Source organism: Prinia subflava, chromosome 3 (genome assembly GCF_021018805.1).
Source record: "Prinia subflava isolate CZ2003 ecotype Zambia chromosome 3, Cam_Psub_1.2, whole genome shotgun sequence".
NCBI lineage: Eukaryota > Metazoa > Chordata > Aves > Passeriformes > Cisticolidae > Prinia > Prinia subflava.
Window position 1 is genome coordinate 99251091 of NC_086249.1, and position 107361 is coordinate 99358451.

A 107361-nucleotide genomic window follows, 5' to 3' on the forward strand; every position below is an offset into this window, starting at 1 on the left:
AAAGGATGAATCATCTGACCATTCAAATTTACACCTGAAGAATGTAATAGTCTAAGAATCAAGGCTACTAATTAAAATTATTAATTATTTGTGCATATATATTTAATAAATAATATTTTAATAAATATATAATTAAATTATTTGTGTATATATATTATATGTATATGTTATATACAATATTATATATACCTATAATCTCTTCATTATTCTCTTTCATCATGCTTTAGGAGGTTTATTTTCTTATTTCATTCTAAATTCCTTTTTGATAGAAAGGTAATGCTGACAGAATACCTTCAATGCCTCTAAAGTTGAGACATGGAGAAGATTTCTAGGCCAAGGTCACACAGAAAGTCAAAAGTAGTAGAGAGCATACAACTGAAATATTTCAAACTGGTTTCATTTAGGCTTGAGGTTCCAGTTTCTTCAAGGAAAAAACCGTGGTTGTTACTATGAAACAGCCTTAAACATTTTGTACCTCTAGCATAATAAATCAGTACAGCAGAATAGCAGTCTAGAAAATATAACCTTGCAGGTTTAACATACTACACAGGTTTTTGTAGAGGTGTCTTTGCTGATTTTTTTCATGCATTTATTCTGTTTTTTCTTTAAATCTAGACCTTCATAACTAGACATTCTTAACATAAATTTGTTGTTTCCAAGCTTATGGGGAAAAATGACCTTACTTGCACTGGTTTTGGCAAAAGTATTGCTTTAGTGGGTATAACTCAGTGGGTACAACTGTCTTTGGCTAAAATGGCTGCAGCTGGCTTTTCTGTGGGCAAATTAATACCAAATAAAGACATTTCTTTTCAGAATGCTCTATAAAAATGTGGTCCTATGTCCACAGAAAAGGACCTGGAAAGAGGGGAAAAAATTTCACTCTATTCTGTACTGTTGTCTCACCTGGTGCCATGCTCTGGCTAAAAGTCTCACTGAAAACTGAGACACATCTCATGGCAGACCTTGCTCAAACAACAGCTGCAAACTAGGTTTCTCTGTGTTTCTGTAATTGTTTCAGTGTGGACCCCTCCTGCTTAGTTTATGGAAACAGCTCTGGCAGATGGGCTGCTCATAATTAGCATTTCAGAGTGGAAGGCTTATGGTATCTTTCCACATCTCCTCAAGAAGTCAAAATAATGTTTGCCACCACCTTTTTATATTTTTAGGGAAGAAAATATCAAAGCCACTGATGGGACAAATTTAGCTGCAGATCTTTTAAAAGTGAAAACTCAGTGATGAAGAGAGCTGAAATTACTATGTGTACCACTTGAAGTGGAGAGTTCTAGGAAGCTCTGGTTTACAGAGTTGTTTCTGTTTCCAGTTGCTGTGGAAACTGTTAAAAATCCACAGAGAAGCTTATTAAAGAGAGTTGAGAATGAGGTAGGTAGCTACATGTCTGTTCCTGTGTGGTGTTCTGCCAAGCAGCCCTAACCCAGCACTTGCTTAGCAGAGTTTTTAATCATTTAAAGAACAGATTTCTCCATCACCTGCCCAGCTCATTAGCTTGACATGCCCAAAAGCGTTCTCATGGCCCCTTTACATGTCTACAGGATAATTGGATGGTATAAATACCAGCAGGGATTTCCCTATGGAGTAAAAGACTCTGAGTAGATGGGGTTAGGGCCAAGGAGGTCGGGCAATGGGCATAACGCTTTATATGGGCCTGAACAGTGCTCCCTTTCTGGGGCACTAGTAAAGACAAATACAAAACACATTCTACAGACTATCTTCTTACTTTGATGCAGGACTGAAGAGGAACAGGCAGAGGAATCATATCCTATGCTAGCTGTCATTCTGCTCTCCATAAACGTAGTGCACATCCATGTCACACCTGAACTGTCCATGCTGGGGAAATGCACCGGGTTAGCATTTTACTAAAACAGCACTGAAAGTAACACCACCAACCCTCACCTTACAGACAGATGAGTGGAAAAAAACCCAAAAAAACCCCAAAAAACCAAACCAAACAACTCAGTTTACCATTTGTGGGTTGGAGGTACATGGATGGGTAGACATGTAACATTTTCTTGATCCTGATCAGGGTGTCAATGCATCTGATGTGAAGTGACTGGAAATATTGCCTAACAAAACTGTTGGCAAAGCTGAGATTCATACCGTGTAGTTTCTTACTAAGCAGTTCCAGAGACAGCTTAACACCCCAAAGTCCACACAGTGTTATCCACTTATCATCAGGTATTTGAACTGGCTTTCATTTTGCAGCTATTAATATAGAGAACTTATTAGCTCAGCTTCTCTAAGCCTTAGAGAAATACCCTTCACTTTAATGATTATTAAAGAAAGCTGTCCAGTTTAAAGACTGACAAAATTCAAAGATGTGAGTACTCAAATGAGAGATTTAGCAGCTTATCCTTCCACTTACTAGCAATAAGGCAGCCAAACTAAGCTTTCCTTACATATTGTCATGGAGACAAACAGAAAAGCTCAGCTGCATACACTTACAAGAATTTCCAGTAAAAAGCTGAGCCTACCATATAACTTGTCTAAAAGTTAACACCTAGGCTTCTACTAGATTATATTGGTTTCCTAATTACACAATTTTATGTAAAGAGCATTTAACATGGATTACCTGATACTTACTACACTCCCTTAAGGCTGCTGTTTTGTGAGTATCCTGGAAAACTAAGGCAATGCTTGACTTGTAATTTCAGGCAGATTGTGCAGTGAAACCACTGGGAACCAGGTTTATGTCAGATGGGAGTTTCAGTTGTTAAATGTCAAAAACTGAACTTTAAAGATAGTTGTAAATATGATGGAAGAAAACATATTGAAGTAGCAACTGCCACGTAGTGAGACACTAATTACCCTCGACATGTGGTGACTAATTACCACAACAGTGCCCTCCAACAGGATGGCATCACCCTGGGATAAAATAGTGAATACACAGCTGAAAATGGTATTGGTAGAGACTGACTGAACAGACTCATCTTCCATTAAGTTTTTTTGGCCCATACTTTGCTACATAACATATTTTTATTTACTAAAATCTGAACACAACAACCTACAAGTCTCCACAGACCCATGCACTTCTGTCACAGGCTGGCAGTACACATACTTTGTATTAAGAGGATTAATCAGATTACATTTATTAACCAAAGCTTTAGGTGTCATCCTGAGACTGCACACTGGCATTTATCACATAGAGTGATTTTTGAGAGCATTCTCTTAAAGATAATTTCAGTTGGCTTTGGTGTAATTATTCTGTGGTTTGCCAGCTTGCTGCTGTAGGTGTACTTGGAAAAAGATATATCTCTGCATTCTTCTGCAAATAAAAACAACTACTTACCAATGTATAAAATTGTAATTTAAAACTACATTCTGAAGAAGTATTTGTACTTTCAGTTTTTCACTACAAATTTAAATAGAGTTATTTAAAGGGTTATATCTCAAAAAAAGGGTTTATCCTCCCAGCAGCTCAGAACATATTTTTTGTTTATTCCCCAAGATAAGTCAAGATCTGAAATAGCTCTGATATATTACAACTTTCATATACAAAACAGTTACCTTCTCATAAAAGTTTTCTTTCTTTGAAGAACAAATAGAAAATATAATTTTCCAAGCAAAAAGGGGAAAAAATCCCCTTCTGTAGAACTAGAAATAATTTAAAGTGTTTTGTGAAAACTATAAAACAAGTTAGAGACTGTTTACACCAAGTATCATCTCTTATGAAGTATTTTACACAAAAACATAAATACCCTCTAATATTCAGTCACTCAGAAATAGCATACCAAAATAACTCCTGAGTACTTAAGCAAAGCAGGAGAAATATAATGAGCAGCTCCAGAATATCTTGGTGTTATCTAAAAAACTTACTGTGTCTCTGGAAGATATTATGCTGTATAAAACGAATTCTTAATGCTAGCAGACACAGAGAAAAAAAATTACTTGGGAATACTGGCCCACACTTGGATGCAGATTGTGCATATTTTCCAAATCCTTATAGAAAAAAAATTAGTGTCTGGAGTTTGTCATGCAGCTCCCACATATTTGCAAGTGAATGAGGACAGTCACTACTTTCTGCTTTTATTGTGCACATAGCTTAGAGTACTGCCTGCCTCTCCCAAATCCTGTACTTTTCATTAAAATCCTGCCTTTTCCATGCTTTTATTCAGTGCTTTGATGAAAATACTGGTAAGGCAAATTTTTGCCAAAGCACCAAAGCAGGCAGGAAGGTTTTTTGAGATTCTCTGACTCTGTATTTTCCTTAAAGAGCTGGTCCATGGGTCATTTCTAAAACTTCCAAAGACTGCAAGACTGGGTGTCAGGGGAGAGCTCCCATTTTAAAATACTCAGATGTAAAAGTGGTAATTTTTCCACAACCATCACTAATCCTTAAGCCCATGTCATGGATTTTTCAAGGTACACCCAACTCAGTAATGCAAGTGCCACCAGCTTTCCATGGAATTGTTCTCCACGTCATGCCAGCACTTGTGGAAGTTCTCCTTCAGCCACTACAAGGCTGGCTTTAAAGCACAGCTTGACTTCTCTCTATGCCCTTAAAACAGGACACGTTCAGGATTGCTTTGTTCTTTTTCTCCTCACAGAAGATAATGAAGTGCCTTGTAAAAGAGGCTGATTTTTGCAGCAGTTCTACTGCTGTGTTTCTAATTATGAAAGTAGGTTTGTGCCTTGGATAGATGCTGGATAGAATGAAGGTGAAGTATTTTATATTTCCTGTAAGAAAGCCAGGCTCTGCCAGGGTGGCTCACAAGCTCCTTTTAGGTTGGTATTTATTGTTTACTTTCCAGTTGAACAGCACAGGCTCTTGTACTAACACTAGTACACAGGAGGTTTGAAATATTACTCCTCAATACTGCTGGGATCTATATCCTTGCACAAAAGGTGCAGATAAAGGCTTTGTTTAATACAAAATTCTTTTTGGAGCCACCTTTGTTTCTCTCTCCCACACTCCCCATATGACAGCACAAATACTTTACATTTCACACAAACCACAAATGAGACTGTGTGAAAGGTATGGCAGTCATGACAAATTATAAGGCTCTAAATCCATACCACTGAACCACACTCCAGCAGACAGCCCTGCAACCCATCACAGACCAAAAGAGTAATTTCTGATTTTTCAGTACTGGAGAAATAAGAAAACCAGAATGGTAAGTATTTTTACACTAGACATTTCAGGGCACTGATCAGAATTATTTTCATAACTAAGCATGGGGGTTTGAGATAGCAGTATTAATATTTGTTTAAATCATTATAGCATGAGGTTGACAAGCAAAAAAGCAATGAGAACTATCATAAATCCTTATAAAAAGAGAGTGATTAACTGTACTTGCTTCTTCTTTTGGCAATAGAAAAATAAAACCTCTGTCACAGTCTGCAATGTAATTTTCTGATGCAAAAAGTTAACCTCTCCTGTCTCCATTAAAACATAAATATGTGTATAAGAATTTTACAGCTCAGTGAGTGACTTTGGATCCCAAACATGCTCAGAACTTTACTGAGCACAATACTAAGGGTTTGCCATTTGTGCAAGCAAAGAATTTGCTCAGTTGCTCATAGAATGCCACAGTACTAAACACTGTCACTTCCACAATTAGAAATTAGATGAAAAATTACCCTTTCATATTTACATTGCCCTTACATTTTGGTCTTTTTACAGATCCTTAATTTTATATGAGAGACAGGATCTAGAAGGTAGTGTCATCTTGGGAGAAAATAAGCTAAAATTTATAATAAAAGATGCCTATAGGTAAGAAAAACAAGGAGGGAAAAAAATCTAAAAGCAATGAAAAAAACTAGATGTCCTTTCTGCATAATTCTGAAAGGTCTTGTTCTAAAGAATATTCATGTACTCATCCTGATAAGAAACTGGAACAAAAATAATGAGTGAAACCTAGGCATTTATGTAGTTTGGAGAGGGAAGTTTTTGTTATTCAGCATCAATTGTGCAAAGAGATCTGCTATCTGAATAAAAGGTTTGATATGTTCAGCCATAATGGAAAAACTTACCAGGTGAAATTTTGCAGGCACAAGAGCTGTGCTACAGAATATTCTAAAGTCACCCAGAGCACCCTCACCTCTGTGAGAGCTGTGAGGCAGCAGCAGAGCTGAGCTCTGTTCTGAACTCTGAAAGTGCCAGAGGTGTTTGTATTGGATACCTGCTGTAAAAGGCAGCAGCTGCATCTGTAATTCTGTGAATGTCTGTGAGACTGTGCAGGGGATTCAAACTTCTGAGATGAGCTGCTGGGAGTGCCTAGAAATTCACAGGTGCCTATCAACACCTAAGGATGTCCAGTCTTGCTGTCGACTGCTGTGTTGCTGCTCTTGAATTAAACATATAAGTGGTTGCTTGCTGGTTAATTGTAATAAATCAGTAAACCACTTATTCTACACTTAAATCACAGAACTGAACAGTTTTTCCACATGATAATCATTAGGGAATAAATCATGAAGAGGGAATAAATGCTCTTTTTTCTAGTACAAGAATACAAAGACATTAAATGATGCAAGTAAAAAGAGGAGTTACTTCTTCAAACAATGTGTAAAGAAATCCACATATTATTTTCCAAAACATGCTAAACAGTTTAAAAATTGATTGAAATAAATTCATGTGAAGAAAATGGATGTTAAACATAATACATATATCTACTGAACAACAAATTATTGAAAATGCTGAATACATTCCTTATACTGAATGATTACAGGGGTGAAGTAACACTACATGATTGTGCTACTCTAAAATTCTATTTTTTTTTCCCCAGGCACTCACCAATAACCATTAGTAGAAAAAAGACAGGCAGATCTTCAGTCTGGGCAATTGTCTTTTGTTTTCTCTCTCTAATGTAGGAATTTTTTTCTCTAATAAAAACTAACTCAGGACTATTTCTGCCACATTTCTTCAGTACTGTGTATAACTCTCTTTGTATGCCATAATAAATACCAAGGATATACTGAATTTCCACAAAACCACAAGTAGCAAACTTTATAGACCAGAATGAGTCAAACTAAATAAAATTCCATTCGTTATGCTAATGGAGTTCCAAAGTCCCCTCAAAGCCCAGAAACGCTGGCACAGAGCACAATTTATGTAATGAGTCTGTGGAAAACCCTTAGAAGTGCTGGAATAAAGCTCTGCTTTTCCCCTGCCACAGGAATGATCCACAAAACTACATAAAATCATTTCTCAAATCAACGAATTTTCATCCAGACAAAACAAAGAGGAGGAGATGCCCATAAGTTGGCTTCCTTCACTCTCTTGGAAAGCTTTCTCCTATCAGCATAGCAGAGAGAAACAAATAGTCCTCATTTGCCTAAGAATTTATATTAAATGCTGCAAACAAACAGTAAATGAAGGACCATTCCTATGTAGAACTGGAAATCACTTGCTTTAAAATGCTCTCTTTTCTCTCTCTCTCCCTCTCTCTAGGAAATATTTTTCACTAGAAATAACAGGGTTGTTTTGTTTTTCAGAGCCCAGTTTTCTTCCAACCTTGAATTCTAGAACCACAAAGAAGTAGATGTCATATCCAATAAACCCAGTTTTAGGCCTATAAAAATAGTTTTCAGTACTACTCTAAGTTTAATCACAGTAGCATCCTAATCTTTCCCAAGAAAGACAAGATAACACATCACAGCTCCACTTAGTTTCAAAGGGAAGTGTTTTCAGGAGTTCAGTGATAACACAGCACACTGACAAAATATCTGATGACTCCATTATTAGAGTTGATTTCTTAGGAAGGGCATTTAACTGATAAAACATTCTCTAACACAACATGAGGATACTTACCCTGCTCCAAAGACACATGCTGATGTCAAGACAATGTGTTCCAGAGAATTCCAAAGTTTGAAACAAATTTCACAGGGACAAAATAGAGTCACTGGGATAACTTTTTGTTGTAGTTAGGCACAGCACGTGACTGAGGTGATCTTACCTTCAAATGCAGTATGTGGAAGGGGTGAGTGAGGCAGGAAGGTTGGACCTGGACTAGGATTTACTGGCAAACTATTGATCTACTACAGGTTTTTAGAAAACAAATTCTGGAGACATCGTGTCAAAAACCGTTTAATGCCACTATCTTACAAAAAATATTAAAATGTTTTATAATCTCAACATATGTATTGATTCCATTCACATTTTTATTGAATGACATTTACTCATTTTGCTTCCTTTCTTCTTCTCTCCTCTTTTTCAAATAGGGCTTAAATAACTATTTTTCTAGAGAATGTCAATACTGAGATCAGTTTACAGAAATTTCTCAGACCACCCATTGGCATAATATTCAAATAACAATGCTGCATGATGAGTCCCTATCCCTTCATTTGCCAGTTCAGTCCCTAGTGGTTGAAAGAGTGATGCATTATCTTACAAAAATAATTTGCAAGATTTGTTTGTGTATTTTAAGGAAATTCTAAAAGTATTAACTTTGTCTTTTCCAAAAAGAATTTGGACTTTCTTGCCACTTTCTTTACTATTCCATCTGGCTTGTTGGTTTACCTCTTTTTTGGAGATTACAAATAGGATTTTTTTAGAAGGGAAACTGATAAATCTCCTTCAACGAGGAGAAGCTTTGGCTCTGATCTTGAAAACATATATGTGTTTTCACAGAGCAACAACATATATTTCCCCTCCTGGAGTACCTCAGAGTTAGAGGACTAATGTGATGTAGTCTTTTATAGGCAGATACAGAATCTTCTATGTATTGCACAGTATAGACAAATAAAAAATGTTTTAGATGTGTATATTTCAAATTCTTATTTCTATCTTATCACCAAGTGTGATATCAAAAATTATCCCTGAATTCTAAGACTATATGTTTAAGCATGGAGATCTGTGTGTGTCTTTCTGTACAGAATTTTGTGCTGACACCAAAATAAGAAGTCAGCCTCAAGGCCCTTGAAAAGTCCCAGGCCATCACTTAGCCAGGCCTGCATTTCCATTTACCTCCCATCTGCTAACCCATGTAAATTTGGCAACTTGTCCTTTCTTTAAGTACTTGAATATTTTACCAATGCATGAACAGAATAAAAATAGGGGGAATAAATTATGGGGCGATACCAAAATTTAAAAATAGGTACATTTGCTAATTTACTGAAACTCCTGTCATGTAAGGCACATTATCAAGTAAACTGTCCTGCAACTAAAATTGGTGTATTGCTGATTCAAAGGCAAAGATCACACTGTTACAATGTATAATTCATTTGTCAGCATGACATTACACTTTAAGAGGCAAACACAGTTTACCTCCTCAGCAATTAATTTTTTTACTATATCATACATGATAAACATGATTGTGAAAATGATTGTATCAGTAAAGTATGATTTCTCTCATAAGAGTATCCTAAATCTAAACATTTTCTTCAGTCTTTTTCAAGAAATTGGCACTTACATTGTATGCATAAGAGTATGAAAATTTTCTTTTAAGTAATAAAAATCAAACTGTTTCCTGAATAGGCTTAAAATGCATCTCCAGTAGTCTATGCTACTTTAGTGTTAAATAATGAGGTAGCACATTGTTCCAAAATTGTTCTGAATTATGTAAACCATTTGCAACATGATGTTTGGATTTCATTTTTTGTTTAGAGCTGTTTGGTAGAGCAGTACTTTCTGTCTTGTCTGGCTTCCTGGGTTTGCTTTTCTTTTCTGGAAGTTTACTGCTATATTTTCTTCTTTTATCTTTTGCTTTTTCCTCTTCCTCTCCTTCTTCCTCCTCAACCTCATCTTCTTCTCCCTCATCCTCTTCTTCCTCCTCTCCTACCTCCTCGTCTCCTTCTTTCCCTTCTTCCTCTTCACCTTCTCCCCCCTCTTCCTCTTCACCTTCTTCCTCCTCCCCCTCCTCCCCTTTTTCTTCTTCTCCCTCTTCCTCTTCTTCTTCCTCCTCACCCTCTTCCCCTTTTTCCTCTTCCCCTCCTTTTTCTTCTTCTTCCTCCTCACCTTCTTCCTCCTCTTCTTCTTCCCCCTCACCTTCTTCCCCTTTTCCTTCTTCCCCCTCTTCCTCTTCTTCTTCTTCCTCTTCACTCTCTTCCTCTTCTTCTCTTTCTTCCTGCCCTCCCTCTTCTCCCTCCTCTACCTCTTCTTCCTCTACTGTTTCCTCATCCCCCTCTTCTTCCACTCCCTCTTCTTCCACTCCTTCTTCTTCTTCCTCATCTTCCTCTTCTTCTTCCACTCCCTGTTCTCCCTCACTTTCTCCAACAGTCTCTTCTTCCTCCCCTACTCCCTCATCTTGTTCCACTCCTTCCCCTTGATCTTCCCCTTCCTCTTCATTTTCCCCCTCTTCTTCCTTTTCATCTTCTTCCCCTTCCTCCCCTTCTGCTTCTGCCTCTGTTCCTTCCTCTTTCTCATCTTCTCTTTTCTCTTCCACTTCATCCTCCCCATCTTTACCTTCTTCCACTCCATTCTCATCCCCTTCCTTAGTTTGTGTATTTGCATCTTCCTCATCCTGTTCTTCAGATATCTCTTCTTCCCTCCCTGCCAATGAGTTTCCAAAATCCTCCTCTTCAGCCTCTTTGCCTTTTACACTCTCCCTTTCTTTGTCTTCTTCATCTTCCTTTTCATCTTCTCCTTCCTCTTCTGCCTCTACTTCTTTTTCTTCCTCTCTCTCTCTATCTTCTCCTTCTTCCTCACTTTCATCTCTTACCTCACTTTTAACCTGTTCCTCCTTTTCTTTTTCAGTGCCTTCCTCTTTCTCATACTTCTCCTCCATATCCTCCTTTTCCTCCTCACTCACCATTTCTTCTTCCTCCATCAACCTGCCTTGCTCATCTCCTTGATCTTTGCCATCTTGCTGATTGACCTCCTCACTCTCCTCTGCACCCTCATTCCCACTGTCTCTTTCAGCCTGTGATTCCTCACTTTCATTTTCTTCCTCTTCATCTTTTTCTACTGAAATTTCATCTCTATCTTTTTTAACTTCACTCTCTTCTTCCTCCCCGAGTTTACCTTCACTGTCAATTGTTTCATCCAGTTTTTCTTTTTCACTTTCACCCTTTTCACTGCCTTCACTCTCCTGCTCCTGATCAGATTCCTCCTCATTCTTAATTGCTAATGGCCTGTCTTCATCAGATTTACCATCAGAGCTTGTTTCTTCCTCATTCAGGCTTTTTACATCAGTCTGTTCTACACATTCTTTCTCATTGTTTGTAGCTTGCATCTCCTCAATCTCACTGTCTTTTTCTATGTCCAGATGTGTCACTGTTCTCCTTGCCCTCTGGACAACTCTGTGTTCATAGACCTCTTCCTTAAGTATATATTTTGGGAGATCATTAGTACTTTCCTCAGTAGAAGATGATGACGAACTTACAGATACTTGTTTCAAAAATTGATGCCTTTTTTTAAGCTCCTTCTGTTCTGCAGTACTTTCTTCTCCTGTGACATTCATTCCTTCACACTTGTCAGATTTTTCAACACCACCCTTTATTTTGTTTTGACTTTCTGTTGTTTTTTGACTCCCTTGCTTTTTATCAGGACTGTATTCTTGTACAATTAATGAATCAGTCTGGGGCTGATCCCTGGGAGCAGAAGGAAGTACCTCTATTTTAAGAGATTGCTTAGATTTAACAGCTTTTGGCTTTTTATTGGAAGAATTTATTTTTTCAGTCAGAATTTGATTTTCAGTGGGAAGATTATATGTTGCACCCTGTCTGAAAAATTCAGGATTCTCCACACACTCTTTTTCCCTTTTCACTAATGTGCTTTTGTCCTCAGTAATTTCTTGAGCACCACTTTTCAAAGTAGTATGACTTTGTGCATGCTCAGATTTACCTTTCTTTATACTTTTTCTGGCCACAGGCTTCCCTACAAAGGCACTACTCTTTTCTAAATCTTGTCCAGGTGACTTTGAAAGTGAAGACTGCTTTTGTGAAGAGCCAGACTGTAATGTTGAGCCCTCCTTTGTGAAATCAGAATCCTTGTTTTTCAGCCCACCCTTACCATCTCTTTTCAGTTTCACATTTTTATTGTTCTTCTATTCCACATGAGAAGCAGAAAATTAAAAAGAAAGAAAAAAAGCATTAAAGACAAATGACAGCGAAAGAAAAATGTTACAAAAGCATCTGAACAAGAAAAGAAACAATTTATGAGGGGATTAAAAGACAGCATAAAAGGTAGAATATTTCACATGAAATGAATTTGCACATATTAGAAGAATGTAACATCCTGTTAATGGTCAGTGCAGTGCTATGTCTTTCTCACTATCCAAGGAAATGCAATAAAAGATTTGCCAGTAACACATCCCATAAAGCAGAGCAGGGGCAATGCATGAGGCTGTGCAAGCAGAAGCAAATTAATACAGTTCTCACACTTTCCTCCTTTGGAAATCTTCTGATGCACTCACTGGTATGCCCTTTCTAAGAAGTTTGAAAATCTGTTGTCTTTCTGCTCTAAATTTTACACTTATTTAACAAATTATGAATAATAACTTTAAAAATCTAAAATAAAACTTTAATGAAATATAATAAAGTGCTGAAAAGATGGGATCATTTTAGCAGTGAAATAGGAAGGTATTACAGAGTACTTTAATTTCATAATTAATACCAGTATAATTGTTCCTTTAAATATACTTCATGGTGAATATGTGAAAATAAAATCTTTATTTACACTGTGTCCCAAAATATTTTTTTAGCAACAAACCAGTAGAAATGTATGTTATCACCTGAAGTTACAAGGTGTATGTGATAGTTTCTCACTTCTTAAACTGGTGAAATATTATACAGTCATCTCAAATTGCACTGGATATGTAGAGTTCTATGCCCAAATTCTCTCTGCCTTCATGCAGCTTCTTAGAATTTTAGGTCATGGATATTCAGAAAATTAGCAAGAGGCGGTCTATAAAATTTGCCTTTTTAAAAACTCAAAGCAAAAGAATGAAGTACTAGGACAATACAAGAATTGCAGATTTTTAAAACATCAGTATCTATTTGCACATACTTAATTAGTTACAGTACCTTCTGTTTTTGGAGTGGTGATAATCTTAAGGACCAGTCACCAGGATTCAACTTCATTGCATGTGTCTGCAAAAAATAAGATCTCAATTAAAAAAATAAATATATTTAGTACGGAAAGCAGCATCAAAGCCCAGTTTGACTAAACAGAGCTGTTTTATGAACATTTTAATATTATTGCACAGTCAGGGTGAGACAAACCTGTATGATCATTCAGCTTATCTATTGCAGTTCCACTGCCTCATTTACTGCTTATACAGAGAGTGGTGAACAAATGTCCACACCTAACACTACCCTGACTTTCTTAGAGCCCACAGGCACATTTGAGATCCACCCTGCACTCACTGTCAGGTTACAAATACAACTTTACTCCCTTATCATCACAACCTTCAACTCCACATCCAGTTTGGTATCACAGCCTTGAAAGAACACCTTCAAAGAAATGTTACACAGCAGAAATTTTCCTTGGAATCTAATGCCTTTATCTCTTCCACATAAAGCAAGAAACCAAGAGGCAACACAGAATACTACTAGGTGGGAGTAGATAATGAAATTTTGCTCATCCCTTGCAATATATTCCAAATGACAATACAATAATATTGTCTGCTGCTGATTGTTAACTCCTCATGGTTTAACCACTATATTATTTTTCAACACAGTGAGCATGGACAGTTGTGGTTTCAGACTCCAAATAATTTGTATCATCAATATGACATTAAAGGTTTTTCCTCCTCTTGTCACATGTGTCAATAAGAAGTATGTTACCACATTCTAGAAAAATTGAGAAAAACTACACTGCAACAGATTGTTTTCATTCAGATCCAAGAAGAGCAACCATTTATTTTGTATTTTTTGACAAGTTTGCCTGATGGGCTTTTTTTTTTCAAATTTATGTTTAAAATTTTTTAAATGTTTTAAAATTGATTCATCACAGAAATAAAACGGAAAAGGAGAAGGAAGTCTATCACATAAAGTGTGCAACATGTAAATGGTGGTTCAGTAAATTACTGAAGGCCATGCTATGCATTGGAACTGATCACATTTTTTTCTTCTAAATTAAAATAAAGTTTTATAACATTAAATAAATGGCATGCACAAACAGCCTTTTAAATTCCTAAGTACTTTAATGCAAACAAATAATAATTCCTGTAAGATGCTCAATCCCTCCAGCATAACTGTGTCTGTGTTAAGGCCAGGACATGCTCCTTTCTGCTGAGAGAATAGAATGTTTTGGAAACTTGTACAAGTGATAAGATGAACATGTTTTTTAAATAAAAGAAATATGTAGGAACAAGCTGGCGCATCACCAAATAATCAAAATGTCTGGATTTTGGTCTTCTCTTTAATATGATCCACCTGTATTAAAAAACCTCTTCTCAAAAGAGGAAAAGATGCTCTTCTGCTTCATTTCCTGCAATTCTGTGTTGGAAATCATCAAGAAAAGCAAGGTCAGAGATAGAGATCACCATGTGGCCTCCAGCATCCTTTTCTTTTTTTTTTTTGGTTTTCAGAGCTAAAGCATGGGGAGGCACAGCACCACTTGGACTTCCTCAATCTCATATCACAATATTATTTGGAAAATTAGAACATATTTTAGTATTGGGTAACAATTATATAAAATGCATGCTCATTTAACAGTGTGTCAGTACTTCTTGGTGTCACATATGATGTTCTGGGCTAGTCAGGAATTCTGTATTAGAACCTGAAACACAATTGAGCTTGTCTCCCCCTGCAAAAAATTACGAATTACAGATCCATAATTGGAATATATTACCATGTTTAGGATGTCAGTTGTATCCCCAAGATTTCTGTCAATATTTTCATTATCTGAATCTTGTTCTGAAGAAACTTCACCAGGTTTATCTTCTTGATTATGATTTTCTATAAGGGGAAAATGAACAAATGTCATAGGAATAAGCACTGTGTAGAGAACAGAACATCCTACTCTTAAAAAACAGAGATTATTCCTATTTCACTAACATAGAACTGAAGTTCTCAAAATCTTCATTCCCCCAGCCCAAGACACAGCAGAAACACTTTCATCTCATTTCATCATTAACAACAGAGGTAGCTCAGCAATCTGGTCTCAGTGCACTGTAGATCTCTGACTATTTCTGCAGTCTTTCAAAGCCTAAATGTTACCTGGGAAGAGATTCTTTTGGATAATCTCTTGAATAATAGTGTAACAATTAGACCAAATTAGCTGCAGTCATGTTATCTCCACTGCACATTTTCTATGTAATGGATGGAGAGACAGAGGGTTTAATGCAGCATTATAAAAATGTCCCTACATCATTAAGCCAATCAGGTCCATGACCATTTTGAACAGCACAAAATGTGATGTTTTAGGCCTAAGAAGACTCTAAAGGAAATTCAAATTTCACTGCATTGCTTTCCTGGAACCAGAAATGCTAATGGACATGTTGGCCCATTTAAAAATAATCTTCTTCATTCTATGAATTATTTTCAAATTAGATTTGTCTGTCCAGTAAATCTGAGCTAACTATTACACAGAAGCTCTGCATTCTGCACTCTTCAGCATTGTTCTTCCCAGGAAATCACACATGCCCACAAACCCAGGTAAGTCCAGAACTGCTCTAGAGAATCTGTGCCAAAGTCCAGTGCTGTATTATGATTATCCAGACTTTTCCATTAGCTAGAATATTATAAATCCCTCTAGGATAATATATAAATAAATATATATTATCTTAGATAACAAAGAATGAAAAGTACTTTTGCACTTCCAAGTGAAGAAGAAAGGTCTTGTAAGAATTAGTAGACCTCTTATCTTTTCTTATCCAAGTTCCTTATAGGCTTAGCTATATATTCAAGACTGTTCTTACCTTTTTTGTCTGTAATTCCTTTATTTTTCATGAAAACAAAGTATGTAGTTAATGTTCTTTCAGTATTTTTGTGAAATCTTATTTCTAAAGCCTTAAGAACCACAGGTACAATTTACAAGTTGTTTTTCTTTCACTCAAGCCTCCCTTAAATCATTATTTTGCAAACATGAGCAGTGTGAGGCTACTTTCTGTCTGTATTTCTCAGCTTTCATGTCTGTATGCTGCCAGACCCTCCTGAGGTAAGACTGAACCTATTTCAGGTTCAATGGAACATTTGTCTATGAATGATGAGAGTCAAACCATTCTTATCAGAAAACAGCAGCCAGATATGAGGACACTTCACCTTTTCCATGGTCTCCATCCCTCACAGAGTCAGATTTAGGATGACTTGTTGCAGAAAACCAGAATGGGCTGGTGTTGCTTTTCACAGGCAATGAAGATCTCAAGAAGCTTTCTCCCATTGGAGGCAGAGTTTGTGCCATTCGAGCAAACTGCTCTGGTGACCTTTCCTTTAGAAGAGTGAAAAACAACAGATTGAGAAAAAGGCAGAAGAACAAAATGTAAGCAATCTCTCACATTTATCAGTGCTATTTGCTTTTAGCTGGGGATACAGTGTTGCAACTTAATAAGCAGAAACAAATATCTTTAAAATTTAAATTATTTATAGTCCTAGAAAGCGGGCAGGTACATTGTGGGAATTTTAAGATCATCTCTATGCAATGATTCCAAGCAATCCTAACATATAAACAAAGGGGGAAAAGAACATTTTTTATTATTAAAAATGAAAAACTAATCTCTCAAATGAAATCAAGGTATTTAATCCACAACATCAATACATTTTTACAGAATAAATTCAGGTTTTGGTAGTTGGTTCTCAGACAGGTAAGTGAAATGATCCAATTCATTGTGCTGTTTAAGGAAATCACATGGAATGTGTAGTAGAGATAAAAGAGCAGAAGTAGTATTTTAAGTAGCTATATCTAATATTCTCCTTTGATATTTTATAAGCTATGAAATTGTTTAATATATTCAAGAACACAAAGGGAACAGCAAACGAGTCATGTTCTTACCAGTATTTCTAAGATAGTTTAGGAAATGCAAAGGAGCATGTCCTACATTTTAGAACAAAAAAATTACAAACTCAATTTGCATCTCTTTCACAGAAATAAATAAGCAAAATCTGACCAATATCTATTTTTTTTTGTTGAGCATCAATTTTTGGGACCAGGGTAAATATATATTTTTCATATTATACATTAAAATTAAAAAAATTAAGAAGATATATTTAACTGCTTGGTGTAGGCTGTGATGTTTGCTTTAAAAGTGATTTTGTTTCCTTAAAGAAGTGTGGCAACTCTAAATATCTCTGCACTTACCCTCTCTCGACGTCGTATTCGTGCTGCTGATAATTGCAAAGTGTTTGCTAGCACGAAGTCCCCACTCATTTTAGGGATAGTAGCAGTCAAACGAGGCTCATATAAATCTTCCAAGATTACCTCAGATCCTTTAGGTCTTGGAGCAGCAAAAACCAGCATGTGACAACCCCCACAAGCAACCTACAGCTCAAAAAAAGGTCTGATTACCTCATTTGCAAGTAGCAAATTTGCAATTGTAACTTTTGTTACAATTATCTTAGATGATAAGAAAAAATATAGCAAAAGACATCTCAAATGGCTTCAAATTTAGTTCCTAATTGCACCAGCAAGATAAAAGTACTTAATTACATTTATTAATGACTAGTGATCTATGTTCACTTCTGGTTAGTGAAATACAATATATTTGTATTGAACAGAAAAAAAGACAGTTCTATCAAATTTTTGATATAGAAAATAGCAAAGATATTTCCACTGTTTTCAAGAGATTTTAGCTGATTATTTTGATATAAGTCAAATGAGAGCAATACTGATAGTTTCAGTGACTCAAACCTAAATGTTTTATCACAAAATCAGCAATATGTAAGACAAATTTGACACCCTCCAGTAGACACAGTATTATTACATAAAGATTGAAGGTTTCACTTTTTAAAAGGTTTAAAACACTCAGTGTTTCCAATAAAACTTCCTTCACCTGTAATTCCAGTAAACAAACAGAAATGATCAATAGACTTTTGTCCCAAATTATTTTCAATCCTGAGTCATGTTAGCATTTTTGATGCTGACAATTCTGTGACATTTATTTCTTCTGCACCTCAAGAAGCAGATGAAAAAACTTCCCTCACACAATTCTCAAAAGAAAAGACTATTCCTAGTTTTTAGTCCAGTTTGGATTAAAAAAACCTAACACCTCAAATTTTCTTAAGATTTAAAGGTATCCTACAGTACAAAAATTTCCAAAATTGAGAAGATGACTCTCTCTCTTTTCTCTTCATAGAAAAGACATAAATTTCCCAATACTTCCAAGCACCCAAGAGCAATAAATAATTCTGTTTATAAGCTACCACAGCTCTGAAGACCAAAACACCATGGCACAAGAGTACTGAATAAAACTCTAAAGAGCAACCTCTATGTGTAGCCCAAGTCAAAGACATTCTAAACTAAATGAACACTGTGCTAAGGATATATAATTTCCTTTCCTTCAGTTTGTGTTGTCCACTATTTAAATGTCATAGAAAGAAACAATTTCAGGCCTCATAAATAATGTGTTTCATAAAAAAGGTAAATATCTTGGTGTCTGAAAAGAATGAAGAATGTTTTACCAAAAGGACTGTGAACTTCAAGAAGTTGTAACACAGAGTGGGATCAAACAGATTTGTAAAACTCTCTTCTCCAAATCCTAACTTGCCATGTCGTCCATCTCCAAAAGTAAACATGAGGCCATTCTCTGCATGTGGGAATAAAAAGGATGTTAAAACAAAGATTCAATCCAAAACTAGGACAGAACCATTACAAACAAAGTGACAGGCCATGAAAGTAAAGAATATTTCCCTTCCAAAAGCAAAACCCAAACAATTATTTTTAGATCTTCAACAGATAAATATTATTAAAAAATATGCTTTTTTTTTTCAGACAAAGTACTGTCTGAGATGTTGGTCTAGACAATTTGTAAAAAAAACACCTCAACAAAATAATAAGTTGTAAACTGTACAGAAAAGCAGTGGCTTCTAAACAAGAGTATTTGTTAGCATGGCATGATTAGGAGGTTATAATTCCCTCATTGCTGTGAGTCAGAAATTTCTATCGAGTTCACCTTTCTCACTGGCTCATTTAGAACCAGTAATGGACATGTCTGCTACTTCTCATTGTACAAGGAAAACCTTTACAATATAACACAGAGTTGCTAGAAGTGGTTCCAGAATTTTGCACGCCCATACCTGCTATCACAGCAGAGTGATTCTCCCCACATGCAATGTTACATATTTTATGCCTCTTCAAGTGTTTCACAGGCTTTGGTACTGAGCTTTCAAACACAAAAGTTCCATGTCCCAGCTGCCCATATTGTCCAAGTCCAAAAGTATAAACATCTGTCTCTGAAATTATACAGGCAAAGTTAAACACAAATATGCTGATATTTATTTATTTATTTATTTATTTATTTATGAATTTATTTATATAATTACCTAAGTTCTATTTGCCACACGGAAGGCCACTGACATAAACATCATAAAAAGTTTAATCAGTTAAAAAAATGTTCCAAGTAATCAGTTACATTTTTCAATCACTTATATGCAACAAACTAAAAAAAAAACATGAATTGAAGCAGTAAAGTATGCACAGAAAATAATTTTAAATGGTTCAATGTATGATACATTTTCTAACATAAATACAAAATAATCCACTAATCATATGTACACAAAGGAAAGTTAAACAAACGTATAAGAATTTACATACTGCAATCAGTTCAAGATCACAGTGTTTATACATATAGATGCATTTTCACAATAGCCTCATCCTAATTTCTCTGTAGCTCTATAAACATTGTATGACCTTAAATTTAATAGACATGACCTCATAATTTGTATGTAGAGAATAGTCTGGAACAGTAACAGAATAGGTTTCAGTATTCTGTTCAGCTACCAAATCAGCCCTGCAATAAATACAGAGAACACTATAATTGTGTTATCTTGTGACAGAATAATCATCTTTCCACATTTATATTTTGTCTGTTTAATGGACTGTCTGTGCCAGGAAAAAGAATAAGAGCTTCTCCAAGGCAATAAAGATTCTTGGTGTGTCCATCCCTGGCACTCAATCACAACAGGGGAAGATTGTGAAGCTTGGAAATCTTGATGAGGTCATGCTTGAACAGAGAAGCTTTTTGGGGAAAAAGGAGTTTTCCTAGAATTTTGTTTCCTGCCCCTTTTTCTTTTGCATGTAGGCAGCAAAGGAAAAGCGAGAGAAACTGTACTTAAAGCACTTGAAATATTATTATGAAAAAATGAGAAAGATTATGAATTAACAAAAAATATTCCATATTAAGTTAAAAGAACTTTCCAATTTCAAAGTAACTGCGATGAAATAGTAATACTACATATGGAAATGTTCTTTCTAGGAAAGTGTTTTCCTTCTGCTCCTTATAAACTGTTCCATACTAAGATGTCATGAGTTCATACCATAAAAAAACCCCAAATGATCTCACATTATTTTTAAACTGTAGATCAAAAATACTGAGTAAACCTATTTTTTTTTTACTAAATGTAAAAGTAAAGCTCCCTCTGCTGGAAATTTTAGTGCAAGAAAGTAAAACCTTTAATGAGCTTTATAAAGTAAAAGAAGTAGTAAGAATTTTCCTGTAATATTTAGACATCATGAATAAGAATCAAGAAACTACACCTGAAAGACAGGAGCTGTCTCTAAGCAAACAAAAGTCTCAACTTTATTTTAGTAAACTGCTTTCTCAGGATGGCTGATTCCAAAAATTCTGTTTAGAAGTATTGCATTTGTTTTAACATTTCTTTGGAAACTGGCAGATCATTTAACCACATGGCTTTATCTGATTAACATAATTACTTTGAGTGAACTCCAGGTTTTATCCTTTGATCCTTGCATGAAACATGCAACATCTTCTGCATTTGTGTTGACACAGAGATGTTTTCAAATGTTAACTTAAAAGTGCAAGGAATTTTTTCTTTCCTGTGTTTCTACTGAAAATGAGGGAAAAGGCCAATCCCAGACCAGGTTACAGTGCCTTTATATGATGAGTAATTTCTTCTGCTGCTCTTATAAACCAAGGGCATGTAAATGTTCCTCCTCCTAAATTTGCTTCTTAGTGAATTAGCAGAGTAGAGGAAGAAAAATCCTTGCACCTTTCTTAAATGATTCACCACTCTGGTGCAGAAGTGAGGTCAAACCTCACTGATAACCCCCCTTTAGTAGAAATGAGGTATTTCCTCCAATGTGTCTTTAGAAATGTGTGAAAGAGAAGTGTATGGAAAAGCAAGCTCACACACTTATTGATAAAATGACAGGGGTGAATTTCATCATTGTTAACACAGCAGCCCATGAGAGGGCCCTAGAAGGATGAAGAGAAATGGTTTCAGAGCTTGCACAGAAGACAATGGCTTTGCTGTTCCCAGTGACCTCCAGCACCTGAGTGCTGGAAGAGCTGCTTCTTCACTTCCTATTTCCCTTTTTGGAAGAACAGGGATATTTCCCTGTAATTGTGTTATCTTCCATCTTTGCAGGTATCTTATGCAATTTCCATGACCACTTGCACTATCAATAAAATAGTCCTAGGCAAAAAGCTATATAGCTTTCATATTGTTTTTTAAAAATGCCATTTGCTGACAGAACTGTGTGAGCTCAAAGAATGATTTTCAGAATCAAGTATCCCCTGCTATGTATCTGAGGCTACAGATGAGGTTAAAAAGTCCACGGAACTAAAAAGGAAAGAGACAGGAAGGCTTACACCATAGAAACATGGAATGGTTTGGGTTGGAAGAGGCCTTAAAGATCATCTGGTTCCAACCTCTTGCTATGGGCAGGGATATTTTTCATTATCCCAGGTTGTCCAGAGCCCCATCCAGCCTGGCCTTGAACACTGCCAGGGTTGGGGCATCCACAACTTCTCTGGGCAGCCTGTGCCAGGGCCTCACCACCCTCACAGTAAAGAATTCTTTCCTAATATCCAACCTAAACCTTCTCCTGTCAGTTTGAAGCCATTCGCCCTTGTCCTGTCACTGCAGGCTCTTGTAAATAGTCTCTCTCCATTATTTCTTATAGGCTCCCTTCAGGTACTGGAAGACTGCTATCAGATCAGCCCAGAACCTCCTCTTTTGCAGGCAGAACAATCCCAATTCTGTCAGACTTTACTCATTCCTCTAATCATCTTGGTGGCCTGTCCACATAAATTCATTTCCCTTGAACATTATTATTACTACTCCTACTACTCTAAATATTATGCCAATGAACTATTGACTCTCACAATAGCTTTATTTTTAAACAGCTTACACTGAAAAATGTTACTGTAAAAAATCAACTGTCAACACCATGTTCAGTATTCAGAGTTAGTAACTGGATTTGGGGATTTCAGCATCAATAGTATACAGATTTAAGAATGGTTTGAAAAATCTAATAATCCTATATGGTCTGAATCGTGAATTCTGCCAGGAAAAGGTAGAGCTTTTACATCCTTTTTGTCCTCTTTCAAAAGGGAGCCTTGGCTTTCTTTTCTTTTTAAAAGACCTTGAGACAGAAGATGAAAAATCCAACATTATACATACTTATGCACTAATGTTCTTATGTCAAACATTCTATTCTCAAAGGTCTGCTTCACTTTTTCCTTTGAAGAGTTATCTTTGCTTTCCTTCCTTTCAGAGAATGAAAGGAAGTAATATATCCTTTTATAGAAAAAATTATTCCCAGAGGATCTCATCTGAACAAAACTGCAAGTTATTAAGGCCATTCCAAATAATCTGTCTCTTCTTCTGCAATTTCTAGATTCACATTTATTGTTTTTCTACCTTTTAAAACACCTTATTGAAAAAAGCACACAAATTGGGATTGTTGCTCTCTTATATTTCACTTGAAAGTGATAATAGCAACATCATCAACAGCTTTCATCTGCAGCAGGAAGGATCTGCAAGCATTGGGGGTAGTTGGTGCATTTTTTTTCAGTCTCTGAGAGAAAGAATCTGGGATGAGGACAGGATCTGCTTGGACTATCTGACTGACTGCCACGAAATGAATAGCTTTGTGCTATCAAGATTTTGCACAACAGAATTTTTAAATGCAATTCTGTTCATTATCTAGAACAATTGCAAATATTAAAGGCAGAGGTAACAATAAAGCTTGCAGAGAAGATGGTTTCCAATACCATACTCAACATTCCTAAAACCAATCTTTTAAAAATTGGGGTTTTTTCTAAATTATTTCTCTCAACAATTTTGATTCTGGTTCTTTGGGAAATAATAGAGTTTCTCATTTTGGAATTTCAGAGCACAAAATCCCAAAGAATTATTTTAATATATACTTTCTACCTTTTACTCTGATACTTTTTGGAGAGATTCCAAACAGTACCTTGATGTAATAACCCATATAACAGTTGTTCTTACCCTAAAAAAATGCCAATAGAATAGATAACAGTCATAGAAAAGAAATCAAATGAAGTCCTTTGGAATAGACTAATTACACATGAGAGTCAGGAAAAAACTTCCCTTGTACTCTGTAAGATAACTGAATTATGCATTCTTCTAATTTGATAAACTCTAAGTAGAAATGATGTCAAGAAATGAGCCAAGATGTGCAACAGTTTTTCCATATGATATTTTCTCTTGTGTTTTCACTATGTTAAATGAGATAGATGAAGCAGGGGAATATTCAGTAGTCCCACACTCAGTTCTCGTTTCCTGAGACTAAAATCCTTAAAATGTGGAAAGACCCTAAAAGGATGGAAACCACACCAGTATATACTGAGTCAGTAAGGGCAAGCAGCACCCATTTTCATGGAGGATGACACATGAAATTCAGAATTTCTTCTAAATTGTATTACTCTTTTAATTTACAAAAATGAGCTAGAAAGAGGAAATTTAAATGTTTCTGCTCCTCTTTAAAGACATCAGAATTCTCAGTTTCTAGTCACACCACCTCAAGATGCAATTTAGGACCAATTTCAAGAAGTTGCTGGTGCAAAGCCAATAATGTATGACATTAAATCATAGTCACTTATCATTTTAGTATCCATATCTACCTCTTCTCTCAACTTTTTTCTCAAATTTTGCTTTGAGTCAGAAAATTTTCTCTATGTTAACACTTCTGAATAAGTATCTTTCATTTGAGACAGTATTGCCACTGTCCTCTACTGTTTCACTCAAAGTATCTTAGAAGTTCACATCAGTCACCTACTTAATAACAGCTGAATCACATTAAAAAAAATCTATCTGATTTTTCACTCTTATCACAACTGCTAATCTTTAGGAACTATATTTTTGGGAGGATATAGTTTTTCTCTTTTCGTGACTCAAATAGGTCATTGGGCACTCAACACCTTGATCACCAGCTGCCAGCTCAGCCAGCACTAAATTTCTTATTTACCTTCTACTAAGAATTTATTTCCAAAAGCAAGTAAATCTTACATACATACTTTTTACAGTATTTTCTTCACTGCATTTGTTCTATGGCACTTGTATTTCCCTATTTGTTCTAGCTCTTGTACAGATTTCACTATAGTCATGATGGCATCCAGGTCTGTATCTTTCTTCTAAATCTCTGTAACAGTCATTGGTTATAATGATTTTTTTATCACAGGAAATGCCATCAAGTCAAAATATCTATTGGTTGAATTCAGATTTATGGTTAAAAAAACCCAATAATGATAATAAAATTCTTTCTACAAAAGTCACCTTATAACTCATAAAATAATGCTATGATTCATGCATTTTTTGGTCCCAAATTTATGGTAGTTTTTTCACTAGTAATGATTATCTGATTTCACATAAAGAAATTTATTTTGTGACATAGAATGCTGCCAGAGTAAGACTGTATGTTGGTGGAAGAAGGGAGACAAAGGCATTGAAATGTAGCCAAGTGTTTACATTATTTCCTGGACTGGCTACTGCTCTTTGCTCTTCATAGTTTTCCCAAAGGAATTTTAGCCCTCCCAGAATTTTGCAGCTTGACTCACTACACATAATCCTTCCCAGCATTTCACTTCCACATTTACTCTTTCCAATGTCTTGCAGTACAACACCACACTATATTACTCACAATCTCCCTCAGTTAGATATTCAGTTTAGATTTTAGAAAGTTGCCTACATAACCTTGAAGGTACATCACAAGATTGTCAAGAGGCAACTACAGAGAACCTTCAGAATACAGATTTAAGGACTGATATCTACACATCCAACTTGGTTTTACAGCTTCTTCATTTCGGCAGAAAAAAATTTACAGGCCATGCAGTTTTACACATATTATATTCATTAGAATATAATGCTGGTATTTTTTTTGAACTATCTTCAGGCAAAGTCAAACTTGCCTTTCCTGCTTCTACACCGCTCCAGGTCAGGACAGAATTTGTGGAAAGAAATGGCTGGCACTGCTGTGCAGGTATGCCCTGGGAAAACTAAGTCACCACTGGCAGACAAGCATTTAACAGTTCAGTAACACACAGCATTTTCTAAGTACTATATATGTGGCCCTGTGAACTAATATACCAGTTGTATTTGCTGATTTTCATAACCTGTACGATATGTCAAATGTATGTCTGTACGTGTTTTATATTTATGCTTAACATTCTGCTCAAAGGCACAAGCAAATTCTGTATCACAATAGGAGATCCATTCAGATATGCAGTAGATAGTGAAGCCACTTGAAAAGTGACTTCCTACATACTTTCCTAAATATTCGAGAGCATTTAAATTTACTACAGAATGGAAGCTTTCACTTCCTCTCACTGCAATAATAATTTCAAGCTCCTTAGAAGAAAGAAACATCAATTACCTGCATTGTATCAGGTGGTGCTGGCTTATTGCAATTCCAGTAAGAAGGGCACTCAGCCTATGTAAAGTTCTCTGAAAATGCTATTTATTGGAGCTAGGACTATAAAGAAAAAGAAGACAGGATCCATAACCTTCTGTCCCTTCAGAGGCTGGGAATCCCAAGTTGTGTGGAATTGAAAAGGACCCCAGCATGCTGTGCAGATCCTATCCATGGAAGGTTACCTCAGTTTGAGCTCTTACAGGATTTTCTTACATCCAAATCAACTCTATACATAATTTATACTGATAAATTCAGCATTTTACACTGAATGAAAAGGACATTCACATGGGAACTTGCTGCTGAAGTTTCAGATAAAAGCAAGGACAGGCAAGTGGTGTCAACCAGGAGCTGCCTGGAAGCCCCTTTGCTAAAATCACCTGGCAAAGGTCATCCTGTAGCCAAGGGACATGGGCAGTGCAGAACAGGCCTGCCTTAGCTGAGTGATACATGGATTTCTACCTTCTTGGTGTACAGTGGTCCTCCAATTAGGATCAGCATCCAGCATTTCAGTGGGATTTAAATTCTTTAGACTTAATGGAGTTTAAATTACAGGGCTGTAAGAAAAGCCAGTTAAATTGCATACCTGTCAGCACCACGGTGTGTTCTCCACCACAGGCAACCTTATTAACCTTTCCAATAATTCCCAGTACAGGCTGTGGGACTCTATTGTTCTTCAGCTGTTCAGGGAATAATCCCAGTTTCCCATTCACAGGTTCTCCAAAGGTATAGAGCTCACCATCTCCTGTGAAAATACAGAACACAGCACGGTTTCCAGCACACACTCAGGGGCAAGGATGGGTTGTCAAGACTGCTGCAGACACAAGTTATAAAGACGGAAAAGTGTATGAACATTACAGGATAGCTGAATATATTTGTAAAAAGCACTACTTTGGTGGGACCAAAGGGGGACTATATTTTAGTCCCCTCCAAATTCAGAATCACAATATTTAGCCTGCAAGGAATGTAGCCACTGGAAAAACAAAACCATATACATCCTGCTTCTGAGAGGTGGTAATTCCCTCTGTAATAATTTTTAAGTTAAATGAATTTTCTTGTAAGAATCTGAACTGAAACAGAAAATAATTTTGCATAGAATTTTGATGGAAAATCAACCTGCTCAAGCAGGGTCATCCCAGAGCACACGGCACAGGATTGTGCCCAGACATTGCTGGAACATCTCCAGTGAGGGAGGCCCCACAGCCTCTCTGAACAATCAATTCCAGCGCTCGGTCTCTGCACAGAAAAGAAATTCTCCCTCACGTTCAGGTGGAACTTCCTGGGCATCAGCTCCTGCCCGTTCCTCCTGTCCCATTGCTGGGACCAGGGGGCAGAGCCTGGTCCATGCCCTGAGCCCTCCCTGCAGACACTGACACACAGGGATGAGATCCCCCCTCAGCCTCATCTTCTCAAGGCTTTCTTACATTCTTCCACATCTCTTTTCTACGAGTTTTTTTTGCAATCATTTCAATCTGTGTGTGCTTCTTAAGAACCAGCTAATTACCTCAGCTGCAAAAAAAGTGTATTTCATTTAATTTCAAACCTATGGACCGTGTTTAGGCTTCTCTGTTCAGTTTGATTTCCTGTTTTAATTCTGATTTCGTTCTTATATATAAGTGCAGAAATACTCTGAACAGGCTGATACTTTGCTGTTATTTGCATAAGCATCAATTTTCTGTTTTAAAACAGTAGCCCAATTAAAAAGATAAAAATCAACTGCAAGCAATGTGAGTTTTTCTGTAACCAAAACATTCTGCTGACAAAAAGAGATTTTATTAAGCATTCTAAGTGGAAAGAAAGAAAGGAAAAAAAAAAAAACAACAAAAAGAATCTTGTATTTTTTGGTAGGTGAGTATTTTTTCAATACTCTTAGATCAGCCATATATTTCTAAAAACAACTTTAAAAAGCCCAAAAGCACTTGGGAGATAACTACTTAGGCAGTTCTCTTTGAAGAGACCAGCAGTTCTTTTTAAACACTACTGCACTGAAAAAATTAATCCAATCACTATCTAATTAAGAGGATTAGAGATTCAAATGGCCAAGCCTCCCAAACTAATCAAGTTTATTACATTTTTTCTACTTAATAATCCAGCTAACAAAGATAAAACCATTTACCAAAGCAATTTTTGAATACATTACACATCCCTTTTAGGCAAATAGTGGTCTAAAACCGATGAAAAATAGCAATCAAGCTATAAATAGAACCCAGTCAAACCCAGATAAATTTTGAGTGCAGTATGTGTGCAGTACATCTGCATGCTGAGGACATGATGTGCTGTGTGCAGTACACCTGAATTTTAAGGACACTCTGTTCACAACAAAACCTGGTTATTTAATTTTCTTCTCTCATATGAGTCACACTGTCACATGTTGAACTTTCCCTAATGTGGCACATTTTCTGTATCACTGAACTTAACAAGAAAATAGACAAGTGAATGGAAAATGTCAAAGGAAAATGTGTATTTGAGAGTAGGTAAGAGACCTGGCTGGTGGCAAATGATGGAAAAAAAATGAGTGGACAAAAGAATTGGATAACTCTGAGCTTTCTTGAATAAATGAAGAAGAAAAGGAACATTTATTAAGACTGAATTGTTTAAAACTGTCTCAAACACTGAAATTCAGAGCATGGAAGGGTTTGTGGGATGAATGATTCTTAAGCCAGTCCTTAAAAATAATGACAAAATACATTAAAAAAGAATTCAAGGAACTTGTAAAGCTTTCTCTATAAAAAGACATCTCATCAAGAATGCATCTTGACCTTGATTATAGTTACAACTCAGGCAGGGGAAACAATAGAAGGAGTCTAATATATTCAATTCCTTTCTGTCTCCACAAATCTAATTCTGCTGTAGGACCCAGAGCAGTGGTGAGACACATCAGCTTTTCCTGCTCTCCATCTCCTGCAGTGCACAAATGAGCTGTACATGCTCCCCCCCAGCTCAATGCTTCCTGAAAAATTGTCTCCTCCTGAGTGGGTGCTCAAAGGAAAGTCAAGTAAAGATCTGTATAAGTGCTCAAAATTGTTGCTACACTCTCCCAGCAGTTTATTTCTCTATTGATTTGCTTCAGACATAACCCTAATAGTGGGATGCAACATCCAAAGCCTGCAAAAAGGGAGGAAAGGAAACAGGCTGCGAAAAAAATCCTAAAGAGAGCTGGAAGCTACAGACTAAGAACTTCTCTTTAGTGGACCTATTTGATGAATGCAAAGGAGAGGGAAAGGGAGCAAACAATCATCTTCCAAATATGCACTGAGTAATCAGACTAGTTCCTAATTCATATATGGAATTGAGTTAGCCATTGCTTGTGCATGTGCCTAGTCTAAATTTCAGAAGTAGGGTTTTTATTTAAAATACTCAAGATTTATTATGTTCTTTTATTCTACAACCACTTTGGCATCAGTGGACTCCAAGTGTACATGGTAGAAAACAGGTAACACATGTTCAGCAGTTAAATTATTGTCTGCAAAGAAGGCCTTCTAGAAAGAAGAAGGAAGAAGGGCGACATCATCTTTTTGGAATTATAAGAGGCATTGCTCTTGACTTTATAGCAGTTAAACACCTTAAAGATAAAAAATCTTCTAAAACCCAGCAATGTCAAAGAAATAAGAACTTCAGTTTAAAAAGAAAAAAAAATGCTGGAATTCATACTTCACCATTTTTTTATTCAATACTCTCTTATTAATGAACATCCTGCCCTGGAGAGGGCACTCTCTGTCCATACTATGCTTTCTAGCTGTCTCATGAGCCACCTTTTGGTTTTAACCCAGTTATGCCTGTGCTCCCAACAGGTTTTCAGCCAGTGCACACCTTATGTCAAACATAAACATATTAACAAAGGGAGCCATGCTCCTCAGTTCAGTCTGACAGCAAACTTCACCAAGTCTTAAATCCTGTAAGTATGTTACACTAATAAAGATACTATATTGTTTGATGTTTAAGAAAATGAAAATGTGGTAATTCCATAATATTCTAATAACTGTCAAGTGACTATCCTGTGACTATGGTATATAACATACGCATAATATTCTATGCATAATTATATATATATATAATATAGGAAAAAATAAATATTATATATATATTATATATAAAATAAGAAATAAGAAATATAATAATACAATAAATGCATTAAGTTAATTTTTAAACCCTGTGCAGTGCAACAGAAAGGCAGTGCAACAGAAAATCAATTCAGCAAAAGTACTTGGATGTCCAATACTAAATTTTTATGGTAGCTGTTGTATCAGTCAAATAAAACAGTTGGCATGGGGCCAAAGGAAAGTAATAAAAAAAAATATGTTTTCATCACAAAGAAGGCCATGTGTGTCAGTTGCTTCAGTGACATAGACTGAACCCAATTCATGCAGGACCTGCAGATATTAAGGTTGAAAATTAAGATTTTCCATCTTATACTCAGGCCTGTTTAAGTACTAACAGGCTCAACAACTCTTCATTTTCACAGGTGATAACCAGTTCATTCTTCCTATTAATATTTTAAGAAGCTCCATTTTTCTTAACCAGGTACAAGCCCAAGCCTCTTTTTCTTATCTCCTTCCATTAAAAGTTTCCACTTCCTTAGGGCACTTGGCACACACTGTTCTCTCTTTACTCTTAGATGTTTGTCCTCAACCCTTTTACTAATGAGAACTTTTGTGACATCCTGCTGCACTCCTGGACCTTCAGCTCTTGGCTTGAAGGCAGAGGTACACACATTACTACTACATCCTTGAAGCAAGTGTCTTTTTTCCCCCCATTGATTCTGAGTTCAGGAACCTGTATTTTTCCTAACAGGTGCTGAGGTCCTCATCAGTCCCAGATACTTAATTCATTTACTGTAATAAAGCATTTGTAATAAAAGTTGCACAGTACCAGCATAACACCTAAGTAATATTTGTCCACCGTAGCAAGCTCTCATTTTGTTAACAGCATGTTCTCAGAGCACAATATAGATATTGTATGTGGAAAAGTAACATTTATCAAGTAATCTGAGAAACGTACCTGATGGGATAGCTCCTGGGTACCCATTAAAAGCTTTACAATCAAAACTATCGATCCTTTGAAATCTTTAATTACTCTAAGGGGACCCAACAGTGAAGTTTAATAATGTAAATCTATATATGGCTGAGAGGAATTCATAGCTGCTCATACATAATGCCATCAATACTGGCTGATAATTCATCCATACTGGCATTACTAAAAGATGAGTGGAATCTTCCCTTTAGAAACCAATGGAGAATTGGGAAGAGAGAGGTGGAAAGCAATAGGGAGGTGGTTTGGTTTGGAGACCAGACAGCAGCTCACTGCAGCATTGCTTCTCCTCATATCATATTGCCACTTTAACTGACTTCAAAACTTAAATTTTAAGACTGAACAACAAACTTGGACAACAATCCTTTACTTCTAACAAGATTAATTTTTTTTCTCGTAACATAGCAACTCGGTTCAATATTGATGTTTCCAGAGAAGATGAACTTTATTATTTGGTCATCAAAAAAAAAATAACCTCAAAAAAAGTTGGATTTTTGAAAACCATCATTTTAATCCACAACATATGCAGTAACTTTTTATGAAAACAAACTGTAATGAGATACTTCATCCTTTCTAATACTGCAAGTTTAGTGCAAGTTTTTCGTCTTTGTTTGATACAAAACTACATGGGAGGCTTTCTTTCACATGTTTTTAACGATTATAGGGTATCAACTTTCAAACAACTGTTTGAAAACTACTGTCTTGTCTCCACTAACCTCTATTCCCACTCTCTTACCTGTAATCAGAGCAGAATGATAATATCCACAGGATATGAAGGAAACAGGTTTTCCAATATCCACCTTACAGGGGACACTGACAGAGGCTTCATTGGCCAGGCCAATCTGACCTTCTGAGTTATCACCCCACACAAAGAGCTGCCCATCCTCTAAAATGAAGACACAGGTACTTAATAGATTTAAAACAAAAACTAATAAAAAGTTAATCTATTTACTGAGGAGTATTTCAGAAGCTCTCTAGGTGATACTACTGAATGTCATGATCTCAAGGCTATAAAATGATAATTTAGCACAACGTAAAAAAGGAGTTGGAAATAAGAGGGTTTTCCTTAAGCTTTTCAAAAGTGACCCAGAACACTTACACATCAACTGATATTAGGCCATAAATACCAATAGAAAAAGTACTATGTAAAAAACATTCTTTCAGAAAGAGGAAGACTGAGAGAGACAATTCACTTGCCAGAGGTCAGTATGAAAATGTTACAGTGAATTTAAGGCTTCTTCACATTTTGAGGTGCAAGTCACTCCTTTCTCATTCTTCCAAACTTATTCTCTGTTCTGACTTTGGTAGGCATCCCGCTTATTCATGCCTTATCTTTCAGTTCTCCTCCAGCTGGTTATATTGACCAGCTTCATTTTGCTTTCCTTAAACTACAACAGTAGATGTTCCAGGTTTATTAAGCCCACCTTCTACTGAAACAAGGACCAGTGGCAACAGTAAAAAAAAAACACAAAAAAAACAACCCAAAAAAGGCAGTGAACAACACAGAAAGTCTCTAGATTCTTCTAGAAGAGATAAGGTCTTCTCTATGTGTATTTCTTATTGGTGGGAAATAAGTGGTGAATAAAAAGATACCACCTACAGTGTTACTGAGGTGGTGTTAGGAGCCAAAATATTTCAAAATTGCCCTAAAAATCTAAAAATCTCAGGAGAATGTCAGCAATTGGCATAAAAAAAAACGCAAATCAAAGAAGCAGGCTAGCATCTCTCTCAAGTTCCAAAATTATAGCCTCAATAACTTACCCTAAACAGGTATGGAAAAAAACTGCTTTACAGCAAGACTTGAAAAATTGAATTATAGGATAATAAAGGATCACCCATCCAGTGACTGGGAGTATTGTAACTGTGGATTTCAGCACGTTGTGACATATAATTGGTATAATTCTGCCACTGAGAAACAGGGGAGAGGCTCAGCCCCTCCCACAATGAGTAAGGAATGACACAGCTGAGCAGCCTGTGCCAATGGACCACAACAGTTGCAGTAACAAGTGGAATTAGAGATGCTCAGTTTTCATAGGATTCATATTTTGTAGCTGCTTTCCCTGGAAAGAAACTGAAGATTTTTTTCCATTTTGAGGGTATTCATACAGTTCCTCCTCTGTAAGTATTTTATTAAACTTTCACAAAAACTCTAAGAAGTCAGTGAGACACACCCCTTACCAGATTGTTAAAATAGGCAATTGGCTGCCAAAATTATTGTGGCTACCAAGGAAAGAAGACAGGGAGGACAGAAAATGCACCCACATATGCAGACAGAATGCTGGATTCAATGTCTTCCTGGAACCAGGCTGGACACACATAAATAGATTTTATTTGCAGGTGTTCTCACCAGTTACTGCTGCTGAAGTGTATGATCCAGCTGACAGTTGCTTGATCTTGTGTTGGTTGGTAAAAAAACTAATTAAATGAAATGTGGTTCTTTCCTCTGTGTCACCTAATCCCAACTGGCCTTCACTGTTGCCTCCAGCAGCATAGACATTTCCTTTTTCTGCATACAGAAAAGCACAGGTAATACACAGAAAGAAGAAACCAGAGCAAGTAATTTGATTTTCAATGGAAAAAAAATCACAAAAACATTAGGGTCTGTTTCCCTGAAACACCCTCCAGCTGAAATTAGCAGTTTCTGTTGCAGCTAGCAAGGTTTCCCTGCACATACTTGGAGCAGAACTTCCTTTAGACTGCATTTCCCACTCTTCTGGAGACAGATGTAAAAATAAATGTGACTGGAAGTTCTGCAAGAGCTCTTAGAAAATGACTGCCAGTAGCCCTGGCAGCCAGAAGCAGCTCCTTCCACAAATAATGTATATTTCAAGATAAAGCCAGAGGAAAAGGGTGCATGATGTCACACACAAGAAAAACTGAAGGTGTATTAGTACATAAATTAAAGAAATTAATAACTTGATAGTTTTGAGTACTGTGAATGAAATATATTTCTACTTAGTTTTTTATTAGAAATATTTTACTTATTTTAATATTTAAATAACTTTCTATTTAATTAACCAGGGATTTTTTTAGAATCTTGAACTTAACACTGATGACAGATATTCTCAACTTTAGAGAACTTAAGATTTATATTTTTAATTTTAGTGTGCTTCACATCTAAAGTGCTCATCTATGAAGAAACAGATACAGCCTACTATTAACACAAACCCAGACAGAAAAGTGATAAATAAATTGACATATAATTTATAAATGGCCACAAATTATCAAATTATCTAGCCAGTGTGTACACCAAAGATGACTAATATTTCACCCTGTGCAGTCTTGCATATTTGATTGTTATTAGTATGTTCTATTTTATTCTAACAATCTTATTTACAGTGTTCAGGGTTTCCACATATAAAAATCTCCTAATAATTAAACAATCCTCTTTACAACATTACTGATAGCTGAAGGATTGCAGCCACAAACATGGCTATTCCATTACATAAACTATAGAAGCATGACAAGAATCTTCATAAATTCTTTGTATACTGTGTCTCTACTAATTTATTTTTAAGCTGAAATTTACAATTTGTTTATTTAAAGCTTAATAAAGCAACTTGTCATTGAAATAGCAGATTATGTTGTATAACCAAAAATGCAACGAAATTTGAAGATTTAAAAACATTCAGTTATACAGAATATATTTTATTCAAAAATAAAATAATTACACACTAATAAAGATCATTTATCAAAGGTAAATTTGAGTACAGATGCATATAAAAATAGCAATATATATTTAAAAGGCTTAAAGGAAATGTTCAAAATTGTTAACTGTACCTCAAATGCCAGGAAGAATTTTTTCCATCTATTACTAGGAAACTACTATCTAATATTAGTTTATAAATGCATTGGCCCAGAATAAATCAAATAATTCTAAAAAAATTCCAAATTCTAAGAATTAGAACATTCTCAGGATGTCAAACTCCTAAGTTTTAGCAGCCCTATTATCATTTATTTTTCCTTCCTCAACACTTCTGGGATTCCTAATGTAATTTTGCATGAAAGCAAAGGAAAAAATGTATCTTGAATATGTATGAAATAGAGGTTACATACCTGTGTAAACTAAAGTGTGGTTTCTTCCACAAACAGCAAGTTTTGGTTTTTCTGGTTTTAAAGCTATGGATTAAAACCAAAGAGAAGGGAAAGTTACAAACAAGCTGATAGCTGGTTCAAGACCAAAATGTTCTATGCTCTAGAGGGAGCTCTGATTTCTTCTTTTCACTTTTTTACCAACAGAATTATTACAAAATTCGTTGCCCATCTGAATTGTTGCACACGACTTATCAAATTAGTATTCTCCCAAGAAAGGAAAATAGGTCAGACCTTAAATACTTAAAACATTCACGTTAACTTGATGATGGTTACTTCATCCCAATGCCACAGTCCCTGGAATTTACCATTTACAGGATATGCCCCAGAGAATATATTAAGTTGCAGGGTAAAATTAATAATTTAAGCCGTCTTCAGTTTTCAATAGCAGTACTATTCCCTCTTAAGACTTTTCCCACTATTGTAAATTTTTGAAACCCATACTATTCCTTTGTCTTACCATCCCTACCACCCTTCATACTGTGCTCCCATCCCTTTGCTGCTGTGTTCTGATCATTTCCTGCTCACTGACCTCGATTGCCAAGGGCAGCCCTACCTGCACTAGTGCCTGCATTTTTTGTGTGTGTCACCCTGTCTCAATTTGAGCTGAGTTACCAGCAATGACAGTGCCATGGCATGCACTTCTCTGCAGTCTGGTCACTTCGAAAGACTGGGAATGTATGTGAGGAGAGTCAGGAGTTATTTTGGTGGGAAAGAGAGAATCCATTTCAGAAAAAGAGAGGAAAAATATCTCCCTGATTTTTCCATCTTTGCTCCAGCTACTGTTTATTGTCAACAAATTATTTTCTCTCAGTCTATGTACACTATACAATGCTCTAAACCAGGATTATTTTTACATAATAAATCTTTAATTGCTTTTCCACTGCACTAGTCCATAACAAAGCCAACAACAATCATCCTTTTCACAAGCCCTTTACAGCCCTTCCAGATCAACTTTCATCAGTTCTTTAACATCCAGATTAACATCCACCCTTCTACCAAGTCACCAAACAAATCTATCAACCTAAGCATGAACTGCCCCGGTCTGTCACACAGACACAAACTTAATTTATCCAAATTCAGGTTCCTGCCTCTTCTATCCAACACCCACCAGTACCATCAGGCTGGAACCATAACATTTCCAATGGTGGCTTCTTCCTACAATCTTTATATCCCAACACTCTTCAACTTCAGAGATGATATTAATCAGCTCTTCAGAAGCCTGTCCTCCCTGAACTTCCTCCCACTTCAGCATAGCTTGTATGTTGTGAGACATGCTATATTTACAATGTTGCTGGTGACTTTTCATAACCAATTTCATTAATCTCTCGGCAAGTCCCAGAAAATTTTTTCTCAGAAAACATGCAGACACAAGCATTTGGCTCCAAGCACAAACTGAAAAGTGTCCTTGCAACCCCATTCCCAAAGCCAAGTGATGACCAAAGGCTAGTGAGAAAAGTTCTAGGAATTCCTGCTGCTCCTACTGCCAAGAGAAAAAAGACACCCCCCTTGTGACTTTTTTCAGTGGATGCCAGGTCTGGTTTGAATTGTTGTCATCTTCTCTTCATCTTTTATTCTCCATTGCAATTCAACAGCAAACCCAAAACTTGAAGCCAAATCTATTTAAGCCAAGGTAAGAATCAATCTCTCACATGGCTGACAGAAGTGTAGCTGGGAGTAGCTGCATTCTCAGTCTGAAGAGAGATGGAGGCAAATAAAGGACAGTAGAATAAACTAAATCAGGAAGAACAGAGTTTGAACAAGCAGGATAATTTGTTTTTAACAATAAGATAACAGATCGATCTGCTGGCAGAAGGAATGAAGATAAACATTTAATAGTGAAAAGAAATGTGTTAATGGGATAGATGTGACTTGACATAAGTAAAGGGATAGGGAAAAGTATTGACTTAGCTTTATTTGACAAGATAAAAGCAGCTAGGAAAGATCAAGAAGATCACAGTGCAATGAAAACATATTTTCCAACATGTAAGAATTTATTTTACTGCCTCATAAAAATGTATTAACATTCATGCCCCCTTGGGCATTTCTTATACTTGTTAAAAATGTAGCCGTACTTGTGAAAAGTTTCTGATAGATTTTTTTCATTTACAAAGTTGCTAAGAAAGTAGTGACACAGAGGTTACATAATGCTATTTGAAATCTGGTTTCTAACACATAGACAATGCAGAGATCAAGCATCTGATTATTGTCTGCAGCAAAAAATGAAGATGTGGTTCGTCAGAATAGGCAAATACTATATAAAGTCAGAGCCCCTCAAAACTGACAGGATTCTACGTATCTGAAGGAATCCTTAGATGCAACAGGACCCAGAATCTGAAGTAATGGAAAATCAGTAAAGAATCCCTCTGAGCTGCCTTCATGATATTGTGCAGTAATGTGCACACATAATGAATAAAGAACCAGTTATTTTGGAATTGGATCCTATGAAGTACCTTTTCCTAAGGCCCTCCTTTCAAAAAGACAAAATAAAAAAGAAAAATCAAGAAAAATCAAGAAAAATCACACAAACCTTTAACACACGTTGGTTTGCTGACAGTGTTCTTCGATCCTAGTCCTAACTGGCCCCAGTCATTGCTGCCAAACATGTACAGTTTACCTTTCCCTGAAAAGCAATCACAGACAGAATCCATACAAGTGTTTGAGTATCTCATTCAAGACAAGATGGTTATTCACTCACCATGAACTTATTACTTCCTTTTGAATGTAAGGTTTAAGTTTAGGCAATTCAATACATAAGTGTAAACAACAATTAACATCCTTGTGATTTTACAGTTTAAAAATAGTAATTGTAGTGTTTAAGTGAAAAATCCCAAGCTACAACAAGAAACTTCCTCATCTTTAATTACAGCACAGGTGAAGTGCTCTTCAGAAAACAAGATGTTGTACTCTTGGGCAGCCCTGCAGCTCAGAAACCACAGTATCTGTAAGCCCCCTTATAAAACAACACCACATCTAACTGAGCACCCACATCTTTTACCCCAAAGACACAAATGAATAATGCAGCTATTTGATAAATACAAGTACAATTCTGTAATATTTGCCTTATTTGATTGTTTAGGGTGGAATATTTCTTTTACTGCTAAATGTCTTCTCTTAAAATGATTCACCAATATGCTTTTCTATCAAACATATCTGATCAATTTTCACAAACTATATTAATTTGTTATTCTGCATATAAAGACAGAATGCATAAATCCACCAGTCAGAGAGTTTTGAAAATCTAAATGCAAACATTAGGTTGCAAATGTTCAACAGGGACAATGCTAGAATCACCTTTCAGAAATTGCTATGATGTGTCTGTCATTGGACTTGCATGTTTGACTATTGCAAACAATGAACTGTAATAATTCTGAACAATCAGTGCTTTTTCTGAGGATGGTATATGAAAAGATGAGAATTTTGTCATCTGGGATAAAAATTAGCCAAAACTGACTGCTGACAATACCTTAAAATGAACTCATTTAATTCCGTTTTTTTAAACTATTACATATTATAAAGCTGTAAAGTTCCCACTGGAAAATAAAACCCTTGTTCCAACAACAAAAGAAATCTTTGCAAAATAATAGAATCTGATTTATCAAAAAAACCCACAACAAAACAACATTCTCTCTCCAAACCCCCACCCTTTTACAACAATTAAAAGGACTTTGTTTACTTCTGAAGGTCTGCAGAGCTTTGTGCATTAGAGTCCATCATAATGCTGTCACCCTAAACAGAAATTTGGTCATAGAGCTTGTCACCCTCATCATCTACAATTACCACAGCCACAGTCCATAATAGCAATTCCATATAATGATGTCAAAATAATATAGCTGTTCCCAGTGAAGGTTCTGATTGTGAAATACTTGCAATGTTTCAAATATGACAAAAAAATCCTATTCTAATAAAAATATCCATTCATTTTCTTAATTATAACCACATACTTAAAAATAAGAAACCCCACACCAGTGCTTAACTATAACTGGTATCTAAAATCCTGATCAAATTGTTAGATTTTACAATTCTTGGCACGTGGGACTATGTGTCAATATTATGTCTTTCCAAGAAAGCTGGAAGGGAAGAAAGAAGTCAGGTTCATGCTCACTCTGTTCTACTAACAGCATTTATATCTCCATCCTAATTTTGATAATGCAATCATGTCAAACACATGCAGAGCTGGCCCTGACAGCAAACACACCTGAACAGAAAAGATTTTTATCAGCAAATGACATCTATCCTATATTGGTATGGATTCCTTGTATCCTTGCTTTACACTTTCCAACTGCTTTCCTAAGACAGCAGTACTTCTGTGGGAGTATGATGCCAAGCTGCCCTAATTCAATTTAAGCACATTCTCTTTTATCCATGCAAAATTCAAACAAGGTCATGCTTTTCATCCTATAATCTGCTGGGTTTTATATCAGTCTTTAAATTCTCAGGCATTGCTTTGTAAGTCAAGGAGCTTAATAGATGAGAGGAATTTTTTCACATTCTTTTACAACTGAGTGACAGCCTTTTAGAGTTTCAGGTTTCCTAGGAGTATAACAGAAAATAAAAAAATCTGAGAAGCAGTTAATTTAGAGAGAGAATGAGAATTAATAGGCACTACAGAGGAACCTAAACAAATGCCTGTAATGAAGCAATGTTTCTTGGTCAATACAGCAAATCAAGTTTCAGAAGAGACAAGATTCAGTCCAGCTGGCCAAGAAATCCAATATAATTTTGCATGCAAAAAGCACAATTTTCATAACTGCATACGGAGACATCGCACACATGCACTGAATCCAACAGCTGACAAATAGGCAAGGATCAAATTTCAATATTTCATAAACTCAGATTGGGCTCTTGGGTTTTTGCTTCCACTTTGGTGCTGTCATCTGCCAGGGGGAATGGGTGGCACAAGACAGGTCCAGAAGAGTAAGACTATGACTGTGGGGAGGAGGGAAACAACAAGATATAATGGCAATGTCTACTCAGACTTTTGGTGATGAAAACACTTCCAACAGCAGTCTCCACCTTTATGCTGATGCAAAACTGGAGTATTTCTCCCAAATATGTGTTCATTGGCAGGTAAACCAGCAGATGTTTCACCAACAGAAAGTCAGGGCTGCCAGGGAAGCCACGAGACACTTCCATGTGTAGCGACAGAAGTTTTGTGGAACACTTCAGTAAGAGATTGTCTCCCACCTCATTTTTCACAAATAGTTGCTATCACAACTATGATTCCTGGCAACCCCATCAGTCATGTGCACTTCTGGTTCATGAAGTGCTTTTAAAGGCATTCCTTGGGAAATACCAGCTGAAATCTCATCTGCTTTGTCACAGCAGGCAGCCAAGTACTCTAATCACCTATGTTTAAAAGTATGTTTTACATATTCCCCCCTTTGTAAATTATATGAGTGTGGGAGAGATATAAGATGGGGAGGAGCTGAACAGACCTTGAATATTTACTACAAGATCATTCTAAGAAACTGCATCTGAATAAAACATAAAAGGTAGTATTTTGTAGAGTAGCAAATGCCAAGGCACTACAATCACTATTTATTTTTTTTTTTATTTGAGCTATCTAGTGAATAAATTATGTTAACAGTTGATTTAAAACTCATATAGAAGTCAAACAGATCCCAGAGAAACAGGAGTGGCATGAGTTTTGTTAGACAAGTTGTGATATTCTCAGAAACTTTATTGAGCAACAAGAACAGTCATTTGGACATCACCAAGGATGATGGACTTAGGACATTTGGCATCACCCAAGCAAAACCAGCACAGTATGTTGCTTGTTCATATACATCAACACAAATGTGTACTAATGTTCCTCATCCTCCCCTTGCAGTTCATGCAAAAGATACTGTGCCATATTCTGATGACCTGCTGGTAAGCAGAAGGAATAGTGGTGACAAATGTTGGTGACAAAACACCTAGAGTGATCCAAGGTCTCTTTGTTGAATGCTTAATGCCTTAAAAAACTGAAATTATGAGTATTCTATCTTCTTATGGTTCCTCTTTCCATGCTGACTTCTACTACAATTGATATTTCTTTCTTTCCTTCTGCCTTCTTGTTTTGGGGGCTTCAATTCTCTCCAGAGCACTGAGCTCAGAAAAGGTGTCTTCATCCATCAGCATTTCCCCCTTGTGAACAGGATCAGTCTCTTTGATTAAATGTGGCTAAGCTGCCTAGGATACTCTAATCAAGGCAAATAAACAACAAGACAGCTGTTAACTTTAAGAGTTTTGTAGGAAAGAAAATGTAATACACAGGCATTGGAAGGAGATTCTTAAAAGGCATATTCATACTTCTTCACACCAGCTCCCATGAGGATGAATTAATTGCTCTCCAAAGCCTGCAGTTACAGCAGATGCAGGAAGTGGGCTATCACTATTCTTGGGCCATAAAAATACAGAAATGAGACAAGAACCATTATGAAACATCTTACAAGTAATGCTGGAATATATATTGCTCATAACTGCATTAAAAGACCTAAAGAAGACCACTGCTTAAAAAAATTCCTGCTTGGACATTTTAATCAAGGTTATGCCAATGGTAGACAGCAAAAGAATAAAGAAACACAAATTTCAATCTCAATCTTCCTTCCTGGAGAAGAAAACATTTCTTCAGCTAGCTCAGCAAGCCAACTCGAAGTTAGCAAGTAACTACCACTGGTCCCTTCAATTCCAACATGCAGCCACAGCAAGTAAATAAAATTTTGGACTCTTAATTCCTGACCTAGAAAGGGAAAGGATGGAGTGTTTTATATTTACTTTGCACTTGTCTTTATAAAAATCATATGGGAATATGGATGCTGGATTAGATGAAAGAAGTATTTGAAAGGTTCTGAATATTCTGTTTGAATGCTAAATTTCAGTTCTTGTACATTTTCTTCCTTAGTATTCCGTCAGGATTTAGTGCTAGATGTAGTTGTCTCTCCTGCCCAAATCCAGCATTAGGGATTTGAATCAGTTTGGGTGATCGTTTTATTTATGTTTGTTGAGCCATGGTAAGTGTAAAATTGATATATTTCTAAATTTTAATCTACCTCATATTCCCACTGTCCCTCTTTCTAGGTGTGGAAAAAAAAAGGAGGTGGGAAATTTTGTGACCCATAAATAAAGACTGAAAATGAAATGAAGCATGCATTAACACACACCTGCTTGAGATACTTCTCCTTCCACGGTGATGTTTGTCTTTTATCTCTTCCAGGTCAGGTTGAGCTGAAGAAACTCCTGGTTTCCCACAAGGTCAGTACCCTTCTTAGTAAACTCATTAGCAGCATGCACTTCTGGAGCATTTATTCCAGGTGTTATTGCAGCTCAGGGTCATTCCCAAGGACTTAATTCCACTGTATCCTCCAATTCCATCTAACTGCAGAAATGTGAGGTGCACATGGGCATGCACTAGTGTGAAGAATGAATGAGGGAGAAGAGCTTTTTCTTTCCCTTCTTCACTTTTTTTGTACAGTCTTGCAGTTTCTCTACCTTTGCTTGTTGTTGATCCACACTTTACCCTCACTTTTGCCTGTACTTTACAATGATCCAGAAAACTTTTTGCTATCAAAGAAATCTTTTTCTCATGCTTCTACAATTCCTTGACTGCAAAAGCTTTGAGGAAATAAAGATCTGATCATCTAGAAGTCTCCCTGGAGATGTACCTGCCCACTATGACAGCTAAAGCAAGCTACAGAAACACTTGTGAAACAAGCTAAAATAATGGAGAGAAGGGGAAATTGCACAGAAATGGTGCTGCATGAAGATCTCTGCAGGATGACTTCTTCAAAAGCTTTATCTAAGTGGTCACTATTAGAGTGATGTGGGAATTAGGGGATTGTTGATGATTGGGGTTAACAGTGCTGGCCCAGGCACTTGCTGGGAGGAAATTTAAATCGACTGGTTTAAACACAGAACTATACCTGTGTTATTTCAAGTATTTACATATACTTATTTCAAAAGTATATGTAAAAAGAAAATGCAAAAGGAAAATGCCACAGTACCCCCAGGTTACATCCAAATTCATTTAATGCAACAGGTAATTTAATATTATTGGTTCAATCCAAGAAAAAGTGTCAAGCTTTGTTCAAAATAAACTATTAACGTATAATTCATCTTCTGTGAAGTTAGGCTTGAAAAATTAATTGTGTAATTTCACCTCAGGGTGTTCTGCAGCCCATGAAATCTATAGTCTTTTTTATATTGCCTGGAATAGTTCTTTCTAAAAACTCAGCATCTTCAGTGTTGCTTGTGAACATTGTGAGAAATCCTCAGGAAATTATTTAATAAGCAATGACCAATTGGATATTGATGAGCAATGACTACATTCCAATTTTAAAAGTCCTGAAAATACACTTTTTTTTTTTTCAACAACCAAGTCTTATTATCTGTCTGCAATTGATTGTCAATACAATCGTCACACATGCTTATCCACAGAAGTGGCCCCTTCCATGTAAAATAAAATCAACAGATTCTTTAATGAGTATTGTTTCCATCATTTCAACGAAAAGAAAAAAACATTAATAATGCTCCCTCTATTACACTGGAGTTTCTTTGAATGCTTTTCCCAGTTATTTCTGATTTTCATAGGGTTTTCTGAAATCCTTTACTGAGTTGCTCTTTCAAGGGTTATTTTCATCTGACAGAAATCCCAAGCTTCATTTGAGAGACACAATTGAATTTATTGTTTCAAGGAGATTTCTAGTGAACTTATAGTGTTCAGCAGTTACTGTTACTTCCATGATACAATATATGTAACACACTAAACATTGTCAGATTCACAAGAAACATTCAGCCTGAACTAAGTTATGCTTAGTTTAAATCCTGCCATACACTCAGTTATTACAAACTTCCTCAGTTCTTGGGCATGTCCTGTGAAAACCTTGAGTGACCTTACACTAAACCCAACAGTTCCCACAAAGCAATCCTCTCTCCTCTCCCCAACCTCAATTAATGTATTAGCTCAGGATGCAAGTAAGGTAATGTATTTCCTAACTTTCACAGGTGTCCAAATACATCACCTTTTATCACATAGGTCAGCTTCAGCACAAGAAAGACATTGAGGGGCTGGAATGTGTCCGCAGAAGGGTCTGGAGCACAAGTCCTATCAGGGAGAAAAGGGGGCTCAGAGAAGACCTTATCACCCCACAACTTCCTGAAATGAAGCTGTAGTGGGGGTTGGCCTCTTCTCCCAGATAACAAGCAAGAGGAGGAGAGGAAATGGCCTCAAGCTGTGCCAGGGAAGGTTTGGACCAGAGATTGGGAAAAATTTCTTCATGGAACAGGATGCCCAGGGAAGTGGCTGAGCCACCATCCCTGGAGGGGATATTTAAAAGATGTACAGATGTGGCACTTGGTTTGGTGGTGGACTTGGCAGTGCTGGGTTAATGGCTGGACTTGATAATCTTAAAGGTCTCTTCAACCTAAACAATTCTGGTTCTATATCCTCCATTTCCAATACTGACCTGTAATAATAGCTGTATGTTCATCTCCACATGATATGAGCACAGGCTTGTCATTTTTGAACCAGAACTTGCTAGGAATATCTTCTGCAAATTTGCTTTTTCCGAATGTGAAAACAGCACCTGATTCTGAAACACAGAAAGATAATGTCAGTTTTAGTGAAAGCAAATTTTGCCTCACATATTTTGAAATAGACATGTTCTATCCATTCAGTGGCACATTTTATTGTCTTATCTTTCTCTTCTTGCTTCTCTCAGCCTTCAAAATATGGGTTGGCACAACTCTCATTCCACCTGAACAGGAGGAAGAACTTTCCAGAGCACTGGAACAGGCTGCCCAGAGCAGATGTGGAGTCTCCATCTCTGGAGAGATTCAAAACCTGCCTGGACACAATCCTGTGAAACCTTCTCTGGGTGAACCTGCTTTAGCAAGGGGGCCTCCAGAGGTTTCTTAAAAGCCCAACCATTCTGTGATTCAGTGAGAAGACCATGATCTAAAGAACCCAAACAAAACCACCCCAAAATAAAGTCCAAGCAGCTCTTCAGGCTTTGTAGTCTGCCTGGTTTTCTAAATTCTTCACGCTTTCAAAAGTGTTAGCAACATTGTTTTAAAACACAGAATGTTAACTATTGTTCAGCTTTTGGTTGGGCATGTGGTTTGACAGGAAATACTAATTCTACAGAAAAATAAATGAACTTACAAGTTAAATAATTTGTCAAAATCCTTGCAGACAATGTCAGCTCAGATCTAAAGCTCAATTAGACTCCCTATTTTAAAATGTCAAAGTCTGTGCTATAAACAAAGATTTTTTAAAAAACAAAACCAAGAATAAACCAAACCTTTTACTTGTAAATTCTGTTAGCAAGTAACAAATGTCAGGAAATACACACAATAACAGTAGACTATTTCTGAAAATTACATTGAGACATCTTAATGCATCTCCTTTCAATGAAAACAATCTCATCAACAATATGCACCCTAGCTCCAAAACCTAGTTCTTAAACTGTATATTTGATTTTCATTTAAAATAATTATTTAATGCAAACACTTCCCCTATTTCCAAAGGCGTTATTTTATGTATCAGATGGAGCAGACGTACAAATTGTACTTATTACCTCACTAGATGTGTTTTTCACTTTCACTTGCTCAACAAGCTTTGTGCAGACAAACTCAAGGTTTTTTAAAGAAAGAGTTGACTTTTTCCTTATTTTACCTAGACACACCTACAACTACAGACAAGCTAAACAGCCTCTGAAAACTCTGTTTTAAGTTTTCATCTCCAGCCAGACAGCCATGCACTTCTGAACTTTCTGAGTGATGTCTTTGGCATGTAGAGAGCTCTCTGGTCCATTTATTTTCCCTTCAGAAGGGTTATCATGAAAACATTTTATGTTCTTCATCCAATGTATACAAAAAGCCGATGAATTTCCTAAAGTCTTTTGTATCTCATTCATTTCACCAAGCCACAACATTTCCCAACTGGACACAGCTGCTGTGCCCGGTTCTGGGCTCCTCAGTACGGGTGAGACACGGAGCTCACAATGCGGGTCTGAGAGAGGCAACAAGGATCACTGGGGGCCTTGAGCATCTCTCTTTTGAGGAAAGCCTGAGGGATTTGGCCTCTGCAGCCTCGAGAAGAGATGGCTTACAGGGAACCTTACTAATGTGTATAAATATCTAAACCCAGGGGGTGCCATGAAGATGTAGCCACGCTCCGCTCCGTGGTGCTGAGCAATAGGGGAAGAGGCAAAGGGCAGAAACTGATGCTCGGGAAGTTCCACCTGAACAAGAGGAAGAAATTTTTCCTGTACAGTGACCACGCGTGGTGTGGAGTCTCCCTCACTGAACACATCCCAGAATCGTCTGGACACATCCCTGTGCCATGTGCTGTGGGATGAGCAGGGAGCTGGGACCAGATAACCCTTCCAGCCTGACCCATTCCGTGCTTCAGCGCTGCCATTGGAAACCGAACACCATCAACTCGGCAGATTAAATCCCACAGGACATACACGAGGCGTTTGTTGTCCCAGCAACGAGCAAACGTTTGAACATTACCCTGGGCCAAACCGCGACACAAACTAACCATTAATGCCGGGAATTAACCGCGCCCCCGAGCGCCCGGCGCTGCCCGTGCCCCCGCCGCTGAGGGGGCTGCCCCGTCCCAGCTCTGACGAGAGCGGACGCGGTTCTCCCCGGACGCCGCAAGGCACCGGGCCGGCAGCCGCAGGGAGCCGGTGCAGACCTGCGGGGCTGAGGCGGGCAGGGGCCGGCACAGGCAGCCGCATTCCCCCCGCGGGTGCCCAGAGGAGCGGCCGCACTCACCGGGCACGGGCAGCTCGGTCCCCGCGGCGGGCGCGGCCATGGCGGCCGGGAGGAGGCCGCGCCGGGCGGGCCGGGCCGCGGGCAGCGCCGCCTGGCGGCCGGCGGGGGCGGCAACGGCCGGCGGGGCCTGAGGGCGGGCGGGGGAACGGCCTGGGGAGAGGGACGAGAGACCGACATCACAGGAGGGGCTGTGCAGGGCAGGGAAAACTACCTGGTATGAGGGACCGACATCACTGGAGGGACTGTGCTGGGCAGGGAAAACTGCCTGGGGCAAGGGACCGAGATCACAGGAGGGGCTGTGCTGGGCAGGAGAACAGCCTGGTACAAGGAGTGAGGGCACGGCATCACAGGATGGACTGTGCTGGGAAAACTGCCTGGTATGAGGGGCGAGGGACCGACATCACAGGAGGGGCTGTGCTGTGTAGGGAAAACTGCCTGGTACAAAGGGTGAGGGACCAGCATCACAGGATGAGCTGTGCTGGGCAGGAGAACAGCCTGGGGTGAGGGGTGAGGGACCGGCATCACTGGATGGGCTGTGCTGGGCAGGGAATACTGCCTGGTACGAGGGGTGAGGGACCAGCATCACTGGATGGGCTGTGCTGTGTAGGGAAAACTGCCTGGTACAAAGGGTGAGGGACCGACATCACAGGAGGGGCTGTGCTGGGCAGGAGAACAGCCTGGTACAAGGAGTGAGGGCACGGCATCACAGGATGAGCTGCACTGGAAACAACCTCTGGGATCACCGGGTACAACCTACGGCCAGCGCCACCGTGGCACTCAATGCCACATGCAGTCTTTCCTTAAACACCACCAGGGACTGTGGCTCCATCACCTCCCTTGGCAGGCAGCAGTGGGACAGCACCAGGCCCAGCACAGTGCCCTGAGCTCCCGAAGAAAGCTCCTGTATGAAATCGACCCCCACAGTGCCCAGGTGGTGCCATGAGGACCCCGGACCTCTTGCTGGTCAGATCAATATTGGACCCAGGACCGATGATCTCCTTTTCTTTCTCTTCTCACCTTTATTATTATTATTATTATTATTATTATTATTATTATTATTATTATTATTTTATTTCTCTTGCTACTAGGAGATAAGGAGCTAACTTACACCAATTTACATGCCACATGTATAATTTACTAATAAAACTTCGTAAGTATTTTTTGTTTGGACCCTCTGGCATTTGCTGTTCCTTTTCAACTGCAGGCATCTTGGCTGCTCCCTTCCTCTTAGGTGACACTTGCCCACAGGAGCTTGCTATGAAATTGGTCTGTGTAGGAATTGGGATCAGGCAGCCTCTGTACAGGAGTGTGGTGGATTTGCTTTCACTGGACACCAGGTGCCCACCAAGCCACTTCATCTCCACCCCTTCTCAGGTGGACAGAGGAGAGAAAATAAGACAGGAAGCATAGGTTGAGAGAAGGCAGTAAACTAAAGCAGAAATGAAAGGTTGCATGCACAAAAGCAAAGCAAAAACCAAAGATTTTTTCTCTTCTTCCCATCAGCAAGTGATGTCCAGCCAATTACCAAGAAGCAGGGCTTAACCACCTCATCTTTGCTGCAGAAGGCACATATTGTAAAATAATGAATGTTCCCCCTTCCTTCTCCTTTCCTTAGCTTTTATACCTGAGCTGGCATCATATGATATAAAATATCTCTTTGGTTAATTTGGGTCAGCTCTCCGAGCTGTGCCCCCTCCCAAGATCTTGTCCACCCCCAACCTCCTGACAGGGGGTGGGAGGTCAGAGAGACAGCACTGATGCTGTGCCAGTACTGCTCAGCAGTATCCAAAATCTTGGTGTGCTATCACCACCTTTCTGGCTTCCAATGCAGAGCCCAGCACCGTGAGGGCTTCTATGGGAAAGTGAACTCCAGCTCAGACCTGGTACAAGGGGTGACCTGACAAAGAGGCATTGGCACTGTCCCCTCCCTGGGAGGCTGCACGGTGAGACTGGAGGCCCTGGCACCTCAACCACATCTGCTTTGTCTGCTGTCTTTTCTCCTGGGTGTCGCTGATGACATGGGCTGGGCTTGAAGGTCATGGGAGGCATTTGCCAAAGAACAACCAAGAGGAAAACCATGGCCTGGCTTTCTTCTCTTTCTTCTCTTTCTTTTCTTTCTTCTCTTTCTTCTCTTTCTCCTCTTTCTTCCTTTTCTTATCTTTCTTCTCTTTCTCCTCTTTCTTCCTTTTCTTATCTTTCTTTTTCTCTTCTTTCTTCTTTCTTCTCTTCCACTCCCTTACTATTAATTTCTCTTGGATTTTAGTTCTGTTTGACATTTCCCCTGGAAACTGATTTATTTCCCAAGCATCTCAGACTTGGTTCAGCATGAGGGGTCCTGAACAAATCCCACCAGGAGCTTTCACCCTGCATGACTTTTTCACAGCTGTGTATCTTTCCCAGGGAGTCAAACTTCTTCTCTGTATGTTTTAATTATAAGTTCCTTGCATTGTAATTTCAACATATCACCCTCTCTGACAGATATGCCATCAGCTTGATTTACACTAGTGCATCTGTCCTTACAGGGAGGAGGAAATGAGAAAGTAATGGTCATATTTCAAAACCACCTACAGTGCAGGTGGCATAAAATCTTATCTGACAATTATATCTGAAGGTAGAAACTTAAATGAAACCACTTTAGTATTTAGCAATTGACCTATTTCAGATTATACAGCAAGCAGTTTAGCCTAAGGAGGTAGGCAGGCTGCAGTATTTCACTTTCTGGACCCCACACTGTTCAACACTACCACAGCATAATTGAAAACTTTGTCTGAAAAAGAAAGAAAAAAAAAAAGAAAAAAAAAAAAAAAAAAAAAAGAAAAGCAAACACTACCACAAAAAATCCTCACCAAACCCCCCCAGGAAAATGTCTATTTCTTTAATGCAGACTACTGCATTGTTGTAAGGGCCCCAAAAGCATGAATAAGTCTTTATTCCCTGCCCATTTCCATATCCATGGGCCCAGAACCCTCTTTTTGGCTCAGCTCAGGGCCCACAGTCCCTGCCTGGGCTGTGCTAAAGCCCCCATGGCCACAGTCCCATCCCTAGGGGGGCCATGCTGCTCATGTCATCCTGCAAGTCTTCTTTTGCCTTTTTCTATCAGCACATGCTCCTGTACAAATATTTAACATGAAATAGCTACGAAATAGTATTGACACAGGTATGATATGACATGATGAAGCAACACAGAAGAACACAAACTGCGAGTGGTGCAATGGGCCCTGGGAGAAATCTTTGTATCTGTAGGGTTTGACCAAAGAAAAAATTCAGGGTCAGCCTCAGGCTGGCCCAGCCCTGGCTGGAAAAACCAAAACCAGGACCGTGGTTCTTGGTTTTCCCTCATTTGCACAGCTCACTCTCTGCTTCCTAAACCTTCCTCACTCATAACTTTATTTGTGGGTTAAGAGAAGTCTTCATGAAAACAGAAGATGCTGCTTAATGGGAGGAATTTCATCAGCATTGCAAAACTTGCAGGGACCAGCAAGCAGCTGCTGCGACAGTTTTGGTGAGCTTATCCTTAAACTTCATCTGGTGTGTGGTGTTTGGTCAGAAACCTGGAGGCAAAAGCAGCAGAATCCTGTGAAGGAGTGAGTGTTTCAGAGAAAGGCTCTGGGAGGGGGGGTTTCTCTGCAATTTTTGTGTCCTTTTACCTCACCAGGCAGCAAGCTCTGTGACTTCAGGAGACTGGAGGATTATCTGTTCTTAGTGTTTGTGGGATCCCATTCATTTTTTCTGTGGGATTTAGCTGCAAAGGAAGGAATGTTTATTCTTGAGGTCAGTGTGTGCTGCAGGTACTGTAACCAGTAAATAACTATCTGAATAAAGTACAGGTAATCTTTCTGCATTTAGACTTATATTGTGGCCAGTTTGGGTGGGGAATTCTCTCCTTGAAGCTGCAAGGTGAATCTCTGCCTCATTATTTTGTGTCTCTATGTACCCTGGAGGCATGCAGGAAAAGCATGATGTGAGGGGGGATTCAAAGTCAAGCAGGCAGACCTGCCTCTGTGACCTGGCTTGGGGTTCTTTCTGCACCCTCTCAACTGTGCCTGTCCCCCTTGATTTTAGGGAAGTATGACAGCATTTCCCTAAGCCGCTTCTCAGGTTTGTCACATCTCCAAAAGCAGGTTAAAATTTTGGAGCTGAAACTTAATTCCATGTTTTCTCATGGTTTTATGTCAGCTTCAATAAGAATAGAATTAACAGTTGTTACATAACTGGTGATTCGTTCTAGAAAACAATATGCAGAAATTTCACATTCACAGGGATCCTAATATGTAATAAATAATTGTTGTTTATAATTTCCACATTACATCATATGAAAATCAAATGTTTTCCAAGTTCTGTGATTTATTTGCTACAAATTTAGAGCGGTCCTAAAGGCTTTGTTGTAATTTTTTTATAAATTTTGGATTTTTATTGCAGCCAATTGGGAAATTTCTGCAGTTAACAGAGGTGATGGAAAAGCAAGTTTGGAAAACAGCTGTAGTAAAGCTGGTTTTCTGAGGAAGTAATCTGATTTGTTAAGTTCCACAAACAGCATTGTTATTTTTGGTGGGTTTTTAAACATTATAGCATAACGTTGGCATAAGCTATCACCACTGTCTGTGAGTATTACCAGCTAAGCACAGTGTTTGATACTGCAGGATAACCTAATGTCTGTGAGTCTGTGCTAATAGTCCAAAGTTATGTTGTCCCTGCTCAGAAAGGAAGAAGCCAAAACTGCTTGACCTTGCAACTCTGCCCGTTACATTTTAACTTTGGTATGTTGTCTCATGCTCCTTCTCTGGAATTAATTTTTCCATTTTTGCCCCTCTTTCAGATATGGATAACAGGGCAGGGAGCAAATTTCTTGGAGGTCATAGCAATAAAACAGAATATTCAAGAGGTCAGGAGCAGATCTCTAGTCCAACTTTCTGCTTGCAGCCTGTCAAACACTATATGAGAGCAGCTATGTCTTTGCTTAGCCACACCTTGAAAATACTTCAGGATGGTAATTCCAAATCCTCTCTGAGTAACCAATTTAAGTACTTCACTATCTGTCAGTGGAGGAATTAAGTGATGAATATTTCTCAGTCCACTTCTCAATTATGCCAGATGGTGAAACAAGACCAATGAACAGAAGCTGTTGTTTGGCAAATTTAGATTAGATAATCTCTAAATCCCTGGAAGGAATTGCAGGCTGAAATGAGAAAAACAAGGAGCAGCCCCAAAGCTGTTCTGGAAACAAGGAGGCAGAGGAGAGGAGGGAGCAGCAAGCAATTGCATAGATCTGAAAGCAGGACAAGTTTGGTTTTTCCCCCACAAACGTTAAAAAAGCAAATCCCTGTTCTGAAAACTTAAAGTAATTAAAGAAGTCTCAGTTATAAAACTTCAGAATATATACACTGAAAATTAAAGCTAATCCCATGATTACAAACTAAGTGTCTTGGTATTCAAGAGTGGATTTCAGTAGCTTATCTTGGTGGGCTGCTTTTCATAGTGTGGTAGAAATTACCTGGCCCATGAAAGCTCTTACAATTGCTTCCATTTTCTTCTTCCCTCTGCTTCATGCTTGGAATGTGCTTGAAAATGTCCAGCAAACATTTGCTGTCTGCTCTGGGAGCCCACACAGCTCCAGGACCTTGTCACCCTGACCTGCACAGCTCCCTTGTGAGGCATGGCAGAAACAGCACCATAGGAGCCTCAGTAATTCCCCTCTGTGATCCATGGCACACACTGCAATGAAATTCCAGTCTACAGCATGGAAAAGATGTTCCTGCCCTTAAAGACAGAGCTCTGAAAGGGCTGAAACCCAAGTGGAGCAAGATCTTAAAATGACATTTCACGACCAGCCTTCATAACTTCATCAAGGGCTGTCTTAGTACACAGTGTGGTGAGGCTCTTTGGCTGAGCTGCCACAGGTACAGATGGACAGTAGGAAAGAAACAGAGCAAGCAAAGAAAGGCAGAAGGGAAAGGAAGACACAAAGAGCACTAAGCTGGGAAACTGGCACTCTGAAAACCAAAACAGAACCTACTGAAAAGGAATGGGGCAGAAATAAAGAATTTGGAAATCTCAGAAACAGCTTAAATCTAAGTTAGATTAACTTAGATTCTTGTTCCTTAAATCTAAGGAACAAGAGTCCTGAGGGACATCCCTCATCCCTGGCCTGCAGCTGCACATGGAGCTCTGCCCACAGATCCCTGGCTGCATCCACCTGGCCCATGGCTCATGCCCTGCATAGCCACCCTCCAAAGCCACAGCTCTGCAGTGTGGGGCCTGAGATGTCATGTGAGGCAGTGTCCAAAGTCTCACAGGGGTATATCTGGGAATATTTTCCTAGCTGTGGACTTCAGGGCTTGGCAATTAGCAGGCGCTGCATCTGAGCTAGTCTCAATAGTGAGCTAAAGGGAAATATAAAACACAAATACAATTGGAAATAGAAAATATTAGCCACACTCAGTCCACACCTTTGCACTGTTTTGGTCTCCATTTCATTAGATCAGTCTAAAAACATTGACTTTAAATAAAAAGACATGTTTAACTCATACCCATCAAAACCTTAGCAAGAGTACAGTGTGGGTTGTGTAGTGCTAAGGAGGGCTGTAAGTACAGAGCCAGAGAAAGGGCAGAACTGCCACATTTCCCTGTTAATCTTTAGCCTGTGAAACATGAGCTTGGACAAGACTGTCATTAAGATGCCTAAGCTAGAGGAAATTTGATCATGTAACTTCTGTGGGTGATTATCAACACCCAATTTCATGTGATTCTGGAGTCCTCAATCTGGATGGAGGCCAGAATACACTGAATAAACACCACATGTCCAGAACGTCTCTTGTGTGATACAGTAAGGCTGTTCTGTTGGGTTTTTTACCCTTTTCCCCAGTTTAATGAAGAGATTTCATATACATTTATAGAAATGCCACCTTTTTGTGAGAGTGGGGTTGGAATGTGGCAAGTGTCTACTCACCCATAAAGCATAAAGGAAGAAGAAACAGCACCAAGATCCATTTCTGTTATTCTCTCCCCTGAAAGGGCAGCTTTGGGATCTACACATGAATCATTTTACCAGGTTCTGAATGGCTTTTTTTGACAGGCAGCATGCAGTTGCCATATGCATCTCAGAAGACAGAAGAAAATACATCTAATATACATTCTATGACACAATTTGAAATATTATTACAGTGGCCATCGATACAGAGCCTAGTGGCGTGCTGTGCCTGTCTGACAGGAGTTATTTGAACTAATTAACACAGTCTATCAGGATGATCCAGCTGGGTCATGTGAGGGGAGTGGGAGAGATTTCAGGTGCTTGCTCACTGGCTTTAGCACATGTACAGTTTAGCATTGAATGGCAAAAAATACACAGTTTTTTGCTCTTTTGACACAGGTATGGGACATCAGCTCAAATGAATGTTCATCTGAAAGGTCGGGACCTCCTTACTCTACAGAACTACACAGCTGATGAACTGAAGTATTTGCTGTGGATGGCATCAGATTTGAAACAAAGGATAAAGCACAAAGGAGAGGTAAAATGTTTTAACTGTCATTTAGGTCCTTCAGATGTGGAAATAAACACTGTTCTGATGGGTATTGTGAAAAAGCATTTCAGATGTCTTGCACTACACAAAATCTCCTGAGCTCTTAAATACTGTAAATCGTGCTACAAATCAAAGAGCCTTCCTGGAAAGTGCCCAGAGATATTCTTTTAACACTTCAGAGGACTTTGTGAGTGGAAAGGTTAAGCAGGTTTGCACAGCTAACTCCCTGTTGTCAGCTAAACCCATCCATCCATGGGTGGTGCACATGCAGCGCTAAATGTAGGAAATGGAAGACATTTCCTTGCGTGGGATTAAATTAGTATCTGAGTTCTCCTTAATGCTGGCTCAAATTGAGTGCCAAAATGCAGTTGGTTTTGGGCCTAGAATTAATTCTTTGCCTTTAACCTTTCCACTGCTAATGAATTTATTGAAGGGCAGGAGAACAAAACCACAGGTAAAAACCTTTTGCAACTTTTCTAATGGTGAATTTAAAAGTGCAAGAAGTATTTCATATTTTAATGTATATAATGATTATAAAATCGAAATACCTTCATTTTTCAGTATTTGCCTTTGATGCAAGGCAAATCTTTGGCCATGATTTTTGAGAAGAGAAGCACAAGAACAAGATTATCTGCAGAAACAGGTAGGTCTAAGCAACAGCACAGTAAGGCTTTATATGAAACTGCATACATTGAGTATGTATTGAAAAACACTGCATAATTTTGCATTTAGCAATTTCTACTCAGGAGAAACCTAAACTCTGAAAGCAAAAATAAGAAAAGAATGGTGGCTGTTTGTGTTTCACCTTGCATATTAATTTCACAAGCACATGGCTTTGGTCACTAAAATTTTGTCAAAATCTTCTAAAAAATGGTAGATCAGAAATAAAGTAACAGGCAGAAGTAAGCATTTCTGGTGTAAGCTGCTAGCTGTACTGGCAAGATGTACAATTCCTAACATCTACTTCAGGAAGCACCACAAATTTAATTTTGTGCAAGCTCTAATACATATTTTTCTAATGTAATATGCATTACCATTGTTACATTTCAAAGTGTGTTTTTAGGCTGGGAATCACAGTAATGCCTTGATATAAATTCGGAGGGGAAATTAACATGATTACCTACAGGGGAAGATAACTTGATGCAGAGTCAGGGGTATTGGCCTAATAATATCAGGCACTGGAACATTTTTTCTTTTAGGTTACAGTCCTGCAAACACTGAAACATGTACATATGGTGTCTTTATTTACATGGTAGTTGTTCTGAATTCAATGGCACTGCTGAAATAAATCACTCATCAATTAATCAATCATTCACAGCAAGAAATAACTGAACTGGTGATGCATCAAGGAAGAACTTGCTCTTCTCTCATTTAAACTGACCCAGCATCCCTCACTTCTCCCTAGTGAAGAAATAAGAAACCTGTTGAGTTATTTCTTTACAAGCTGTAAGAGAGAAGGTAAAAATAATGGAAGAAAGAAGCAGATACATTAACACCAAGCATTTCTGAATTTGCCTTTGTATTGTCTGGCACAGCCATTTGCCTGCTGATCCTGCTCTTTAAACAGACTTGTTGTTGCTTTCTGTTTTCTGTAGATAGTGAGGACTTACTAATGTGCATTCCCTCTCTGGGTGAAGACCACCCACCTTTTAATTCCTGAGTTTTTAGTCCAGTTTCTTGTTGCCTGCCATCCTGGTATATGGCCAGCCAATGAATTCTCTGGATCTGTTTATCCTTCATTCTTCTGTATGCTGAGGGAAACACTGCTTGGTCCTTGTCTTTTGAAGGCTTATGGAAGGGGGAAGCTCAGGAAAGTTCAAATGAATTAACTTAAGGATGGGAGTTAATGCACATAAATTCATCCAAGGTAGAATTAAGCTCCAGTGAAATAAAACAAATTTATTTCTAAGTGAGAGCTTCCACAAGGGAGTTTAATGCAGTTTAGCTTCTGTGCATTAACTTCACACCTTCAGTTAATTGGTCTTAAGTCCGTTAAGCCTAAGACTTTGCTTCAAAGGCAGACTCAAGTTTTTTCTGTCCACAAAATCTCTATGCATTTCAGCTGCTTTTTAACATAAGTTATTCCCTCCTTGGAATTTCTAACTCAAAATAAATGTGGGGCCATATGTGTTCCTTTTAGCTAAACAAGATAATTTAATTCCAGGTTTCTAATGTCTGGTGAAAGTGGACAATTGCAGTGGATTGAAGTGTTTATTTCTAAAGTTCCTGAGTCATCTCAAATAGCACTTCCCAAGAGCTGTCCCTTCAATAACTTGAGGGAGGTCACTCGTAGGGCAAGGTCCTGGGGATGAGATTAATCTAAACAAACTTTGCAACTCTCAGGAACAGCTAAATCAGTGTGTTTCATTACAGAGGAGAGACTTGGAAAGCACTGATTACAAAATCTTCTCTGTGCAATGTCTAGGAGTTTGTTGGGACACATTAACACCATGCAAGTCTTTTCAGAATTCCTACTATCCCTGTGCCTATACAGAACAACTTTATTGAAAAATAAATGAACAGAATGGTTGAAGTTGGAAGTAATCTCTGAAGGTCATCTGGTCCAATCCCCTGCTCAAGCAGGGTCTTCTAGAGCCAGTTGTCCAGGACCATGTCCAGAAGTCTTTTAATTATCTCCACGGATGAACATTCCACAATCTTTTGTGGCAACCTATGCCATTGCTCAGTCAGCTTCTCCGTAAATAGGATTTACTATTCAGAGGGATCTTCCCAGTTTGTGCCCATTGCATTACTGGAAACCTCCTAGTCCTGTCCTCTTTCAGGTGTTTATATACATTAATTCCCTCCTCCCTTCAGGTGTTTATATCCAGACTCTCAAGGTTTGGTCTCACCAGTGCTGTATAAAGAGGAAGGATCAACTCCCTCCACCTCCTGGCAGTATTTGTCTGGGGCAGTCCAGGACACCATTCTCCACCCTTGCTGGGAAGGTGCACTCAGTGCTGGATCATGTTCAATTTGCTGTCCACCAGGACCCTCAAGTCCTTTTCTGCCAAGCTGCTTCCCAGCTGGGAGGCTCCCATCACATCCTGCTGCATGTGCATGTTCTTCCTGAGGCGCAGGACTTTGCATCTCTCCTTGCTGAACTTCATGGGGCTCCTGTCAGACCTCTTTTCCAGCTTGTCAAGATCCCTCTGGACAGCAGCATGACCCTGTGATGTACCAGCCACTCCTCCCAGTTTTGTGTCATCAGCAGACTTGCTGAAACCACACTCAGTTACTGAGGCCCTTAACACAGGTGTTAAACAGGACTGGACACAAACAGACCCCTAGGGTACCACTGCTCACTGGCGTCCAGCTGGACTTTGTGCTGGTGGTCACCAGCCTCAGGCCTGGCCACTGGGACAGTTCTGAACCCATCACCACCCTCAGGCCTGGCCATTGGGACAGTTCTGATCCCATCACCACCCTCAGGCCTGGCCGTTGGGACAGTTCTGAACCCATCACCACCCTCAGGCCTGGCCATTGGGACAGTTCTGAACCCATCACCACCCTCAGGCCTGGCCATTGGGACAGTTCTGAACCCATCACCACCCTCAGGCCTGGCCTTTTGGACAGTTCTGAACCCATCCCAGGCTCTGCTCATCCAGCATCCACAGCTTGGCCAGCGGGATCTGATGGGAGACACTGTCAATGGTCACAAACCAGATAAAACCCACTGCCCTCCCCTCATTTACCAGGCCAGTCAGAGAATCATAGAGGTTGATCAAGCTGCTCAAGCATGACTTCCTCTTGGCAAAGCCATGCTGACTACTCCTAATGATTTTCTTGTCCTTAATCTACAAGAAATGGCTTCTAAGATTAGCTACTTCATTACTTTCCCATGGATTGAGGTGAGGCAGCACAGCCTGTATTCTCTGTGTCCTCCTTCTTGCCCTTTTTAATTTAGGAGTGACATTTTTTGCATTTCTCCCAGTTGTCCAGATCAATTGAAGATTATCAAAACATTGATTTTAGATGCTTTGTAATAGATAAGCTGATATTTAAGGTTTTCCAACATCCTGTTTCATTCTAATGGCATTGCAACAGTACTGAATAATATACTGCTCCTTGGGGTATAATTCATTACCTCTTTCATCTTGTCCTAATGTGTATTTCTGAAACCCATATAATTTTACCATTTCTAAGATAAGTTGTGATGTTGTAAGTTTAATGCAGAACTAGAAATAACTTCCATAGAGTAGCAGCAAAGTAAATCCACTTCTGTGAACCTAGTAGATTTATTTCTATCACTGGCTATTTTATTGGAAAATGTGACATATCTGCTATTACACTGGAAAATGTCACTTCTTCACAGTCAGAATCCCATACCCATTCTGCATAAAATCTTGTATACTTTTTGAAAACAGAACTATTCACATGGTCATATATTACTTGTAAAATAAACATCCTCAGGCATGGCACAAAGGTGAATGCCCTGTTTTTGTTACAGCTTTGGTGTAAAATATTCTGATTGTCACTGTTGCCCTTAAAATATACAGCTGCAGTTATGTTTTAGTGAATAAATCATAAATAAATCCAAGCATTTCACAGATACTGAATGCAGACAATATTTCACAGGGTAGTAGTGGAGGGGAAGCAGTGCAGGTAGGAAAGCTCAGGCTACCTTTTGCTGTGCACTGGAATGTACAAGATCTTAACAGCATTATTTGGGTTCAGTACCACTGGCTTCAGTGGAATTACTCCCAACTCACTCCTCCTACACAATGGGGTGAGAGGAACATGATAGCCATGCCCGAAGACTGCCACACAAAGTCACAGAAATAATTGCATCATAGCATATGAGCTAGTGTAGTGGGGATGGTATTACATGGCAGTGGTACAGGGTCTGTTTTCTGTTGGAGTGGCTAAGTATTATTTAGCTTGGCCTCATTACAGAGAGCCCAAATGCACTCTTAGTTTGCTCTCCACTTAAAAGGGTAGCTTAAAAATAACTTTTAAAAACTGCTTATCAGTTTTTAGCTTCTGCTTTAGGAATATTCTGTAATTGCTGCCTAGGAGAGTTCTTTGTTATCAGTCTAAATGGAGAAATACTTTCTATTTTGGAAGTCCTGGCAGGCAATGAGGGAAATTAATAAATGCAAATCCATATGTCTTGAAATTCTGAAAAAGATCCTTCCTTTGAGTCTGAGAAGATGACTGTGTGTGTCTCCTGGTGACAGCCCCAGAACTGTGTAGCCAACCTGTGAAATACAGGATTCATTTTGGGCCCCTTGCCCTGTACATCAGGGACAGCCTGGGATGAAGATTTCACTCATGTCCTGTCTGAAAGAGTCTGCATAGGGGGGTCAGTAATGTGCCACAGCACAAGGAGTATGTGTATTTTGAAAATTTACAGTAGTGAGAAGTGTGGACATGAGGTAATAATCTATTCTGGATTTGCAGTATGAACATTTAGAAGTTTATTGAAGATACCACGATTCATATAAATATTTAGCATGTGGCCTTGGATATGACCATGTTGTGACAACAAAGAGGATTAGATCTCCCAGTTTAACTCAGCCACCCAATGTTTATTTGCTGAATTGGTGCCTGCATACCTTCAAAAGTCATCATTTTTTTTTCACTTTCTACTGGTAGTGTGGATGAAAGAATCTGAAAAAGAATCTGTCTCTGCAACTATATACAAAGCTGGAGCACAGAACTCCTGTATTTCCAGATGGAAAGTTTTGGATGGAAATATGTTCCCAGGCCCTGCACAGATGGCCAGTTCATGAGCAGAAAGCCCAACACAGGGCTCTGCTATGTACACAGACTCCAGGTGGCAGCTCTGACTGGGCTGTCTGACATCTGGCAATTCTGAATAAATGTTCAGATTCCCATTTTTTACCTGGGCATCATTTATAGAAAACAGAACATGTCCATTGGAGCCTGCCTGGACTGTGAATCATCTACCAAAACACATGCATTTAGAATCCTAAAATGAAGAGCTGCTGTATTGTGAGGAACTTGCAGGAACAATCACTGACATAATTGTATATGACTCCAAAAAATTCCACAAAAATTTGGGAAAGAAAAGTTACTGCCAACAACAGTTCATCCTTGAGGTCTTGGCTTAAAAATTTGCACTGAATATACAGGCTGTAATGTGTAGTTTGCATACACTATCCTCTAAATACAATATTTGTGTCTAAGCTGCAGAGGGGAGGTGAAAAAAGTAACAGTAGAATAAAGGGTGCTTCATTCTTAAAAGTCTTGTGTCTGACTTGTAATATTGTTGAAATTTGGAGCAACCCTTAATGAAAACAACAAGCAATTAAAAAGGGCCCATTCAATAAAATGAGCGTACACTGGCTAGGGGAGCAGAAATTTGCCCTTCAGGTGGGACCTGGAGCATCATTACTTTTAATCTGACACTTGAGGAAATTGAGGAAGTCCAAAAACAATGATTTGCCAGTATTTTTTTTTCTATTGTATTTTGAACTCCAGAGGCTGACTGAACTGATGCAAAGCAGAAAACCTCACCTCAACCCTGCTGCCCACAGAAGATGGTAGTTCCTTAGGGCTGCTCTGTGTAAGGAGCCCAGCTGTGGGGCTCAGACCTGCTGCCTGTACCTGTTGGTTTTGTCTGTGAAAGGTTTCAGTGTTCAGTCCTGGTTTAATCCTCTTTTAAAAAGTAGCTGTGGGAGAAGTTTTTAATCTATGGCAGACCTGTGCAACCACCGTGCTGAAGCTGCAGTGCTGAATCTGGCAGCAGTGCCATCTAATGGATACAGCCAGCCTGAGCAGCTTTTGACATTTTCCTCTAGTTTTTTCCTCCTTTTCCACTTCTATTCTTTTCTCTCTTTTTAAACCTTTTTTTTTCCTAACAGCACAAAATTCATCAGCATCTCCAAGAGATCACAGTTTGGTAAACAAAGTGGGAGTCTCCACTCTTCTGTGCTATATGCAGCCTTTCTCTTCCTGGCAATATAAAGACAGGCTTCTTTCTCAATTTTTGTCACAATAGAAGACTCACGCCCCCACAGTGTTGTCTCAACAAGGCTGGTTTGTCCATACTGAGATTCTCTGGAAATTTCCTCCATCAGAAATGCTAGTGACAGGGCAGGATGTGCCTGCAGGAAATTTCTGCGCTGGAAGGGAGTTGTTCTTATCACACAGAAAATGCCTCACAGGGCTATGTACAAATCCTATACTTTGTACCTCCCCAGCTGTGGGGCTCTGTGTCCCGTGCTAGGATTATGCTAAACCATCTGTGACAGTTCATAAAACAGCCCCATCCTCCCAATGTGTGGCCATGAGGAACTTTACACTCAGATTCAGTAGAAAGAGGCTTCAGACTTTAACCAGGCAAAGGCAGAGAGGCTCAGATGTTGGTGAAAAGATGTTTTCTTCCCTGTCTGTGTCGGATGGTGGTTACTTTCTACTGGTGGTGCAATTAAAATAAAGCAGCAGAGGACCTGAGATTCTCCCTTAACATATAATTTGTCTTCATCCAAAACACTGTTCAGACACCTTTGAAGTTCCCCAAAGTGTTTTATATTCTTAAGTGATGCTCAAGCCTGTCCATGGTTTCCTGCTCAGGAATGGATTTTACTCCTCATACCTAATCCATCCAATTCTTTGGACCTGCTTGCAAATTCCTAACTATTGCAGGGTAGAGGGATGCTGGCAGGGCCTGAGACCTTTCCTTTTCTCTCTCTCACATTACCATTTCTAAAGCACATTACAATTTTTAAAGCACTTGGTCGTTTGAGGTGAAATTCAAATTTGTTACCGTGTATAAGGAGGCTTAGAGATTTCTCTCTGAGTGACTTCACATGAAAGACAGTGTGATCCTTGCAAGGATGTGGAATTATACCAGGTGACTTGGATGGAGTAGGATGCAAAGTCCCATGGAGTAGAAATGCAGCATGATGAATGCATTACCTGGCTTTTAACAAGGAGCAACAGTGATGCTTGTGGCAATGCGCAGCCTTGGAGCTTGAATGACTGTTCCTGTGATCACAGATCAGAATTCATGGCTAACAATTTCAGTAAGGCATGCATTTGAGTGGGTTTATTCCAAAGCACATTTATTTGCTTATTTATTTGAAAATTTTGTGTGTCAAATGCTAATTATTTTAACTCTTGGGTGTCCTGTCTAGTTCTACTTTTAGTTTTGTAAATTTATTTTATATCAAGAAGATTTTGAATCTTGGCTGTAAATATGAAGTGCTGGTGTTTAATTTCTCTCTTTTTTTTTTTTTTTTTTTTTAAATTTTTCCTCACTGTAGGATTTGCACTCCTTGGAGGACATCCTTCCTTCCTTACAACTCAAGATATACATCTGGGCACTAATGAGAGTCTCACAGATACAACAAGGTTGGTAAAATGTCATTTGATTGATCTCTGCATTTGGTAATTGATTGGGCTGGCACCTGTCTGGCAGAATTTTGGAAGCTGATATTTTCATTCTGCAAAATGTCAGAAGGTAGTCCAAATTTCTTAAACATTTACAGATCAGCTCACAGAATCTCTGTCTCAGTAAGCCTTTATTCCATCCTCTCAAGCTATCCTACACTTCCCACACTGAGACTTATTTTGGCACATAGAGTGTTAATTAGGGTTACATTTACAAATGGAACAATTTTATGAACCTCAGTAGTCATGTAATTCCACTGATGACAGCACATATATTCTAACAAGACTCAAACCTTCTGGTTCTGCTGCCCTTGGAGCCAAATCAAAAAGCAAAGACATAATTTCTGTTAGTTAGGCCAGCTGCTGGTGGGTCTTAGCCTGCTGTAGAAATGTCCCTGCAGTGACAGGGTGGCACTGAGGGCCTTTCTGATCCCCCTGTTTCAGCAGCACTAAACTGGACCAACACCTTGTAGCCAATTTCAGACTTTCTGCACCCTCCTTCCCAGCTGTACCCACTGTCAGGGCTGCTGTGGAGGCTGGGCTGTGGCTCCCTTCTCCTGCTGGCATCCCTGGGAGATCTCAGTCATGCCTGTCCCACATGCATGCAGGGATGGGTAGCAGCCTATCTCCATTGCTGTGGCAGGGAGCACCTGAGCTCAGAGATTTTCTGCAGTGCCTCTGATGTTGCAGGAAGCTGGCAGAACAGGAGGTCGTGTTTTGCAGGTGCTCCTGCTGTTTTCCACAGCACTCCAGCTATTAAAGCTTCATCCAGCCTTAGCATCATCCTGCTTTCTAGGCAGCCCTTTTGCAGCCTGAGGTCGATTCAGTCAGGCCCAGCTGTTGGAAGGTTAGCAGTGTCTGAGTGGTCCTTTTTGTTCTGGTGAAAGATATGCAGTGTCAAGCTCATCAAGCTCAATTCAAAATGTGCAATCAGGCAGATGAGCTCCATTGCCTCTGCTGAATACCACAGTTCTCAGTCAGTGGGAGAGACTGTTTGAGAACTGTGTTGCTGTTCTCTGTGATGAAATCCATGGAAAATTTAAGAAAAAAGATCAAACATCTGAACATTTTAAATTTTCCTTCCTTGTTTTTCACTACTAAAATGGAAGACATATGGGTGTTGATAGTAGAAAGTAAAAATCTCAGTCCCCCTGAGGTTTGAAAATACTTAACTCTCACTCTCTGCTAGATACAGAACTCTGCCATAATCAAAGTGAGCTGCAGCAATAGAATCATAGGATGTTTTGGGTTGGAAGATATTTTAAATGCCATCTTTTTCCAAGCCCCCTGTCATGAACAGGGATACTTTTCACTAGTCTGGGTTGTTCAGAGCCCCATCCAGCCTGGCCTTGAACACTGCCAGGGATGGGGCATCCACAGCTTCTCTGGGCAGCCTGTGCCAGGGCCTCACCATCCTCACAGTAAAGAATTTTTTCCTAATATCCAACCTAAACCTTCTCCTGTCAGTTTGAAGCCATTCCCCCTTGTCCTGTCACTGCAGGCTCTTGTAAATAGTCCCTCTCCATTATTTCTTGTAGGTTTTGTTCAGGTATTGGAAGGCTGCAATTAGGTCAGTCTGGAGCCTTCTCTTTTCCAGGCTGAATAATGCCAGTTCTCTCAGCCTTTCCCTGTAGGTAAGGTGCTCCCTCCCTCTGATCATCTGCACTACTGCAAAACTGGCTGTGAGCCCAAGCAGCCAAAGCTTCAGCAAGGGGAAGGATGAAGTCAGGGCCCTTCCAAAGGGGAAATAACCTCTGTTGTATTTCTCTGGGGAATGGTTTTTCCCTCCCCAGAGACCCCTGGAGCCTGTAACCATTTAAATTTCACACTTCCTCCCCTTTCTGACCCTATTGGCTGAGTTCCAACTATCTCTTCCTTAGCAGGAGCCTAGATAACACCCTGTTCTTCCTCATTAGTTCTCTTTCCCCCTGGAAACCATCTGGAATAAACATCTTGGACTACATCTGGGGGTTAGAGCATCTTTTGGGATCCTTTGCCCTGTCCCTGAAATATTCCTCCAAAGCCCTCTAGGATCTGACCTAGCCTAGGAACTCTGGGGGGCTGTAGGGGGAATATTTCAGGGACAGGGCAAAAGATTCCAAAAGATGCTCTAACCCCCAGATGTAGTCCAAGATGTATATTCCCAGTGGTTTCCAGGGGGGAAAGAGATAGAGTGAGGAAGAACAGGGCCTTATCTAGCCTCCTGCTAAGGAGAGATAGTTGGAACTCAGCCAATAGGGTCAGAAAGGGGAGGAAGTGTGAAACTACATGGTTACAGGCTCCAGGGGTCTCTGAGGAGGGACAAACCATTCCCCAGAGAAATACAACAAATGCTACAAGCATTGTCCCACCAGCCATGCAGGACTGTCACCTGCAGCCTCTCTGCCAGTCAGATGCCAGATACAGAAAATCTGACACAAAACCTGATATGCTTAGTACAGGCCAGTTTTCATTTCTTCTTCCTCCCAAACGTGACAGTAAAGGGACATTAAATGTTTTGTCTACACTGTCCTGAATAGCTTTTGTTTGCACAAGCAAAAAAGGAAAAAGGCAGACAATAAACTACAAGAAACAAGGCAACAAATAAAAGCAAGCAGATCTTCCAGTCATTCTGAAGGCATTCCCATTCTGTGGCTAAAGTTCCTACAACAGTCACTTCCCAAGCAAACCTTCAGTCCCCTTTGCTCTGTCACTGCTCCTTTTTCCAGGACAAGTCCCTATTTATGACTCTTACCTGGGGATTTTGCTATTCTGCTGAGTCACAGCTCTCTCCTACTGCAGTGGACAGGGGCTTTTCCCAAATCCTTACAGAGTCCCATGTGCTCTGCTCCACTCCTGCTCTCATTAGCAGAAACACTACTGACTGCATAATCAAGGCTGAGCAGTTTACCCAAAGAACAACTGGAGTGTTAATTCCTTGGTGCTCCTTGTGAATGAACGATGACATCCCAACCTCATTCAGTTAGTGTAAGAACAAAAAAAGAATGCCTCCAGTAGACCCAGAGGGTATTTCAAATATTTACAGCCATGTGTCTGCGGCTCTGAAGGCCTTTGAAGTATTTGAAATTGAGACTTAAAGAGAAAGGGGCACAAATCCATAAAAGTCACAGTTTTTATTAGAACTGCTGCAGGTAAGGGTTGAAAGCATTGCTGCTGTGAACATATTTTTAGTGACTTATTACTTGCTCATAAATCAGTTCCTCCATGCTTCACAAGACATTTACATTTATGCTGACACAGTGGCAAAAAGTTACCGCCTATTAAGGAGCTCTGAGCTTTTCAGTGCTTTTTAACATGCCTGATGAACTACCTGAAATGAAATATAAGGACTGTGTCTGTATTTCCCACTGCAGAGCACTTCCACTAAAGCTCAATGGCCATCAGGTTCAGTGGCAGCCCTGAAGAACTCACAGGGTGATTTCACCAGTCCACTGGAATTATTAGGGCATTAATCTCTGCATTTATGGGGAACAGGTTTACTTTGCTGAGAACAAACACATCCACTGTCTGTCCCTGGGAGATTATGAGTGAAAGTGAAGTAGTCTTATCAAAAGTTTAAAGCTTTTGAATGGATATAAACTTTCAAAACAAAAGCAAAACTACCTTGCATAGCAGTATTCTATACAAAATATATGCAAATGCTCCATTTTCAAATTCAGATGTCTGCCATACCAAAAAAGCATACTCTTTGTTTCATTTTGGATTCCTCAGAGGATACAGTTGAGGAAAAAAAAATGAGGTTTTCTCTGTAGAAATAAAAATTACTTTGAAAAGAGAGATATGCAGCATTCCAATGTACTCAGTGTTCCAATATAAAATATTTCAAGGCTCTGGGATTTTGAAGTTCTTTTTCACCATTTTGCAAAGGAATGAAAAGAGAGAAAGACCTAGTGGTTGATAAAATAAGAACTTTAAATGTGGTCACCTGATGAACCTGTGTTTACAGCCCCTCAGCTTCTAAAACTTTATCTTTGATAAGACTCTCATATATTCAGGATCTTTTTTTTCCTATGCAATTCCAGCCTCAAATGATTTCCTTTAAACTGATTTAATTTCTGGAGACTAAATCATCCCCTGCAATCAGACCTCCAGGTGAGGGTTATTTGTTCGTGGTTTTTCCCCCAAGTTTAATTTTATTTTGATTTCACAAAGAATGAAGCCAGTTTGCAGCTGATTTTCCTACTGTAAAAAATGAAATCTAGAAATGTTGGCAGAAGGGCTGTCTGATGTCCTGCTGGTAGGTGTCTAATAACTCTGATATCTACCTTCAACAGACTGAAGATGAAAGTCCAGCAGTTTTCACTAGCTGGTGATTATGACTGAATTTTCCCTAATGGCATACACCATGAAGGAACTATCTTCTTTAATTTCTTGATTAGCTGTGTCAAATAGAAATCAGCTGTCCTGACATCCTAAAGGAAGAAAAAATGCTATAAGGAAAATGAGCAATTTCCCAGTGTGATTGCCCCTTTCCCTTGACTGATGGGGCCTGGCTGTGTCTTGTTTAGGGTGCGTGCCAGTGAGATGGCTAACAAAAGGAAGCATGCACCACATCCCTGATGACCAGCTCAGAACAGAACAGGTTTCCCCCAGAGAAAGGAACTGGTGAGCTAAGAAAAAATAATGGCACCAACAGCAACTGTTCCATTACTTTGTAATCAGTAAATAACTTGATCAGTTCCTCCTTTTCGTTTGTAGCTGCTGTTGACAGTCTTTTATTCAGAGAGAGCTCTACAGGCAATCTTGTAACATTTTATAAGAGCTTTGCTTGTGTGAGGAATATCTGGTGTCAGTAGAAAATGCTTGTTACTGACTTCATCAGGAGACCTTGCTGATGATGGTATTAACAGCCTTATTTCCACAAAAGGAGCTGCAAGAATTTGTCATGGCTAATCAGGAAGGCAGATACTGCAAAGATTTTTTCCACATATTTCTAATTCACTCCTCCCTTGTTTTGTTTTAAGGTCCTATTTCAGATAACACGAAAACACACAAAATGCTACTTCAAAGTCAGGCTTCAGGGCCTGATTAAAACACAGAAATGCAGAGAAATTAAGAGCTCAAATCCATATTTAATTTATCTAAAAAATTCAGAGTATACTATGCTAATCCACAATGCTAATCTCTGTGTCTTTCACACTTCAGCAAATGAGATAATGCCAGAGTGGTACAGGGGGTCCTGCAACCCCTTCCCTTGTAGTGAGTTGGAAATTTGGGCATTACTGGAATGCTGATACCATGTGAGTCAATACACAGGTGTGTAGGTAGGAGAAAGCAGGACAACAACCCCAGCATGTTCTGTTTCTGTGTTTATTAAGATCAGTAAACAATAGTTGTAATCTAAGACAGATCTGTATTGCTGACCCCCACAAAGTCAGGCTACCATACAGGGTCTATAATATTCTGTCATTTGCTCTTTGCTAAAAGACTGAAAAAAATCACATACCCAATCTCTTCTGGGGCTATCAAATTCTTCAAATGTTACAGTATCACATAATCTCTTATCTTAGTTCAGAGAGCTTAACATGTATCGATGTTCCATCTACAATTAAATGCTAAAGAGAAAAGAATATAAAATAGAGCAGCAGTTTTCATTTACTTACTATAGTGGAGTTAGGAAGTGAAACTTCTTACTTATTAGCAGCTTGCTAAATGACTACATTTGAGTCTGTTCTGCAGGCATGATAAATTATTCAGATAGCTGAAAAATATTGATTCATTACCATTTCTCATTAATATTTATGTGTTGCACGGTGAAGAGTGCAATAGGGGTGTATTTATTATGTTTGACTTGAGTATTTTCTGCCATCCCTAGGGTGCTGTCCAGCATGACAAATGCAATCTTGGCTCGAGTTTATGACCATAATGATCTAGACCTAATGGCAAAAGAAGCCACGATCCCAATAATCAATGGATTGTCCGATTTATACCATCCTCTTCAGATTTTAGCTGATTACCTAACTCTGCAGGTAAAATTAGAAACAACTTTTTTTTTTTTTTCTCTAATTCTTAATAAGTATTTGGGGAAGTCAGCTTCAAAACTATTTATGCCTAGGTTTTTCAAAGTAGTAATTACATGGCACTTGTTGTTTAAAGAGATCTTCATCCAGCAATATAATTAAGGACCTGTTTAATTTAAAACAATTACGTAGTCCTATCAGCTGTAGTGGGACTGAAGTTAAGCATAAAATTAAGTACTTCATTGGAATTAGTCTGCAATTCAAAGAATGTAAAGAGGGCTGTACATATTAGACAAAGATGAGAATCTGGCTCAGGCAAAACCAGCAGAAGTTTTCCTGCCAACTTAAAAACCCTCAGTAGTTTGCTCTTGATTCCTCCCTAATCTATGGACAGCTTAAAAGGAATCACTATTTATATATCAGGAAATTGGTTGAATAACCTTGTTTTGAAAAGCCAGTTAATGCTACCAGTACAGAAGCTTAGTGTTCAGCACTTTAACCAGTTTAAACTTTGCTCACATCGAAGTTAAAAGAGATTGTATTTTTTATTTTTATCTAATGTAATAGTGGATCTGACAGCAGAAAAACATTTTACACACAGAATACCAGATGTTTATCTGTGAACAGAAGGACTATGTGGTTTTACAACCGTATGAGGGTCTGGCTTATTAAAAAAGATTATTATACTGCAGGGCTGGTTGACAACTATGATGAACTCCTCTGACCTTGTTTACTTTCGGAATGAATAAAAACCACACTGCCTGAAAACGGTGGGGCAGAATAATTTCCTGATTCATTCAGCTATGTTCCTCAGCTGTTGGGGACTTTGCTATGGGACATACAGTGTGTGGGAAGGATCTAGTAAGAGTAATATTAAATTATTCATGCTTTAAACATTAAATACTGAAAGACTTAAGTATTTGGTGAAAATCACTTTTTTATTTAAAGTATTTTTTTGTAATTTTTTTATATTCACAGTGAAGAGACCAGCAAAAACTGCTGAACTTGAGATTAAAATGCTTACAGACCTCTGAATAAGGGGAGATTTGTGAGATCACATTGAACCAGCCTCAATGTTCAAATTGCATAAGACAGTAAGCTGTAATGAGAGTGTCATCATTTCATTGTAAACACTGTGTGCAACTATAAGTCAGGAGAATCATCTGGTTGTGTTTTGTGGGGTGTTCTGTCTTGCAAACACCTTATTAATCAGCGTGTTATCACTTGTGAGTAACATTCTTGAGGAACAGTGACTCACAGCCCACACAGCCGTGGATATCTCTGCCCCAAACATGGTTTTATCCAGGCCACTGGCTCCAGCACCCAGGTTCACGGGGCTGTTGCCCTCTACTCCACCTGCAGTTAATTCAGAAAGACCAATGAGCGTCTCAGTTGCCTTCTGGAGATGCATCTCTTTCCCCATTGATCTTAGGGAGAAGCCTATGGAAAGCAGCAGAATGAGAACATGCTCTGTTGATCACCCCCTGCTCCTCCTGCACTGCATCTCCTACAGGGCAGCTGTGGCAGAAGCTCTGGGTGAGCAGGAGCCCATGGGCTGTGCTCTCCCCTGGTTTGAATACCAAGGGCAGCACCAACAGCTGTGGGTGTCCTTGCTGCACCAAACACCAGGGAGGATGGCTTTGGTGATGAAGAAACAGGTCCATGGCAGTTGGTGCTCAAACAAAAGACATATTTGACATGGAGAGGTGTCATGACAAAGTGAGCACTTACAGAGATCACAAGGAATGGCTCAGCTTTTAGAGAGACATGGAAGTTTTTTAAAATTTGCAGCACTTTCACACTCAGCCCAATAAGCAGAGCACCATTTCCTCCATCTGCACACCTCTCTCTGACTCTTTCCAGCATGTTCCTTAGCCCAAAATTTATCAGGAGATCTTTGCAGGGCAGCTGGGTGGCCATCCTGCTATGCCAAGGATGTGTTGCACTGCAGGTTGCTGACTCATTTTCCATTCCTGCTTTCTTATCCAGGAGAGAGGGGCAGGCAGGGGAGAGCTCTCAGCAGCTCCCTGTGGGTGATGGCACTGCCTGAACTCTCCCTTTCTGACCTGCTCCTCTGCTCCCTTTTTTCCTCTTTGCACTATACAGTGAGTTGGAGAAGACTGGAGTGGCATGTAATGAAACAACATTTTAATCATATAATGAACTTTACCAGGCCACAGAAGTGAGATTAACTCTTGACGAGGTGTGAGCCACAGGGTCTAGTTGCTACTTACCCCAGCCAAGATTCTCATGGGATTTTCAGCAAGGTGTCATCCAAGTACTGCCTGCAAGAAAATTAATAAAGGGAGGGATGTGGAATGATACCACTGACTCTTTAAATGAGCTGAAATTCCATATATAACATTTAAACTGTTCCTGTGCAATGCAAAGGTGATTTATTTGTTTTATACATATATGCAAACTACAATAGTGGCACAGACTGCTAGGCTAATATTTAAATGTAACTACAGATTTTGTGCAGCTTATTTCTCTTTAAAAAAATGTCTCTTCCCTATCCCCATAAATATTTTCCTGCCTGGATCTGTTCCTCCCTGCTGTCAGTACATACCCAGAATGTACCTTTTTTTTCTTTTCTTTTTTTTTCCTTCTCTGTTTTCCCATGGAGCTCTACATGCACTCTGGCCCTCTCCATGCTTAGCACATTTTTCTGTTTCCATTTTCTCTATCCTATTAGTTTTGTTGTGTGCCTTCTTGAACCCTCCTCAAGTACTTTCTCTTTGGTCTGAAACTACGTAATTGCATGGTTTGTTTGGAAAAATGCAAAATTATAGCTTATAGCTTCTGATTCCCTTTTGCCCTTCCCAGGTGCATTTTAGTATTGTTATTTAAGTATAGTCCATTGCATCCCCCCAAACAATGCAGCTAGTTTATTTTCAGAACTGTCAATTCTCATTCTGCATTCAAGGCAACTTCTCATCCTGGAAATGTTCAGGGTGTCCTTTTCAGATCATGCAGAGTGCTCCTGTTATGAATATTGGGGTGAGATTCCTCAGGTTCAGCATCCTCCTGCCCAGTGCCTTCTTCCTGAGCAACCTGGATCCCCTCACATGTTTGAAGTCTAAGCTGGCTTTGTCCTCCAATATTGTGTTCAGGGTTAATGCCCTCTATTATGCCAAGATAAACGTTTTTCTTAGCATATATATACACTACATTCCTTCTTAAAAGTTGCGTTGAATTGAGTTTGCTTGAGTTATAACTCACTCAAAATGGTTGCAAACATGTAAAGAACCTGATTCTGAGGATTTGGGGATTTGGCATTTAAAGATGTGAGTTTGTGAGCACACACTGAGCCCCTTTGCTCCCCTGCTTGTGCTGAGTCCACCCTGTGCCTCTCGGTGTCCTGGGCAGGGCTGTGGCTCAGCTCAGGAGGGCAGCAGCACACAATTTGTATTCCAGGGACAGCCCGGCTATTGACATTGATTCAATTGAAATTAATGTCACCGGCCAAATCAGCTCACTTGTAGCTGACTGCAGGATGGCCAGACTGGTAATTAGACTGGATCCATATGCCACTAGCTTTTATGTCACTGGTCTGGGGGGAATTTTCCTTTTTAGAAAGCAACGGTTGGCATAAGAAATACATTGGTGATTTCTTTTTAAACAGCATAACAAATAATGCTTACCAGCTTGAAAAGGGCTGCAATATATTCTCAAATTTTCCTTGCTGTGTGACCCTAAGACCTCAAATTTTTACAATTTTCAAATTCATTACCATCATAATCTTTATTATTCTAACAATTAAAAATCCCAACTGAGATCTGTCCAGATCCTCTAAAATATACTGTATCAATAACCATGACAAAAACCAGCATGGGAGTAAGAAAGATAACTGGCCCAGCTTCTGCCTTAAGCCCAGTTTGAGAGCCAGAAAATCCAAGTTTGCCCAGTTTCTCATTTACTGGATTGCAGTCTCCCAAAGGGCTAAAGCTTTGATTAGTCCCTGGCATTCCATTTTAAAATTTGACAGATTATTGATTCATTATTCAAAAGCTTGTTTTAATTGAGGGCTGTTATGACAGTTGTGGTCAAACATTTCAGAATTAATCTATAATGGTGTCAGAGTTTCAGTCTCACTGGAAGCAAGTCCAGGCAGAGGCAGACACAAATATTCCTAATTAGTTAACCCAGTCTTCTTCATGACTACAGCAGGGTCAAATCACTGAGAATTCTTATTCTTTCCCGGGGTTTCCTACACTGATACACTGCAGCCATGGATAAGAGCAGAGTGAAACATTGTAAAAGCAACATGAGAGTGAGAAATAATTGAATGTAAAATTGGTATTACTTATTTAGCTGGGATTTTTCATGAGAATAACACAGGCCAGTTTTATGGCACTACAGCAGCAATTACTAGTTTGCCAAAAAGGCTTCATGAGGAAAAAGGGCTCTAGACTTTTTAAATATGTTATTTTTGTGTGTGGCTTTACTAGGAGTTGTGTTCCAAATGTAGAGTGAAACTGCAGAACACCCATGCAGGAGTAAAGCCTACATCAATATAACATAATTTGTCAAAACTGGGGAGGGCTGCAAAGGGGAAATATCTTCAGAAGTTCTGGTGATCAGCAGACATTGTAAAGGCTCTCACTTAGTTTAGAGTATTACTACTAAAACACTGTTAGCAGGATTTCACCTGTGTGATTGGATAAGCACGTACTATAAAAGAGGGAGTGGGCAGGAGGGGAAGTGTGTCTCATTTACTGTAGCTTTTGTATTGCCTCCAAGCTGTCTGGTTCTGCTCTGACCACCAGCCACCTCCTCTTTGCTGGAAGCTGAGGGTGTGTGTTTGCTTATAAGCAGTACAGTCACAGTCACAGTGATCTGGATTTAAATGAAGAGGTTTGAATTGCAGCAGCAGTGCACCAGTGGCAGCATAAAGCCTGGCACAGGATACAAAACAGGCTCCACTAGCACACATACACAGCTTGATTCTGCCTTGCTATGACTCCTTCCATTAGCAAAATGTCTTCATTAAAATCAGTTCAGCTATGTCCACTCTACACAGCAGTCACTGCAGATGTGTTTTGCAATTTGCAGTGTGTATCAGGGATCATTATACAGACATGTCCAGTACTCCATATTTTATCTGTAACAGCTAGTAGCTTGGGAAAACAGAGGGAAGCACTTAGTATGCACTGTGCTTCTTTTAATGCAGAGTAGCAGCTGGCAATAAGGTGAAGTTGTTTAACACAGCAGTGCATTTGTGACTGTAGTCAATGCTTTGAGTATTAAGGCTGAGATGTCTATTTTTAAGCAGTGAGATGAAAAGAACTCAGGACTGTCTCACTTGCTTCTGGCTGAGGTTCTGGTCTCAGCTATCACTAAGCCCTAAATGGAAACAACACCTTAAATAAATGCTCCAGTTTGGCCTTCTCCTAGGAGCACCATTGCTAGGAGATGTGGAAGGACTATGAAAGCTCCTTGGAGACCTGCAGAGTGGTTATACTGAAACAACTTCCTTGTCCACAAAGTCCTGATTTGTTCTCCTGTAAACTCCCTTGCATCCAACCTCTGCCAATGAGCCTGCTGTTAATAAAATTCAGCTGAAAAAGCAGTATTTTTGCACTACCATAGCCCTTAAACCTGAACAGTCTAGGACTCTATCATATTTAGATCTTTACAGCACTTTATTGTCATTCAGTATTTCAATTACTGCTATTTTTGACTCAAAATTGTGGCCACTGGAAAAAATGCTAACAACTTTGTTCTGGAACAACTTCACAAACAATTTGTTTAGGAGAAGCTGCTGCCAAGAGACGAGGGGGTAGTCCCAGCCCTTTTCCTGTTCAGTCTTTTGGCATCTTTTCTGCAACTGCCTGCAAGGTTGCCACTTAGTACAACATGGATGCTTATCCTCTCTGACAAGCATTGAATCATGTCACACAAAGTGTTGAAACACTGTCTGGCTTCCAGCTACTACAATGCAATTGTAGCATGGCCCAGATTTGAACTAAGAATAAAAGTCTCTGCAGGAATTGTTTCAAGAGATAGAGTTTTACAGAGCAGGCTTATAGGAGAATTTGGTTACATCTTTGTAAAAATTTTGGTATCAGCTTAAGTGCCTATAAACAGGCATATTTAAAACAAGGCTCATTAAAGAACCTGAAATTGTCCTGCTCTGGAAATATGTAATCCCTGTTACCCTTCTTCCTTCTTAGGCCTCATGTGCTGGGGTGGAGGGACAGAGTAACTGCACATGGCCAGGCTGTAAGTGCCATCAGGCAAAGCCAGTTACCTCTGTAATGCTCTTTCAAGTTTGGATAATCCACATTAAAAAAAAATCCCTGCACTCTTTGGCTGAACAATGGAGAACAAATGCTGCAGGCCATGAGTGGCACAGCTGCTTTCAGAGTGCTGCTCTTGGCTGTCCTGGGCAGCTGTGGGGGGAAGATGCACTCCCAGGGCAGGGCCACTGCCATGGCCACAGGGAACAGCGTGTAGAGCCAACCAAGCCAGAGCAAACCTCAAGAGGGATATTTGCACAATCCAGGGCAAAGCTGGAAGGAGTTCTATTCCAGACATTAGGTCTGTCTCTAAATTAATAATTTCTAGCATTCACTGATGTTTATGAGGCCTAAAGAACAGCTGTACATGAGTGATGCTAAAATAGCTTTGTGTCTGGTGCTGAATCTCTCAGCCTGAGCCTCACCACGTGGCACATGTGCCAATGTGTCCTTCTCCAGGGGAAGCAGCAGCACTTGAGCTTTCTTGTGTGACACGGAGGGCTTCTTCTCCATGACCATCCTGTAGGAGCAGTAATTTCAGGGGTGGTCCATGCAGGCAGCATTTGAAGGCAGCCAACTGCCTGGGCACAGACCTTTCTGATCATTCCCTCCAGTCTATCTGCCTGCCCAGCTCCTCTGGAACATAACCACAGAGCTTGTGATTGCTTTGGCAGGAGCACTTTGGAGGGCTGAAGGGGCTCACCGTGGCCTGGATCGGGGATGGCAACAACGTCCTGCACTCCTTCATGACGAGTGCTGCAAAGCTGGGAATGCACCTGCGGATCGCCACTCCCAGGGTGAGGAAAGCCAAACCCAGGGAGAAAGGAGGGCAAACTTCACCCAGGCTTGTCTCAAACACTCAGGCACTGGTCAAGGGCCCCAACTGGGGGTGTGTCTTGGGTTGTGTAACCAAAAAGATTGGTGTATTCTATTTCATCTGTAGAAAGCAGCTGGGGGATGGTTTCTTTTTCCTTTATCTCTTGTAACTACAGGGGGGAGGGGGGCTGATGCCTTCTGATAATAGACCAGCTGTTCAAACCAGATGGGGCAGTGTTTCTTATCTCTTTCATCAACTTTGTCCACCCTCTGGAGTGGATATCTTCTGTTAATGGGCCATTAAGGCTCATCAGTGACATGACACATTACATCATCCCATGCTGAGATGCTCCACCCAGTGGGGAGGAGCCAACCATTCCTACCCAGATAAAAATGGGGACACAGGGACCCCAGGCAGTCTGTTTTCCACTGGATTCCTGGAGCAAGACCAAACCCATCTCGCCATCACTGGACTCTCTTCTACAGAATCATCCCTACTCCACAAAACAACATCTGTTACTCCATGAAGTTTTATTTAGACTGCTTCCAACACCCTGACAGCAGGGTGTCAGGTTGTATCTCTGACTATGTCAGGGTTTTCTAGGACTTTTGTTTGTTTGTTTGTTTGTTTGTTTGTACTACTGCATTTGTATTTTTAATATTCCTAGTAAAGGAATGTTATTCCTACTCCCATAATTTAGCTTGAAGTTCAAAACTGTATTAATTTGGAGGGAGGGGTTTACAGTCTCCATTCCGAGGATAGCTCCAGTTTTCCCTGACAGATACTTGGTTTGCCAAGACAGGGTGCCTGCATCTATCTTGAGTGCCTGTTTTCAGAACCAAGGTACAAAATCCCCATCCAGTTATTTGGATGCAAAGCAGGAGTGATTCTACTGAGTCCAACATCAGAAATGGGAATACATGACAGGAATATAAATCATGGAGGATCACAGTTTCATTTGATAAAGCCTTACAAAGTCATCCAATGCACTCTTCCCATTAAAAAAAAAAAAAAAATTGAGCTTGTTTCAGATGGGTGGAAGTGTTGCATCTCATTTTGTTTAAATTGGTGGTGCAGCATTTTAGAATGTTGCATTGCAATACAGTATAAAATATTTTAAAGAATCAGTTTAGAACAAAAAATTTAAATGTTGTATATGCATTTAATTCTGTAACTGTCAAAATACATTTTTCTTATGTTTTAGAACACTTTCCACCACTTTATCTCCAACATAACTTTCAACAAAATCAACAACGTTTTCTCAAATTTTACAGTTCTGAAAGATATTCTTCTTCCATGACCAATGGTTCAATAAGTATTTTTCTAACCATTCTTATTAACTATTGAAGATCTTATACATGTTCCATTATGTGTAACCTATCATCTCTTTTGTCAGGGCTTTGAACCAGACCTCAGGATAACTAAAATAACTGAACAGAACTCCAAAGAGGTAGGAGCCTAGGAAACAGCCTAGTAGAATAGTTTGAATAGAGTTTATTTTCATTATAAATGAAGTTGAAGTTCCTTGTCTTAGTGATCTTTCTTATTTTATTCACATCAGTATGGTACCAAGTTACTCCTCACAACAGACCCTTTGGAAGCAGCAGACAGTGCCAATGTCTTAGTTACCGACACATGGATAAGCATGGGACAAGAGGAGGAGAAGGAAGAAAGACTAAAGGCCTTCCAAGGTTATCAGATTACAATGCAGGTAAAAACTGAGATTTTGGGGTTTATTTACATTTTTACAGTTTGCATTTATGAGAATCAACATCAACGAAGCACGAGTTTGGGGGGTTTTTGAGTGGGGCCATGGAAAAGTTGCATGCAAACCTCCCTTGCTTTTTAACTCTGTGAGTTAAAAAACTCACAGAGATAACAAAGTTTGAGTTATGTCATACACTCCACATGGCTTGGCCTCTTTCAGAGCCTCCCAATGAGAACCATCTCCAGAACACGTGCAGCAGAGAGGTTTTCACTCTCCTTCTGAAGGCAGAGAAATTGGAGTAACTTCTTGACTTTTGTGAAGTCAGCATTGAACTCTCACAGACTTGCATGGAGATTTTCCCATCTTATTCACAGATGAGGAATTCTTTTGAAGTCTGTGGAATTCTTCTGAGTTCATCATCCAAGTAACCAGAGTGGGAGTTAATATAAAATTTGTTAGCTTTTTTACTAGTTAAGGATTTTGCTAATGTCCTCACATATGTCTTTATTTTATATGCTTTTTAATCTACAGACTGCAAAATCTGCTGCTTCCAACTGGACTTTTTTACATTGTTTACCCAGAAAACCTGAAGAAGTTGACAATGAAGTGTTTTATTCTCCACGGTCATTGGTTTTCCAGGAGGCTGAAAACAGAAAATGGACAATTATGGTAAGAAAAAAAAAAACAACAAAAACCTAACACCAAACAACAACAACAACAACAACAAAACAAAACAAACAAAAACCCCAAAAAACCCCCAGTATTTGGAGGTTAGGGTCAATTCTGTTCTGCCTTACATAACAGACTTGAATTCAACTTGGTTCTACAATAAATAGTGAATGTTAAAACATATGTTTCAAATTTACTTCAGAGCACATCACAATTTTGACTATAGACAACATTGTAGCACAAATACTTTTGGGCACAAATGTGATCTATTTTGGTGATAATCTGCTGTTCCTTGACCCACGTTTTACCACTAAGTGAAATCTACTATATTATACTATATTAACTGCCTTTTTTTTTTTTTTTTTTTGGTAATTAAATCACTGGATTTACTCTAATGATTAACTCAACTTCTCAATTAAAACATGTTAAACACTGAGGTCCCAGGGTCTGTTCTTAAAAACTACAGTTTCCCAAAAACATAAACTCAGTTATTTTCTCTCAGGAAAAGCAGCTGCTGACAGCAATGGGAGCTTTCCCTGAGAAAATGCTGGAAGAGCAAAGATTTGAAAGATCCTGAATAGTTATGGTGTGGGTAACACTGTGTGATCCATGGGAACAATGAGAGGACACTTGGAATTTAACATAAACCATAACTGCCTTCTCAGCATTCCTAGAATTTCAGAAAATTACTGCCAGATACCAGTAGCTTATTATTTATTTTTGGCTTTAGATCCACCAAGTGGACAAAAGCTAGTGAAAACTTTCAGAGGTGAAAAGAAAAACAGAGATGGCATTGTCATAGTTCTGAGATGAAGTGTAGATGTCCTCCCAATGAATAAATAAGGAGCTGAGTGTTGTGTTTGCTAAAACCTCAGACAGTGGACACAGTCAAAATTACTAAAAATAGTCTGTTAAATTCATAGCTTTGTCCTCAAAATTCAACAAAATGTTCAGATTTTTTTTTATTTTAATCTCGCCATGTTTCTAATTGCCCTAAATATTTTTTTAAAAAAAGAAAGGAAGCCCTTTAACTTGGATTCCAGATGCACATTTTGTGGGGGGCTAGGGGTAAAGGAAAATGTCATCTTTGTATCTTATCAACCTATAAAATAATGAATGTATGGGTCTTGTTTCTATTGTATTTTCTACCACTTTCAGCACAGAGAGCAAACTGAAGAATAGATTATTTGCTCAGCTGTAGATGCAAGCAGAGCTGAGTTCAGCCACGCATGGGCAGCACTGAGGGGTTGCACAGCTGTAATTCAGCCACCTCCGTGTGCCTGGGTGACCCTGTCACACTGATGAGGGGAAAGGAAGGACAGGCAGCAAGATCACAGCCCCCGGAGAGCCCTCACACATCCAGTGCTGGGCAAAATAACAACGTGCAGTCAGAACTGGCTGTGAAATCACAGCAGAGTGAACCACAAAAAGCCTGGTCAGGGTCAAGCAAGCATGGGGTTTGTTGTGGGCACAGGTGTAGGAGGGACAGCAGAGCTGCTGCAACACCACCTTTCATTTAGCTGACAGTCCCATCACTGCCATTCCAGAGCTGTGTCTGAGGCTGGGCAGGCAGGGCAGGAGACACACTCTTAACCTCAGTTAGGATTTTTCATGTTTCACTACAGAAAGTGCAGCTAAAGTGGGATAAATTTCAGAGTCCATATTCTGGGTGGCACTCACTGATGCTAATGGAAACTGCTGAAATCCACAAGCCAGCCCATGTGATGTCTGGGTACCTACAGCATCTCCTAGAAATAGCTGAGAATACATCACAACATGCCAAAAAGGCCTCAGCATTTGATCTAAATGTTTGTGTGAATTGCTCCTAAGCTGTCCATTAATATATTTTGTCCACACTGAGAAAATCTATCAGCTACAATACAGAACACCCTAACTGGTTTTCAGCTCTTGCCTGATTCATCATCAGAAATTCTAGCAAATAAATCTAAGTGTGCCGTTTTTGTCAGGATAATAACTTTCAACACAAGGCTTCAGAGCTGGAAAATATTTCCCCCTTATTTATTTTTATGGAGTATCTGTTTCCAATGTGATTGGATTTTTTTTCTTCTCTTCCTCCTCTAGGCTGTCATGGTTTCCCTGCTGACAGATTACTCACCACAGCTACGAAAATTCACATTTTGATGCTTGGATTCCTGCCAGGAGAAAAATATTCCTCATCAGCAGAATATTCTGGTCTGCAAACACATAGCTCTTCTTCAGAAAGGACCAAGGCAATGAGTGACTTTTTAATAAAAACATATAGTTAGCTATATAATATTGCATTACACTCCTGAAAATGTTCAAGACAATAAACACCATGGCAGAAGCTGCTTTTCATCTGGATGCTCCAAGCTGGCCCTCCTTTTTAGGGATCAGCATCATGGAAAACATTCCAAGGTTGTACCTTAATGATTGGGTCTACCAGCAGCATAGGCATGGTAGGGTCTACATGCAGGTGTGGTGGGGCTTGCACTGTGTGATATTGATACCTAAAGATTTTTAGCTTTTTCAGATTTTGTCGATTTAAAATACATAGTTGTATCATTTCTAGTGCTTTCCCTGCCCTGTGTCACATTTTAGCACAATAGGCTAACCCTTTCTAACAAATCCTTGAAATTCTGTTTAGTCTTATTCTCAAGAAGGGAATTTCTACCAAGGACACCTTGTTTTTCACCAGAATTTGAGAGACATAACAACACATAGGACAAACAACCCCCTGAATAAGCTCCAGAGGGGCAGACCCAAGGGTGAGTTACTGGGGCAACTGATCTCCCACTGGATGTACCTGCTAGATATACTAATAAATTAACTTTATAAAAATTGTACAAATCCTGTATCATGTGTGCTCAGAGCATATTTGTGCACCTGAACGCTTTCACTAAAGAATTGCTTTTTATCTTACCACTGTTAATAATGTTTGGAAAGTTTTGTCTTTTGATTCCAGACAGCAGCATGACAGACATAAACCTGTCCCTTAAATTGCTGATCTGGGGAAGTGTGTGTGGAGAAGCAGTGCTGCAGTTTGCCTTGGCTGCCTGCACTTCCTGGGCACCCTGCCTCCTGTTTCTGTTCTCCAGCCAACCCCCAAACCCCACTCCTGTTTGACACCAAAAATACAGAGCCCTTGTGAGCATTATCCTCCTTCATGGCATTATTCCTGTGGGCTGGCACAGGGGGATATTGCTTAGGAATTGGAATAGAGCTGTTTCCACGGAGCTGGATGCAGTAAAGAGAGACAGCCAGGAGGAACTGGCTCATTCTGTGCCTATCTCCCTTAGACCTTCATTTCCCAAACAGAATTTTGGCTAAAGAAGTGAATATTCTTTTTTTTTTTCCTAACCAAACATGAGGGGCACCACCTGATGAAACTTGCACAGCTTCCTTGCAGAAATTGCTGCATTTTGCACTGTTACACAGCACATATTTCAGCTAATCCTTCTCAGTGGTAAACAAATTCATGACATCTGTAGTTTTTGTGATATTTGGGCATGTGCATTTAATATTTCAGGTAAAGATTTGAGTTAACTATTAACAGAAACCTTCTTTGCTGTTTCTAAATAGTTTCAATTTTTTCTCCCACTGAAATACTGGGACAATGTCTGCAATATTTTAAAAAATTCTGCAAATGAGTTTGCATTTTCTGACCAGCTGCAAAACATTATTCAGTGCCTTTCTAAATTGGAGTTCACTGCAGGGCCACACATGACTGAAATGAAAATAAAGATACTTTTTTTTCTATCTATTTACAATTGATTTCTTGGTTTTGGATGCATTTGTATGTGTCTTGTTAAGATTAACATTTTCCTTTACAACATTACAAAGGTTTCAATAATTCAGTGAACATTTACACTTCAGCAGAGATATAGCTGCATCAATGATGTGGAAATAGGGTATGTGCTAGAAATCAATGTTTTACTTCCCAGTTCAGCATGTGGAGGAAAATGCATGAAATACAGTATATTTCTGGTTGCAGTAAGTCCTGTTTTTTGAATTAGGTTCCACTTCAGCAAGATATGTAGAAGTGTGATTGGTCCTCTTGGACCTGGTAAGCTGTTTGTGTGCTCAGAATTGCAGATGTCCTTATTGACCTGATTTTAGTGCTCTCTGTGAGTGTGAGAGCTCACTTTGCTAGTCCTTTCATAAAAGCCACATTAATACCAGTTTTATGGTGTTGCTCAATGTACTGTCAGTGAAGTCACGCACATTTATAACACCAATGCTGTGTTGTTAAATGTTTCATGGTGAACAGTTTAACAATCCTCCTCCTCTTTTGGTTCCCAGTGCTTTGATTAGAGCTAACGTGCATCTTGGTTATTGCTGACTCTTTTTGTACCCAGGAATCTGAGCAGGATGCCAGGCAGCTGAATCCCCTTGACATTTTTATAACACATGGATAGAGCTGCTGGCATAGCATGTGAGTGAGAGGCCAACATTTCCAGGAGGGTAATTTCACCTCATTCTATTCCTCTGTGAAGATATACAGCAAAGGATGACAGTCCCTGTTCTGTCTTGCACAAGCTGCTCACACCATGAGCTGTTCTGGTGCTTTACAGAAATGCTGGGTGGACTTTGCATATCCTGAGCACTGGATTCCACTGTGTGGAATCACCAAACCTCCTACACCCTCCTGCACATGCAATACCCAGCCTGTGTGCTGGGAGCCAGAAACATCCCTGCAGACAGACCTATGGGACATGTGTAGACTGCACAGTGCTGGCAGAGCAGATCTGGCACTTCCTAGAGGCACTGGATTGGTACCAAATAGACTTTCTGCCCCACAGACCCTGAAATATGGTGCCCTGAAGGGTTTCTCTTATGCCTGTGGGGACTTTCACTGCCTTGACACACAGCAGAACAGCACTGCAAGGATTAATCCACTTGGGCAGGTTAAGCATCCTGGGATTGCTGGGTGGTAGCTGTGGTAGTGTGCAAGGCAGCATTATGATGCCACCCAGACTCTTCATTAATTCATTACTTGAATTTATTAGTGATGACTGCAAATGTGGTGAACAAGGGAAACAGCAATATGGGGAAAAAGAGTTTATCAGCTTTCAAAGGGCTTATACCAAATGCATAACAGGTAGCAGTCACTAATAGCTTACAGTGTTTTTCATTACAGTTATTATGCTTTAATGGGTAGGAGTGCTGTTTTCATTGCTGAGTGTTCTTGAAGGACGTGGTGTTGTTTTCTCTGTGTTTTTACAGAGATGCTCCTGTCTGGCTCCTGATAGCCTGGACCTTCCTTCCACAAAGGTCCTGCTCTTCTGTTAGACCCAGAGAACAGCCCTGGGTCAGCTCAGGTCTATCAAGTCTTACCCACATCTGACTCATTCAATAATCCCCTGGTCCAATATCTCACCCCACGCATCTGCACGGCTGGGCTCTGGCCCCTCTCTGGGACCCTGCACTGGTGGGGGCAGCTGCCAGCCTCATCTATCTCCTGCTCAGAGGCACAAGGGGTGGACTGACCCCCCTGTCATGTTCCTCTCCCCTGCAGGGCTGGCTGTGTGCTCCTGCTTGTGCAGGCACATCCAGACCTCTCACACAGGCAGGCACGGAGGTTGTGCTGTGGCCCAAGAGGACATACTCTGCTGACTTTGGTGCCCAAAGTCCTGATGCTGATCCAAAGTTAGTTCTAAACCTCTCTCTGAACCCAGCTGAGGCCATGGGGGACCACAGGGGCTCAGAGGTTCTTTAATGTCATTTTAGACAGCTGGGAGTCTTGGAGACCTCTGCACAGATCCGGAGATGTGACACAGGACTGATGGGGCACTGAGGGCAGACACTGGTGGCCAGCAAAGACATCCTACAGCACCTCAGATGGCCCCAGATCCAGTGCTTTGACAACCACTCCCTCACATATTCATGGCCCATAGAGGATTACTCCTATTCTGTGCCTAGAAAGAAAAGTGCAGGACTGTTTATTAGCAGTTCAAAGACTGTAAATCCTTGTTCTGCACTGCGTTAACAGTGGGGGGATTCTTTGATTATCTGTGTGTAATCTTCCAAAAGTGATCTAACATTAACTACAGATTTAGTAGACAAAGAGGGGCAGAAAGCTTCTTTACAATTTTCTCAAGGAGAAAGAACAACATTTTTTCCTGTGTACTACTACAAGGAAGAGAGCACAGTAACCACAGCAGGTAAGAGGCCTGTGGAAAGAATTTGCAAATTATTAGTGTAACTTAGGAACAACTGAGTGGGGAGCCTGGACAACCAGGAGAGAACAAAGTAAAAATTCTCAAACAGAATTAAATATTTTATTTGAGCCAGCTTACATCAGGAATGGCACCACATACAGCAGATGTACTCATTGTGTGATAGCGAAAGCAGTTGCCTGTGAAAGTCTGAGCTGCTAAAAGGGAAATACAGGAATAACTAAATAGCAGGGAAACACCAGGTTTGGTTGCCTGAAATCCTCTTTCAAATTTTGTGAGAGAAGTAACAGAGCTGCATGAAGGTCTGAGCAATGCACTGAACTGATCGTTCAGTCTGGGGAAAGATTTCATGGCTGAGCTGAGATACATTGAGCTTAGTTTTCTTTTCCAGGAATGTGTAATACTGGTGGAAAGCCCAAAAAACAGACTTCACACAAAGGGAAAGGTTTCTTCTTTCTTCTGTGTCTCCCATTTCTTGGCTAATCACTTGGTTAATGTATTGAGAAAATAAACAGTGCTTTTTTGATTATTTTGCCATGGCTATTTAGCCAGCTGCCTTTCAAATGCAGAGCCCAGAATTTCTGGGTCTTGCCCAAGGTTATGTGTACAGAGACACTTCATAAGCCACAATCAACATTTAATTCAGCCCAGCATTTGCTCTCATGACTAATGGGATACAGCTATTTGCAAGGCTGTTTGATTCTTACACAATCTTGTTACCAGCTTTTTGAAGAAATCCCAAACCTTTGTGGCCTCTGTAAAGGCTGATGATCCCTCCCATGTGTATGTGTGTGGAGGATTTTTCTCTAGGGGCAGGAAATCAGAGGTGCCTCCATTCAGACAACAGACCCTTCACAGCCACAGTCAAAGCACTGCCTGCCCTTGCCAAATCCCTTGGAAAGTTCCTTGTGGTCTGCATTATATGCTAGAGGATTAATGAATGCTGTTGCTCTTTAATGGGCCCATTTTCAGGGGATTGGCACTCATGAAAAGTAGGCTCCAACACACGCATAATATATCTAGAAAGAGGGACGAGCACCAAGATGCTGATCAAAGTTTACTTAGTTGAGACAAAATTAATTCCAACTGTAAGGAACAGCAGTGATAGCTGAAGAAGAGTACTGAAGAGCTGGCAGGGCAAATACAGGTCATGCTTAGGGATTTAAGTTCAAAATAATTTTAATTGAAGGGAAAAAGCTAAACCACCCACATGGGTTATAGAATCATAGAGTCACAGAACGGTTTGGGTTGGGAGGGACATTAAAGATCCTCTTGTTCCAACCATGCTGCCTCAGCCAGGGACACTTTCCAACAGGCCAGGCTGCTCAAGGCCCTACCCAACCTGACCTTGAACTCTCAGGGATGAGGTGGGATGCCCACAAGTTCCAGGGACAACCTGTCCCAGGGATGGGGCACCCACAAGTTCCCTGGACAGCCTGTTCCAGTGCCCTACCATCCCTGAAGTTATGAGACTTCACAGGTCCCTCTCCATCTCACAGTCAGCAAGATCAATGGTATTGCACTTGACTGACTTCTGTCCTGCCTCCCCTGATGTGCCCGCCTGAAGGTGAGGGGAATGCTCTCACCTGGTGCCACTCCTGGCCAGGCTGGCCTCCTGGAGGAGGAGCACGCCGTGGCTCCCTTGCTGCTCATTTGGCCAGTGTGTGGGGTGGGGGTGTCCAGCCCTGAGAGGTGGGAACCACACCACAGCTCCCAGTTTGTCCCATGTGATCCCCAACCCCTCTGCAGCCACACTGGAGGACACCTCTTTCAGAAGGTGAAGACGAGGCTCATCACAGTAGTGCCAGCTCAGTGGTGTTAAAATATCTGTTTTGGGTGACACAAACCAAGTTCTGCTTGTGGCCCAAAATGGAGGCCAACCTTCCCGTCCTGTTCCCAATTCTGTGCCCAGGTGAACTTGGCCTGGGTGTTGCTGTGCCACAGGATTTGTGTCTGTGTCTGACAGCCTGCCAGCCAGTGCTGCCTTGGTTCTGTGCCACACACCGTGCTCGTGGCTGCCTGTTCTGGTTTGGGTAACAAAGACAGAAAACCTGAAATGAGGAACACTGTAGTGCGCACCCACAAAAAGTGCCTTGGTGAGTGCAAGCACAGGCAGCTGCACACAAACCTTGGCTTAGGTTAGAAATGAGGGGGTCAAGGGCTCTCCTGCCATGTCCCTGCTGGCAGGGCAGCCTGCTGTGCTCTCTGGTGGTGCCAGGATGGGACCTGCACTGTTCTGGCTGCCCAGGAGGCTCTCCTGCATGTCTGGGGTGAGCTCTCCCCACGGATGGGCTCCAGCCATCTGCAAAGCACTGTCCCACTGTGGGTGATCACATCCTGTGACCTCCTGCCCTGCTGGGGACGGGGCTGTCCCAGGAGCCCCTGCCCTGGGCCGTGGGGCTGGACCACCCCAGGGCAGCCCCAGTGGGGCAGGTTTGTCCCTGTCCTGCAAACCCCAAGAATGGAGCCCCACAGATGGTGCACTGCTCTTGTCCCAGGGCAGAATGAAATGCCTGCAGTTGGTATCACTTGAAATACATCCGCTTACTTTGGGAATTCAATTAATTGAAAAGAAATGTCTGCCAGCTCCACAGGATCCCTGCATGATTCACCAGCAGGCTTATGAGAGCCACTCCACAGCTCAGATTTCTGACTTCTGTCCCAGAGCAGTTTTGGGGGATTCCTGAGGAAAGGGTGCAGAGGGGGAAGGGCACAAGCAGCTCTCCAGGGCATTTCCCTTGTGGCAGAGCAGCCCTGTGGGCTCCTCTGGGGCAGAGGACACAGCCACCTCTGCAGGGAGCAGAGGCAGGATGTCTAAAACACTTTAAACTCAGGCTGACTGCAAGCAATAAAATGTCATAATCCCAATCCAGCAATTACAGAGCACACCTCGTGATGCCTTATGGGCATATAATCCTATAATGGAGAGCTATTGATAATATGGTCTACAGAGAAAGAAGAGAGAGCTTTCAGATTCCCCTGCCTTAATCCTCTGTGCTGTGACACAGCTGGGTCTTTCTTAAATCCATTTGTAACCTTGAATTTCCTGTGTTTTGTGTAATTTCAATGCCCCATGTTTTTCTTTCAATTTCTCCCACATTCTTGCAGTGGGAGGAACTTTTAAACATGCAGCCAAATAACTTGATTTTGAGAAGCACTGCAGAGGAGATAGGGAAAGATGTATATAATTTGTCTCCTACCAGCTTTATGAATGGCTCTCTCTCAGGAAAGGTAACAATTCCATCCAGAAATAATTCCATTAGACATGAAATATCAGAGCTGTGAATCACTGGGCATTACAGAGCATCTTCCCAGCAGGAGACAATCTGAAAACTGCACCAGAGAGAGAAGTTTAATTCTTATTGTAACACTAGGGAGGACAATGCAATCAAATACAGCTATAGGAAGCTGCAGTACAGCAGAACTATCTATTTTACTAATTTTCTTCCTGGGAAAACGAAACCAGGAGATTATACTTATTCTCCCAGCAATACTGTTGATTTGCTCAGGGTAGTAACTAGGATTCACAAGACTGCAATTAAGGACTCAGGAAAGCATGTTAAATAAATTCCTCTGAAAGACTATTGTAGTGACTATGCACAAATTGCTTCTAGGTGTCCATATAGCAGGAACAACTGGGCCTGCCAAGGAAAAGCTTTTCTGATATTTTGAGAAGGCTGTATCAGAGGTTTCTAAAGGCAGGATGGATCCTGAATTGGGGACAGTCAGTTATTGCCACTTGGAGGGCTTTAGCTCTGACTATAGGGAAAAGTCACCAGTTCCTTGTTCTTGTCTCTGCAGCTTGACAGAACTCCAGTTTCACTGTGGATGACTCTGGGAGCATCCCTCCCACAGAGGTGGCCCTCTGAGATTGTCAGAGTTAGGCAGGGAAGTTGTTTCACCTGTCACTCCTAGGTCTTGCCCCATTCTGCAAAGGTTCAAAGCTGTTTCCTGTTGCTCACTGCTGATGCTCAGGGCCACAGTGTGTTCTCCTACTCTCCCCCATTGCTGAGCTGGGCAAAAGAAGGATCACAAACATGTTTATTCTGAACACTGTATATTGCAAGCAACAATAATCAGGGTCCTGCTGACTTGAGAGGTTAATTTATAGACATGGGACCTAACCTTTGGGAGAAATAAATTGCACGGACCTTAAGAACTCATTATGTCTGAAAGCAAGCTCCTGCTGCCTGTCTCAAGATTACTGCTGCCTGTGAGAAACAGGTGTCAAAGGCTATTACACAAAAAATAAAGGAGGTCCCTGTAGGTTGTTAGCTAGGCAGCTAAAAAGGTAATCTGCAGAGTACTTGCCTTACATGGCTTAACTGGATTAGCCTCTACACACTAAATGTCTGGACTGTCTCCAAGTAGTGCTTTTCCTTGCAGCAGTCATCTTTTTCACCCAGTTGTTGGTTGAAAACAGGATATGCTTAAGCAAATGCTTAAGCAGGAGAACACTCTTTGCAGCAAAACTTCTGCAAAACTGGGGGCAGTTTTTCCAGCTACAGCTGTGACAATATCAAAACACTTTGCCAAGCCAGATTTTCACAGTAGAGCTCAGTTTTTTTTTCAGGAAATTTTTCTTGTCTTTGAGGTTTTTTTCAGCAGGCTACTGAAGAGAATATGGGTCCTTTAACCCAGTTGTTTACCTGGTGAGGAGACAGAGACCCAAGTGCCTACCAGCTTTGGGGATCCTCCTATCCCAAGCCTCTGAGTCCATGGCCGCACAAGACCTGGGCTTGTGGTCTGAACACCCTGGACCCATCTCCAGTGTTTGGAGCACTGAGGTGCTTGGCAGGTGACTGTTCTGTAGCCAGGATCTTCATTCTGAAGTTTTTCAGAGACTTTCAGCACAGTCAGAGTTATCAAATTCATCTGCCCACCCCCTTCTCTCAGCCCTAGAATTCCCAATGCATCTCCCAGCTTACCAGGAATGTAAGACAGTGAGGAACAAAGGTCTGAAATGAGAAATTTTTTTACAAAAAACCACTCCCACTCTTAAATAATGAATGCGATGTGATGCTCCATTTATGTCAAATATTGTCTGTAACCACAAAAATAAGAGTAAAGCAATCCTACATTTGTCTGGGAGGAAAAATTCTGGAACAGAATGAGAGCTGCCAGAGATGTCTGGATCTATAGAGAAATGCCTGCACAGCAAAGAGGTAGATGCCCAGTGTGGCAGAAGACCTTGCTGAAATCATTTATGATGTATTTCCTGCATCTGCTTTGGACTGTCAGGAGGCCTTCAATGTGTCCTTCATAATTTCCCATCCTTTTTCTTCTTAAACTTCAGTCTCTGCATCCCCAATGGCATTGTGATCTCATGTGAAATACAGGGGGAATGCCCTCCTGGTCCCTGAATGCCATTTTGCATTAAACTGGGTGCTGGCCATCAGCAAGTGAGATGAGCCACTCCAAACATTGATTTAAACATCTCTGTGCACTAATCCACACAAAGTCATAAGCAGAGTGATTTAACATGCGTGTGCACTAGTGTAAGATGAAAAAAAAGGACAGTCTTGAGAACTGTGCTGATCTATGTCTTGGCTAGAAATGTGTTAAGTTGGTAGAGGCTGGGCAAAAATAATAAGAGGGGAATGATTCACTGATTCTCACCTGCCTTCTACCAAATAAATCACAAAGACTGGCTGTGCCTCTCTTGGGATTCTTATTTTCTATGCTCTCCCCCCAGCCACAATGAAAGGGGCTTTTCTTCCGCTTGAACTGACCTTTGGCAAACATTTCCCTTCCAATTAATATCTGCAATGTCCTTGTGGACTGCTGTTTCTGGAGACAGCAGGGAGATGGCTCTGAAGCCACTGGCACAAGAGTCAGGGCAGAGAATAATTACCTGAATTCATAAGGTTAATTCCAGTCTAGACGAAGGCAGAGAGAAGTTAACAAGAGGTCTTCTTTGGAGAACAATTTGTTTGTTTTTCAGGACTCTCTGGTCTCCCTGTGCTGCCAGCTATCTGTACACTGTGATTATTTCTCTTATGGACTGTTGAGCAATTACTGTGTCTGAGCACTGGGCTCACTGTCCTCGTGTCATTATCAGTTTTATAGCCCAGTGTGAGCCTCCCAGGGATGAGGCTTTGACTGGGGTTTGACCTGGTTCACAGCACTAAATGGAAAGACAGCAGGCTGGGTGTAGCTGTTTGGCAGTGAGGACGTTGTTGCCTGACTAAACCAAAGAAATTTTATTAAAAACATTCATCAAAATCTTGCTGCATGCAAACTTGAAGGTAAAGCCTAGAATGACTTAATAAACAGTCTTATTAAAAAGGACCAGGATAACTAGAAGAGGTAGAAGAAAAACATCAGATTAATGACTGCAGGAAATTCAAGCGTTGCACTGAATATTTTCTTGTCCAGACCAAGTTCTCTGTGTTTTGCAAACTCCAGCTAAGGGGGCAATATTGCAGGCAAATTACTGGCTGGAGACTGGCTATGTGATGTGCTGTGAAACACTTGGGTTTTCATGGTACAACTATCTGGGTTCCATGGCACTACCATGTCAAGCCTGTGGTGTTAACAGTGGTGTCACTGTCAGGATGGATGAAGGGCATGATGTAAGGTTGCTCAGTGAGAAGAGGTAAGGATCCTTCAAGACAAGGTTTTTGCCACACAACTAAAATTCTCTCACGTGCTCTTGGGCAATGGTAAAGGAAATGGGATGAACAGTGGTCCACTGCTTGTGCATTTTTTGGTGGGTGGCACATACACCATTGTGTCATCCCTTCTTTCCCAGCCAGTCCACATCTTTAGGTCCTAAGCCTCCTTGTTGGCTTTGGTGACATCAGTTTCATCCCCTTCCTGAAATCTTTTCTTTCTGTGGCTTTGGCAGTCCTGTCCCTCTCAAGACCTCTTTTTATTTCTCTGTTTATTCCTTTAGTGCTTCTCATCAATGGCTTCCTCTGTTCTTCTCCTTGCTTCCTTTGAAACGAGAATCTCACAGTACACTGCCCATCCTCTCTGCATTCCAGCCACATCCTCTTATGAGCTTATAAGAGCCATTCATTAACCTGGAAATAATCTTTCTGGGCTAAAACATCAGCATCCTTTGCACCTTCCTTCCCTTCCCTTAGTCATCCCCATTCCTCTTGACCTTGGAGGTCTCTCACTGACCACTCTCCCTGTCTTTCAGGTCCACTGGAAGATGAATTTCCACACCCTGAGTTACTTGCTGTGCCCAACATGGTGTTTGTAATAGTCCACTGTGAGGGGAATTTATGAATCCTTCCCCTCTTGGCCTTCCTAGTATGAAAACAATTAAATCTAATCCATGTGCACTGATAAAGCAATTTCCTTCCCTGCTCTATCCCTTTCTGCTTCCATCTTCCTCATAAATACATCAAGCACAAATATTCTCTTTTCCCATTCCAGACTTCTGACCATTTATTTACTTTGATGCCCTGTTGATTTCCACCCTGTGCAATGCCAGAAATCCCAGCCCCATGTGCCTGGATATCCAGTTTCCCACTGAGTGCACACATGCTCTCCTCATGGTGGAAGGGGCCCCTTCTGATACCGGCCTTTAAAATCTGCATTTTGCAGGGATTTTCATTGTGCTGCCCACACTGCAGTGCCAATTAAGCAGGATGGTACAGGCGGCCAAGGAGATGAAAAGGCCTATTCTGTGTGGTGTTTTGCCCCCACATTTACATGTGTGTGGCTGAGCTATTCATAGGCATTACGTGATCTCCTTAAATGGGACTGAGAGTGTGAGGAGGAGGCACTGTGGAAGTGTGTGAAGGGCTGGCCTGTGACTGGGGTTTTGATGCCAGCTCTGTCACTGCTTTGGCATGCTCTGACAAGTCACCTGCTCATGCCTCTGCCTCCTCACCTTTGAAACACGGATAATTTTGCTTACCCTGTTTTCCAAGTGCTTTCAGACCGAGTGATAAAACATGCTAGGCAATAACCCTGCGCTGTTGTTTTTCCTGCCCCGTTCTTTCTCATTTTGTGTCACTCCAACTGGTTTCATCTGTGGCTAAATTAGTCCGTGGGCATCTGCAGGAATCCTACATTTTACATTTTTCACAGCACGACGGCAGAGGCGTTGCAGTGCTCTCTAACTTGCAGGTACTAATGCAGCACAAATAAAAATTACAATAAAAGCACCTCTCCTGGAGCTGTGGACAGTGCTACAAAAGGGAATGCTAAGTGTCTGTGCTCAATAATGGGGATCTAAAGTGACTTCTTGTGACATTCTGTAGTCGGACAGTTGCCTGAAAAAGATCCCATATGGGATGTAAATTGCATGTGTTGCTACCATATGCTGGGGGAAGCAGGATCCGTTTGTTCTGTCAGAAGAGAGGAGCCTGCTGAATTCAAACCAGAAGTCAGGTACACATCGTGTTCATCCCAGCTTGTGTTAGGGCTGTAGCTTTTTATTCTTTTTCTTTTGCACAGAGCTCAGTTTGGTGAGGCTGAGCTTCTGTCACAGGGAATTTGTTTATTATTTGTGAAGGGATGTATCACATCCTGGTTGTAAACTGTATTTTCACTCCTAGGGAAAAAAAACCCCATATGAGCTTCCCCATATAACATAGGAAGCCAAATTCAGGCATAAGCCTGACTCTAGGAATTTCCTGACTTCATGACTGTTTCAATCATTTACATGAGGGCTGAATTTGGCCTGGGGTACACATTAGGACAATGGATTGCTGTTTGAAAACTAAGAAGTTTCTCTTTAATTTTTTCAAGATTCTTATATTGCAGGAAAGATAGGTAAAATGGGTAGGGAGTGTTGTCTGAATTTTCTCTATCCTCTATTTCTTTGTTCTGACACCTTATAATGTTTTAGGGATTCTTTGTTCTTATTTAAGACCTGTAACAGTTCTGTGGCTATGCATGAATACAAGAAATAATAACTTGGAAGACACAGAAACTGCCAGACTGACAACCTCCATTAGATGCCAATCTTACCTGCCCCTTGCTGTAAGTCTAAAAACAAGGCAATCTTTGATTAAGGAATTAAGTTTTGAAAGGAACAGCGCAATGGTTGAGGCCCTGAACAGTATCTGTGATTTCCTAATAGCACATTCCTCACTTCCTTTTTTTTTAATTCTTCCTCACTGCTGTTTTTTTGATAATGTGTCCAAATGAACACTTTCACTGGGAACGTTTGGAAGAGCCACTCACTGTCCTTCATTTACATGCTGATAAAAGTCATAAGCCATGAAATAGTTTAGTCATATATCATCCATGTTTCCACCTTCCTGCAGGGATTCAAATAAGTCTCCCAGGAAGGAATTTTAGGCAGTTTACCCACCCCTGGGCAAGGGCAAAGCATCTCTCCTCATTCTTTAACCCACATATGGACTGCCAACAGAGAGCATCACACTCGCCCAACGATTTAAGAGAGAAAAAAGAAAATGCAAGGTGAGGCCATGAAAAAAATCCTTGGAAGAGAAAAAGAGGAAAAAATAAAAGGGAAAAAACCCCACCAACAGTACATAAGAAAAGAAAAAGCACCTAAAGTGAATTAAAAAGAAGTTTTCCAGGGATGCTGCTGAATGAAACTTTTGTGGCCCTTGGTTGCTGTGGCACAGAGCAGAGCCCTGAGGTTGTGTTGTGTGCTGCACCCCTCCAGTCCCATTTCTGTGCCATGATCAGCACTGCTGTCTGAAACCAGAAATCCCATCCTCAGGAAAGCTGCAGGGTTTCAAAATTTGGTTTCATCCTGAATCATAAATAAAAGTGACTTGCACTGATTTTATTTCTTTGTCATGGAGCCAAACATTCAAACACTAAAGTCAAAATGTTTCCTTTGGGCTCATTAAATTAGACTTCATTTTTGCATTTATGTAAAATAACAATGCAACATAAAAGCTGTAGCAAAAAGGTAAGAATGGAATATTTTAACATATTTTGCAAATATTTTAATGAAAGCCATATGCACCAGTATAAAAACCCTAGTTTTGTCAAACCAGCATTTCCCACTTGAAGAAAAAGAATACCTCAAATATATCTCTGCCTTGTCTTTCCAGTATATTCACCTATTGGTTAAAACCAAGTGTTAAACAATCAAAAATATGTATCTGTCACGTTCCTCTTTCAATTTCCTTTCTGGAAGGAAGAAGGCCATCCAGTGATTTATGGAGGCTTGTGAAGACCACTAGAATATTGTTCTGATGGAGACCAGCCTGAAGATTTGTCATCTCTGTGTCATACCAGGATTTAGCCTTCAGAGGCAAAAAAGAGAAAGTTGGTGGGAGAGGAAGAAGGGAGGGACCATAAAGCAGCTGTGCTGGATGGTTGCAGTTGAGTAAAGGTTGAGTCCACTATTTAAAACCAAGCCAAGGTAAATGTCAGGTATTTATACAATCACTGCTTGTCACCATTCTCTTATCAATATTTTGTGGGGCCAGGCATCCCTTGCATTCACACACAAAAGAAGCAACATCACAGGCTGAAGCAAGTGAAGTCCCAGATCATTCAGGAATGCAAATATTCTTCTCACCCTCTGTGGGTCATTTACCTTCTCCTTCTCCTTCTCTTTAGGTCAGCATAGTCAAATAATGGACGTGACTGAGCATTTCTGAAACTCCAGTAACTTGCTTAGGCCAGAAAATGAGGTTGTGCACTGTTTGATAATCCAGCAATTACTAATAATCCTGCTAGTTTCCAGTGGGAAGAAACAATGATTTCAAGAGAGTCACTGCATGAACAAGGCATTCAAAATGCATTTATGGAGTGGATAATATTTTATAAGTAGTTCTATAAATATATCCCCGGGCAAGGAGACTCAAATCAAGACTTAAACTAGGGAACCCCTCCTTTGATGAAAAAAATATGTTCCTGAGAACAGTCAGAGCCATTTGCTGAGATAAATCAGATGCTATGCTCCACTTTTATGGGTTGCTAAACCCCAGAAATATATGGTTTGTCTAGGATCTGCTGGCTGCATTCTTCTGCTATGAACACAAATATTGTAGTCCACTAACAAAGAAAAATGATGGACCCAGCAGGCAACAGCAAATATCTTCTTTTCTCATTCTTACTGATTAGAGCTGAGAGAAAACTGCTCTGGTGAAACCTCTGGAGCTGTCTCATTTTTCCCATATTAGGCATGAGCTGAAAGCAGCCTGGGTCTCCCATTGCCACTTTTACCTCTAGTAAGGGAAGTCAAGAAAATATCACAGACCTTTTTTTTAAGATGAAGCGGAAGGCTCACTAGTTGTTACAGATACATGGAAAGAATAATGGATTTTTAGGAATGCTGTCTCAAGAGACAGCCTTAGAGACCACAAAGTCCCTCATGTCTCCAGCATCTCCAAGTTTATGATAAACACAACTTCTATTCTGGACACTGTCAACTTACATAAAGGGAAACTAAATCACTTATCTTAACAATGATCAATGGGTTGCAAAAACAAGAAAAGAGGAGATATATTACATTGTCCTTCTTCCCTCCTCCCCTCCCATGCAGGATGGGTTTTCTCCACAAAAGCATTTCCTACAAACAATTGCACCTGAAGACCTGAAGCCAGGCAGTCAGGGAGCCATGGGGGCATAACCTGTTTTCAGGCAGAAATGACCAAGGATGAGGGTGATGTGGGCAAAAAAAACCCACCAAAAAATACAGATATAAATTAATGAATGCAGAAAACATATCTCAAAATACCTGTGAGGCATCACAAGTGTATAATGAGGAGGCATCACAGAAGGATAACAACATGCTTTGCTGTTTTGCAACATCAGTTGAAGGGGCAGAGAAAGGTCCACTTCCAAGCAACCCCAGAAGAGAATGTGAATGATCTGCCCAGTTCACAGCCAGTCTCATTCTCCTGAAGCTTGTGTTTCTTGCTTGTGGGGGCTGCAAAGGTAAGGGACAGACTGCTGAACCCCAGACACTCCATGGGCTGCCAGTGAGATGCACAGAGTTTTCTTGTGCAGATCTTGTGTTTTCTCCCTCTATTGTTCTGCTCAGTCTGTGTTACTATTTATGTTACAGTTGTTCTTCTGCTAATCAGTAAAGTGCTTTGAAATTCTCCCAGTTGAATTATCAGCCAAAACTCAAAAGTGTTGCTTTTGTTGGCAGCTGGGAGAGAAATCACAACATTGCATCACACAGAAGTGTTCAGCCTTCTATTCTCATTCCCTCTTTTTGTTCCCTTCACTTTTCTTTGGCCTGGATACAAAGCAATGGTAAATATGTTATTAGCACTTATAGGAAAATATTTCCATTGTGAAATGGAATGTCCTGTCCATCCAGGACAGATTCTATTCAATTTGTAATTTCAATTCTGAACTTTCAGACTAATTATCTTAGCAATTCCTCTGACTCAGCCTCATAAGGAAGGGAATTTGCATTTTTTTCTAAAGCCATTTTAGCCAGTTTATCTATATATATGTTTAAAAAGAAAGCTGTTTCTTCCTTCCCCTCCCATTCTGCTTCAGCACTGGCACTGATACAGCCTTCTGCTGTGTGGAGATGTGCAGTTTCCTGGTGAGTGATGTAATGGAAGGTACCACAGGGGAGCTCCAACACACCTGCAGTGAGAACACGCCTTCCTCCATTTTTGTGCCAAACACAGAAAAATCCCATTTTTAACTAATGACATTTTGGGGTGCCTTTGGAGTGGTTTGAAAAGAAGTGCCAATTAAGCTAGATAAAAATCCTCAGTTACAGAAATCTCTGTTTGGTAGCTCAGACTGAAATCATTAGTGTAATGAAGTTTTCAGAGACACTTCCAGTGCTAATGGCACCATGTAGGGTGTGGACCTGCCTGTTCCTGTGCAGGCCAAGAGACAGGGTGGAATACATACAAGAAACAGCATAAAGAAGATAAATTCACACCTCTCTATTCAAATAATTTCTTTCTTCCACCCACTTGACCCCACTTTTACAAACCAGCACAGATGTATCTTCTTCCACCACTTTTTACATCTTGCACAATGAGCTATGCTGATAGCTAAGAAAAGCATTTCTAAAGGTCAGAGAAGTGGTGGGTTTTTTCCACCTACTGGACCAAGGAAACCTGGGAAACACTATAATCATTAATGCTAGCAACAGCAAAGAGTACTAGGAGCAAACTGCATGCTCCAAAGAAAGATCAGGGCAAGGGGTGTGCTTTGAAGCGTGCATAAAAGAGAAGAAAAAGAAGCATTTTGTTGTGATCATTACAGAAAATATATTTTTTCAAAAGTCTCAGAAACCAGGAAAGGGAAGATCCCCACACCCTTCCCACAGTTCCTCCTTCTGGACTGGAAAGAAAGCAGCATTTGACACATCTCTGAGGGTAGGCTGGGTGCAGTTGTTCTCACATGGGTACAGCAACACCACCAGAAAGCCTGAAGCAGATGGCAGGCACGTGGGTGGGGAGTGGATTGCAGAGATTCCAGGAGCAACAAGGGAGAACACTGGTTATTAGGAGAACCACAAATGTGCAGGGACATGGCCTCACCCATGTTTAGCCCCCCTTTGCTGCACAATTCTATGAGACACCAACACCCTGGAGGGGTATCAGCCAGCGGGGAGGGGGTGTGGTGGGACAACAATACTCTGAGATGATTAATAGCAGCATGGTGAGAGTTGCCATTTATATTTAGTTATTCTTCTCCTCTGTGCTATGAATCATCTGACACACCAGAAACTGAGAACAGATTGTGCAGAGTTTGAAGTGCTCATGACAGGGTGCTACCCAGGTAGCACAGGCCATGCTGGCCCAGGTGGTGAGCCCTGCAGCCCTGCTCTCCTCCTCTTTCAGACAGAAGCACAGGGAAAATGTGTCACTGCTCTTTCTCTGGACAGCTCGTGCAGGCTTTTGGAATGTGGAGACAGGGGGCTGACAAATATCCAAGTCGTGATTCAGCCTCAGGTCTGGAAGTGGGAAGAAGGCACACACACAGATCCAGAAGCTGGGAAATCCCCCTGGATCCCACAGGAAAGGCATGAATCTGAGTTCAGCAGGCAGATTGGTGAACCTGTAGTCCAGACAGCTTTTGAAAAGCCAGTGTTCTTCAGGAGTCTACCTTTCCACCAGTACCTTCATCAGAAACCTGTACCCAGAGGAGCTTGGGATGCTCTGCAGAGCCAGCTGCAGGAAGATGCATTGGGGCAAAGGAGTGGCCTGCAGCCAGTCTAGCAAAACGAGGGGCATGGAATCACATTACTGCCTCTTTCTACACTCCCACTGTTGAGATATTTTTGCATGAGCATAAAAACAAAGGCATCACACAGAGACCAGGAATTGCACCAGAGGTAATGATCTGGTGGAACAGCTGGCAAGGAGATCAAATTGAGACCCTAATTCTATTTTATCTCCTCCTTTTTCTGCCCTCGATGTCTAAAGTATCCCATATGGGGACAGGAGGCAGTGCCAGTGTCATTCTCTGTCACTAGAGCCAGCAGGAAGTACTCAGACACCGAGACTCAAAGAATGAGATCACAGCTCTGCATACAATGTTCAGTATTGTTGCACACACCCATGCTCAGATAGCCACCCCTGAAAATAACCCTGAACATGAAGAAGAAGGTTAATCGAAGCATGTGCCAGCTCCCAGAGATGTGAGGCCATCAGGGCAGGATTTGCACTGCAAGGCCCTGGCTTTTCAGGACAGAGGGCTCAGGGTGGGCTGCCCTTACCCTGGAGACCAGAGCCATGTTCTGTAACATGAAATATCCCTTTTTTTTTTTTTTTAACTTGCAGCACTTGTGCTGGATGAACTCCCACATAGTACTGCAGATTCCCAGTACCAGGAATGTGTCTGTTTAACAAGTATTGGAGGAAGGCATCTCTGAGCCCCCATGGGCACACTGCTTCTGATGATGTCATTTCAGAAGATCCAGGGATATGTGCAATATGCAGAATATTATTCCAGGAATGTCAACTGTATCAGGGCCAAGAGGTCTCCTGAAACCACTTAGAAGAAAACAAAGGCCATCACTCATTTTCTCTCAGTGCTCATACCTAGGTTATATAACATGTCCTGGTCACTCTTATTTTTGTCTTTCCATCCTATCCCCGTGGCAGATGGTTCACCTTGTGTTAATTTGATTCCTAAGATTTCTGGGATAGAGAATGCATCTTGCTGTGCTTGCAGTGCGTACATCTGGCATTTCCAGGCTTTCGAGTGCTTGACTATGCAGCCTAAATAAATACAATTTTTGTACAGAGATGTTTGTAATACATTTGTATTGCTATGTTTATATTAATAATGTATCATTAAACATTGGAGGAAAGTAATTTGAAATGCAAAATGAAGAGAGAGGTAGATACAAAAAAAGTATAATGCTGTAAAATGTAGAAAATTGCAATATATTCACAAGGTAACTGAATTAGGTTTTGCAGAATAACTTCTACATACAGAACTTTTAATTTTCAAGTGTCTGACTTTGCAACTTGTTTCTTAACATAATTTTTTCGCATGCTGGTGTTTTTAAATTTAATTCTCCATTTTTTCCCCTGGAGTGGAAAATGATAAAAACCAAATTATATGTAACTGCAGCGACCTGCTGTCATTGTGGGAAGGACCTGTACTCCAGACACAAACACAGAGGATGGGACTTGCCTCTAGACCCAGACCCCAATATTTGTCTACATGTGAAACACATATCCTGCCACTGTAGTCATTGGAGTCTACAGGACTTACCTAAAATGCGATGTCTGGTGAATTCACAGCTCTCCAGGTCCTACTAAATGACTCTACAGTAACAGGAGCTGAGACCTTCACTCCACATGCAGGTACCTGTGGTGGGGATAGGCTTGTTTAAGTACCTGAACGTGGAGATAAAGAGGAGCACCTGAACCTGTTCCTGGCCATGGACTTCTGGTGCTGCCTTACACACTCTACAGAACCCCACGTGCTCTCCAGCCACCTCTCCAGAAGATTCTGGGTCTCCTGCTTTTCCTTCATCCCCAGAGAAATCTGCAGGAGGGGAGAGGGTGTCTGAAATTGCACAGGTTGTCTTTGGACAAGAGAACTGAGTCCTGAGTGTCCCTCCAGGCTGGGGAATGGATGCACCCATGAGATCTGTGCTCAGCCCACTCCCTGCTCCCCTTCTGGAGACAGCAGGGCCCTGCAGTGTGGGACTGAGGAGGGGGAACGCTGCTCTTTGACGTGGTGCCCCAGAAAAGGAGGTGTTCTGCTGCTGTGTACAGGGTTCAGAGAATGTATGGTTGTACACGGAGAGGGAAGGCCCCTGGCCTGTTTCTCTTCTCATCACTGATTGCTTCAGCAGAGAAACTGAGGCCTCCCAAGAGGAGTAAGATGAGTGGTTTTGCTGCAGCCACAGCCTACCCTCAGAAAGCTGATGGCTGGCAAGCAAGCAAGACTTTCCCAAAGACTAAAATTAAAGATGATATTTTGGGGCCAATGTATTTCTTCACAAAAACCTAACAAGAATTTTACTCTTTCAGCCAAAAGGCTGTGCTGCTGTGGAAAATCCAGCTCCCCTCACCCCATGACAAAACACTGAATATGTGAAAGTTTCTGGTGAAACATCATAATGGTCTTTTGTAATGGAAAGCACTAAGCAATGTAAAATGACATTTATCTGCTCCTCCTTATCTGCTCCTCCTGAATTAATCAGAAAGGGGTTTAGGCTTTTGAGAGAGGATAATGAGGATAGAGTTGCTTATCACGGACATGATGCCATTTACAGGGGTGCCTGACAGGCAGATCATCTTGGAAGTGGTGAGTATTGTTGTGCCAAGCCCCTGTGCTGGTTTATGTGATGCTCACTGAGCCTGGAATGCAAAATCAGCTTCTCTGATGGAAACCACAACTCTGTGAACGACTTTCAGAAGACACTAATGGGATTTCACTTTGTGTTTATTGGCACAAAATGGAAAGCCCAAAGAAGATAGAAGGGACAATTGCTGTCTTGCGAAAATATAGTTACATCCATATAAACCAGAATTTCAGGTTTACCAAGAATTAAAAAATTGGTTAAAAATTATTTTAAATGTGGCATCACATGATTTGATACAAGTCTGGCCCTGTCCTGAATTAGAATGTGCCAGGTTTGTCTATGGACATCCCTTCTTAGTCATGCTACAGACACGTCTACAGCATCACAGGTTGATGTTCTGTCACGTGTCCTCTCGGCTGACAAAGACCTGCTGCCACATTCCCAAAATGTGCACAGCTGACAGGTGGTCACTCCCATGACTGTGCCATCCAGCAACACATTCCAGCACAGTCTTGTTTGTATCCTGTTTAACTGCAGATGACATGCTCACCTAGTTCTGCTCAGCCTGGAGATGAGACTTCAGCGAGGTGTCACACCCTCTCTATTAATGGCATCCTCAGCCACTTGTCACCACAGCAGCTGAAAGCCTGACTTGTTCTGAAAATGGATGTTAGAACACAGGTTTTGCTTTCTCCCAGGGTGCTAGGACTTTATCCCAGCTTCCTGCAATCAGAGGGTTTGTGTTTCCCTGTGCTGCTTCCCAACTGCTGTGTTTAAGTGCTGCTAATGATAGCTTTTGGTGCCCTTGTTGCTGGGCCTTTGCATCAGCAGCTGTGCAGGAGCTGGAACAGGCTCATGGCTCTGCCGTGGCAGTGGCAGAGCAGCCAGAGTCAGAGGGCTTGTCTTCCAAGCTTCCTCAGCCTGCCAGCTGTGAACGGCTTTATTTCTCTTCATGTGCAGCCTCTAAATGCCCAGGGCTGGAAAGCAGTTCAGGAGTGTCTGGGAAGTGGGCAGGACAGTGTGCTCCAGCTGGAATGACCCATGAATCCAGCTCTGTGTGATGCTGAACTCAGCTGGGGCTCCAAACAGAGAATCAGTCCACTCAGGCACCAGTATGAAGCTGAAGCAATAACTACTGCCCATTTCTGCCTGTGTTACAAATAATTAATGTCTGACCCCTCAAAAAATCTCTGGGAAGGTCCCTGGTGTTGTCTACCTTTCTACTTCTCAGCTGCCATATTTCAGACTTTGGAAGATGGGTCCATATTCCAGTGGACCAACTTGTTATACTGCCTGTTAGCAAAAGGCCACTGTGACCTCTGCAGAAAACTATTGGAGTGCTATAAAAATTCCAATAAATTTAGCCATAAAATATGAATGGGTTAAAAACTCCCAGTTCTTTGTTTAAATATTTTGTTTTCAGCAGAGCACAGGGCTGTCCATAGTGTGCTATTAAAATACAGTTAGGCAGAATATTATATACTGATGGAAAACCACAACAGCAATAGAAGAAGAGCTGTGGTATGGAACCAAATCAAACCATGTATTTTGTGACAGCTCAAATGCACCCTGACTCTAACTGATTACTACATTACTGCTGTGGCTGCTGCATGGACATGCTGGGAATGTATAAAGAGTCACCCTCACTGTTACTCAAACCCTTTTCTCTGTGGAATGGCAATTTCCCATTTTTCAGTCTCCAGCACGCTTTCCTTTCTGTTCAGATGTGCCTAATTATTCAGACCCATTTAACTATTTGTCCTACTGTAGCATGATTCATACCTCAAGACTCAACACAGTAACTGTCATACCAAGAAAAAGATATGATGCCATCCAAGACATCCTCTTATTAATAGGTTATTCCTTCATTTTCTGGTGGAAATGCCTTTTCTTTGGTTTTATCTTACTAGCAAGACAGGAGCTTTACTGTTTCTAAGTCTTGGGGTTTTTTTCTGTAGCTACTGGGTACAGTATACAGCTATTTCTGTCTCCTAATTTGTTCTTGTTTTTTCCATACATTTCTCCTAAGAAAGAGCCTCCAAGCTTAGAGCCATCCTGGCTGCCATCAGTTCTCTTCATTTTTTGCTCCTATATACTTGAAGGCTTTCCCTCTCCCCAGTCTTGCCATTCTCAGCCTGCTCAAAACTAGTGGAAAGAAGAAAGCCCTTTCCAGGTATTTTGGCTTTTCTAGAATAAAAAATAATGTACAGATTTTATTTCTTTTTTCACAGAAAAAGAACTGACTTTTGGCTTTGTGCATAAATCAAAACAAGCATGGAGCAATGATCATTTGTCTGGGTCTGCCTCTGGCCTCTTCCTCAAGGACTAGCCAGAGGAACTGGCTGATGGCTCTGTGTTGCTCCCTGACTTTCCACACTTGTATTTTCTTCTTACAGCTCCTCTGGAAAAAGATACTGCCTGAGGCCATGGCTGTATAGCATCCTGAATTGTGCCTCCCCTGAGGCAGGGGGATCTCAGGAGCAACAGCTGGGATAGGAGAGAGCCTGAGGAGACTCCTGGTGCTCCCTCCACTCTGGTATAAACACACAGGTCTCCATTTCCTCTGATTCATTTGCACAGCTGTGCTATTTGTCTGGCAGAGCCTGCTCACTGAGCCTTTCAGATATCACCCACTACTCCCAGAATGGAGTTATTGGCAGCACACAGATTGGAGAATTTGAGAAATTATGGGCATTTCTCGAGTTAGCCTCTGTAGACTCACCTAAACTCTCTGTAGAAGAGAAATATCCAGTAGAGAAATTTATTACAATGTTTTGCTGTATGAACATTGATCTATCAGTTTCTAAAGATGAGCAGCTGAGCATGCAACTCTCATCCATTCCCCTAAATCATCCCTATGACTTTTGGAGGATAAGGTTTGTTTGTTACATTTTTGTTGTTTTGTTTTGTTTGTTTTTGGGTTTTTTGGGGGGGGGGTGTTTGGTTTTTTTTGGTTTTTTGGTTTTTTTTTTCTTTTTTTCTTTTTTTTTTTTTTTTTTGTTTTGGTTTTGGTGGGGGTTTTTGGGGTTTTTTTGGGTTTTTTGGTGTTTTTTGGTGGGGCTTTTTGGTTTTTTGTTGTTGTTGTTTTGGGGTTTTTTTTTGGTTTTTTGGTTTTTTGTTTTTTTTGTTTTTTTGTTTTGGGTTTTGTTTGGTGTTTGTTTGTTTATTTTGTGTTTTTTTCCTTTTAACTGGCTAAAATATTAGGACCCTGTTGTCCCTGTTTGCTGGGGAATGAGGTCCTTCTGAATTTTTCACTGCTTACCATGGAAACAACCCAGCACACATCAGGCAGAGGATGTATGATAATGACAATGGGGAATACAGCAAATGCATGGGGAACCCAACAAATACAAGTCCCTCAGTGGTGGTCTCCATGGTCTCTGCAGCACAGGCACTGCTTTTTCACAAAGCTCTTGAGGGAGCAGGACAAAACTGGGAGAAGTGCAGCTGTCTGCCTCTTTCCATGAGCACACGCACCCACAAAATCCATGCCATGGGTCAGTGAAGACAGAGAGAAAACGAGCAACATCCATTCAGCCAAACTGTGACATCTCTGACAATAGACAAACCATCTACTTGAGCTCCCCACATAGAGTTCAGCCAAATCCCCAAAGATTTTTCAGTCATAAATAATTTAAAAGCCCAGAATTTATTTTTCTTAGCTTGAGAAGAAATTAAGAAATGGTCATGAGTTTAGCAGACAGAAATTTAATGAGTTTTGAAGGTAAGATTGAGGGCAGGTTAATCTGAAGACCAAGCTGTTTCCAGATAGGCAGAATCACCAGGTAGGTTTAATGCAGCAACTGATGGGAAACCCACAACATTCGGTGCAAAGGAAGGAAAGGAGGAGACAGGAAGAAAGAAGGTGCAATAGTGGGTATAGAATATGGTGCAAACATTACTCTGGTTTCTAGGCATCCAGAAAGTCTCCTATTTCTGTAACATCCAGCTTCAAGTCCTAGATACCTTTGCCATTAACACAGATTTTTGCAGACTGAAAGAAATCAGTATGTTTTCTATACAGACTGAAAAACAAGAGTTAAAAATAACCCATAGAGTCAAATAATTCTGAAATTTGATAATTAAATTACGCTTAGTACTTGCACCATATATTAATTTCAGAGCAGTGCCTGAACAGTAAATAACAGCCATCACAACAGCTGAAAGACTGTATAAATGTTATCCCTCGTATGAGAAAAAGGGGAGGGACAATAAGTGAAATGCCCAAAACTACTGAGGAATTATAGGAGAAGTGTCTTGGGTTATGAACCAAAAAATGTGTATTCTATTTCATCTGTTGAAAGCAGTTGGGGAGATGTTTTTATTTATTTCTTGTAACTCCAGGGGGGAGGGGGATGGATGCCTTCTGATAATAGGCCAGCTGTTAAAACCAGGTGGGGCAGTGTTTCTGATCTCTTTCACCACTGTCCACCCTCTGGAGTGGATATCTTCTGTTAATGGGCCATTGAGGCTCACCAGTGACATGACACATTCCATCATCCCATTGGGAGATGCTCCACCCAGTGGGGAGGAGCCAACCATTCCTACCCAGATAAAAATGGGGACACAGGAACACCAAGGAGCCTGTTTGCACTGGATTCCCAGGGGAGGACTGGACTCATGTCACTGCCACTGAAGCTGTCTACAGAATCATCCCTACTCCACAGAACCACATCTGTCACTCCTGGAGGATTTATTTGAACTGCTTCCAACACCCTGGCCAGCAGGGTGTCAGGTCGTATCTCTGACTCTGCCAGGGTTTTCTAGGATTTTTGTTTGTTTGCTTGTTTGTTTTTTGTATTACTGCATTTGTATTTTTTAATATTCCTAGTAAAGAACTGTTATTTCTGTGCCCATATTTTTGCCTGAAAGCTCCTAATTTCAAAATTATAATAATTTGGAGGAAGGGGGTTTACATTCTCCTTTCCAAGGGGAGCTCCAGATTTCCCTGACATATACCTGTCTTTCCAAACCAAGACAAGAAGCAAGATGAGAAAGTGGCTGTCTCTGAATATCACCTCCACTGGTCAGCAAAATGGGCTGTTCTTCATCCTATTATCAACAGATTACCACCAGTGGGGAATGGGGGAACATTCCACTGCTGCTGGCTGCTTTAAACAGCTGCAGGAATGGTGGATGATGACACAGTGGGTTCTTTGCCCCCCAGTCCCAGGGTCAGATGATAACATCCCCATTCATCACCCCTCTGCAGAGGAAGTATGGTTCAGTTACCAGGGCAGAGCTGGAATCAATTAGCTCTACATTAAAACCTACTTTATTTAGAAAAATAACCTATGTTAAACATTAATACTGAGAAATAAGTTAGCTATTACACCATTGCAGAACATAGTTCAAAAGGACTTTACACACAGAGGATAGTTTGTGAACATAAAGTAAAATCCAGGCCCCACTGAAGTAGAATCAAGGATTCTTGGCTTTAATGAATTTAGTAATTTGCCCACAGATTCTTAGCCTGTAGAGGACACCATATGGTTCACCACTCTCATTATTAAAGCACAGGGACAAGGAAAATGATGGAGAGCTTCCATTTCCTAGGATAGGTTCGTAATAATACAATATTTCCTTCACCCAGCGAGGAGGTGACATAAGTGCTTGACAAGCCATCCCTGCTAAACCACATATTTCTCCTTCAGCACTGCTCTCAGAACTGTTATGGCAGTATTTATACTCTGCCAGAATCACTTCTCTGTGAGTAAAACATGGTTATACAAGCAGACAGCACAGCAGCTAAATGTAACTGTGTGCTCCTCCTCATGTGCACACCCAATATTTTGTTTTCAAAGGCTGGCCATGGGGCATCTGTGGCAGTTTTCTGCCCTCACTTGAACAGGCTGATAACCCCAGCCTGTAAAGCAGAAGCTGTGCAGACAGAGCCTGGCTGTATTTGGGCTTTCTAATTTTAAAGCCACACTACATTGCCACTGATCAAATTCTTCAGGGCGCTGAAATCGATCTCTGCAGTAAAGCTGCACCCACGGATGCTGCCCATGTGATCCTGTTTAAATTGGAGCACCACAAAAAAGACAAACTATTGTGATTGTTTTTATTCCGCTCTCTACAACAGATATTTTCCAGCCTGGTGGGTTGATAGGGGAGAAAAGCAGGATAATCCTTGACTGTCTTAACTGTGTCAGCAGAAGCCTCTGGTGCAGATCCAGCTACATTGGCGAGAGTTTGTGTTCTCTGGGATAGTTTGGCTTGCTGATAAAATATAGCTCTGCTTTCTTTAGGAGCACAGAGAGCAGAAATGGTGACACAGCTACACACCCAAGAACAAGCTGTGCTGCTCAAATCACTGTACCTGCATTACTGTGCAAGAAAAATCCTTCTAGGGCCAGCACAACTTCCGAGTGCCACGCATCAGCTTTGAGAAACTTGAGCAGCTGCTTCAATGTGTGACCACATCCAGCTGTCACTCACTCCCAGTTGCAAAGGTTATTGCCCCCTTAGCAATGTGAGGTGAAGGAAATGTCACTTCTTCTTTGGTGGCTCCAAATTTTGATCATGGCATTAGCTGAAGGCCTTAATGTGCAGGATTTGGAATGGGAGCAGATGCAGGTGGGTGCACATCTCCTTCTGGTGGCTCTTAAAAGGCTGTGACTTTGAACAGAGGGACAGAGCAGACAGCTGGAGGCAACAACATCTTAAACTGCTACAGCAAGGGTTACCAGCTGACAAAACCCTTTGTAACGAAATTGTATACATGGA

General features: G+C 40.3%; 2 protein-coding genes across 2 annotated transcripts; one reads left to right on the forward strand and one right to left on the reverse strand.

Annotated features, from left to right (window-relative positions):
- Window positions 1-3062: 3062 nt before the first annotated feature.
- Window positions 3063-46648, reverse strand: RPGR (retinitis pigmentosa GTPase regulator). Its single transcript, XM_063393014.1, has 15 exons — window positions 46553-46648; window positions 44233-44358; window positions 37317-37409; window positions 34751-34813; window positions 33042-33200; window positions 31431-31580; window positions 26253-26411; window positions 19069-19224; window positions 18454-18578; window positions 17135-17314; window positions 16102-16267; window positions 14690-14796; window positions 12919-12984; window positions 12274-12321; window positions 3063-11939 (listed from the first exon to the last, which is right to left on the reverse strand). Exons 1-15 carry the CDS (start codon window positions 46590-46592, stop codon window positions 9459-9461), a joined length of 4119 nt encoding a protein of 1372 aa, XP_063249084.1. The 5' UTR covers window positions 46593-46648; the 3' UTR covers window positions 3063-9458.
- A 1442-nt stretch (window positions 46649-48090) lies between these two features.
- OTC (ornithine transcarbamylase) lies at window positions 48091-79968 on the forward strand. The gene is made up of 13 exons (XM_063393454.1): window positions 48091-50054; window positions 50375-50379; window positions 50972-51028; window positions 53830-53836; window positions 53919-54057; window positions 54631-54712; window positions 62304-62391; window positions 68246-68399; window positions 75307-75429; window positions 76846-76899; window positions 77011-77160; window positions 77689-77826; window positions 79909-79968. The coding sequence occupies exons 1-13, from the start codon at window positions 49978-49980 to the stop codon at window positions 79966-79968; spliced, it is 1134 nt and encodes a 377-aa protein (XP_063249524.1). The 5' UTR covers window positions 48091-49977.
- The last annotated feature ends 27393 nt before the right edge of the window (window positions 79969-107361 follow it).

What these genes read in the sequence shown, in the direction of transcription:
- OTC (XM_063393454.1), top strand. Translation starts at nt 49,978, where the DNA reads ATGCTGCTTAATGGGAGGAATTTCATCAGCATTGCAAAACTTGCAGGG. An exon ending in AGTCTCACAGATACAACAAG is followed by an intron (nt 62,392 to 68,245) that starts GTTGGTAAAATG and finishes TGCCATCCCTAG; the next exon opens with GGTGCTGTCCAGCATGACAA. An exon ending in ACAGAAAATGGACAATTATG is followed by an intron (nt 77,827 to 79,908) that starts GTAAGAAAAAAA and finishes TTCCTCCTCTAG; the next exon opens with GCTGTCATGGTTTCCCTGCT.
- RPGR (XM_063393014.1), bottom strand. Translation starts at nt 46,592, where the DNA reads ATGGCCGCGCCCGCCGCGGGGACCGAGCTGCCCGTGCCCG. An exon ending in ACATACAGCTATTATTACAG is followed by an intron (nt 37,410 to 44,232) that starts GTCAGTATTGGA and finishes ATTGCTTTTCAG; the next exon opens with GGAAAGGTAAACTGTACATG. An exon ending in CCACACTTTAGTTTACACAG is followed by an intron (nt 33,201 to 34,750) that starts GTATGTAACCTC and finishes TTCTGTATGCAG; the next exon opens with AAAAAGGAAATGTCTATGCT.